This window comes from Mytilus californianus, unplaced genomic scaffold (assembly GCF_021869535.1).
Source record: "Mytilus californianus isolate M0D057914Y unplaced genomic scaffold, xbMytCali1.0.p SCAF_5, whole genome shotgun sequence".
In the NCBI taxonomy this organism is placed as follows: domain Eukaryota; kingdom Metazoa; phylum Mollusca; class Bivalvia; order Mytilida; family Mytilidae; genus Mytilus; species Mytilus californianus.
Genome location: NW_026262701.1, coordinates 57,511,683 through 57,633,578, shown reverse-complemented (window position 1 = coordinate 57,633,578; position 121,896 = coordinate 57,511,683). Strand labels below are relative to the sequence as shown.

The 121,896-nt window shown below is 31.5% G+C and overlaps 3 protein-coding genes across 5 annotated transcripts; 1 reads left to right on the top strand and 2 right to left on the bottom strand.

Moving 5' to 3' along the window:
- Positions 1-565: 565 nt before the first annotated feature.
- Positions 566-18,664, bottom strand: LOC127702957 (CAP-Gly domain-containing linker protein 1-like). 3 transcript variants are annotated; one of them, XM_052207284.1, is made up of 7 exons: positions 18,524-18,657; positions 16,075-16,261; positions 14,730-14,747; positions 8,454-8,534; positions 7,630-7,819; positions 4,422-4,542; positions 566-3,091 (listed from the first exon to the last, which is right to left on the bottom strand). In XM_052207284.1, the coding sequence occupies exons 1-7, from the start codon at positions 18,563-18,565 to the stop codon at positions 2,861-2,863; spliced, it is 870 nt and encodes a 289-aa protein (XP_052063244.1). In that variant the 5' UTR covers positions 18,566-18,657; the 3' UTR covers positions 566-2,860. The 3 variants fall into 3 exon arrangements, with proteins under 3 accessions (XP_052063244.1, XP_052063246.1, XP_052063245.1); XM_052207286.1 differs by lacking the exon at positions 18,524-18,657 and adding an exon at positions 18,005-18,149; XM_052207285.1 differs by lacking the exon at positions 14,730-14,747 and having other exon boundaries at positions 18,524-18,664.
- A 175-nt stretch (positions 18,665-18,839) lies between these two features.
- LOC127702955 (probable phospholipid-transporting ATPase IIB) lies at positions 18,840-61,871 on the top strand. The gene is made up of 26 exons (XM_052207282.1): positions 18,840-18,946; positions 27,985-28,158; positions 29,564-29,705; positions 30,589-30,702; positions 32,977-33,144; positions 33,961-34,107; positions 34,527-34,607; positions 35,770-35,919; positions 36,506-36,595; positions 37,914-37,984; positions 38,408-38,573; positions 39,336-39,392; positions 40,300-40,566; positions 41,249-41,410; positions 41,752-41,844; positions 43,450-43,533; positions 44,134-44,304; positions 44,848-45,036; positions 45,207-45,351; positions 46,214-46,278; positions 48,107-48,195; positions 50,037-50,168; positions 50,780-50,888; positions 51,573-51,630; positions 54,650-54,850; positions 58,149-61,871. Exons 1-26 carry the CDS (start codon positions 18,885-18,887, stop codon positions 58,280-58,282), a joined length of 3,321 nt encoding a protein of 1,106 aa, XP_052063242.1. The 5' UTR covers positions 18,840-18,884; the 3' UTR covers positions 58,283-61,871.
- A 15,245-nt stretch (positions 61,872-77,116) lies between these two features.
- On the bottom strand, positions 77,117-98,870 carry LOC127702049 (nephrin-like). Its single transcript, XM_052206050.1, has 6 exons — positions 98,831-98,870; positions 94,435-94,695; positions 93,492-93,584; positions 90,149-90,283; positions 84,527-84,663; positions 77,117-77,317 (listed from the first exon to the last, which is right to left on the bottom strand). Exons 1-6 carry the CDS (start codon positions 98,868-98,870, stop codon positions 77,117-77,119), a joined length of 867 nt encoding a protein of 288 aa, XP_052062010.1.
- Between the last annotated feature and the right edge of the window lie 23,026 nt (positions 98,871-121,896).

Below are 121,896 nucleotides of genomic sequence, written 5' to 3'. Positions count from 1 at the left end.
CACTGGCGGAATCAAACCACTGTTACATTATTACCCTATTCCATTCTTCTACCTTAATGTTATTACCCTATTCCATTCTTCTACCTTAATGTTATTACCCTATTCCATTCGGCTACCTTAATGTTATTACCCTATTCTATTCTTCTACCTTAATGTTATTACCCTTATTCCATTCTTCTACCTATTATTTTAGCGTTCTTTTTTTTTAAATGCAATAGTTCAACAAGAAAATTAGTCATCCAATATTTCAATGGAAATAATTTTCTTAAATCATTTTAAATATCTTTGCACCATGAAATAAAATTATGTTTAGAATTGTTTTACTGAAACATATAAAGTCAGACAATAAATTGTAATATTACAACTGCTTACCAAATATCATTACCTTACCATTAGTGGTTCTACTTAAACTGTCCTAATCACAAACTTCAACATTTTTGACACCACTGTCATAAATAGCACATCTAAGTCTCACCTTTGCGATTTGGTCAAGGCGAGAGAAAAACCAAAACCTTATGGATTTTGATATACTCTTACAAATGGCTCGGCAGCAAAAACACAAGACATCAATAGAGTAATTTATTGTCCAAAAATATTAACAAGTGTAAACTAGCATAATATATACTGTAATGCTAGAGTAATAGCTCTAATCTTTTACAAAAAAAATGTTCAAAATATCACAAATATGTAAAACAAATATGTAAAAGTAAGCTAATTGGCAAAATACAATTGTCAATACAGAACTCTGGTATGAAAGACGAAATAAATGATTGGTTATATATATTTTTTATGTTTTTCAAAGAAAAAAATTAATTTTGTTTATTTGGTTATTTTCTGTTTTTTTATTCTACGAATTTGTTGAAGGAAAAAAAAAGTTGTAAATCATAACAAAAATAAGCTATGGTGTTAAAATACCTACTAAAAATATCACAGAGAGTTGACTTGTTATTGAAGATTTCATAATCAAAATCCTTCATTACAAAAGTTTCAATTTACAATTTACAATTTGTTTATACTCAATACACTTATATACAAACAAAAATAATACTTCTTACTCAAACTTAACTATACATTTATGCTTTTAAAGATAGTTTCTCATAAAAACTATAAGATGATTACTAAGAAATTAATCACTATAACTTTGTTGATACCAATTTTTATGATAAATGAAAATTTTTTGCTTAATTTATTTCTTATTGTAAAGTTTTCCATATTTAGGAATATTATTTGACATTCAGGTTAGATAACTCTAATAATTCACATCTTGCTTTTTCTATGTCAGTTTTAAATGTTGTCATTTGTTGCACTGCACACTTATGACTGCTTTGAAAATCAAGCAGCTTTTATCCTGTTCACCTTATACTCTGGTCCCCTGTCCTTGATATGTTTTTCATGATTTCAAAATGAGGTTATCACCGATTGTCTGGTTAATTCGTCCATTATTTTCAAGTACAATAGATACCATCCCTGTTTTTATTGAAAATTACGATAAAATAATGTGTTTGCTTTTTGGTACTGGATAAAATAAAAGGAGGAAATTATTTGTATAATGCCCAATTTGTTACAAATGTCAAATTTATATTCCCCTGAAAAAAACTTCTTTTATACAAAATTTGTTAGTATTTCTGGTATCTTGTATATAAAAACATTACATTCTAGTATTGTCACATATAAAGAGTAACTCTTTCTGCATTTCTTGTTAGACAAATGAAAAAAAAACTATTAGTTAAAACATGTAAACAGCACCTATACATAATAATAAACAAGACTCACAGACAAACCTTTCATATAAATGAACTGTTGACACAGACATATGTCTCGCCTGTCGGCATAAAATTCAGAAAGAGACAATCTGATGGACAGCAACATTGTTAATTAATTCAAAGTCGCTGGACCAACTAGTGGGTAGGGCCTCGAAATGGTTGATAAACTGAGATGTACAAGCAGCAATTTAACTTTATAGAAAATATTGTCTATTGTAAGTAGTTCCTATCGAACTAACTTAATCATAAAACTTAACATTGAAGATTGATTAAAAGTCACTGGACCATGACCTAGGGGGCAGGGCCTTAGGATAGTCATCAAACTGATATGTACTGATAGTAATTCAACTTTATAGAAAATAATATTGGTCCATCGCAAGTAGTTCATATCAAACTAACTTAAGCAGAAAACTTATCATTGACTTTCGTCGCAGGCGAGACAAAAATTTTCTTTCATAAAAAAAATACAGATATACATATAGTTCGCAAAGTAAGTGCCATAGTTTCACAGTACTATCAAATATGCACCTATTTAAATGAACAAAAGGGGAAAAGAAAAGAAATTTACTGATTCATGATCTTTTACTAAAAAGAATTTTTGATAAAATTTTTATTCTTGAGATCATCATATTTCTTTACAAAAGTATTTTTATCTAAATGTCTTATATAACTTTTAAAAAAGAATTCTCACTATGTTTACAAATTTATGTATCATATTAAAATGATTGTTAAACATATGTGAAGGATATTGAAGTCTGATTTTATGATACATTTCACATACTTCTATACTCTTAACAAACAAAAACATATAATAATATTTCATACAATACAGTGATTAGGTCTACTACTACATGATTCTGACACCTACATTTCTTAAACTATAACACTTTTTTCAAAATTTCTGGCTACCATCATTCAACAAAAAAAAACCAACTACACAATCTCATATCACATTTAAAGTGACTTGTTTTGTTTTTGGTTAAAAAATGAGGAACTAGCATACATTCTTCTTTCTATGCATAAACAACACGCATATCAACTAAGATGTCTTTTCCTACGCAATAAAATATCATGGTTCGTAATAAAAATAGCATCCATTAATCTTCATCACTATCATAATCAAGGTCAGCCCTTGTTCCCCTACGTTTTGATATAACTAATCCTTCTTCATAAGCTCTTTGTAATTTTCTCAGGGTTATAGCCATTCTGTCTGCATTTTCGTTGTTTCCAAACTGCATTCGTAATTTTCTAAGTTCAAGTTTCTCCTGATCTGCTTCATTCATTATTTCTCTTCTTCTTCTTTCTCTTTCTTTTTGCCTTTCTAAATCCTGCAGTGCAAAAAGGGGACAATTATTTTCTTTTATTAATACTAAATTCTCATAGTAAAAAGTATTTCATATCAATATCAAACAAAATATAAATATATATATATTTGAAATAAAATAAACATCAAAATAAACACAAATTTTAAAAGTCTAGCGCTTTCATCCTTCACCAGACTTACTGAAGAAAAGCTTTTTATATATAAGTCTGAAAATTAAACCCAACAATGTTAGAATTAGATTTTTATACTGACAAATTTTTGTCCCTATATATATATACATGCATGTCTAAATTGAAAACAACGTTCAAACCTATGATTGCGTTGGATAAACACCGCAATTTTTATACGTGTGCATGCAAAACAAATTTCTTGTTAGAGGGGTCTAAATACAGCACAAACAACAATTTCTAAAAGACCAAAAAAGTGAAAAAGTATACTTAAACAAAACGCATTTGACTAACAGGTCGAACAACAAATGTTCTTAAACCCTGCTGACTGCCATTGGCGATTGCCAAATAAACGGATCAACGATGTAATAAATGGATCTTAATTATAAATTTAATACTAAACAGAAAACATACATAAACATAAATATACATGTATATATAAGATAGGAACTTACTAGTGCATGACAAATATAATAGTTTCATAAATTTAATCATTTAAACAAACACAAAAAAGCTTGTATTTCTTCAATTCAATTATGTGATGAATTTATTTAATCATTTAGACTTTTGATAAAACTGTAACATACTAAATCTATAGCATACTATTTGTTTTTATTGGATTTGTACAAAGAAATGGATATAAAAGGAAAACTACTAATATTTTCAACAGAACATGGTAAAATAGATTAGATTTTTTTTTGGTTGCATATTCTGCATATGATAGTCTAGATTGGTGGGCCTTCAATTCTGAATCCTTTTTAATTTTTGGACCATTTTTCTTTATCTTTAAAAATAACGTTTATTCTGTAAAATTCTCAAGAAAATTATTTTACTATTGAATTAATTTGTTATTACATGATTTCCTTATTCTGTACATGGTTCATTTCTGCAATAAGTATTTTATTAATTCTTTTATTTTTTAGTTATTCTTTATTCTTTTGAATCCCATCATACTCTATTCTTTACATTTTTGCTCATTTTTTTTTTATTCATCAATTTTTTTGGCCATTATTCTCTATTCTGGAAACCTCATCAAGACCTCACATAAACCTTTCCTTCAAGGTTATTGTAATTTTTCATGTTAGTTACTGCAGAAACAATAATTTTGTTGATTAATTCTTGAATATTTTTTCGTTTGTTTGCCATAAATTAATTATTATTTCATACCTTTATAACAATATCATTTGGATCTCCTACATGTATCATAGGTTCTGTTTTTGGTCTGGCTATCGTTGGCATCAAATCGCTAGGTGGAGCCACTCCTGCTTTGGCATACAGTTCTACTAACCTTTTCAAAATATTAATTTTATTAGAATAGTATAGACTTTTGTCAAACATAATCATATGTTTATGTTCAAATGCAACAAAATATTTGTTCAAAAGAAAAAATTCTGTGCTGTTTGTCACCATTAAAGATATGGACAGTTTTCTTATGCATTTGTAATAGCATTAATAAAATTATAGGTTCCAAGTTCTCTTTTCTATTTTTTTCTTTCAAGAATAAATTGATATGTCAACCACATATGATGCCATAAGAACTTATCACTATTCTAAAAAATCAAAATCATGTTCTAATATTTTAGGAAATACATTGATTACCAAATAAAGCCAATATTAATTAAGAGGGCCTGAATATTAATCCAAATATCTGTAGTAATTCTTAAAGTAAGGCATTAAAAGGCTATAAAATATGTTTACAATAAAATAGTGAAGTAATTCACAAACAGCACAGGGATAAGGGACACACAGCAAAACTAAAGACATGCTATCAAGGGGGATAACTCTACATATTTTTTTTTTCTAAATTTCAAAATGAAATTGTTCACAGAGTTACACATATAAACCTCCTAAATGCTTTGACAATTCAAACACTGGCTTTTTCTTATTGTACCTCTAAAAGGTGAATTAAGATTAGGAGATATCAATGAAGATTTTAACAACAGTCTACTCTGAAATTATAAACAAGGAGTTGACAAAGATTGGTTGATTGTTTGCTATAAACATCCAGATGGAGACTAAGACAAGGATTTTAAACTCATACTAGTATCAGCTAATCATGAAAACTACATTCTTTAATCACTTTGATATCTACATTTCCTTTCTAGCATTCAAAAAGACGTTTTTTTTTACAAAATATCAAGACATCTTTATTGCCTTTCAAATTACATACCATGAGTATTGCAAACAAATCATTTGAGTCTTTTATCCATTTTATTTCTATATCCGTTTTTGCTGGAGTCGGTTTCACAAAAAACTTATGACTAAAATTGATCGTAAGTCATGAACAATTCAGTATACTTTCGATCAATCTTAGTCTTTTTGTGAAACCGACTCCTGATTCGTACTGAATTGTTTTCTTATATTTGTTTTCATCATCTGTCTCTTGCCTTTTATTAATGTGATGTGTTTGATTGAGCTGTTTTGTCTGTGACATACAATCAAAAGATTTGGTGACATCAAATTGATTCAATTTGGTGTTTTTTTGTGTTATAGTCCATATCAATAATGATGGCCGAATACACAATTCATTAGTAAGAGCAAATAAATGAAAATTTATGAATAATGTTAAATAATTTTCTTCTGTTAACAAGATAATTTCTAAATAATAAACAATAACATCCCACAAGTCACACATCAATGTGCCTATCCTCCCCCGATATTCAGTGAGGGTTGTGTGCATAATCACTTATTTTGAGGATTTTGTCTAATTTTTTGTAGACTATTGTCTATGACAAAATGGAGATGTTGAAAATATGTCAATGGGACAGTAACCCAACAACAGAATAATATATTGTCTTTTTTGTTTGTTTGTCTGTCCTTATTCAATTAACAATTTTTATCACCCTTTTGGTATATTCTTTTTTCATATACATGCAAATAAATGTAATTTATTAGTGAATAGTTCTGTTTTTTCTAGGGTTCAGCCTATGGTGTGTTAATCAATGGCATCTAAAGATATACTCTAGGTCTCTGGCAAAACCATGCTCAAAGCTTAACCAGATCATAATTACCTTATAACTCTGCAATTTCAAAATATGGTTTAAAACAAATTTTAGCAGTAACATGTGATTCAGAAATTTGAAAAAAAATCCTGAATTTAAATGATAAAAAAAAACAAAAAAAAAAAACAATGATATCCAAATAAGACAATGTTTTCTCCCTCTAAGAACTTGTATGAATAAAATATGAAGTTGTGGATGTTAAATTCATATATCATGCTTGTATTTGTATCCACATAGTGTTAAATAAAATGAATTGATTGATTGATTGTTGGTTGCTTAATGCCAGTGGCAAATATTTCATGCATCTTCAGGATGATAAATAAAATGAGTTTTAGTTACTTTTAATGGAACTGCAGCAAATATTTTGAATAAATATACTGAAATGTAAGTCTGATCAGTCCAATCGTTCAAGAAATAAATTTGAAGCATTGATTTCATATAAACATGAATAATCTTAACTGTTAAATCTTAGCTATGATAAAAACAAAAAATTATAAAGAATATACATCAATTATCAGCCATCCAATGACACTAAAAAAATCAGGAAATCTAGATCAATAAGAATAAGATTTTTCTTTTTTCATTTACAAAGTTCAGAATTTTAGGAAGTTAAGGCTAAATTACAACCCTGTTAAAAACTGTTTAATACTGGGGTGGCTTATAAATGACAAAATGTTTCTTACCATAAGAGAATATCAAATCTTTTTAGACGTTTTGCTGGAAATTTCATATTTCATCACAACCTATAACTTTAACCACATGCCAGCTTTGTAATATTTTATTAGTCTTGTCAGTATTTTATTTACAGTTCAAAATATTCTATACAACTTAAGTGCAAGTCTTTGTAAGAATCAGGCAATTTAGAAAATTTCAAAACATGGCCGAAAAAAACCCACCGACCTAACCATCCTATTTTGAAGTTACCTTCATCCTGGGTTAGAAATAGTGGGTCTTTTGTTTCTACGTGTCTGGTAATTTGAGAAATCTCTAGCCTTTTTGTTAAAATGATAGCAAAAAACGGAGTCATATGGTAACATACCTTAATTGTTAATTTCTAGTGCATTTTTCAACCAAATTATCTCTTGAATTACCAGAACAGGAAAAGGAAACCAATATGTTATATTCGTGCACCATTATACAATTTGAACATAACTTAATGGCAACTTGAGTGGGTTTTTGTTTGTCATGTTTTCACCACTGCCTTACTCTTAGGCAGATTGGCACTTAATTACAAATGAGTCTAGAAGGTGGGTCTAAAACATTATCATGAAGACTATCGTTACCCTGTATTAACCTAAGAAATAAATTTTATTTTAATTTTTGTACTTCACTGTTGTTACAAATTAATCAAAAAGTTTTCAACTCTAGCTTACTTTTGATTTCTCTCTTTCCTCCTTTTCTTAACTTCTTCAAAACTTGGATACATGAAATTTCCTTGCATTGGAGGACGCTTGTCTACTTGTTTTAATTTTTGTACTTCAGTGTATGTTACCATTGCACCATGCCCTCGTTCACAATAAAAATAACGCTTTCCTTTAAATACACCATTGTGTGTTGAATTAACTGAAAAAGAGAAACAAGTTGAAGACAATGATATAAAAAAAACAGGGAATGTAAATATATACATAAGTTCCTGAACTAGATTTTAGTGAGTATTGAGTCATTAGATCGGTACTTTCTGTCAAGTCTTTTTGTAGGTTTTTTGAATGTGTCCTTTTTGCCAATCTGATGAGTCCTTTCAAACTTATTTTTACAGTATTTTCTTATTTTGTGATATTTTACCATTGCTCCAAAGGAGGGTTGAGTGCAAACATATTCAACCCTTCCATATTTTGTATGTGTCTGTCCCAAGTCAGGAGCCTTAGCCATTTTTCAGTGATTGTTGTTGGTTGCTGTCATATTTATTTTTTGTTTGTTGCTTTGTCATAAATCAAGCCATTGGTTTTCTTATTTGATCTTTTTTCACATTTTGTCATGTCTAGGCCCTTTATACTGTCTATACTGTATGGGTTTTGCTCATTGTTTAAGCCTGTATGGTGACCTATAGTCGCATGCTTACATCCATATTATTTGGTCTCTATTGGTCTGTTGTCTTATTGGCAATCATACCGCATCCACTTATGCCAAAATAAAGAATATTAATTATCCTAGAACATTCTTACAGCAAGTATAATAACTGAAATTAAAAAAAACTTACTATTATCATCTAATTTAACTCCGACATACAATCTAGGTGCAATGGCATTGTCATCAATCACTCCCACAAATTTCACTGTACCTGAAATTAGTAAACATAATGGGTTTTACTAAGGTCTAAGGTTTATACACTAAGTACATCTATTTTAAGAATACATCCAATTTCAATTTTCATCTTTCTGCCTTTTTGCTTGGCAATAAATAAAAAAAAAACTTTTCTCCAGAAACCCTACTGATAGTATAATGACTGGTAACAAAAATCTCACTATTGTCATCTAATTTTTCTCAAACATACAATCAATTTTTGTCAATATATTTTTAAAACATACATTTCAAATATAATTCTAATAAAAGAGTTTCAAGTTCTTGTAGTTAGTTTCTACTACCAATTTCTAGTTTCTATAAATTTCATTCCACATAGAAGAAACATATATTTCAAACAAAATTCCAGTTGATAATTTATTTACATGAGCAACATAACGGGTGCCACAGGATCTGCTTACCCTTCCGGAGCACCTGAGATCACCCCCTTTTTTGGTGAGGTTCATCATCATCATTGCTCAGTCTTTGGTTTTCTATGTTGTGTTTTTTTTTAATGTTGTAAATTGAGTTTTAATATCTTTTTGGTATCTTTTGCCTATCTTTTAATAATTTCCTTTATAAAGGCAGGGTTGTTACTCACAATAGACATTAGGAGTTAAGGTCTAGCTGCTTTAAATCCGTTTTTCTTTGGATTTTTTATATAAATTTTGGTATATCCTATAACCTTTGTCCCCAATTATACTTCTAACTTGCTTTAAATTTTGCAATCAATTTTAAAATATGGATGAATGGAGATGTGCAGTAATTACATCAATGATACAGCAACCAAAAAAAGTGAGTGAACTAGAAAACGATAACCTGTGCCCTGCAATACTATTTGTATATTGAAAATATAAAAGACTAGGTCTAAATAAAATTACAAAAAAAGAAACAGAGCAGATACAATTTTACAGTCTTCTAGGAGACAAAATCCCCTTGAAAATGTAGGACAGGGAAACTAATCAATTACGTACATCCTCAGGTAGTTTTCTACAACTGGGTAAATTTTCATCAATATCTGTCTAACTGAATAGGAAGTGTTGCTCTTATAAAAAAAAAGTCCTCAGTGGCTGACTGGTCTAAGTAGTCTAACTACTATATCACTAGCCTGTCAACATTGAGGTTGTGAGTTCGAATCCTGCCCAAGGCAGGTGTGCTGGACTTCACTAATCTTAATTGACTAGGATTGTTAGTTTTATCAATAACCCTTAATAAACAATATCACTGAAGCATAACTGAGAAGGCGCTTATGCTTAAAACTAAAATGCATGATTTCTTATTCAACAGCATACTATACATGTCAATAGCCTTTCATAAATTTATACAGCTAAGTTGAATACTAGATGGAACCAAATATAAAATATTTGTTTTTACTGAGGATTCATTTATTTTCCTGGGTACATTTGTACCAATATTTTGTGGATTGAGGAAAACTTGCATTTTCTAAGATATTTTATTTCATGGTTTTTCCAGTGTCAGTATGCACGCCTACAGAAAATTTGAAATTCGTTGAACATTTAAATTCGTGGTTCACCTGTACCCAATTAGTATTCAACATATAATCAGGGGCGGATCCAGGATTTTAGGTTTGGGGGAGGGGGGGGGCCAAACTTAAATTTTCGAGGTAAAATTATCGAAATATTCTTTATTAAGCTGAGGACAACCCATGCTTTGCAATTTTAGGGGGGCGCACACCCGCCACGCCCCCGCCTGAATCCACCCCTGATAATAATGAATCCACAGTGACAATCTAATAATAGGTTGTTACACTAAATTAACTTTATAAGAAAACTTTACATTAGGTGTTGACAAATACCGTATAGCGGGTTATTTTCACGGGTGTAAAATTTCGCGATTTAGGGGCAACAAAGTATACGAAAAATTTTGGCGGTTTTTATTTTGGTGGATTCTCAAATCCCAATTAAATATTTTGGCGGATACTGAAATTGTTGCACTTAAAAAGTTGTAAAACTTGACAAACAAGTGTCTATTGTTATGGTAAAATGATTTGTTTTTACCTGAATGACGTCTAATTTATTGATTATATTCTGATACAGTTAATAAATAGAATACCGATGACTTAGATAACAGGTATTCAAACGTCTTGTAAATTTTACGATTGATTAGTTACGAAATTGACTGGACCTTTGATGTTCTTACTAATTAGGTTACAAAATTATCATGAGTGTTTACAACTCTTGTATAGTTTGACACTAATTAATAAGGGTAATTATCTGATCAGAGTACCTTACACTCTTATTCTAATTGACACTTATTAATAAGGGTATACACACCTGACAGTCATTTTATAAAATACATGTATGTACTATGCCCTTTGGCATTTATGTTGTTAAAACTAACATATACCTCTATTGACTTGCCGACTGGGAAAAATAGATCGTTCACAAAACGTTTTAGCTATTAGAAAATATGCCAACGTATGCATAAATTTTCGCGGAATTTATTTTCGCGATTTTCGTTTATCCGCCAAAATAAGCGAAAATAAACACCCTGCGAAAATAACCCGCTATACGGTATAGTGCTCAGGCTCTGTCACCAGCAAGTGACACCTACGTCTCACATTGTGATATGTGTTACAGGTGAAATAAAAACCAGATAGATATCTAGATAGATTAAATCAGAAAAATATTGGCAGAGAAAATAAATCGCCTAATTCACATAACTGATCGACAATCTACATTATAAATATAATCACACTATGTAAAAACAAACTAGAGGCTCTCAAGAGCCTGTGTCGCTCACCTGTATTTACTGATGCTTTGGAAATCATGTAATATAAGGTTATAATCATAATTAATAGTATTAGATATTATAATGATATCTAAGATAATAACAAAAAACTGCAAAATTTCTGTAAAATTACTAACTCAGGGTCAGCAACCCATCAACAGGTTGTCGGATTCGTCTGAAAATTTCAGGGCAGATAAATCAAAATCTGATGAACATTTTTGCTACCTGTCAGATTTGCTCTAAATGCTTTAGTTTCAGAGATATAAACCAAAAACTGCATTTTACCCCTATGTTCTATTTTTAACCAAGTCGGCCATGATGGTTGGAAGGCGGGGTCATTTGACACATTTTTTAAACTTAATACCCTAATAATGATTATGGCCAAGTATGGTTAAATTTGTCTCAGTAGTTTCAGAGAAGAAGATTTTTGTAAAAGATTACAAAAATTTACGAAAAATTGTTAAAAATTGACTATAAAGGGCAATAACTCCTAAAGGGGTCGATTGACAATTTTGGTCATAACAACTTATTTGTAGATCTTACTATGTTGAACATTATTGCTCTTTACAGTTTACCCCTATCTATAATAATATTCAAGATAATAACCAATAAAATGCTCCGCAGGGCGCAGCTTGATACGACCGCAGAGGTCGAACCCTGAACAGTTGGGGCAAGTATGGACACAACATTCAAGCTTGATAGAGCTCTGAATTTGGATTGTGATTAAATATTTGACACAGCATAGGTTTCTGACACAGAATGAATGTGGTCTAAGAACTTAAAAATTTTAAATTGGACATTCACCTATTATGGTCCAATATCCAAAATCTAAATACATGGTTAGATTCAGCATATCAAAGAACCCCAAGAATTCAATTTTTGATGAAATCAAACAAAGTTTAATTTTGGACCCTTTTGACCTCAATGTGGACAAAGTTGATAATGGGGCCCAAAAATCAAAAATCTAAATACATGGTTAGATTCAGCATATCAAAGAACCCCATATATTCAATTTTTGTTGAAATCAAACAAAGTTTAATTTTGGCCCCCGATTTGGACCAACTTGAAAACTGGGCCCATAATAAAAAATCTAAATACATGTTTAGATTCAGCATATCAAAGAACCCTAAGAATTCAATTTTTGTTAAAATCAAACTAAGTTTAATTTTGGACCCTTTGGACCTTAATGTAGGCCAATTTGAAAACGGAACCAAAAATTAAGAATCTAAATACACGGTTAGATTCGGCATATCAAAGAACCCCAATAATTCAATTTTTGATGAAATCAAACAAAGTTTACTTTTGGACCCTTTGGACCTCAATGTGGACCAATTTAAAAACGGGGCCCAAAATCCAAAAACTTAATACACGGTAAGAATCAGCATATTAAAGAACCCCAAGAATTCAAGAATAAAACCCCATTGAAATTGGTCAAGAAATAAGCAATTTATACGAAGTATCTTCTTTTGCACAATCCTGTGCAATTGAATATTTCTTGCTATTGCGCAATACTGTACAATTGACAATTTCTTGCTATTGCGCAATATTGTGCTATTGGATATTTCTTGCTATTGCACAATACTGTGCAATTGAAGATTTCTTGCTATTGCGCAAATACTGTGCAATTGAAGATTTCTTGCTATTGTGCAATACTGTGCAATTGAAAAATTTCTTGCTATTGCACAATACTTATTATATAATAATTTACACATCCTGTTTGGTGTGTATCTCCTATCATATCATTATTATTTGCTTTTAAATATAAAACAGAAATAACCAACTTAAAATGGAAAATTTTAAAAGAAAAAAAAAAGGGAAAAAAAAAAATCCCCCCCCCAAATTTTTTGAACCCCCTTATGATTCATCACCCCAAAACTCAATCCCAGCCTTCCCTTTGTGGTGTGGTACCTTGCAGTACAATTTCAGAGAGATCCATACACTTGAACACAAGTTATTGTCTGGAAACTAGAAAAATGCTTATTTTTGGCCCCTTTTTGGCCCCTTATTCCTAAACGTTTCGGGCAATTACCCCCAAAATCAATTCCAGCTTTCCCTTTGTGATATGGAACCTTGTAGTACAATTTCAGAAAGATCCATACACTTACACACAAGTTATTGTCATGAAACTAGAAAAATGCTTGTTTTTGCCCCTTTTTTGGCCCCTAATTCCTAATATTTTGAGGCAATTACCCCCAATATCAATCCCAGCATTCCCTGTGTGATATGGAACCTTGTGGTAAAATGTCAGAGAGATCCATACACTAACACACAAGTTATGTCTGGAAGTTACAAAAATGCTTATTTTTGGCCCCTTTTTGGCCCCTAATTCCTTAACTGTTGGTACCCTAACCCCCAAAATTAATCCCAACCTTCTTTTTGTGGTATTGAACCTTATGGTAAAATTTCATAGAGATCCATTGACTTAAACTAAAGTTAGAGTGCGAAAACCAATGTGTCTTCGGAAGACAACGACAACGACGACGCCAACGTCATACCAATATACGACCGCAAAAATTTTTTGCGGTCGTATAAAAACTGCAAAATTTCCTTAAAATTACCAATTCAGGGGCAACAACCCAACAACAGGTTGTGAGATTTGTCTGAAAATTTCAGGGCAGATAGATCTTGACCTGATAATTAGTTTCATCATGTCAGATTTACTCTAAATGCTTTGGTTTCAGAGATATAAGCCAAAATCTACATTTTACCCCTATGTTCTATTTTAGGCCATGGCGGCCATCTTGGTTGGTTGGCGGGGTCATCGGACACATTTTTTAAACTAGATACTCTAATGATGATTGTGGCCAAGTTTGGTTAAATTTGGCCCAGTGGTTTCAGAGGAGAAGATTTTTGTAAAAAGCTAACGACGACGACGACGGACGCCAAGTGACGAGAAAAGCTCACTTGGCCCTTCGGGCCAGGTGAGCTAATAAAAAAAGAGAAAAAAAAAATAGATCTAGTTTTACTTTTGTTTATCTAAAAATACCTTCTATTTGTCCAATGGTTAATAACAAAAAAGTTTAAAGATTTAAAAGTGATTAATATCTTAGTTAATTGAGATAACACAGGAATCAAAATACACTTTTGCAGATTTATTATAGCAGATAACACTCTTGTTTTAACTAATTTTCTTGCAAATGGTCAGTTCAATGAAAATTTTATCAGGTCCCATTTAAAAAAATATTGTTTAGTATAGATATCAATTTTGTTCAAGTAAGACAGGATAAAAAGTAGGTGGTTTTAAGAAATAACCCTCTTAAGCAATTTAGTTTCAACACCTGAAGGAAATCTAAACATCTGTTAATTTAGTTTTATCTTATGAAATATATCAATTGCAAGAAAATTGATAAATAATATTAAATATATGTGGGAAGGCGTAGGACTGTCACCTCTGTAATTTAAAAAAATGTTAAATGCTACATCAACTATATGGAAAAAATATTACCTCTTCTAAATTTAGAACCTATTTATAAATGACCATCATGAAAAAATGTAAATTGCAGTCAAGTTACGTATAAAAGATTGTATTACTATAAACTTCATTTGGAACCAGGGATTTTGGTCAGAAAAAATCTAACCCTGTACTTAATTTTGGAAACTTGCAGTGACACTGTCAAATGTTCTGCAACAGGGTTCCATGATAGAATGATTTCTTGTTTCCAAAATCATACTGTTTCATTTGTTTAGTTAAAAAAGTTCCTAATAATAAAAATTCTTTCCTAAACTTTTTTGGCAACTTTTTGATACATTTGTATTACTATAAGAACTGTAAAATGAAAAAAAATTGCTGACCTATTCACCCTATTCTCATTCTATTGCAACAAGAAACAACTATATTTGGCATGAGAAAATCTAATTTGATTGTACTTCTACATGTATGCCAGGCATACAAAAATGTAAAGGATCTCCTAAATGAAAACACTCTCTAATTTTGAAGACATTGCACAAGATCATGCATTTCTCAGACTGTTTATTACCTTTTTATACTAAAACCTTTGAATGTGTACTGATTGATACTTTTGTCTGGGAGAACATAATTTATTTATTAGTTGTGATTGACTTTGAATTAGCTTTCCTTGGTTCATGTCTGTCATATTTGTTTTTTTGTAATATGTTTTGTTACAAATAAGACATTAAGCATGTTAAGTATCTGGTTTGAATTGTTTCAAATTTTTCATGCCTATAATAGCAGACTATACGTTATGGGTTTTCTCATTGTTGAAGGCTGTCTCATGACCTACAATTGCTTGTATCCACTTCATTTGAATTCTGGTTGATAGTTGTTTCATTGGCAATCATACATGTACCGCGTCTCCTTATTTTTTTTTTTTATAGTACCAAATGGATTTTTCAAAGAATGCACACCATTTTCATTTGAATATTCATGAGATGTTGTAATTTTTGTTTTCTTTGGAACATTCTTTAATAAGGTCTGCACTATTCATTCTGTTTGCTTGATTATATTGTAAAGCAAATTCAAATGTCCTATAAACAATTTTGATGGTAAATATGAATATGAGAAAAATTAAAAATAAATTTTAAATGTAGATTAAGTACAATGTATGAAGTGAAAACAGATATATACATGTATGGACAAATGGAGATAATTCTGATTTCTTTTCTCTTGCAATCGTGGATTCCGATTTAATAATTTGAATGTCTACTTTGCTTCTGAAATTTTTCTCTGTTATCATGGTTATATGTAGATTATAAACATTAATTTTTCTTTGTTAAAACTGTAGAACAAAACTTCTACAAAGAGTATTTATGGAATTTAGATATTTAATTACCAGCATGTTGCCCTCGCACAAGAACTCGATCTCCAATTTTAACACCTCGCTGATCATGTGGTATGGTTGTAGAGTCATCTGCTCTGCTTAATGAAGATTCTCTTAATAATTCTGCTGCTTCTCCAAAATTGTCCTTCCAAAATGTTCTACAAGGCCCACAGGTGCACATGAATGGGTCAACATCACTCTATAATACACAAATAATTCATTAAGTATGTCCACAAAGGCTCAGTTTTAAAGGAAAATAGCTATTGATCAACTCTATCAAGTAAGCATGGCCAACAGCCTAATGGGTACTATGTATTATGCATGTTATTTACATCAGTATATTCTTCTTCCCCATCAGATCTTTTTTAATGCTATTGACAGTCCTTATCCAGTATCTCACTAAGAATTTTTGCAGGCAAGTCCAGGGACTCGTCATTTTTGGCCATGGCAAGTCCAACAGTGAGAAGAAGAAATCTTATTGCGATAAAAATTATTATTTCAGTCTCCATGACAAAATAAAGCAAGGAAATGGCATTTAATTTAGATCACTTTTAAACTTTTGCTATAAAATGATGATCTGTGTGCTTTAGTTGATACAATATTTTTCAATTTTGATGCATCTTTGGATTCACCAGTTTTCAAAATGAGTCCAGTCAAATTTTCACGAGTCCAGGACTCCTGGACTTGCCTTAGAGAGAACCCTGCCTTATCACTGTTCAGGCATAATCGACTTTCAACAATGATATACAGCTGTTAATTCAGTTTGCTAATGCAAGCGTAATTTCAAAATAAGTGTTAATGTATTTTATTTTCAAATGTCTTTAATTCTTAAACAAGTTACCTGCAGTGCTATTTGTTAACACAATGTATTCATCAATGAAAATTAAAAAAAAAAGGTATCTGTCCAGGATAAGAAATTTAATAAGTGATTTCAAATTGCTAGTTTTGTGCAGAAAACATGCAACATGGGTTATCTACCTTTGTTTCAGGTCTAAAATCATTCATTTGAGGAATACAACTTGACATATATTATATTGGCATTTGTCATGTTTGTGTATTGCTGTGTGTTGACCAAGAGATTATCATTCAAATCTTTCTTACTGGCAAACATGTAGAACGATGAAGTTCAGGATATACTGTGGTGGTGACTTTATAAGGAGGAAGAGCAGGAAAATGTGGATTTGACTGAATATTTGACTAAACCCGATCGTAATAAAATAATATTCAAATTCTAAATATTCTATAAGTGATTAAGTCTGATATAAATTTCGATTTTTTTTTCTTTTGCATGTAAAGTTCTGAATTCAATGGGCTAGGAGTAGGACCTTTAAATGACAAAAGGCAGAAAAAGTCATGATTTTGTTTCAGACTATATGTTGAAGGCCTCACTGTGACTTTGAGATGAAGAACAGCAATAAAAGCACTGTTCCTTTGCTTTTTGTGTGTTTTTTTGCTGTGCATGTACTGATTTTGTGTCATGGATGGATACCCCATATCCTTTGTTTTTCTTTTATATGTTAATCTGTAAATGTCTTTTGGTTACATTTGTGTTGTTGGGTTACTGTCTTATTCACAAATATCCAATATATGCTTTTATTCATATCACTTTTTTATAAACAAGTGTATAACACTTAGTTACCATATACGTGTATGTACCCCTTTTAATTATTACAGTTTAAATTCATGCTCATGTAATTCTACTCCTAGGGTTCACCCCTTCCCCAATAAAAATTAGTCAGCAGATATGACTAATAGATGGTAGTATATATACATTACATGTATAAGACAATATCACAAAAACTAGACATCTTAGTTATTAAAGACAGATGATATATTTATGATACATATGTATTATATTTACCCAATTAAAAAAAATGTTAGTGATAAGACTGAATACAACAAAAAAATAAGAATGATGAACAGATCAGAAAACTTAACTTACCAGCCTATAGCGTGGTGCAAACATTTTTATTGTATTATCTGTATTTTGTTGCTAAAAGAAATCTTATTTGTTTTGCATTCACTACAACCATCAATTATCAAACAAATCAACACAAAGAAGTGTATTGTTTGTAACTTTCCTTCATTTCATGTTTGTGCATGGTTAAGAAAGTACCTAAGTGTATTATTACCTAGTTCAATTCATATGACAAATTTAACAAGGAGTTGATATATAAAATGGATTGTCTGTTTTTGTTCATTGATGTGTAACAAATAAAAGTGGCAATGATCCATATAGCAATAAAACAAAAAACCTACCAATGCTGGTCTTAACATTCACCTAAACACACTGAATATTTATTTCGTTATTCCAGATAAAAACAAAATTTTACTGGAGAGAGATATCTGTAAATGAACTTTAAATATCATACTCATACATGTTAATAATAATGAAATGTACTTTTGTAAATTGTATCCCTATTTGTTTATAAATTAGTAATGTTTTATTTCTTTTCTTTACCTCGATGTGTTTGTGTTTACTTTTATTACTACAAGCACTCATTTTGAACACTTCTGTGATTGAAATGATTTAAAATTGTGGGTTCACATGTCTAAAAATTTATCAGGCATCCTGTTGTTATGGAGCACTGTTCGTACTTCCGGTTGTTTTGAAATTACTTACATCATTGAAAATATTTTGATTTACTGATCGCTCTGAATGAATTTACGTACATATTTAATCTTGAATAACATTTATTCTAAAAAAAAATTAATTTAAAAAGCGTGATGGTATGTTTTAATGGAAACTTCCATTTTCTTCCTGTTGAGGTTTTCATGACACAAGCGGCTAGGAAGAAATCAATATTTGGTGATGAGGATAAATGAGTAAAAGCAGTGTATACGGTACTACTAGACGAGCACGTCGATCAAATCAGTATATAAGGTATTAAGCAGATTCAAAGACATGAAAAATAGCTGGTCCCTATAACAATTGACAAATTTGTCCTCAAAATACCACTTCAGGCACTTGACAGTGAGTCATAACTTGACATAAGTTATTTTTTTCTTTTGGCATCTGTCAGTTGGAGTTTAGATCCTTTGCAGAACTCAACAGTGAAGATATAAACAGTTTGTTATAAAGAATATACAACCAGTGGAAAATTACTGCAGGTATCATTTATCTGTTTATTATAAAAATGTAGTTTTAATAGCCACTGGGAAATTTCAACAAGTGATCAACAGTATACTGTATACACAATTTTAAACATTTTGTGAACTTTTATGTTTATTAATCATATGTATTTATGTTGCTTGCCATGGCACCAGGGCTCCACATTACTGTATGTCCGATTGTCAGTGACAAATGAGAATATAGACATTGGAGAAGACGAATCAATTTCAATCAACATTTCAAAGCAAAAGGCAGACATCCTCAACACACAGTTCCAATCAATGTTTACAACCGAATCAAGTAACAGCATTCCAGACAAAGGTCCAAGCTCACACCCCACAATAACACCACTAGAAATATCACTACCAGGTGTCAAGAAACTTCTACACAACATAAACCCACACAAGGCAACTGGCCAAGATAACATCAGTGGCAGAATATTAAAAGTGGGTCTCATTGGGGTCTAAGCGTGACGCGGGATTGCCGATTTTTTGTAAGCGTGACACGTGAAAGTCAAATTATTGTGCCGTGAAAACGGGAAATGAAGTCTAGCGGGACACGGGAAATTACAAAAAAATGAGAATTGCTTACGTACATAGTGTAAGCGGGATACGGGAATATGACAAAACAGTAAGCGGGATCTGGGATCAGAACCCCCCAATGAGACCCCCTTAAAAGAACTCAAAGATCAAACAGCTCCAATTCTTACACTAACCTTTCAAACATCACTTGAAACAGGCATAACACCAACAGACTGGAAACACGCCAATGTAGCACCAGTATTTAAAAAAGGGGAAAAATACAAGCCAAAAAATTACCGCCCAATATCATTGACATGTATTTCCTGTAAACTTAGGGAGCATATCATCACCAAACACATCATCAACCACCTTGAAAAGAACAACATACTGTATGACCTCCAGCATGGCTTCCGTCAGTCACGATCATGTGAAACCCAACTCATTTCTTTCATCCAAGAGCTTGCAGCAAATAACAACAACAACACACAAACAGATTTAATTATGATGGACTTTGCCAAAGCATTTGACAAAGTCCCTCATAAAAGACTTCTGTATAAACTGAACTATTATGGTATTCAAAATGAAACACTAAACTGGGTCTCTGCCTTCTTAAATGACAGAACACAAATAGTTGTCTTGGATGGAGAGTCATCTGACCTGGCTCCAGTCACCTCAGGTGTCCCTCAAGGCACAGTTCTGGGCCCAGTATTATTTTTGGTATACATCAACGACCTACCAGAATACTTACAATCCAGTAAGCTCAGACTGTTTGCCGATGACAGTATCATCTACAAAACCATCAAATCTCAAAGTGACTGTGATGCACTCCAGTTAGATTTAGATGCAGCTGCTAGGTGGGAGCAAGACTGGTTGATGGCTTTCCATCCAGACAAATGCACAGTCCTTACAGTATCACAAAAGAAAAAACAGTTAAACATGACTATATCCTTCACAATCACAAACTTGAACTAGTCTCTTAAGCTAAATATCTGGGCATTACACTACAATAAAACTTAAAATGGTCAAAACATACTGACAACATCATAGCTAATGGAAACAAATCTTTGGGTTTCTTAAAAAGAAATTTAAAAACATCATGTCAGAACATCAAAACCCAGGCATATCTGGCATTAGTTCGTCCTAAGCTTGAATATTCATGTTCAGTATGGGACCCTCACACAGTTGAACAAACCTCTGAAATCGAGATGGTCCAAAGACGTGCCAGATATGTCTGTAACAGGTACCATAACATCAGTAGTCCTACAGACATGATAAACTCACTAAACTGGCCCACGCTACAAGAAAGAAGACTATGCACAAGATTGATAATGTTCTACAAAATAGTACATCAAATCGTAGCAATCCCATCTGCTATTCTCATACCATCAGACAGTAGAAATCCGCAAATATCATAGCTTCACTTTCAGACACATTTCCACCAAAAAAGATACATATAAATTTTCATTTTTTCTGTACACTATTACTCAGTGGAATTTACTACCAGTCCACACAGTCGCTGTAACCACAGTCAACACTTTCAGAGAACAGCTTACACCAACTGTTCTCCACAAATTCATTTAATTCATTATAAGCCTATGTACATAGTTTTATTTACAATTTAAAATTTTTTTACGCACTCCAAATTCATTTTCAATTATTTTTGTGTTTTTGTAAATATATATATAGGCCACACAGTGCAAAACAGTATATAATCTTCAGATAATGAAGGACTACTGAAAATCTAAAGAAGAGAAAAAAAAACAAAAAAACATAAAAATGTATACATGATCATTGATGATATATACATGTACAACAAACAATGATGTATAAGTTGTCCGAAGGTACAAATGTAAAATAATTAAGTTAGAACTAATCCCCCTATTCTTGCTTACATGTAGTAAACTACAATTGTTGATATTATTTCCAGAGTGTTACATAACGTTAATTATCAATTTAAATACAAATTGGTAGTTATAAAGGTTTGTAATCATTTGATTAACTAATTTGCTTCCTTTGACAACTTTATTGACTTATGAGTTTGAAAGTCTCATTGGTATCTTTCACACCCTTTTACCTGAACAAGTTAATTATAAAAACACTTCAATAAGTATAACCCCTGACTGATATATGACGGGATGACCTGTCAGACACATCCCTCTAGTCTAAGATATGCACGGTATAGATATTGCAACCTCCCTTACAACATGTACATCTTGAACATGCAATACTGTATAATTTAATTTAAAGTACTGGTTATGTACAATTCACCTCTTATGACTTTTCAATTGCCATGTATGATCTTAAAAATAGATCTTATAATTGTATTGAAATACGGGGTACATGTTTTTTCAATATTTATTTTAGAATTTTTCCACAAGCAGGACTCTTGGTGGCATTCACCAATAACTGATTAAAGAAATGATAGAAAAAGCTCTTGTAAAAATATTAAAAACCCATGAAACTATAGTCTTGAAAATGGGAAGGTATGGAAGAACCCACATTTTAATCTATCCAATTCCTTTAAACTGCTTACTGCACAACAGCACATGAATGATGATAAAAAAATGTTTTATTGGTGTAATTTATTCGCATTGTTTTATTAAAGTAGTACAAATTCTGAATGGCAGACTGAGTTGCAAAATTATATGTCTGATATATATCTGATAAGTATGAAAAAGATATAATTTGTCAAATTGTGATTGGTTGATTGTCTCTTGCTTAAGATAATTAATGTCCAGGGGCAAATACTTCATACATATATTAAGGATGAGAACAATTTAACTAGTAATACAATAGGTGGATTCTGGAAGTAGGCTGACCAGGATGGAGGACAGGATACTTGGACTGCCTCTGGAAATAGAAGGTTATGTTGGATAAGGGTAGAAATTTTACCTGGTAAAGTAATAGGATGCCTATATACTTCTCAAGGCTATAGTTGTTACAAAGGTTCTATATTACACAGATATTGCACTAATGTTAACCCAAACAATTCATCAGATTTAATGTATCAGTTCCAACTTGGTGTGGCTGTGTATTTAAACATCCTTCACAGCCAAACAGATGCCATGCCCTAGCCAGGTTTTAAATACCAAACTGGAGAAGTCCAGGGATGACTATATTTCTAAACCCATGTCAACTGTCAGGGTTTGCCATGTTTTAAAAAAAGCATTGTCTTTGAATGTTGTACAACAGTACCTTTATCATGTTTATGTCAAGTTGATTAAACTCCTGCTGTAATTTTAAAGTGACATAGGTAGAAATAACTTAGGGATGTTCGCTTCTCTGTTTCAAAATAATAAGCTTTTTATACGACCGCAAAAAAATTTTGTGGTCGTATATTGGTATGACGTTGGCGTCGTCGTCGTCGTCCGGCGTCGTCGTCCGAAGACACATTGGTTTTCGCACTCTAACTTTAGTTTAAGTGAATGGATCTTTTTGAAATTTGACCATAAGGTTAAATACCACAAAAGGAAGGTTGGGATTGATTTTGGGGGTTATGGTACCAACAGTTAAGGAATTAGGGGCCAAAAAGGGCCCAAAAATAAGCATTTTCTAGTTTCCAGACAATAACTGTGGAACGGTGTATGGATCTCTCTGAAATTATACTACAAGTTTCCATACCACAAAGGGATGGTTAGGATTTGCTTTGGGGGGTTATGGCTCAAACCGTTTAGGAATTAGGGGCAAAAAAGGGGGAAAAACAAGGTTGTCCTGGTTAATGGACAAATACTTTAGTACAAAACATAATTTAAAGCAGTGTAAGGGAGATAAATCAAATACATCATTGAAATTATCTCCCTTACACTGCTTTTAAATTATGTATAAAGTAATGGTTAATGAACAATAAAGATAATTTAAAACAGTGTAAGGGAGGTAATCCAAATACAACGTTTTGGTTACTTCCCTTACACTGCTTTTAAATTATGTGTAAAGAAATGCATATTTATAAAGGAAGACCAGTAAAAATATCTGCAAATGTTGCATCTTTTTTTTTTACAAAAATATCCATATGAAGGTCCAAAGGGTCCAAAATTAAACTTTGTTTGATTTTAGCAAAAATTGAATATATGAGGTTCTTTGATATGCTGAATCTAAACATGTATTTAGATTTTTGATTTTTGGCCCAGTTTTCAAGTTGGTCCAAATTGGGGTCCAAAATTAAACTTTGTTTGATTTCAACAAAAATTGAATATATGGGGTTCTTTGATATGCTAAATCTAACCATGTATTTAGATTTTTTATTTGTGGACCCCGTTATCAAATTGGTTCATATTGAGGTCAAAAGGGTCCAAAATTAAACTTTGTTTGATTTCATCTAAAATTGAATTATTGGGGTTCTTTGATATTCCAAATCTAACCGTGTATTTAGATTTTAAATTTTGGGTCCTGTTATTTAAATTGGTCTACATTAAGGTCCAAAGGGTCCAAAATTAAACTTAGTTTGATTTTAACAAAAATTGAATTCTTGGGGTTCTTTGATATGCTGAATCTAAACATGTGTTTAGATTTTTGATTATGGGCCCAGTTTTCAAGTTGGTCCAAATTGGGGTCCAAAATTAAACTTTGTTTGATTTTAACAAAAATTGAATATATGAGGTTCATTGATATGCTGAATCTAACCATGTATTTAGATTTTTGTCGAGCCTTCGACTTTAGTCGAAAAAGCGAGACATAGCGATCCTACATTCCGTCTGCGGCGTCGTCGTTGTCATCGGCGGCGTCCACAAATATTCACTCTGTGGTTAAAGTTTTTGAAATTTTAATAACTTTCTTAAACTATATTTGATTTCTACCAAACTTGGACAGAAGCTTGTTTATGATCATAAGATAGTATCCAGAAGTAAATTTTGTAAAAATAAAATTCCATTTTTTCCGTATTTTACTTATAAATGGACTTAGTTTTTCTGCCGGGAAATATTACATTCACTCTGTGGTTAAAGTTTTTAAAATTTTAATAACTTTCTTATACTATTTTGGATTTGTACCAAACTTGGACAGAAGCTTGTTTATGATCAAAAGCTAGTATCTAGAAGGAAATTTTGTAAAAAAAATAAATCCATTTTTTCCATTTTTTACTTTTAAATGGACTTAGGTTTTCTGCCAGGAAACAACACATTCACTCTGTGGTTAAAGTTTTTTAAATTTTAATAACTTTCTTATACTATTTTGGATTTGTACCAAACTTTGACAGAAGCTTGTTTATGATCAAATGCTAGTATCTAGAAGGAAATTTTGTTTTCTTCCAGTTAACATTACATTCATCAGTCTGCAGTTAAAGTTTTTAAACATTTATTAGATTCATAAACTATCCTGGCTTTTTACCAAACTTGGACAGAAGCTTCTTACAATCAAAAGATAGTATCAAGAGGAATATTTTTATTGATTTACTTCCTCATTTTTGTTGAGCCTGCGATTAACAGAAAAAGTAGGCGAGACACTGGGTTCCGCGGAACCCTTACGAATTTTTTATTTGTAGGCCCCGCTTTCAAATTGGTTCATATTGAGGTCAAAAGGGTCCAAAATTAAACTTTGTTTGATTTCATCAGAAATTGAATTATTGGGGTTCTTTGATATGCCAAATCTAACCGTGTTTTTAGATTTTTAACTTGGGTCCCTTTTTTTAAATTGGTCTTCATTGAGGTCCAAAGGGTCCAAAATTAAACTTAGTTTGATTTTAACAAAAATTGAATTCTTGGGGTTCTTTGATATGCTGAATCTAAACATGTGTTTAGATTTTTGATTATGGGCCCAGTTTTCAAGTTGGTCCAAGTTGGGGTCCAAAATTAAACTTTGTTTGATTTCAACAAAAATTGAATATATGGGGTTCTTTGATATGCTGAATCTATCCATGAATTTAGATGTTTTATTTGTGGGCCCCGCTATCAAATTGGTTCATATTGAGGTCAAAAGGGTCCAAAATTAAACTTTGTTTGATTTCATCAAAAATTGAATTATTGGGGTTCTTTGATATTCCAAATCTAACCGTGTATTTAGATTTTTAATTTTAAGTCCCGTTTTTTAAATTGGTCTACATTAAGGTCCAAAGGGTCCAAAATTAAACTTAGTTTGATTTTAGCAAAAATTGAATTCTTGGGGTTCTTTGATATGCTGAATCTAAACATGTGTTTAGATTTTTGATTATGGGCCCAGTTTTCAAGTTTGTCCAAGTTGGGGTCCAAAATTAAAATTTGTTTGATTTTAACAAAAATTGAATATATGGGGTTCTTTGATATGCTGAATCTAACCATGTGTTTTGATTTTGGACATTGGACCATAATAGGTAAATTAAAAAAAATTCAAATTCTTAGACCACATTCTTTTTGTGTCAGAAACCTATGCTGTGTCAAATATTTAATAACAATCCAAATTCAGAGCTGTATCAAGCTTGAATGTTGTGTCCATACTTGCCCCAACTGCTCAGGGTTCGACCTCTGCGGTCGTATCAAGCTGCGCCCCAGCGAAGCATTTTATTAAAAGACTGTTATAAATTGATAGTAAATAAATAAAGGAATTAAAAAAGAAGAAAAAAAATGAGGGGTTTGTGTGCTTGTTTTTGAGATATAAGCCATTGAAAATTTGGCGGGAAATGATTCTCTCTAGATTTTTCATACATTTAACATTGGCACCTTTTTTCTGTCTAAAAGTATGAAAAAATAACAAGGATTTATAAGGTTTTCAAAGATGGCATTTTAAACTATATTTAATCAAATTATGAAAAGAAAAGTAGGAGTTAGTGGGCAAAAATTTTTAATGGCACTACATGGATAAAACCAGAAGATTCCGAATATATGGCAAAAATTCAAAAACAAGAGGAGCGAACACCCTTAAATCAATTTTATTTATGTATCAAACTTTTCCTACAATACAGACGAAATGTACATAAGTGATTGTACATTTTTACATTAGAATTGTCTTCCCTTTGTGACCACCCCAAAAAAACCAACTAATTATGGCATTTGATATGTTTTACTTGTTTGAAAACATGTTAAGTAATTTAAGATTAAGTATTTTGAGCATTACAACATTGTACACATGTGCTTTCCAAGACCTAAATATATCCATTCTTATAATTTTCCCAAAGCCTTTCCTCAAAATTTCCTGTTTTAATGCAGTAACTGGTGCAGTATCCCATTAATATAACTGGTAGTAGTTAATACTGCAGCATCCCAATAATGTTTTTTCCTGGACTTAAATTTGTCCATTCTTTTCCAAAGCTTTTCTTAAAGTTTCCTGTATAAATATAATATATATATATATATATAACTAGTCTAGTAGTAGTTACTACTGGAGCGTCCCAATAATACTTATTCCAGACCTTAATTTTTCCTCTATGTTTGTTACTTTTCTAAAGCCTTCCTGAAAGTTTCCTGTATAAATGCAAAACCTTCACCACCATTCCAATAAATTTTATGATGTAAATTTTTTATTGCAGAGTGGTTTCTAATTTGAAGGTATCTTATATTGTTCAAATATGTTTATAGAATGAGATATATATATATAATGGGCAATTATTTTACCATAGATATATATTTGAAACTTAGATTGAAAAAAATATTCCTATGCAATGATTACAGTGTAGTTGAACATTCAAAGTATCTGTCAATATATTTCAGTTTTCTAAAATATTTGAAATGATTACAATTTGAAGAAAATCACTGTTTTAGCATGTTTAGCAATAATCAAATGCATGTCTACCAGGAAAATAACTCATAAATAAAAGATATGCATGTCAAAAAAGAGCATTAATATCATTATGCAAAAAATTCATGTACATATATCATAGTATCAGTCCTTGAACTGAATAATTATGGTAATTTAAATAATGTAATAATTGAAATATCGTTACTCATAATTCAGTGTTTTAGAAATGTTATGTAATTATTTTATCTGATACAATTGACATGGTTTTAATGTTTATTCAGAAACTTATGTGTACCATTGGAAATTTTAACCTTCAATCAATTAACTTGAGACATTATATTGTCACAAACCAAGAAAATTGGTACCATGTCACAAAAAAGTTAACATTAATGAGGGTGTGGATGGGGTTTACAGAATAGAGAATAATGGGCAAAAAGTGCAGAATAAAGGGCAATATATGTAAAGAATATAGAAAAATGAGCCTAAATGACAAAGAATAGAGAATAATGGAGTTCTAAAATATAAGGAATAGATAATAACAGTCAAAATTAATAAAGAATAGTGAAAAATGGTCTAAATAGTTACAAAATAAAGAAACGAAGTAACCCCATCCAGACACTCATTAATTAGATCTCCTTTCTTTTATAGAGTGACATCAGATGATGATGAGAGAGAATTAGATGATATTCCGTTAATGATAGGAGAGACAACATTTGACATGGATGATGAAAGCGATTCTCTTGTCAGACCAAAGCGACATCGACGTCCCAATCAGTCAAGGCTGAGTTTTTTCTTTGAAGGTTGCTGCGGTGTTTGTGCAAGGTAAAAAGGAACAGGGGCATTAAAGCCCAGCTTTGGCCTAAGAAAATAAAGATTTTAAGAACTATTTCAAATTTCCACATAATGTTTGGAAATGCATAATTTCAAAAAATATGAATAAATTACATAAGAATTTTGATTTTATGACGTCACAATAAAAATTGTACCAATTTCATGGAAAAAAAGAAACTGCTAAGTTGAAGCAGTTTTCTGTCATTATTTCCTTTATGGAAACATTGTGGGCAGGCAAGATAATTTAAGAGAAGCTATATTATAACTATTGACATATTCTAACCAAATATAAACTTAAGTTGTTTCCTCTGTGCGCTTATACTTTTTCAATATTATATATACCTAAAAATTGACATAAAACAAGGAAAATCAAGACATTTTACAAAATATGCACATTTTGTCATAGCTTGTTGCCATGGTAACTCATATGTGAATTTTGTTTTCATTTTCTGACCACCTTGTACCTTAGCGTAGTTTAGACAAATGTAAGAATATGTATGGTTACTTTTCAAATTGCACTAATATTTGGGCTAAATAAGGGCCTTATTTCCCCTACTCCTTTACAGTGTATTTTTGTCAACATATATTTGTTCTGCCTGACAGAAGTTCCCCTGGAAACTTTGTTATGGGCAATGTCATCCTATATGTTCTTGTTGGAACAAATATTCTATATCCTTTATTCCTTTAGGAACAAATACTGTAATTTTTGTTAAAGAGGAAATAATATTACAGAATATTTAATCCATAAAGAACTTATATTACGAAGGGACTTCTATTTCATGACACTTTTACAACAGTATCACACACAAACACACACATTTATATACAATAGTTTGATTCACAAACAAGTCACATGATTACACCAGAAATCTATGCATTGTTGGGATCAATAAAACTTTATCTGCCTGGAATATCAACTAAATGGTAATATTACCTTATGGGTTTTCACCAGGGTGAGAGAACAAAAGACAAAAGTTTAGTCGACTTTTTCAAGTGGAAATCTTCTAAAATGATTGCATTTGCTTAATTCTCGTAAGTGAAAAACAACGAAGATGAATAAAAAATGTCACATGATATGGATTTTTCATTCTGAATAAAAAGAAGTTTTTTTGCCAATATTATTGTCAAGTCTCAGAGTGGATTACATTACACTTTTTACTGTGATCATGCTATCAGTTTTTGGGGAAATCCTGAACAGATTCAATGCCTACAAAAATTTATAAATCTTGGTAGTATTCGGCTGTCAATATATGCATGCAAAAAAAAATGATTAATATGTTAATGTTTTTTATGTTTTTTGAGTAGCTACACATTACATACAAGTACATGATTGTGTAAACCAATATTTTTTGTGGAAAATGTAAAATTTTTAATTACTAGTTACTATTATCTTTAGATGTTGCCTGAAAGTTTGCAATAGAGAAAAGACCTATAAATCCAGAATTGTACCAATTGGTTTAGAACCAAGTAAAGATGAGAAATTTCCAAAGAATGTCATCAGAAATCAGAAATACAGCATAATCACCTTTATTCCAAAGGTACCAACCAAATAATTACATAAGTACAAAAGAGAGGGACAAAAAAATAGAATTTTCCAAAAATAATTTAAATCTTCAATCCTTTCGAAATAGAAATAGTTAATGTTCTTCTTTGTAAAAATTATGCAAATTTATAAAGAAAGAGTATGATGATGCAGTATGTTTAATGTTTTCAAGATTCTCATTGGTGTTGCCACTTTGACATCACAAAGTAGTCAAAATTTACATAGGATTGACTAGAAATTGATATTATACTTTTTTTTTTTTTTGGTTTAACTTAAGTTGAATTAAGTAACAGTCTTACCAAAAAAAATATTGAAATCACATCAACATATCTGCATGTACTGTAAATTCAGAAATTATTGCGATGTTTTTATTATTGCGAAAAATGCAACATGGTTATAATCGCAATAATTTAAACTCGCATTTTGAAATTTTTTATATAAATTAAACAGGATTTTTCTCAATATCGCAAAAATTAAAATCGCATTTTAGTCTAAAATGACAAAATCGCAATAATAAATGCACGCAATAATTTCTGAATTTACAGTATTACATATTTTGCAAAAAATATTTTTTGCTTTTTTCAGTGTCAAGTTTTTTTCATAATAAATTTCAAAAAATATTGAAGCAGGCCATTTGTTGTTCAGAAATATTTGTTTTTTAAAGTTTCACTACTAAATTACTATTCTTTATATTCATATATATCTTTTATCAGTATTGGTGCACAAATCTTAAAACTTGCATGAATTTCTAGGTTATCGGATACTTATTAAGTTTACTGGTTTATAGTTTTCTTAATACTTAATTATATATATATAAATATATTCACTGGAAACATATAATATATGATTTTATAAATTCTTTTTTATATCTTTTTCAGGTTTTATTTGAGCAGTTCAAGTTTTTCCTGAATTTGTACTTTCTGGTTATGGCTACATCACAGTTTATACCTGCCATTAGGATTGGTTATCTGTACACCTACTGGGGACCACTGGTAAGATCAGTCATAACTGTCCTAGGCCACACCAGCTCATTTTTTTGGTAACATTCTTAATGAGAAATTTTCATCATGAGCATATTAATGCACTCTTCTGGATATGCTTTTAATTTCATTTCAGACAAAAAAAAAAATTCAAAATTGTATTGATGTGACCTTCTGTGTATGTTTAAAGCTTATTTAGAAACAAGTATTTTTTTCAAAAAAGTATATGTGTGCCTTCTGTGTATGCATTTAGCTTATTTTGTAACAACTATTAATTTCAAAATCATATCTGTGTGGCCTTTTGTGTATGCTTTTAGTTTACTTTGAGACGAGTATTGTTTTCAAAATCATATTGGTGTGACCTGCATATGCTATAAGCTTATGTTTGGGACAAGTATTGTATTCAAAATAGTATTAGTGTGGCCTTCTGTGTATGTTTAAGATTACGTTAAGACAAGTATTGTTTCCAAAATCGTATTGATGTGGTCTTCTGTATATGCTATTAGCCTATAACTTTCAGTCAAATTTGCAACAGCATACTATTTATGTAAATTCAAACACCTATAGACAATTTAGATTTTCAAGTATCAGTACATATACCAGGCAAAAGGAAAGAATTTGTGTTGTGCAAACATTAAGGTCCAAATTATCAAAAAGTGTCCATCAAAATCAAAATAAGGAAAACTAATCTATATTTAGTCTCTTCAATTGGTTAGTATTTATTAGCTCACCTGGCCCAAAGGGCCAAGTGAGCTTTTCTCATCACTTGGTGTCTGTTGTCCGTCGTCGTTAACTTTTACAAAAATCTTCTCCTCTGAAACTACTGGGCCAAAATTAACCAAACTTGGCCACAATCATCATTGGGGTATCTAGTTTAAAAAATGTGTCCGGTGACCCGGCCAAGCAACCAAGATGGCCGCCATGACTAAAAATAGAACATAGGGATAAAATGTAGATTTTGGCTTATATCTCTGAAACCAAAGCATTTAGAGCAAATCTGACAGAGGGTAAAATTGTTTATCAGGTCAAGATCTATCTGCCCTGAAATTTTCAGATGAATCGGACAACCCGTTGTTGGGTTGCTGTCCCTGAATTGGTAATTTTAAGGAAATTTTTCCGTTTTTGGTTATTATCTTGAATATTATTATAGATAGAGATAAACTGTAAACAGCAATAATGTTCAGCAAAGTAAGATCTACAAATAAGTCAACTTGACCAAAATGGTCAGTTGACCCCTTAAGGAGTTATTGCCCTTTATAGTCAATTTTTAACCATTTTTCGTAAATTTTTGTAATCTTTTACAAAAATCTTCTCCTCTGAAACTACTAAGACAAATTTAACCAAACTTGTCCACAATCATCATTAGGGTATCTAGTTTAAAAAATGTGTCCGATGACCCCGCCCGTGAACCAAGATGGCCGACATGGCTAAAAAATAGTACATAGGGTAACATGCAGTTTTTGGCTCATATCTTTGAAACCAAAGCATTTAGTGCAGGATAAAATTGTTTATTAGGTTAAGATCTATCTGCCCTGAAATTTTCAGACCAATCAGGCAACACGTTGTTGGGTTGCTGCCCCTGAATTGGTAATTTTAAGAAATATTATGCAGCTTTTGGTTATTATCTTGAATATTATTATAGATAGAGATAAACTGTAAACAGCAATAATGTACAGCAAAGTTAGATCTACAAATAAGTCAACATGACCAAAATTGTCAATTGACCCCTAAAGGAGTTATTGCCCTTTATAGTCAATTTTTTACAATTTTCATAAATTTTGTAAATTTTTGTAAATTTTTACAAAATATTTTCCACTGTAACTACCGGGCCAAGTTCATTATAGATAGAGATAATAGTAAGGAGCAAGAATGTTCAGTAAAGTAAGATCTACAAACACATCACCATCACCAAAACACAATTTTGTCATGAATCCATCTGTGTCCTTTGTTTAATATGCACATAGACCAAGGTGAGCGACACAGGCTCTTTAGAGCCTCTAGTTATTATTATACCCCCGCTTTAAAAAAGTGGGGTATACTGTTTTACCTCTGTCTGTTATTAGGTATGAACATATGTGTTTTTGATTTTCAGGAATTGATAGTACATGCTTGAGGAACAAAATATAGAGAGGCCTTGCACGATAAAATATACAATATTTATGGAATTTGTGATATTTACAATGTATAATCACAAGTAGAGAAACCTTTCATATATTTGACTGATTTGTGATATTTGTGATCATCACATATTCTTACACCTTACACTTGTAATATTTATTTTTTAAGGGCTTTGTGATATTTGTGACAATGTGTAGGGAGGCTCTAGATGATTACAGAAGATACAGAAGAGATAAAGAAGCAAATTCACAGAAATATAAAAAGTTGACGAGAGATGGACTCATAACCATTCCAAGTTCAGATATCAAAGTTGGGGATCTTATTCAGGTCGAAAAGGTAATACAGTTTTGTAGCATAAATTCAGTTATTTGTGGAATTATTTATTTTATGAATAGAGGCAAGCAATGAATATTATTAGTGATTGATTAATTGATTGTAAGTTAACATTCAGTGGCAAATATTTCATGTTTGATAATGACTTTTTTTATTATTTGTGTGATATTTATTTTAACTATACACACAAATTTTTTATATGGCTAGCTCGCAATGTCTACAAGACATACAAACCTTCTAAGACATTATTCTGACTCTAGAATGACCAGTCCTTTGCTCTTTCTTCTAAATGTCACTTGTTTTGGTGGAGGTACAGCAAATATCAAGTTTAAAGTCTTTAATTTGAACCAGGTTGGGGTTAAACCCAAAACAACTGCACTGTAGACTGATGGTTTCCATAAGACTGTCAATTTGTTATATTTCGTATGTGTAAATTGTAAAGTCATAATTTGATGGACAAGGCAAATTGTCTACTCAAAAATTGGTATATTCAAAAAGAAAATAAACTATATAATAAAAGATATGCATAAAAGGATATAGTTCAACCAGTATATTCTAATGAGTTTGTCCTTTAAAATCTTTAGTACAATATTGTAAAATGTCCTTTAATAGAATGGGAAAGAATTATAATTAGATGTCAAAATATATATTCTTTACTGAACTCATCTTTTAATGTAACAAACTTTGCCCAAATTTCTTAATTAACAGATTTAACTTTGTAGTCTGATGCAGATGACAGATGCAGATGACAGATATTATCTTTTACAGAAGGTATATGTCATAATTATAATTTTTATCTGCGAAATTTATATTCTAAAGGACCAGCGTGTGCCAGCTGATATGATATTTGTTAGAACTACAGAGAAACAAGGTGCATGTTTTATAAGGACAGACCAGTTAGATGGAGAGACAGACTGGAAACTCAAATTAGCCATACAGAATACTCAGAGACTTATCTCTAATGTGGTATGTCAATGAAAAAAAAAAATTATTGAATATATAATGATGCTAATAGCATTTTATTCATCTTTGTCTTTTTTTCTTAAAAGATTCCATTTTACAAAATGTATGAACAAATTTACAAAATTTTTCAGAAAGAGCTTATGTTGATATGGAAACCGACAGCAAACCAACAACACAGATTCATCAGTTATAAAGATCAGAATTAGTTTTGATAGATTTTGTGATTGAATAATGGGGACATCATATATTTGTGCTCCCAAGATACCCATTCTTTCAACAATACGATCTTAGTAATACTCTTATTGACAATGAAGTGCTTCAAATAATCAAACTTGTACAAAAGCTTTTCTATCTTTAATTTGTTCAATCATGTATACTTTATCTTTCTGTTAGTTTGGTTAAATACTCTTTTGAAATTTCAGGAAATATTAGATATAAGAGCACAGTTGTACGCTGAAGCACCACAGAAGGACATCCATAATTTTGTTGGTACATTCCGTAGGGTAGGTAACCTGCTGTAATTAACAATTAGTCTACTTAAAAAATCTGACAGTTATAGATTTTTAATAAGAAATCCCAAATTTAGAAGCAAAGTTTTCAACAGCATAAGTATAGTTTTTCTTTTTTTTTTAACCAAATGATACAAAAATAGCATACCAAAAACAATTAATTAGATAAATCCCACCTCAAAATAAAAGCTGAAAAATCTTGTAATGTTTATCCGGATAAGGTATTCTATCTGTACATATTGAATGCTACATTGTATAAACATTTCAAAGATCTTGAGTATTGCCTTTTAATAAATTGAAATGAATTAGAATTAATCTGTAAAGGCAATTTGATAGCTTCTGATATAAAGTTAGAAGATGTGGTATGAATTCCAATGAGACAACTCTCCACCAGAGACCATTATGCTCTTTATGATATATATAAAATAACAATCAGATACGGATGTATTACATGAGTAACTTTACAGATTACACCAACCCTTGTTTTTTTCTGTCTAGTATTAATAATAAAACTGTGTGTTACAGTTGCATGTATAAAATACCATAGCAACATTAAAAACTTTAAAAAGGGAGACAACTGTGGATTAGAAAAAAAAAAATTACATGGATACTATATCTTGCAATGCAACATATGGAATTTACAACACAAAGGCTGATTTAGTCCAACGTTATTCTGTCATCTTCCAGTTACTGTAATGTTAGAAATTATCACAAGAATTCTGATTTGCTGATTTTGCACTAAGGATAAATTTATAAAAATATTCCATTGAGGAAATTTGTGAATTTTTAAGGAAGATCAGAATCAGTGATAAGAAAAATGACAAATAAAACCTCACATTCAGGTTTGGTTCTAGAAATCATCAAATTTAAACTTAGCATAAATAAACCATTGAACTGTTTGTATGGATAATATCAGATATATGGTATGATTCTAAGAAAGAAAATTTCACACACTGTAATCAAGTATCGTTCATTGTAAGGCACTTATGTGATACCAAAAACTGTATGACTAGTTTGGCTGTTTTCTGAAAGTATTCTATGAAGAACTATAGTTATATTCTCATTCTGATTTTAGCTTTAAAAGAAAATTGTGAAGTGTTTTTTTCAACCTTTTTAGCATTATATTCAATAGTTATTACAAACTTATGTTTTGCAGACTGATGGAGAAGTTTATGAAGATTCATTGACTGTAGATAATACACTGTGGTCAAATACAGTTGTAGCCTCAGGGACAGCATTGGGTGTGGTCATCTATACTGGTGCCGAGACAAGGAGTGTCATGAATACATCACAACCTCAAAGTAAAGTAAGAAAATTGATTTAAATTTTCTTTGGGAAATCATTCATTCACTTAGAAAAGCAGGGATGTATAGCACTCATTGTTTCTATGTTTCCCTATATATGTATTTTTGCTTGTTTTTCTGTTCATTTGTAAGTCTGTCCACATGTTGTGTCAGCAACTCTTTTGAAACATGTGATATTATTAAAAGTTGCTTAATCCATTTTTGATGACCATTTCAGTAAAACGCATTGAAAAAAGTGGCAAAGTCTAATTTAATGTCCATCTCAGCAGAATTTCAGGAAGAAAATTTGAAATTTGCCAGATTTGACAAGGATTTGGGAAACAGTAGAACAGCCCCTATTATTGCTTTAGATATTGCACTGACAATAAATTTAAAAAAAATGAAGTGGCTAGAAACTTGATGACATTGTCAAAATCTGATGAGTACATTTTTAGAACATTTTTAAGTGACAATGTGATTATTGCCCTACTATGACTAAAAAGTAGTAACATTGAAATAATTTGGATTTTAATATTTGCTCATAGAAATAAACAACAGAAAGACATGCATGATTTCAATCTTATACATACTTTTTGTTTGTATTTGCAGGTTGGTTTGTTAGACAAAGAAGTCAACACTTTAACCAAATTTCTGTTTTTTGCTGTCTTAGTTTTATCCTTTGTGATGATGATACTAAAGGTTTGTAAACAATAAAAAGAATTATCATTTTATTGAATGTTTTACCTTAAATCATGTTGACCATTTTGACTGATCTTCTTTGTATCACGTTTCTTCTGTAATTGATAAAAAAAATCAGACAATAGCAGTATAAAAAGTAAGAATATATCTATAGGGCAACAAAAAAAACAAAATATGGAAAATACAACCAGCAAAGAAAAATGAAAACAAGCACTAACCTGGCCCACCAAAAACGGGGGATGAATTCTGGTGCTGTGCAAGGGTCATTGCTTCCTATTTCAGCTGTTGCACATGTTACTGAATATTTTACCTCTGATATTCTCTGTATCACTACCAGGACTACTCCATTTAAATGGATGGGGGAGGGAAGGAAGGTAAATTCTATTTTTGGGCTTCTGGTTGGTCATTTATGATTATATGTCCATTTGATGTATGCAAAATTAATAAATAAAAAATGTATGTTACGATTGGTTGTGGGTTGAGTTTGAAAGTCCTACGCTCCCACGTCCATTTGAATGGAATAGCCCTAATGCTATGATTTATTAGATATCAGACATTGACAATAATAACATAAAGTCAGATTGATTGTGATGTTCCTGATCAACCATATAATTTGGATGATCTTGACAGAAGAGTATATTTGTTTTGTTTGTCAGAGTCACTCCGATTATTTCTGTTTCAAGTTTCAAAACACATGCCATTCTATATATGTTGAATAAGATGAGAGAACTTGGTATACATCAATTTGATAAAAAAAAATGACAAACTTTGATATGACGATAACCATAAAAGTAAATGAATAAATGTGAGTATATTTAAAATTCACCTAATTGCCACCAGCAAAGAATTATTTACCAATAGAAAAAAATGACGATATTTTAAATATAAAATTAGGAACATCAATATCTTTGAGCTCTTCAGTTCCATCTTTAGAATTTAAAATTAATATTTTAAGTGAGTAAAAGGCTCAAATTTGAAAATTGATTTAGGAGTATTAAGAAATACTTGTCAGCTCAGAGTTGGAATGATGTATACTGGTAGGGTGACATGCATTCCTGTGGACTGCTACTTTATAAGCTACGTGTAGCATGTTAAAAGTATTTCTCTACTTGTCAGCCCACTACAAGGCAGGGTTTATTCCTATAACAATTGCATGTTATCACAATTAATATGCGTGTAATATTTGCAACTGGATATTAAGAAGCCATTGATCAATCAGTCAAAATCAAAAGAACATTTTCTTTTATATTGTGCATTTTTTAAATTCAATAAATTGTTTTGCATATCATTTTAAAAAGTATGATGTATTTAATTTCAGGGTTTTGCTGGCCCATGGTACAGATATTTATTTAGATTTGTGCTGTTGTTTTCATATATTATACCTATCAGGTAAGGTTGTTGTTAATGATAAGTTTTTAATATGAAAAGCAAAATTAGGGTATATTTCAACCATATTTATAAGTAATTTATTCCAGAACTCTCAATTTTTTTATAAGCATTTTGTCAACATTTCTATATTTTTTACGAAAAAAAGCAGCAAATTTCAATGAATATTCCAAATTTGTTTTTCATTCATTAAAAAAAATATGTTATTGGTTTTGTAATGGAAGCTGTTAGAAGTGGAAATTCATTTGATTTTTTTCTCAAATCATCAATATTATCCTAAATGAAATAAGTAATCTGTAATCACCCCAGGTTTGTTGTGATTTAAAAAAAATAATTATTGAAGTTCGGGGTAGAAAAAAAACCCTGATTAGGTATATAGTTTCTCATTTTGCAGTATTTTAACATTTGATGATTTTCATTTTGCAGTTTAAGAGTCAATTTAGATATGGGAAAGGCTGCTTATTCCTGGTTCATCATGAGAGATAAAATTATAAACGAAACTATAGTTAGAAGTACTACTATCTGTGAGGAGCTCGGTAGAATTAGTTATTTATTATCGGACAAAACAGGGACACTGACTCAGAATGAAATGGTAAATACATATTAAATCTAATTTTCAACATTTACTGGCATCAACAATTGAAGTGTTATCTTAATTCATGAAAAAAGGACATGGTTCTAGTTTCTGGCTAGATATTCATTTATTCAGTATGATTAGTGCTAACTATCAAGGAAAAATTTATCTGATTTGCTTTATTTTCTATTACAAGAGTGTACCATTTATTCATAATTTCTATACTATACAAACTTAAAACATACTGTAAACCAACTTAATTTTGTGAAGACTTTTTTCAATTGTAGCCTTTTCTTGCTATATGACAATTTATTTTCACTATTTCCTAGCTTTGTTGATGTGTTCATATAAGAGAAGCCCCATTGTTTGACAAAATTGAAGCTATTCATATTTGAGTAATTTTCTACTCAGGAATGTGAAAAATTAGTAGGTTTACAGTAGTCTGGAAAATTGTTGAAAATTTGTTAGTTTCAATCATATGTTCGCAGGTGGCTGTAATAACTGGAATCAGTGTCAACTTTATTTGCTATTTTGAATCATCTATCTAAATAAAATGTGTGTGGAATTAATAAGCTTAGTAAACCCCACTGTTTTTAAACTTCAGAACTCTAATCATTCACAAATATTGAAAAAAAACAACTAAATATCATCCTATTGAACAATTAAACCATCACTTTCCCTTTTCCCATCCTTGTATAGGATTTTTCAAAGGAAAGTGGTGGGTTGCAGCAGTTTTTTGGCACCATACCTTTGTCTCAATCTTTTTAATTTTGATTTCAGATATTTAAGAAGTTACACTTGGGAACTGTATCTTTTACACCAGAAACTGCTGATGAGGTGAGTTGCTGTAATAGTATTAAACCAAGATACAATAGATGCGGAATTTGATAGAAAAAAACAAACTAATAATTCAGTGTTCTGGAGAAAACATTTTACTTGCTACTCCAATGTATACAGTAAACTGTCTTTACTTTAAAGAGAAACCAAACATTTACAAATTCAAATAATATAATATAGATCGTTTCCATAAAAGCAAAAAAAATAAGAGATTTTTTTCTGCAGCTTTACTATTTTATATGTACAACTCTTAATACAAGAAAAGAAATAATACCAATAGTTGTTGAATAAAACTTCAAAGACATGTTTTTATGCATATTCATTGCAAATTTAAGGCATGTGTGATATAATTACACTGAGGAACAAAGAAAGATTGTTTTGGGAATAGTCAGTGTTTTCCCTTGAAGGTTTAGGAATAATGAGGCCTCCTTGCATTAATTTAGGTCCAAACCTTCAAGATTTTAAATTCCTTACTTCTAGTACTCTTATATAAGCTCCAATTCTTTAAAATTCATGACCATCATCCTTTCAGTTAATACTATGACAAAATATCTTTATATGGACATAATTGATTGATTGATTGGTGTTTAATGCCACTTTCAACACTATTGTGCTATTTTGTGGCAGTCAGTTTTTATTGGAGGAGGAAGCCGGAGTGCCAGGAGAGAACCAGAGACCTTCGGTAGGAAAACTGACAAACCTAGTCAATTAAGATTGAAGTCGAGCGCACCTGGCAGGTGCGGGATTCTAACTCACAACCTCAGTGTTGACTGGCTAGTGATATAGTAGTTCGACTACTTATACCAGTTGGCCACCGAGGCCCCTATATATGGACATAATGGAGTAGAGGGGTTATCATAGAGTATATATTTTTTTCAGAATTTAATAGCTTATGATTTAATTTCAGATTACCCAACACCTGAACTCTATGTTTGGACAGAAGGAGGATCCAGGTCAGACACAACAACCTTTTCTTGGGCCATCAATGACACCAACTCGAGGTCCAGTGAGAAGAACGGTAGTAACTCGTGTGTATGAAGCTGTCAGAGCTATTGCACTGTGCCACAATGTCACACCAGTCTATGAGGATGATGAAGATGTTAACTCTGATGATACAGAGGCTGACAGACAAAGTAGACAGACTGTGGTGTACCAGGCCTCTAGTCCTGATGAGGTATGTAGTGCTATAACAGCATTAACCATATTTTTGTCAGCCACTTTTTTTTTAAATTAAATTGTTACCTTTTTTAGATAGTGATAACTTATTTAAATCAGTATTGTTCAGCCAGTTTTACTTCAATTATTTAATTATTTAGAAGATAATGTTTGTGTTAAACAGTGATGGCAATATTAATTTTTCACATTTATGAATAACAAAAGATAATGGGATTGCATAACAACAATCCAAAAAAAAACCCCAAAAAAACAAAAGACGTCTGGAGGTCAAAATAGTATCTTCAACAATAGACAGCCATGTGTCTTTAGCAGGTGTCAAGCTCTAAATCTGTATAAGTGATTAAGTTAAAGAGAGAGTACCAGTCTCTGCCATCAACACCAAATTCTTCATACAAGCATTTCATGTTTCCTTTATTTACATGAACCAGTTCTTATTTATGGTATGTAACTTGTTGTGCAAAGTATATATATTTGTTTAGGGGCCAGCTGAAGGACGCCTCTGGGTGTGGGAATTTCTCCCTGCATTGAAGACCTGTTGGTGACCTTCTGCTGTTGTCTGTTCTATGGTCGGGTTGTTGTCTCTTTGACACATTCCCCATTTCCATTCTCAATTTTATCCATTATATAATACATGTTTTTAACTTATTACATTAATCAACTTTTCAACCATAATATTAAAGGTTGCTTTGGTGAAATGGACAGAGAGTGTGGACCTGACGCTGGTCAAACGGGACTTGAACAGCATGCAGCTACGAACTCCATCAGGCAGTATTGTCAAATTCCAGATTTTACAGGTGTTTCCCTTTACATCTGAAACAAAAAGGATGGGAATCATTGTCAAGGTGAATATTTTTGTTAAATTTTCAAGGCTGTTCAATTTTCAAGGTTGTCTATGTGAATATTTTTGTTAAATTTTCAAGGTTGTCTATGTGAATATTTTTGTTAAATTGATCATTTTCAAGGTTGTCTACGTGAAAATTTTTGTTAAATTTATTAATTGTTAAGGTATTGTGAGTGTGAAATCAAGTTACTGATAAATTAAGATGGTCAAACTTCAAATTCAGTTTTATTTTTTATTTAAACTTTTGTGGTTTTCTTAGAATCTGTGAATCACAGTAATTTGGTGGAATTCCGTTTTAAAACTTTTGGCATTTTAATGAAATCAACTATCTTTATAAAATAGGAAGAAGATACAGGGGAAATAACTTTCCTGATGAAAGGAGCAGATGTTGTCATGACAACCATTGTGCAGTATAATGATTGGTTAGAGGAAGAGGTAAGTTAGAAGGGAGATAATTTTAGTGATAAAGCTAACTGGCAGCAGTATTACAGGAACAGCTATAATTTACAGTATGAATAATGTTTAAAGAAGAGGTTTGAAACTAGGGTTAATAATTGGTTGTTTCTGTAATGTCCCTGGCATAAACATGTGGTTAGTTGTATCAGGTCAATACAGATGACACAGAATCAAAATAGTCAGTTCATATCACTTCTGTTAAATAATTCTTAGTCTTTAGGTATTAAAACAGAAATTTATCTTTCTGCAAATACAGGAAATCAAATATTAACATCATTTTAATAAAGCATTTTTTTTGTCATACTGTAAAGTGGATAATTTTTACTAGTGGTTTATTTTTAGCCCATTCTCCAATTTAGATCTTTTATAAGGGAGATGTAAAACAGGGAAAACAAATTTTGTACATCAATCCTAACAGATAGGATTGGCCTTTAAAATGAAAAAATTTAAACCCCACAATAAATAAAACTTAACAGTCAATTGAAAAGAGAAAGAAAGAAAAAGAAATAATTGTGGATTGTATATATAAAATTCATGTTGTAAGGTGTCCATCATTTTTTATACGCCCGTTTACGGGACGTATTATGGTATACCGTTGTCCGTCTGTCCGTCCGTCCGTCTGTCCGTCCGTCTGTCCGTCGTCAACATGTCGGACATTAACTCAAAATTGCTTAAACCAATTTGCATAAAACTTTGGTGAATTGTTTATATCTATTGACGTGAGCTCCCTTTCGTTTTTTATAAAATTTAGATTTTACGTTTCCGAGTTATGGGGTTTTATTCATTAAAAAAAGGGGGATTTTCCAGTTTTTGGACAATAAGTCAAGAATGCTTTCACCAACTTGCAAGAAATTGTGGTGAATTGTTTATATCTATTGACATGAGCTCCCTTTTGATTTTTATAAATTTTAGATTTTACGTTTCCGAGTTACGGGGTTTTATTCATAAAAAAAGGGGGGACTTTCCAGTTATCAGACAAAAACTCACAAATGCTTTCAGCAATTCTTATGAAACTTTGGTGAATTGTTTGTATGTATTGATGTAAGCTCCATTTAGAATTTTATAAATTTTACATTTTACATTTCTGAGTTATGGGGTTTTATTCATTAAAAAGGGGTGATTTTCCAGTTTTCTGACAATAACTCAAAAATGCTGTCACCAATTCTCATGAAACTTTGGTGAATTGTTTATATCTATTGATGTAAGCTCCCTTTTTATTTTCATAAATTTCTAATATGACATTGAGAATTAATTATACTTTATTTGTTTATAGTCTGACAACAGATTTACTAAGTATTGCACAACAGCAAGAAATCTTTAATTGAACATAAATTCAATTCATATAACCAATTACAAGTTCTTTGAATACATTTATTCAGACACCTATAATATGTCAAATATTTAATTACAATCCAAATTCAGACCTGAATCAAGCTTGAATATTGTGTCCATTTTTGCCCCAACTGTTCAGGGTTGGACCTCTGCGGGCGTATCTAGCTGCGCTCAGCGAAGCAGTTTATTGTCAGTCATTCTCTTGGAAACACATGTATTCTTGATTTGTGTATTTTTATACTTTTCTTTTAGTGTGGAAATCTTGCTAGAGAAGGACTGAGAACATTGGTAGTTGCCAAAAAAGTTTTGACAGAAGAACAGTATCAGGAGTTTGAGGTATTTGGTTAATAGTAATTTTAAATTTATTATTGGCTTCCCTGTTCCATCCTTTAATAACAAATGATGGTTATACTCTGACAAGGTTAAAAGTAAAGCATTGAGTGGGAAAGTCAGCAAAAAAGAACAAAGCTAACACTTACCATCTTACCAACAAGTGTGGGATTTAATGAAAGAGAAGATGAAACAGTTAAAAAATGTTTATTTTTAAATGATTTAATACGTTATTGTTTGAATAATCTATCACCTCTACACCCATACCCCGACCACCCATCAAAAAGAAAAAGGTTGACAGAATATGAAATTTTAATCCAATTGTTGGTTTCTTATGTAGTATGAAAAAGAGCAGTCTTACTTTACTTAATTCTCAAATTCCATTAGTTTGAATTTATCCTCAAATTAACAAAACTGTCATGGAAGGATATAGTTGTTCAAAGGAACTAATCAATTTAATGGAAGGGGGTATTGATTAAATAGATATTTATAAATTACAATTTAAATTTATTGTCAAGTTTTGGGTGATTTGATGTCATGCTTTCTAGCTAAATAGTTACATTAAATGTTGTCAGAAATACATTTATGCCTTGTGTCTATTTTTAGATTCGATATCACCAAGCTAAGATGAGCACACAGGACAGAAACACAAAAGTCCAGGCTGTTATTGAGAGTCTTGAGCGTGACATGGAGCTTCTATGTCTAACAGGAGTAGAAGACAAGTTACAGGAAGGTGTTAGACCTACATTAGAGTTACTGAGGAATGCAGGCATAAAGGTGAGGCATGTAGAAGGCATCACTATTAGTGTGAAATGAAAAACAGCTGTACGAAGTACTGCTCCTTAGCTTTTTATTTCATCAAGTGCCCATCATTTTGTGTCATGAATTTGTAATACACTATCATTCTAGGCATGGCTTTGTCTTGCTAGAGTATTGAAAAAAAAATAAGCAGCAAGATAGACCCCAGTCAGAAATGCAGGCTCCCATATTATACTATAAATCTTTTTCTGAAATAATTTTTAGTATACATTCTTTCTAAAGACACTTGTCTATATTGAAAGATCATAAAAGTGATTTAATTTTTGTGTTTCTGGGTTGCTGTCTCATTGACCTATACACTCACATCTCCTTTTTTTTATTTATATCAAACAGTGCAGTAAGCTAATTAAGAATAGAGTTATTGAGAAATAAAGGCAATAAATTTTCTAAATATTGGCACTAACAAAAAAAGATCAAACTTTGCATTTACCTACTTTCAGTGAAGTAATTTTCCGAATCAGCATATTTCATTGAATATTTTCTTTTTGGTTTGTATATCAGGTCTGGATGTTGACTGGTGATAAGTTAGAAACAGCCATCTGCATTGCTAAAAGTTCTAAACTGGTATCTAGGACACAAGACATTCATACATTTGGTACTGTTATTGGCAGAACTGATGCTCATTTGGAACTTAATGCTCTCCGACGTAAACAGGATGCAGCTCTAGTCATCACAGGCAACTCACTTCAGGTAAGTGACTGCATGTAGGATTTCCTTTTTTCAATTTTGATATTTCCTTTTCCTTCCATCAGCTGAGGGAGGGGAATGTTTGTAACTGTCTCCTCATTAACATTTTTCAGGGGAGGCTATAAATGTTACTGCAAATATATATTTTAATTATTGACCTAATATAATTCCAGGTTTGCTTAAAGTATTATGAACACGAGTTTGTGGAGTTAGCTTGTCAATGTCCCAGTGTCGTTGTTTGTAGATGTTCTCCAACACAGAAGGCTGATATAGTCAAATTATTACGAAATCACACAGGGAAAAGGACTTGTGCAATAGGTGAGAATTAAATGAGGATGTGTTATTTTCTTTTATCTTATTATGAAGAGGAACCAGAAATTGCCAAAAATGTTTGCAATCTCAGCAACTGCTATCTCCTTCAGTATGAAATTTTTTTTAACACCTAAGCAACAATACTGTGAATTTCTTATTCATGGGAAACCAATTTCCATGGATTTTATTGGTATAGGTGAACCATGAATTTAAATATTCAATGAAGTAAAAATTTTCTATAGGCTAATATGCAAACTTTGACAACACCATAAAATCAAATATCCATGTAAATACAATTTTTCCTCTATCAATGAAAATAAATGAATCCATAGTATCCATTGAAAATTAGAGCGATTCAACACAGGATTTCAAACCAAACTAAACCTTCATGATGTTCCTTTAAAATTAGAAAATCATCAGCAATTTGATGTTGATTCCATGAGGTTAACTGCTGAAAAAACCTTTCTTAAGTGATTCCAATTTCAGAAACCTTTGGAAGCCTATGTCTTTCTGAATTCAATTACTCTTCACTCATTTTGAAATGTTTTCAAAATCTTACATTTCCCAAAGTAAAATAGCTTTTTGGCAACTTGATATGTGTCCATTAGCTGTGGTTTCGATTAAAGTGGTTCAAAATGTTTACAGTAAAATGGTTATGTCATTTGGATGTTTCCATATGATAAACTCATCGGACCATTAATAGTACAAACACATAAATGTATATAGTTTTTTTTCATGAATAGGAATTAACATATGCCATTACTCCAAAGTATTAGTTGGGAGAGTAGCATCAAATTTATAGAATAAAAATGTCAGTCAATGTTTAACTGAGTCAAGTGTAATATATCAGATTATATTTTTTATTTAGGTGATGGAGGGAATGATGTTAGTATGATCCAAGCTGCAAATGCTGGTATTGGAATTGTTGGAAAGGTAAGTCATACATATATATTTTGTATGAAACTTTTCATACATGTATATTTGCAAATAACTTAATATGAAATACTGACATACTCACTTGGTAGTAAGGCTACTTACTGTGAGGGATCAATTTAGATTTTCTGTCCAGTGGATTTCAATTTTTTTAATTCATGGACCAGACATTGAAAACTTCCCTTTTTATACTCTAAAGGATCATAGGTAATATAATTGTTTGTACCCCATAATGAAAATACTGTCACATCTTAGGTTGAATTTCCATTTAAGGAGGTTGTTAGCAAATGACAACATTTTTGTTTACGCTTTAAAAAATATTAACCAGAATGCATTAGAATCTGGAACTCTGAATTTTTCTGTTTCTTTTGCATTTGAGTTAAAAATAGATCTTGAGACCAGTAGTCAGTGTTTTGTCACTTACATGATTTTTAATATACAGTTTAAAGAATTTTTGATTATGATTCTTGAAATTATTAAGAATTTAAGGTTCTGACTCCTTCAAGCAAAGGAGAAGGTTCATAAAAGGTTAAAATTGACCCTAAAATATTGATGTCTTTTTTAATTTGACCAAACACTTCAAATTTTTCATAGAAATAGTTGTAATAATTTCTTTTAGGCGTATCACGTTATAAGTTGATAAGTTGACACTTAGATTTTAAGTTATTTATGTTGTAACGTCAGTTTTTGTCTGTTTTTTCATAATTTATAACAGTTTTATTGCATTGATAGCTTTGGCTGCCTCTTCTGATCTTCAGACTCTTATAAAGAGATTTTTTTTTAGTTTTACTGTTTTTCGAAAGAGACCCATTTGAGAAACTAAGTGTGGCCTTAATTGACATTCTATGATAAAGTTCAAATTCAAGACTATCTTTTGGTAAAAGGTGTACCTTGTCCTTTGGCCTTGGTGTTTGGCTATTCTATTTAGGTCCTTTTTGGTCATGTAGCTCTGCAAGTATTTATAAATCTACAGCTTTAAAACTTTTGTTTTGAGCATCCCTAATGAAGGTAAGTCAAGAAAAGTGATTCAGACCCACCAAATTTGTAAATTGTTCCAATGCTTTCAGAAATAAACTGAGTTGTAATAAGTGGATTTTTACCCTGTCACATTTTTTATACAGCCGCAAAAAAATTTTGCAGTCGTATATTGGTGTGACATTGGCGTTGGCATCGTCGTCGTCCGAAGACACATTGGTTTTCGCACTCTAACTTTAGTTTAAGTGAATGGATCTCTATGAAATTTTACCATAAGGTTCAATACCACAAAAGGAAGGTTGGGATTGATTTTGGGGGTTATGGTACCAACAGTTAAGGAATTAGGGGCCAAAAATAAGCATTTTTGTAACTTCCAGACATAACTTGTGTGTTAGTGTATGGATCTCTCTGACATTGTACCACAAAGTTCCATATCACAAAGGGAATGCTGGGATTGATTTGGGGGTAATTGCCTCAACATTTTAGGAATTAGTGGCCAAAAAAGGGGCAAAAAACAAGCATTTTTCTAGTTTCATAACTTTTGTGTAAGTGTATGGATCTTAAGTTCTTAGACCACATTCATTCTGTGTCAGAAACCTATGCTGTGTCAAATATTTAATCACAATCCAAATTCAATGCTGTATCAAGCTTGAATGTTGTGTCCATACTTGCCCAACTGTTCAGGGTTCGACCTCTGCAGTTGTATCAAGCTGTGCCCAGCGGAGCATTTTATTGCATCAATAAAAACATCACAAAAAAAATTTGAATTGATAGTATATAGATATTATTCATTTTAGATACTGACTGGAATATTTCATAAGAAATACTTAATAATTCTCATTATCTTTTATAGGAAGGTAAACAAGCCTCCTTAGCAGCTGATTTTTCCATTACCCAGTTTAGTTTTATTGGAAGATTGTTATTGGTTCATGGTAGAAATAGGTTAGTTTACTTTAAGATCATTACAACTGAAGCATAGCAAGCTATCATAAAAGCATTATTAAGGAATATTTGTAATGATAGGTCTTGTATTTTTAAGGTAATAAATATCTTGAATATGTGGGCTCCAATTAGTAATTAAAGCATTATAACCACTATCAATGTAAATACAACAGACTTATAAAACAAAATGGGCCCTTTTTTTGGTGACTAAATGTCTTGTTGACTTTTCTTGTCAGTTATATAAAGTTTTGCAGAAATTAAAATTTGATTTTTGTCTCGCCTTAACAGAGTCAAAAAGCGAGACATAGGTATGCTGTTTCCAGCGGCGGCGGCGGCATCAACAACGTATTAGTTTGTGATAAGGTCTAGTTTATGGTGAACCACTAGTAATCTCTTTACCATGGAGATTGTTTGGCCCCGCCCCCTCAGTCAAGGTCTATTGACTTTGAAACTTTGCTTAGTTTACATGTATTAGTTTGTGATTAGGTCAGTTTATGGGGAACCACTAGTGGTAGGTCAATGATATTTGGTATGCAGTTGTATAAGCATTGGCATATCTCATTTCCATAGAGATTATTTGGCCCCGCCCCCTCAGTCATGGTCTATTGACTTTGAAACTTTTGCTTTGTTTTCATGTACAAGTTTGGGATTAGGTCAGTTTAATGGGAACTGTTAGTGGTAGGTCAATGATAATTCGTATGCAGTTGTATAAGCATTAGCACATCTCATTTCCATGGAGAATATTTGGCCCTGCCCCCCTCAGTCATGGTCTATTGACTTTGAAACTTTTGCTTAGTTTTCCTTGTATAAGTTTGTGATTAGGTAGTTTACGATGAACCACTAATGTTAAGTCAATGATATTTGGTATGCAAATTTATTGGCATTTGCAAGTTTCATTTCCATGGAGATTATATAGCCCCACACCCTCATCATGGTTCATTGACTGAAATTTTTACATAGTTTACAAGTTAATGTTTGTGTTTAGGTTTGTTTAAAGGGAACGACTTATGAAAAATCAATGGTATTTGGTATGCAGTTGAATTAGCATTGGCACATCTCATTTCCATGGAGATTGTTTAGCCCTGTACCTTCAGTCATGATTCATTGACTTTGAATATTTGCATAACTTACATGTTAAAGTATTGCTATTTTAATTTCAACATTTGCATATCAAAATAACAAATAGGCGAGACATATCTCTGTGTTAACAGTTTATTGTTTGTTAATAAATTGAGCTCTAAAGATCAACACTGACCAAAACTAATACAATGAATTTATTTGTAATACTGCAAAATTGAGCTATCTAACTTACATGAATGAGTTACAGGCCAGCACTTACCACAAACCACATAATAAAGTTGATGGTTTTATCCACTACTTCAATAAGTGTCTTTAGATACAGTCAAACCTTATTGCGTCAAACTCTGTTTTGTTCTACTAACGATTACATCATTTAAAGTGACTGATCTTTTGTAAACGTTTTGTGTCTTTATTTTATTTGTGAATGTTTAGTATCTGTAAATACACATTGTAATGTTGGACCAAACAAATATGGAGCTTGAATACACAATCATAAATTGTCATATTGGAAAAAGATACACTGTTCAAAATATCTAGTTTGCACAAATCTCATACCATATTTCATGCACTCTTGACCTCAGATGAGTCGAACTTTGGATAAATAGAATACTTTCGTACGGTCCATTGGACTGCGACTAAATAAAGTTCTACTGTAATTATCTATTTTTACCTCAACTTATAACCTCTCTTTTTCTTATGATTGGCCATATCTCTCTTATCTGATTGTATTTTAAATTTGTGATCTACCGTATATATTTTAGTTACAAAAGATCTGCAGCATTAAGTCAGTTTGTGATACACAGAGGACTGATCATATCTACCATGCAGGCTGTATTTTGTGCTGTATTTTATTTTGCTTCTGTAGCCCTGTTTCCTGGTTTCCTAATGGTTGGGTGAGTATTATATTAAAGAGCATAATTACTTCCAGTTTCAGAAGATTTAATTTGATTCAAGAATGACTGAACCAATGGTTTTTTTTTAAACTTTCTTGTCATGATATTTGTCATTCAGACTGACAACACTATAGCTTAGTAACAAGATACAAATTGTTTGGAATTCAGAATACTGTGGATTCGTTAATTTTTGTGGATACCAATGTTTGTGGATTGATGAAAAATATGTTTTCATGGATATTTGATTTTGTGGTTTTGTCAAATTCTCCATACAAGCCTATAAAAAATTTGAACTTCATTGAACATTAAAATTCGTGGTTTACCGATACTCATGAAGTCCACGAGTATTAATGAATTCACAGTAAATGAGATATATGCATCAAATCAAAGAAATAATGCAAAATTTGATATTTTGATATTTAACAAATATGATTTTGTTACAGTTGATTTGTATTCTATAGCATGAATGACTGTTTTACTGTTTTAATATTTTTTTTATTTGCTCAAATCCAAAATTACAAAGAAATATAGATATGCCTTTGACTTTGATTTTCATTTGTTTTATAAATGACTGCTTATACAATGTATCCTCTATTTTCATTGGTTTTTAGATTTTCTACTGTCTATACCATGTATCCTGTATTTTCATTGGTGCTTGATAAAGATGTAAAAGCAGAAATTGCTATGACTTATCCAGAATTGTATAAGGAATTGACAAAGGTAATCAGATTATATGTCTTGTTAAGAAAATATAGTTGAAGATTTAAAAATGTTTCATCACACTAAAAGTAGTTTCCATTTCAAAATATTTTGTATTAAATAAATCCTCATGAATCTGTGGTATGGTTGCCAATAAGACAAGTATTCACAAAAGACCAAAATTTGTGAAAGTTAATATCAACAGGTCACAGTTTAACTTATTCAAGGTTAGCAAAGCATTCAACCTTATTTTAATAACACGTAAGAAAACTTCCAAATTATTGATGAAGAATTAGGTAAAAATATATTATAATGGTTTTTGTAAGAGAGAAAAAAAAACAAAGGATATGGGGTATCCATCCATGACACAAAATCAGTAAATGCACAGCAAAAAACACACAAAAAAACAAAGGAACAGTGCTTTTATTGCTGTTCTTCATCTCAAAGTCACAGTGAGGCCTTCAACACGGAGCAAAAAAACTCTCCTCACTGCACGTCATTGCATTTTTTCTAGCTCTGTCATGTAGTCCTTCACAGAGTATAAACTTTGATATGAATTCCCGCTTTACCAATTGAATTGTTGAGATTCAATACTATGGGACAAATGTACTTATTTTCAGACATTTATAGTGTCAAAGGATGCTGACTCATCGACATATATCTAACATATTTTTTTCTATTGAAATAATTCTTAATCTGTTGTAGGGAAGATCCCTGTCATTCAAAACATTTTTCATGTGGGTGCTAATTAGTGTCTATCAAGGTAAGTAAAAAAATTTCAAATTCCAATTGAATGTTTTGGAACCTAATGCATTCTGGGTAATAATTTCAAAAGCACACTCTTAAGCTTTGTGATTGGTTTAATAACACCATCATTCATACTGGATATTAAAGCGATGATTCTTTCGAATCAGAAATGGGTACTGGCAGAGAAAATGTTACTGTAAATTCAGAAAGTTGATGCGATTAATGCGACTGAGTGAAAATCGCAAAAATAATAACTCAAATACTGATATCTAATACATAAATCTGTATGCAGATTTTCCTGAAATTGCAATAATTAATCTCAACTTTTTGTCCATTCTTCAAAAATCGCAATAATAAATGCACGCAATAATTTCTGAATTTACAGCAAGTAGGACAGAAAAAAAACGTCAAATACACAAGGGAACAAACACCATTATTTCTGTTCCAATACTTTTTATTTTTTAAAGAAAACAATAGGTGTCACAATTTCTTTCTGCAAGTTTTGAGGTATTTTGACATTTAAAACAAAGAAAAAAAGCTCATCAAAGATACCAGGCTTTTTTAATTGTGTATGCCAGACACACATTTTGTCTACAAAAGACTCATCAGTGAGGCTCAAATCAAAAAAGTTAAAAAGGCCAAATAAAGAACGTAGTTGAGGAGCACACTACAAACCAGTAAAAGTCTGAAATGGCCTATATTTGTACTCGACTGTACTGATTTTTACTCGACCAGTCTGAATTGGTCTGAAATTTACTTGATAATACTCGACTGTAGTCTGAACCACACTTAACAGTCTGAACTTGTACTCGACCAGTACTTAACCATTTTATTTTCGTCTGAACCATGCTCGACCTAGTCTGAACCATGCTCGACCTAGTCTGAACCATACTCGACTAAGTCTTAACCAACCTAGACCTAATTTTTGTATCTATCTATTGTATTTCAACAATTTATAAGGAACTGTTTTTAACAGCTATTTCCCCTGGCTAGAAATTTGAACAACAATTTGAAATTTAAAATGTATTCAATATGGCATTGAAACCAAAATTTCTCAATAAACATAGTATAAATTCAACACCATATTTATCCTCACTTACATATATATATCACCTTTAAAATAAAAATAAAACAAGCTGATCAAATAATCTCAAAACTGAATTGTGACTAATGTTTTCAATGTTATTCAATTTTTTTTTAATGTTTCAGATATATTTTATGGTTACAGGACAATTTTCATCATTAACTTAAGCCTCGTATAGATTTATGGTGTCAGTTGAGTTTAGTTAATAATGCAGTTAACATTTTTTTTCTTAAAATATATTTAAAATAGTATATAAAGCAACTTATTAAATTTTAAAAATCACACTTTTGTTTTGTAAAACCAAGAATTTAATATAATCATGATAATAGAACTTCCATAGCAATCCTTGATAACCATTTAAAAAAGGAAATGTGTTCCAAAGTTGCAGAAAAAAATTATTTCAATTAAATTTGAATAACTTTTGTCAAAATTAAAGACATGGCATACAAGAAGCACTTTAATAAGGTTTATTTACCTCAGTACATGTGTGTTTTACAGGTAAAAAGAAAGCCCTTTTTTTCTTAAACTCGTGTATTACTTATCTAGTGAATTCAAAAGGCCTTGCGATTTAAGATTCACAGGATGTTTCATTTTTTAATGAATGTTAATTAGAAATTAATACTCTCTGACCAGGTGTGATCTTTTTAATGAGTTTGCCCCAAGCATGAGGTATTACTTTATACTTTACCACTAATCAGAAGAAAAATTTTATCTATTTCTTTAATTTTTTTATCCCTTTTTGGTATATATTATATATAATATATCCCAAATTATAATAAGAATAGATATATTTCTAATATAAGGTTAAACAATTTCAGTGATTTTTTGTCTGTTGTTACCTCATTAAAAAGATAATTATATAACTATTGTATGTAACCATGAAACCTAAATAGTTTTTCTTAAGGAATTTAGGAAAATTAAGTTTAAAAAAAAAAAAAAACACATGCCAAACAAGAAGCACCTTAATAAGGTTTTATTACCCTCAGTAAAGGGGTGGTTTTTAGTTAAAAGAAAATCTTTTTTTTAACAAAACTCTAAAACTTTAAAATTAATATAATTAAATTATTATATAAGATAATTTAATTTAACTATCTCTATTTGATAAATCTGAGAATCATGTAAGGATGTAAAAATATGTTTTTATATATATGTTTATTTTATTGTGGCTGTTGTCATGTCAGAAAAAAAAGAAATTAATTTTAACAGCTAAATAAAAAAAAGTATAGGTTTTTTGGTCAAGTATGGTTTAGACTGGTCGAGTATTGTTCAGACCTTTGTTCGAGTATGGTTTAGACTGAAAAAATTGGTCGAGTACAGGTCGAGAATGGGTTAAGACTGTTTCAGACTGGTCGAGTAATAGTTCAGACTATTTTCAATGGCAAAGATAAGGGTAAAGTACAAATCAGTACGGTCGAGTATGGTTAAGACTGGGGTCGAGTAATGTCGAGTAAAATTCAGACCAATTCAGACTGGTCGAGTAAAAATCAGTACAGTCGAGTACAGATATAGGCCATTTCAGACTTTTACTGGTTTGTAGTGGCATTGAGTACCGAAAATTCCAAAAGTTTTTGTGGTATGGATTACTGTAGACAGTATTACATTGAATTCTGGGAAACATGAGGAAATGATTAATTGCCTTAAACAGTTCGTAATCCAAAAAATTACTGAATGAATGTAACCATACCTCAGAGATAGCTAGAGTTGGATTTAGAAAAGTGATTCAAGCAATTACATAGATTTATTTTATTCAAACAGACTTACATGCATGCTTGGAAGTTAACACTACACATGCTGACTGATACATACATTTATGTGACCAATCGAAAATATTGTAAATATCATTTTATAACATTAATTCGGCATAGTGTCAAAACTATATATTTAAATTATATTTATAATTAAAAGTAAAGAATATTATACATAATTAAAATGACGATTTTTTTCATTGAAGGTGGAATAATCATTTATGGAGCGTTGTGGTTGTTTGAAGACGATTTTGTGCATGTTGTGTCCATAACATTTACCTCCCTTATCCTGACGGAGTTGTTAATGGTCAGTCTTACAATAAGAACTTGGCACTATCTGATGTTACTAGCAGAAATATTTAGTTTATGTATATATGTAGCATCATTGGCAGTGCTTACATACTTTGGTAAGTTTATTCTTTTGTAAATATAGTAATTTTATTGTTATCAGTGGCAGATTCAGGGTGGGGTGTAAAGGGTGTACTCTCCTCCTTTGATTTGGAAATATATCATATTTATGCCATAGCGGAGGGGGCATTAAGTATTACCCATGTCCGTTCGTCCTGTCTGTCCTGTCTGTCCCCGAATGTTCCCAAAATTGGTTTTCGTTCTCTAACTTTAGTTTGTCTCAACCAAATATTATAAAACTTATACACAATGCATATTACCACAAAACACAGATCAAGTTCGAAATTGGGTGTTGCCACTTTTACCGTTCATGAGTTATGCTCCTTTATAAATGCAAAATTGCTAAATCTGTCGTTTCAGTTTTCTTACTTTAGTTTGCCTCAAACAAATGTTATGAAACTTATACACAATGCTTATTTTCACAAAACACAGATCAAGTTCGAAATTGGGTGGTGTCACTTTTACCGTTCATGAGTTATGCCCCTTTATAAATGGAAAAACTGCTATATCTGTTGTTTCCGTTCTCTTACTTTAGTTTGCCTCAACCAAATGTTATGAAACTTAAACACAATGCTTATTACCACAAAACACTGATCAAGTTCAAAATTGGGTGGCGTCACTTTTACCGTTCATGAGTTAATGTTATGCCCCTCTATAAATGGAAAAATTGCTAAATCTGTCGTTTCCATTCTCTAACTTTAGTTTGCCTCAACCAAATGTTATGAAACTTATGCTTATAATCACAAAGTCTTAACTACGTGAATCCTGCATCTGTATGTGGAAGTTGACTCATCCGTTTTTACAAGCGGGGGCATCTGTGGCCCATAGACACATTCTCCATTTATTTACCATGAAATTGTCCAAAAAAAATTTCGCCTACAGTTTTTCTTCAGTTTTATGGAATTACACCCCTCTTTCAATAATCATGGATCCGCCACGGGTTATGTATACTATAAAATTACCTTTCAAAAAAGATTTCTGTGTGATTGAGTTACATCATTTTTATACATCTAAGTAAAATGGAAAAGCTATCTTGAAGATGAAAATGACAAAATGAAAGCAAATAAATGACGATAAAAACAGAAACTTAACACATTTTAAAATTATGGCAATATTGTAAGGCATATAACTGTAACAATATGATAAACAGAGATGGATTATAAACATTTCCCATAAAGGTATAAAGGTTGTTTATTAAGTTTGCAGAGGGACGTTCCATTTAAACGTACATGGTATCTAGGGATGGCATTTTGAAAATAGGGTAACCACCTAAAGAGACAATTTTATAAAATCGTGTACATTTACATACAACCATGTAGTATTTGAAACCCATCCATAGTTGAGATTTCGAAGTGCATTCCCTGGGTCTTGTTTATGTTTTAATTGAGCAGACCCAAGGTATTCTGATGTGTACTGAAGCTTTTTCTTAAGATGGCCAACACAACCAGTAGAAGCAATTTCAGAATTTCACTTACATTTTTATAAACCAATAAAGTATTTGACACCAACCCATAGGCTGGGATAGTTGAGATTTCGTAGTTCATTCTCTGGTAACAACCACAATGAATTCTGATATATACAGAAGCATTTTTACAAAATGGTCAAAATAACCAGAAGACCCTTAAAGAAGGCTCAATAAAGTCTAGTGTGAAATAGTATAAAAACAAGTCGAAGATCGTTCACAATAAACTCTATATTAATGATTTAGTTTTTGTCGAGCCTGCGACTTTTGTCAACAGCTTAAAAGCTTAATATTTCAGAAGGCAGAAGACCTGGATGCTTCATACTTTGTATATAGATGCCTTATGCTATGAAGTTTCCGTCTGTCATATGTCCATTGTCCTTGACCTCATTTTCATGGTTTTAGTGACTACTTGAAAAAAAAGTTAAGATTTTTTGTAATGTTAATTTCTCTCTTTTTATGAGTAATGGGATAACTATATTTGGTATGTGCGTACCTTGCAAGGTCCTCATGCCTGTCAGACAGTTTTCACTTGACCTCGACCTCATTTCATGGATCAGTGAACAAGGTTAAGTTTTCGTGGTCAAGTCCATATCTGAGATACTATAAGCAATAGGTCTACTATATTTGGTGTATGTAATGATTGTAAGATGTACATGTCCAACTGGCAGGTGTCATCTGACCTTGACTTCATTTTCATGGTTCAGTGGTCATAGTTTAGTTTTTGTGTTTTGGTCTGTTTTTCTAATACTGTATGCAGGTCAACTGTATTTTGTGTATGGAAATATTTTAGGATGTTCATGTCAGTCTGGCAGGTTTTATGTGACCTTGACCTCATTTTCACAGTTCATTGCTCAATATTAAGTTTTGTGTTTTGGTCTGTTTTTCTTATACTGTATGCAGTAGGTCAACTATATTTGGTGTATTGAAATATTTTACGATGTACATGTCAGTCTGGCATGTTTTATTTGACTTTGACCTCATTTTCAGGGTTCATTGCTAAATGTTTAGTTGTTGTGTTTTGGTCTGTTTTTCTAATACTGTATGCAGTAGGTCAACTATATTTGGTGTATGGAAATATTTAATGATGTACATGTCAGTCTGGCAGGTTTTATTTGACCTTGGCCTCATTTTTATGGTTCATTGCTTATGTTAAGTTTTTGTGTTTTGGTCTGTTTTTTCTTAACCTTTAAGCAATAGGTGAACTATATTTGGTGTATGGAATGACTATAAGGTGTATATGTCTGTCTGGCAGGTATCATCTGACCTTCACCTCATTTACATGGTTGATTGGTCAATGTTCAGTTTTCCTGGTTAACTTTTTTTCTTAGATACCTTAAGCAATAGGTCAACTATAGTTGATGCATGGAATGATTTTAAGGTGTACATGTCTGTCTGGCAGGGTTCAAATGACCTTGACTTCATTTTCATGGTTCATTGGTCAGTATAGAATTTCCATGCTTTGGTCTGTTTCTTTTATACTATAAGCAATAGGTCATCTATATTCTGTGTATGGAGGGATTGTATTAAAGGTGTACATGTATTTCCAGCTTGGTTTATTTGACCTTGACCTCATTTTTATGGATCATAAATGTTAATGTGATACTTGCAGTAAAACTTTATATGTAGGACTATCAACATAAAATCAATGGTCAGTATAGTAGGCGAGACATTTCAGCGTGTGCACTCTTGTTTTATTATCAAAATTGTTTTTCTTGTGTAGGAAAACAAATTATTTACTTGTTTTTACTATGAAAAGCAACAGGTTAATCCTGTGACAAACTAAAGATTTCAGATTAGTAGTCTGACTATAAATTATTTTATTTCTTTTTCAGATTCACATTTCTTGAAGTCGTGGGATTTTATTTGGAAAGTGCTAGTGATAACTTCTGTGAGCTGTATACCATTATACATTCTTAAATTTATTCGAAAGAAATTCTCACCACCTGTGTATGCCAAACTGACTTAGAAAACATTGATACCATATTTTTTATTTTATTTTCACAATATTTTTTTCTTCATTTTAATCACTGACTGACAATTAAAAAATCTTCATTCACTCAGAAGAGAAATCCAGACCGAAAATCAGCAGGAGTTTGTTTCGCATATTTTGTTTTTTTTTAACCTTTTTTAGTCAAACAAAGTTAACTATGATAATATTTACTCATTTGTTTATCAATGAAGGAGATTTGGTGTATATTTCAATTTGGCAGCAATTCAATGACAAAAAAGCCAAAAAGACATATTTGTTTTTGTTTGTTTTTTCAAAGGCTAGCTTGTAACTTAATAATCAAATCTGTTTGAAAAAATCCTCTTATTCTTGAATTTAAGATATGAAAAAATCTACATTCAATTGTGTGATTTTTTTGCACTTTTGCTAGAATGTCTATTAATAATATTCAAATAATAAATTCTACCTTATTTGACCTTTGAACTGTTTTGATTCCAGTGTCACTGATGAGTCTTTTGTAGACGAAGCATGTGACTGGAGTACAAAATTTTAAGCCTGGTCTCTTTGATGAGTTTTTTTTTTTTTTGCATTGTAACTTATTGTGGATGACTACTTCTTTTAACACTCCTGCCAAAATGGCATAATATGTGTATAGAATCATTATTTATTTAAGTTAAATTGAATAAACAATACATGTGTAATTATTATTAGACATTATTTATTTGGTAGTGGCAACTATATGATGTACTAGATTTAAATTTGAAAACACATATAATATTTATCGCACAGCAAGGCAAGACTATCTTTAGAACACTATCAAAAGTTTGTATGCAATATTTCCAGTAACCGGTGAACTCATTGGACAACACAATAATGTCATTAGATAAGCATTAAGTTCTTATTATGTGAAAGTTTTCGCATGCAGTAAAAAAAATTGTCATTGTTGAAAATTGCACCTCTTAGAATATTTACTGCACTCTCAGGGTCGTACAATATAATAGTACTATACAAAATGCATGTTATTTCCCTGAGATCATTGTATGAACATTATCAAAAGATATCATGCAATATTCTATGACATTGCACTTGTGCAATAATGCTTGAAAATGGTGACATAGTGTTAGTGATATTGCAAAAGTTTATGACCTGCAAGGAAAGAGTATTACATAAATGTTTGTGAATATTTCCCTCTTAGAACATTTCAAATTACTTCTTGTGCAATGTAAAATTGAACAAGGGACAAAATTCACCAATATTTGTGGAATAATTTCCATATATTATTAAATGTTATGAGATGTGACTAAAATTAGTATACAAGGGTTCTGTAGGTGTATTAATAAATCATACTGGCACATGGATCTATATTTGCTTATTTTCGTAGAACATAATTGATATTCAATTATATATAGTCCCATATTATAAGTGAAAATGTAAATTTGTGTAAAACAATTGTAGATTTGTAAATATATTTTGCCATACATATGTGATTTGTATTTAAAGTTGATTTTAAAGTATGAGAGGAATATATTTGTTGATGATTCTTTTTTTTTTATTCAGATATTGTGGATCCATTATTATTTATGGGGTACAAATTTTTTGTTGATTTCATAGTTATATACGTGAATCTTGAATTTAAGATTTCAACAAAAAATTCAAATCTCCTATACCCTTATATGCATGAAATCCTGAAATCTAGTATCCACCTAAGTACAAGATTTCTCTATCCTTGAAAATAATAACTGTGGATTCATTTAGTTTAGTTGGTATCAATTTTCATGGACTCGGGGGAAAAATTGTATTTTCGTGGATGATTTTTCAAAAGTCTGCATACAAAACTATAGAAAATTTGTATTTTGTTGAACATTTAAATTTAAGGTTCTCCTTTACCTGCAAAAATCAGTATCCCAGGAATAATGATTAATTCACAGTTCCAAGGGAAATGGAAATCTTCAGTATTTTGCATTTGCAGCAGGATATGCTTACCTTTCTGAAGCAAGTTATGCTTACCTTTCTGAAGCAGGATATGCTTACCTTTCTGAGGCAGGATATGCTTACCTTTCTGAATCACCTTATATCTTTCTTTGATTAAAGTGGTAAGAGTGTGTTACCAAAAGTATAACTTACCATAGCGTTTTCAGGACCTATATCTCTTGGTTTGCTTAGGGCTATTCCAGAAAAAAGAGGGTTGGAAGGCACTTTTTATTAATAATATATGGGTGATGGAGCAACTTTTCACATTATAATGCACTACGGTTCTTAGTTACAATTGTCTGGGTGCAGGTGCTGAAACAAACTGCCTTTCAACCCCCCTCTCCCCACCTACATTATTTTTCTGGAATAGCCCTTATCTGTACACATGCACAGTGCTTAATGGATGTATTTTATTAACTCAAGTGGATTTAGGCTTAGCCCATATAAAAAGTATGTGTGTTTACTGTCACACAACCTACCCTTTTTTCATCATCATTTTCCATTAAGCACTAAGTCACAATGGCTTGGTTAGTTTTCTCGTTTGAATTGTTTCACATTTGTCATATAGGGGCTTTTTATAGCTTACTGTGCAGTATGGTTTTTGCTCATTATTGAAGGCTGTAAAGTGACCTATAGTTGTTAGCTTCTAGATCATTTGGTCTCTGGTGGAGAGTTGTTTTATTGGCAATTATACCACATCTTCTTATTTTTATATTCCCAATACTCAAGGTAACATAAAAAGTACAATAAAAAAAAAATCCCTATCTACCGACCCTAATATTTTTCATCATGTGACAGTGAACACAGATATCATTTTTTTGCGTTTACAGATTGCATTGGTAAAGACTACCTGTCAGTAAGAAATAACTTTGCACTGGAATCTCACATCTAGTGGATACATCATATAGGATTTATTGTGTGGTCAGCATTTATAGACATTTTGTACTAAGAGATATTTCTTATATTTTAGTGTTGGTCTTTACAGATACTTTGTTATTAAAATTGAAACCAAAAATGTTTTCAACAGTTCCAGCTTCAGTTTTCTACTCCTTATTGCTGTTTGCTGGGCTAAAAACGTTTTTCTAAAGCATAGCAGGCTTGTTATTACATTTCCAATATACTTTTTATAAGTTTTAGCTTCAAAAGCTAAGTGTGGCATATACTGAACAACAAAAGAAACATTTAAAAATCAGATGACTATTAATAAAATTATTGAATTGATTTGTCAGAAATTTTGTCAATAACATTAAATTCTGTGAAATTAAAAAAAAATAATTTGTTTTCCATTTTCAATTATCATAACCACACTAACACAACAACACCTCTCCCTTTAAAAGAAAACCAAACAAATCCAAAATACAAGAAACAAAACAAAAATATAAGATTTATACGATAGAAAACCCATTTTGAAAAAAATAAGATTAATCTCTTGATCTTAATCCTAAATTTTTTGGGTGGGGATGTTACTTGTGATGCTTGGTATGTATACTTTGTTATGTGTTTATTTTTAACAAACTAGTTGTTGTTATGTGTTAGTTTATTTTATTGTTTGTTATTTATGGTTGGTTGCATCAAGTGCTACATGTAATGATCATTCAAATGGTATTTCTGTTTCATTAAATATTATTTATGGTTATTTTTTAAATTTTCATGAGAGTATATTATTGCTGATTTTGCAGTTAAGATAAAATCGTGAAAATATACTCTAGTTTAAAATTTCATCTTTATGGTATATCAAAATCAGGGACATGAAAAAGATGAAAATGAGACTGTTGGTTTTGCCTTAGAAATGATGAAATTTAAACTCCCACTAGATGATCAATTTGACAGTAATCTTTTATTTGTTTTTGTTTGATTGTTAGTTCATCTAGTGATTATTAGCCTATAGATATAAGAAGATGTGGTATGTGTGCCAATGAGACAACTCTCCATCCAAGTCACAATTTATAAAAGTAAACAATTATAGGTCAAAGTACGGTCTTCAACACGGAGCCTTGGCTCACACCGAACAGCAAGCTATAAAACCATTCAAACGGGAAAACCAACGGTCTAATCTATATAAAAAACAAGAAACGCTTATGAACCACATCAACAAACGACAACTACTGAACATCAGATTCCTGACTTAGGACAGGTGCAAACTATTGCAGCGGGTTTAAAAGTTTTAATGGTACCAAACCTTCACCCTTATCTGAAACAATAGTGTAAAATCACAACATAGAAAGACACACTGTAAAATATCAATTGAAATGGCTTAACTCAATCAAAAGACATATTAGACACCAGTGAACATACTGAACAAATAAATTTGATCTATGATACAAATACAAAATAAATAAACTAAGGGAAGAATAATTAAAGTAACATGTTATACCGCTGTGAAATGTTAAACAATTTAAGAAAAACAATATGCTTGAACAAAAATATCAGCCATTTGCAATTACTTTAAACACAGGTAAATGAAAATAATTTTGTTGTTAGGTATACGTGTACAGTTCAAATAGAGAAAGGAAATATTTTTACAAAATAAATAATTTTGATGTTCATAGTACAAAGAAGTGAAAATTTATAGTAATACCAAACACTTATCAAAACTGGTGTATAGACCAGATATATAAACCCTGAATAACATTAAATAACAAAAAAGCATTACAATTAGTATCAACAGGTCAAATAAACAAGAAAGTACGATTTGAGAGTACTCGCAGTTACTGACAGCTAGTTAAAAGCCAAAAACAATTAATAAATTGTAATAAAAAATCATGCATCAGAGACTACATGTCTACAATGAGGTTGTTAGTTGAACCCTGCTTGTGACTGGTGGTTTTTAATCCCATTCTTAATTGACAATGATTGCCAGTTTCTTTTGATTGGTGATGGTTCTCTCTGGATGTTTCTGCTTCCTCCACCAATAAAAACTAGGCACAACGATTAAGCAAAGAGTTCTGAAAATTTCGTTGAATGCCAACAATCAGTCCATCAATCATATTTCAGTAATTGCTTTTATCATCATTTTTTTTTTATATATATTTCTTTCCAAAAATGCTTAAAAATGCTTTCTACTTGTTCGATTCGCTCGTGTATGTAACAACGTATTTTATTTCAACGAAAGAAATCTCTGTAGTACTGAAAAATTATTACACCAGGGTTTTCGATATCACAAACTAGTCAAAACATTTACTAAATTTTATCATCGGTACAAGGACATCATTCCTAAATATAAATCAACATGCATACATCTTATACGTTCAGGTATTTCACATCCAATATTTTATGGTAATATTCTTTACAAAGCACAAAAGTGTCGGCATTCACCTCAAAAGCTAACCAAACCTTTAAACAGACTTATTCGGAAAGGATATAGTTACGATACTGTTGTCAAGTCATTAAGGATTGCATATTTTGGTATTAATATTGATTCACTCATAGGGTCTTTGCATCGGAAATAAACACATTTATTCTAAAACCAGTTGTTGGCATGATACGGGTTATGTTCTTTTCATATATTTTATGATTGTATGATCATGATGATACTAAACCCCTAACGGGAGGGATTGTACTTGATTTTCATATGATGAAGACATAATCTTTCAATCAGTTTAATTGAGGTTTGGAGCTGGTATGTCAGTAACTGCTAGTAGTCCTTTGTTCATTTATGTATCATTGTCATTTTGCTTAGTTTCTTTTGTTACCTATACTGACATCGGACTCAGACTTCTTTTAAACTGAGTTTTACTGTGCGTATTGCTATGTGTTTCTTTTTATACGGCCGCAAAAAAATTTTTGTGGTCGTATATTGGTAAGACGTTGGCGTCGTCGTCGTCGTCGTCGTCGTCTGGCGTCGTCCGGCGTCGTCCGAAGACACATTGGTTTTCGCACTCTAACTTTAGTTTAAGAGAATGGATCTCTATGAAATTTCACCACAAGGTTCAATACCACAAAAGGAAGGTTGGGATTGATTTTGGGGGTTATGGTACCAACAGTAAAGGAATTAGGGGCCAAAAAGGGGCCAAAAATAAGCATTTTTGTAACTTCCAGACATAACTTGTGTGTTAGTCTATGGATCTCTCTGACATTGTACCACAAGGTTCCATATCACAAAAGGAATGCTGGGATTGATTTTGGGGGTAATTGCCTCAATTTTTAGGAATTAGGGGCCAAAAAAGGGGCAAAAAACAAGCATTTTTCTAGTTTCATGATAATAACTTGTGTGTAAGTGTATGGATCTTTCTGAAATTGTACTACAAGGTTCCATATCACAAAGGGAAAGCTGGAATTGAGTTTGGGTGTATTTGCCGAAAAGTTTAGGAATTGGGGGCCAAAAAGGGGTCAAAAATAAGCATTTTTCTAGTTTCCGGACAATAACTTGTGTTCAAGTGTATGGATCTCTCTGAAATTGTACTGCAAGGTACCATACCACAAAGGGAAGGCTGGGATTGATGATGGGTGTAATTGCCTCAATATTTTAGGAATTAGGGGCCAAAAAGGGGCAAAAAACAAGCATTTTTCTAGTTTCAGGACAATAACTTGTGTGTAAGTGTATGGATCTTTCTGAAATTGTACTACAAGGTTCCATATCACAAAGGGATAGCTGGGTTTGAGTTTGGGGGTAATTGCCCTAAACCTTTAGGAATTTGGGGCCAAAAAGAGGCCAAAAATAAGCATTTTTCTAGTTTCCAGACAATAACTTGTGTTAAAGTGTATGGATCTCTCTGAAATTGTACTGCAAGGTACCATACCACAAAGGGAAGGCTGGGATTTAGTTTGGGGGTGATGAATCATAAGGGGGTTCAAAAAATTTGGGGGGGGGGGGGGGTTTCCTTTTTTTTTCTTTTAAAATTTTCCATTTTAAGTTGGTTATTTCTGATTTATATTTAAAAGCAAATAATAATGATATGGTAGGAGATACACACCAAACAGGATGTGTAAATTATTATATAATAAGTATTGTGCAATAGCAAGAAATTTTCAATTGCACAGTATTGCACAATAGCAAGAAATCTTCAATTTCACAGTATTGCGCAATAGCAAGAAATCTTCAATTGCACAGTATTGCGCAATAGCAAGAAATATCCAATAGCACAATATTGCGCAATAGCAAGAAATTGTCAATTGTACAGTATTGCGCAATAGCAAGAAATATTTAATTGCACAGTATTGTGCAAAAGAAGATACTTCGTATAAATTGCTTATTTCTTGACCAATTTCAATGGGGTTTCATTCTTGAATTCTTGGGGTTCTTTAATATGCTGAATCTAACCGCGTATTTAGTTTTTGGATTTTGGGCCCCTTTTTTAAAATTGGTCCACATTGAGGTCCAAAGGGTCCAAAATTAAACTTTGTTTGATTTCATCAAAAATTGAATTATTGGGGTTCTTTGATATGCCGAATCTAACCGTGTATTTAGATTCTTAATTTTTGGTTCCGTTTTCAAATTGGTCTACATTAAGGTCCAAAGGGTCCAAAATTAAACTTAGTTTGATTTTAACAAAAATTGAATTCTTAGGGTTCTTTGATATGCTAAATCTAAACATGTATTTAGATTTTTTTTTTGATTATGGGCCCAGTTTTCAAGTTGGTCCAAATCGGGGTCCAAAATTAAACTTTGTTTGATTTCAACAAAAATTGAATATATGGTGTTCTTTGATATGCTGAATCTAACCATGTATTTAGATTTTTGATTTTTGGGCCCCGTTATCAACTTTGTCCACATTGAGGTCAAAAGGGTCCAAAATTAAACTTTGTTTGATTTCATCAAAAATTGAATTCTTGGGGTTCTTTGATATGCTGAATCTAACCATGTATTTAGATTTTGGATATTGGACCATAATAGGTGAATGTCCAATTTAAAATTTTTAAGTTCTTAGACCACATTCATTCTGTGTCAGAAACCTATGCTGTGTCAAATATTTAATCACAATCCAAATGCAAAGCTGTATCAAGCTTGAATGTTGTGTCCATACTTGCCCCAACTGTTCAGGGTTCGACCTCTGCGGTCGTATCAAGCTGCGCCCTGCGGAGCATTTTATTTCTACATTGACTAGAGGTATAGGGGGAGGGTTGAGATCTCACAAAACATGTTCAACCCCGCCGCATTTTTGCGCCTGTCCCAAGTCAGGAGCCTCTGGCCTTTGTCAGTCTTGTATGTTTTTTAATTTTAGTTCATTTATATTTTGAGTTTAGTGTGATGTCCATTTTCACTGAACTAGCACACAATTTTATTTAGTGACCAGCTGAGGACCACCTCCAGGTGCGGGATTTTCTCGCTGCATTGAAGACCCATTGGTGGCCTTCGGCTGTTGTCTGCTCTTTGGTCGGGTTGTTGTCTCTTTGACATATTCCCCATTTCCATTCTCAATTTTATTTCAGCTGTAGCAAATTTACTTGTACTGTTTTCTATTGTTAGAGCTATTTTCCTAATGCTTGTAGTTTAAAGGTTTGGCTTGCTTGCTTGCTTTGTTTGTATGAATGTTTGCTCAAGCATTGTAACTAAGACTGACATCTGCAATCAATAGATAGGTGGGGCTTCAGCTTGTATACATTATATTTAAATGTTATTGAGTATCACTCTATTGATTGCAGATGTCAATCTTAATTACAATACTTGGGCAAACATTCATACAAACAAAGCAAGCAAGCGAACCAAACCTTTAAACTATAAGCATTAGGAAAACACCTCTAAGTGAAATTATTAAATAAGTTTCTATTCTGTGCACTTTATGTTTGTTTGATGTCAGTAAAATGAAGCCATGATTTCTTTCTAATACAGAATTTTCTGATATCATTGTATTTTATATTAAAATGTTCATGTACAGTATTAAAAGGCTTGATAGTTTTGCTTTTCTGACTTCAAAATTCATTGTCAGCCATTCTTATGCCTATTAAGCAAAGACAGTTGGACTTTTATTTCTGGAAAATCCATAAGACCATCAATATCTGTTCTAGTTTCCAAACAAATCAATGTTTGTCTAACTTCAACTGTATCAATATTCCTATTTTAATTTATTTTTGTTAAAGTTAATATGTTAACTTTAATTATGTCTGTTAGCATTATATGCTAAATTTAGAAAAACAACTTATCTTTGCATGCAGTACCATGGTAGAGATTCCCATAATAGTTTTATAATGTAATGTCACACTATGTACTCAACACAGATAAGTGGAAAAAACAAAAATAATCTAATTCACAGTGAGTATAAAACTGAGAGAATTGAGTTGTTAAAACTATTTTTCAAAAGCAAACATGTATAATAAATACTTTTTATGAAATATTCATTAAAATTATTTGTCACTGAATTCACTTGTATCTTATAAACTTTTCATTGATTAAAATATTGAAAAGTATATTTATTTGTGTTTCTGATCAGTGTTTATTAACTATTGATCCTAAAGACATTTTGAAAACATATTGAAGAGGCATTAATGAACTCCACACATATTGTTTGGAAGTCTGGCTGTACAAATTGAAATCTTATCACAAACAGAATAATGCATCCCTTATTTTAAAGGTGATATTTATAGACCTCATAGATTAAGAAAACATCCATGTAAACTTATTTGACCTTTGAACATACTTCTTCATAAAGGTTATCAATTTAAAATTGTAGTAAAATCTTTGAATTTGGTCTTTAATGGTACCAATATTGATTTGATTTGTACTAAACTAAACAAAGATATTATTATGCTTGGTGGATAGTTGTCTCATTGGCAATCATACCGCATCTTCTTATTTTTATATAGGTCCTGCATACTGTCAATTTTTATATTTTAGGCCCTGTACAAGGTCTTGTTTTCTCAGACTGCTTATGATTGAATGAGTTATAAGTTCTTAATGTCTAGTGGCAAATATTTCACACATATTCTGAATTCAGGAAGAGAACAAATTAACAATTCATATCGATGTAAGGTAGGTTGACCTTGATGAAGGTGGGACATTTTGACTTCCAATGTGAAAAAATATATGCTGGATAGGGGCAGAACTTTAGCCTTGTAACAGACCAACAATCAACCCATACAGAAAGTGTGACTCTCACCTTACATGAGGCTTTTGATATAACATCTATGCAAACTGGGCGTGGCTGCGTATTTATACATCCCACTTTAGCAATGGTTCTATCAACCCTTTAGGTTGATTGCTTAATATTATGTCTTTATACTAACCCATTGGAGGTGTACTGATTGATATTTAAATATACGGGAACAAGGTTTAATATTATTTTCAGTTGAAATATGGTTTAATGTAGCTTTCGGTGACTGGGTTAAACCAGAGACATATAATACATATTAATGTATTATATGTCTCTGGTTAAACTCATAGATCGGTAATTTATGTCTTGTCATTTTGTATGTTGTCCTTGTACGAGTCGAACCTTTAAGCCGCTGGACCAGATAACATCAGACCAATGATACTCAAAGAACTTGCCAGCGAAATCGCTCCCATACTTACCATCATATTTAATGTTTCAATGGAGACAGGCAAAGTTCCAGATGACTGGCGGACAGCTACAGTCACACCAGCATACAAAAAGGGTCAAAAGTACATCCCAGCAAATTACAGACCAATATCTCTTACATGTATTTGCTGCAAGATCATCGAACATATTGTTACCAGCCACATTATGAAACATGCAGAGGCAAACAACATCCTTTATCCACTACAACATGGATTTCCAAGTAAACGATCCTGCGAGACGCAACTCTTAGAATGCATTGATGACTTAACGAAGTACCTTGAATTGGGAAAACAGTCTCAGTCAGGATTCTACTTCGTCAAAATTATCTCCCCATTACGCCAGTTCATTTTTACAATCGTAAAAATGGAAGCCATTGTAGGGATGACGCGAACCCAATTTAGCTCTTGAAAACCGATAAATTTATCATCATAGCACCATTACGATCCTTATATGCCAGATGTATTTTAAAAGACAAATGTATCTACTAGCTGATGAGCATCAGTTAATGTACTTGTCTGCGTTCAGTCAACTTAAAACTATTGTCTGATCGGTTGTCAGGTGAAATTTTCGAAAATTCATAAACATTAAAAAAAATTCTAATTCAATATTTCGTGGAAGGGCAGACTAAAAATTTTCAGTGGTTGAAGACTATAAACCCTAAATATCACACACAAAAAAATGAAGTTTTTTCGAAGATATGCATTTTTAAGATCCAACTTAAAAGACTGTCGTCAAGTACTTTTAGTAAAAATTTGCTATTCGAACACACCTACTCTGTTTTTGTGATTCATTAGAAAGGTATTTCACTTGATCCATATATTTCATTTTTTAGTACTGTCAATTTCCGATGTTACAAAGTTAACCTGTAGCCTTGACATATAAAAATGATAGAATCTGAAGCGAGATGATGTATCAAATACTTTTGCTTTATACGTTTTCAAGACAAAATATTCAACTCAAACACGCCCTACCATAAAAAGGTGCACTCCATTTCCTCTTTTCGGTGCAATTGTTACCCTTTTTTGGGAATTTTTTCTTGAGTCACATAATGGAAGGGCAGAAACGAAAATTAGGGAACAAATAGATTGATATGTTCTCCGTCCGTGATAATTTTTTTTTAGAAATCGGAGGTTATGCATTTTTTAGATCCAACTGAATAGACACCCATGTCATCGACTTGATATCTAATTGTTCTGCTTAATTATGTAATAGATAAATTGAAAACTTATGCAAATGGTGTTTTTATGATAAAATACTTCGTAATTTAGCCGAAAACAGTCATTTTATTTGTTTCTATTAACTTTTAAAATTTTTGTTACTATAGTAAACATTACAGTAAGCATTTATCGCCTTCTCTAACAAAGAGCTTCGATTCTTTTGTTCTATTTCAACTGGGTTTCCGCCTGATTACGCCAGCTAATTTTTACAATCGTAAAAAATGGAAGCCATTGTAGAGATGACGCGCTGCTAATTTAGCTCTTGAAAACCGATAGATATATCCACACAGCAACAATACGATCCGTATATACCAGTTGTATTTTAAAAGACAAATGTATCTACTAGCTACTGAGCATCATTTAATGTACTTTTCTGCATTTAGTCAATTAAAAACTATTGTTTGATCGGTTGTCAGGTGGGATTTTCGAAAGTTAAAAAACAGTTAAAATAAATCTAATTAAATATTCCGTGGAAGGGCAGGCTAAACATTTTCAGAGGTTGAAGACTAATAACCTTAGATAACACACACAAAAAATGAAGTTATGCATTTTTAAGATCCACTTGTAAAGTCTGTCGTCAAGTACCTTTAGTAAAAATTTGTTATTCGAACACACCTACTCTGTTGTTATGTATTTCACTTGACCCTTATATTTCATTTTGTAGTACTGTGAATTTTTAATGTTATTAAATCAACCTGTAGTCTAAAAATTAAAGATAATAGAATCTGAAGCGAGATGATGTATCATATATTTTTGCTTTATACGCTTTCAAGACAGAATAGTCAAATCAAACACGCCCAAAAATAAAAAAAAAGTGCACTCGACTTCTCTTTTCGATGAAAGGTTTGCCCATTTTTAGGATTTTTTTCCCAAAAAACTGTCATCGGTGACAGAGATGCAAATTAATGCTCTAAAAAGACCAATCTATTATCTTTCTGTGGAATTTTTTCAGCGGAATTTATGCTTATGCACAAAAAAGATCGACTTGCATTTGCACCAACCACAATCGACTGTTTTATTAAAATTTGTGTAAAAGTTTACAAATATCTCGAAGCTCCATACTATACTTTATGTAAAAACACGTATATAAGATGTATAAACTCTTAAATTATACACCTTTATTAAACTTTTTAAAGCCCATAGAAAAAATGTAAATAATTCAAATATACCAACTTGGCCTTTTTTACCTTCTCTAACAAAGAGTTTCATTTCTTATTTTAAATTCAACAGGGTATCCGCCTGGCAATATTTACATATTACACATTTAAACGATGGCTCTTATTCTAAACTAGGAAAGACTATACATTTTTAATATTTTATTGCTGCATGCTGCACTTACATAACTTAACGGTCAGTGTGTCTGTACCAAGAAAAAAGTTTATCTTATACTTTAGTCAAGCATGAAGTTAGACACAAATTTCAGATGAAAATGCCTGTACTTTGTTATTGGAAATTTACTTTCATGTACATTTGTACCTAGAATAATTTTGCATATAGTAGTATTTATTCCTAGAACTTTGATCATATAATAAATATTCCTAGAACTTTAATTATCTAATAACCATGATAACTATTCCTGGAACTTTTGTAATATAACGAATTTTCCTGGAACTTTTATAATATAACAAATATTCCGGGATATTTGTTCTAAACAATGTTTTGTATATACAATGTATATGTTTAAAAATGCTTTTGCCTCATTTGTTGTTACTTATTTGCCAACATGATAGAAATCAGTATATCTATTATAGGGAACTTTTGTGTTACATAATTATCCCAAAGAACTTTTAGCATATAAAAAAAGTTCCATTGGGAACTTTCATAATGTAATATTTTATCCTTTGGGAAGGAAATTTTCTTATAGCATTGGATAAAACATTATATAAGGAAAGTTCCCAATGGAACTTTTGTGATATGCTACAAGTTCTATGGAACAAATATTATTGGGTAACTTATATTCTGTCACACGCGGCACTTCCCATAACGGTCGATCATACATAGGGATGACACTCCATATATATGTAGGGGTACAGATTTTATATCCCGAGCTTATTTTAAAATCTAAGGAAAACATGCCACTTTTATTATGCAGTTGGGATGAGCGGCAGGGCGGGGTAAAAAAGTTTAAAATTTACTCTGTTCTCAATAATTCTAGTTCCATTTAAAACACAAGTATAAATGATTAAAACGAAACTTGAGAACCTGTCGAAGGACAACAAGATCCACGCTAACAATTGCATGTACAACAGGGATAGCAAATGGTCCCTAGTGGGCGAGGGTCCTGATGAAGTGAGTGTAAATAAACTCATCATAGATACCAGGATTGAAATTTTGTATTTGCGCCAGACGTGCGTTTCGTCTACAAAAGACTCATCAGTGACTCTCGAATAAAAAAAAGTTAAAAAGGCCAAATAAAGTACGAAGTTGAAGAGCATTGAGGACCAAAAATTCCTAAGTTTTGCCGAATACAGCTAGGGTAATCTATTCCTGAGGTAGAAAAGCCTTAGTTTTTCAAAAATTCAAAGTTTTGTAAACAGTTAATTTATAATTATGACCATATCAATGATAATTCATGTCAACACAGAAGTGCTGACTACTGGGCTGGTGATACCCTCGGGGAATAAAAACTCCACCAGCAGTGGCATCGACCCAGTGGTTGTAAATAAACTCATCATAGATACCAGGATTGAAATGTTGTATTTGCGCCAGACGCGCGTTTCGTCTACAAAAGACTCATCAGTGACGCTCGAATCAAAAAAAGTTAAAAAAGCCAAATAAAGTACGAAGTTGAAGAGCATTGAGGACCAAAAATTCCTAAAAGTTTTGCCGAATACAGCTAAGGTAAAATAACTTTGACTGTGAGCATTTGGTATCAATTAGGGCCTTTTTGACTTGTAGATTTCAATTAACCCGAAAAATGTACATATTTTAAGGAACCGACCGACCATTCAGTATCTTTTGTGAGGGAGGGCATGTTTTTTCTTAATTGTTTGAAAAATTTTTGATTCATAAATAAAGCCCAAAACAAGTGTTTAATTTGAACGCTATGTACCTGATGAATAAATACTTTTTTCTAAGAAAAATATTATTTTCTTGAAAAAATTTTAAAAAATTGGCTTCTGCTAACTACCTAAAACCTATTTTTTTCTTTTGTTTTTATTGGAAAAAAATAAACTAGAAAAAAACTATGCCCAGCATAGGCTCACACCGAACAGCAAGATATAGAAGGGCCCCAAAATGACTAGTGTAAAATAATTCAAACAGGAAAACCAACGGTCTAATCTATATAAAAAAACGAGAAACAAGAAACACTTATAAACCACACCAACAAACGACAACCAGTGAACAACAGATTCCTGACTTAGGACAAGTGCAAACAAATGCAGCGGGTTTAAAAGTTTTAACAGGCGCCTACCTTTACCCTAACCTGAAAAAGTAGTGTAACATTACCACAGAAAGACACACTATAAAGTATCAATTGAAATGGCTTAACTTAATCAAAAAGACATATTAACAAAAACAAGTAAACATACACTAAACGAATAAATTTGATCTATGACACAATATAAATACAATAGTAAATAAAAAAAGGGGGAGAGATATAAAACAATGTTAAAAAGACAACTATAACGTTGGACAAAATGGCGGTAAATAAAATAACGTACACAGGTATTGAAATAAAATAATTTTGTGGTTAGGAGTACGGAAATATTTTTTGACAAAATAAATAAATTTGTTGTTCATAGTACGAGAACAGAAGTGAAAATTTATCGTCATACTAAATACTTATTAAAGGGGTGGTACATAATAAAATTAGTGAGACGAGATATAACACAAAATAGGTAATCATTGAATAACAAAATTCATTACAAATTGTGTCAACAGGTCAAATTAACACGAAATTACGATTTGAGAGTATTCGCAGTTACTTAAAGCTAGTTAAAAGCCAAAAACAATAATAAAAAATCATGCATCAGAGACTAAAATCAACTAAAACACATCCCAGGGGTTTTAACGCCATGGACATTCAAAGAAGACATAACTTGTGCAATGCAAAAATAAATGTATCCACAGGCAGTAGTAAATATGTATTATGTTATTTAAGGAATGACTGTAATATTTTTTTCTGTCTATGAAGTAATAACATCAAAAATGTGGTGCACACTGAATAACCCGCGTAGTTATTTAAAAGTGTGCACATTTTTAAGGTTATTTCGAATAGACAGAAAAAATATTACAGTCATTCCTTACAATTCAATTCTAAAAAGGCGTAAATCATGATAAAAACGTTGATAACGTCACGGTCACATCATCGTGACATGACAGAATTATGTCTATGAGCTGATAGACAAAACACTTTCAGCCAATCAGAAGACGTGTTACATCTAAAATTAAATTATATATAGATAAAGCAATCTCTATCTAAATAAGTTAGTATATATTACAGCTTTTCTATAAAAGCATGCAAAGCAAACCTTTGTTCAACTTGCTTGCTATGTTTGTTTGTTTGTAAACAACAGGTAGGTAGTCTATTTCAGTCTGTTTACTATATACTGGAATTGGATTTGACAATTGAATAAACATTAACTTCATTTAAATGTTAAGTTTTACATTGTATGTCAAGTGTTATTCTCCAATCAAATACCAGTATATATTAAACAGACTGAAACGCCGCCTACCCTTTTGTTTACAAACATCCAAGCAAACATAGCAAGCAAGTCTATCAAAGGTTTGCTTTGCATGCTTTTATAGAAAAGCTGTAAAGATGTGATTAAAATCACAGTCGTAAATGCGTCAGATATTTGTCAAATCTATTTAAACTCTATGAAATAGCGTATCATAGCTATAGGTCTTTTTTTCCGAAAAATATATGATGGGGTATTTATTTCACAATATTCAAAAATACATGTATTTATGAAAAGTGTGGCGTACTGGATATCTCAGCTGTTTAATCCTACCACTGAAGCATTGATGCCCCCTCAGCCATAGTCATCTTGTAATCCCAGAAGATGTGATCAGAGGTGGTGTCAAACGTATTTCTAGACTCGTATACGAGAAAAGAAGCAGTGTCTAAAAGTCTTTGAGAATGCAATCCTTGCAGTAACGTATTCTCATCATATATAAAAGCGCACAAACTACTCTATATAGGTGGCGTATTTATTAATATTAGAAAGTGATTTTTTAATATTAAAAAAAAATCAACCTGAATATTTAATATTAAATATTCATTTTTTTAATACTGAAAAATAAAACCATTTATTAATATTAGAAAATGATTTATTAATGTTCAAAAATGATTTTTTAATATTAATGAATATGATTTATTTTTTAATATTAAAAATGATTCTTAATATCAATCAATAGAATATTTAATATTAAAAAATAAAACCTATTTATTAATATTAAAAAATATGTATTAATATTAAAAAATCGATTTATTTATATTAAAAAATAATTTTTAATATTAATAAATGATTTTTTACTATTCCACTACTGCTTGCCAAAATCCTTATCATATTAAGGTATAAATGCATTTTCCAGTATGCACTTTTTTGTAGTATTTTTTTAACATTTGCATATCCATATAGCATTTGATGAAAAAAAATACATGTAGATAAATCAAATCGCTTTATTTTATATGAAAAATAAATCTTTTTAGAAAATAAACATAGTTTCAGTTGTTACAATCATTCCACTTTTTCCTATATATACACACTCAGAATGAGAGCTATATTTTGTGTCATTTTTATGATGCATATTATATTGAAAAAATAATAAGAAATACAAGAAAAGCAGTTCTTCTTTCACGTATGCTAAATGCTGATCATCAGAATTAATATTTATGAATTATTGTCTCATGCAAAATGGCGTTACAGAAAGCGGATTTATCTTTTTCATCACAGTTGTAATGTATCATTCAACAATGAAAGCAAGATATTACGAAACATGCAATGAACACAAGCGAATGAAGGGTAACTCGCATCCTTCATTGTAACTAAATCCAATTAAACTGCTTGATGAAACAAGAAAAAAAAGACGAGATTTGTCTCTAATTGCTTAACTCTACTTCATTTGAACTGGTTGGATAGTTGTCTCATTGGCAATCATACGACATTTCCTTATTTTTATAAGAAAAAGAAGCCGAAGACCCAGCATATACATGAATGCAGCCGGACTTGAGTGGGCACCTTAAAGGCTATAACTGTCAATTTCTTCAAATTTCTTGAAAGAGTCATAAACATGTAACATGTATAAAATTGGTAAGTTAAGTGAAATTCCTTCTATCGTAAATGCAGGCCGTCGAATTAGAAATATGTCTCGGTATTTTGAATTTTCGATTAATAGGGTTTTTCTGTATTTCTGTCCGGCTGTTTCTTACAATTTTCTATAAGTTAGAAAATTCTTACCAAGGTGTTTGTGTTTGTTTGCGTATTCGGTTAATCAAAAATTTTGAATCCTCTGTAATTGAATTAGGTGGTCAATTCACTGTCTGTATGAACCTGTCCCAAGTCAGGAGCCTGTAATTCAGTGGTTGTTGTTTGTTGCTGTATATTGTATTTGTTTTTCGTTTGTTACTTTATACATAAATCAGACCGTTAATTTTCTCGTTTGAATTGTTTTACATTTTTCATTACGGGGCCCTTAATAACTGACTGTTTAGTATAAGGTTTAGCTCATTGTTGATGGCCGTACGGGGACCTATAGTTGTTAACTTCGATATCATTTGGTCTCTTGTGGATATTTGTTTCATTGGCAATCATACCACATCTTTTTATTTTTATATAAAAAAATATATCGTGCGCACTTTGATCTAGATCATACATTTGCACTGAAATAGTTTTCAATCATTTCCCATAGAGCATGTAGAGGTCATTTCCGACTAAGACTTGTGTCATTTCGTTGCTACGCTTGGTGCCCATTTATTGACGAAGCTGCACCAGGAACGATCAGAGCAGACACTTTGGCAAACAGATAAGCAGCGCACGCCATCAATATTTCTATAAGCAAAATTAAAATCTGACAACATAATCGACATTTTCAACGTATTGAAAATAACAAGCCTCGCTATCATTTAAAATCATAAATTCATTAAGGTGATCTTTTTGTGAATCAGTATCATGTTCATGTGAGAGTAAAATATATCTTCAGTTATGAAAATACACAAATTTCTCAACACTCGAGTAACTACTTAAATTTGTAAATGATGTCAATTATATGCCAGATTCCTCATTGTTAGTGTTCTTGTCACTTGGTTCGTCTTCATCACTGTCAGTTAACGGTTCAATTTTCTGTGAAGTGTCAACTTCTGCATAAATAGTCCGGTTTTCAAGTCCACGAATAACAAATTTCGGGCCTATTGTAGATTTACTGAAGACAAGATCTGCATACTGAAGTCCATCTTTGTTCAAATTCTGAAAGTTGAAAATCATATTGTGTTTTAAATGCTGTGGTAAGAAATATACAGATGGGTCAGGTGTGCATGGCATTCCCATCTTATCGATATTGAAATTATTGAAATGGAATATTTAGAAAGCATCTGATCAAAAGTCAGGAAAAACCCATAGAAAAACTACATTAGGATAATATGCCTTCAATATGACCGTTAACGACAAAGAAGAAATATTTCAAAACGGAAGACGCCTACATTCACTCATCACAACATCAGTGTCTTGTTAGTATCTTGATCCAAGCATACACGAGCTAGTGCCTGGCACACGGTTAAAAGTACCTTATCTCGGGAATAAAAAATCGAAAATTTTATCATTTCCAACGAGTGTGTACATTTGCAATGTGAACATTGACTTAAGTATAACAAACTAAGGAAAGGTTTATACTATTAATAAAAACCTGTGCCACTCACATTGCCTATATATATATAAGGTCTATGAGTCAAACTCAACGATGGACTCTCTCCAACATTTTGGACTAGAACAGAATTCATGACAAAAACCTTTATTTTTGTTGATCATTTGTTTTTGTTTACAGTTTCTCTCTAATATCTTCATAGACATAAGAAGATGTGGTATGAGTGCCAATGAGACAACTCTCCATCCAAGTCACAATATGAAAAAGTAAACCATTATAGGTTAAAGTACGGCCGTCAACACGGATCCCTAGCTCACACCGAACAGCAAGCTTTGAAGGGCCCCAAAAATGACTAGTGTAAAACCATTCAAACAGGGAAACCAACGGTCTAATCTATATAAAACACGAGAAACGAGTGACACTTATGAACCACATCAACAACCGACAACCACTGAACAACAGGTTCCTGACTTCGGAAAAACAAAAGCAGAGGGTTTAAACGTTTTAACAGGCGCTAATCTCCACCTTAACCCGAAATTATAGTGTAACATCACAACATGAATTCAGTTTTAGCCCAAAACGCAAGAAAAAAGTTAAAAGACAAATTGAAGAGCATCGAGGGCAAAAAATTCCGAAAGTTTTGCCAAATACAGCTGAGATAAGCCTATTTTTTTTTGAACGATTCAAAAGATCCAGTCATTTGTAAAAGTGGGGTCCAAACCAGGATAAAAAAGGGTTCCAACCATATGTTCCCATTCAAAAGCATTGGTCGTCAAAAAAGGGGGTTCCCAACCCCCGGAACCCCCTGGATCTGCCACTGAGTAAATTTACAAATACATTGTACATATTGTATGACAATATCAATGTTAATTCATGTCAATAATGTCAACTTCCGGTCTTATACCTTCTTACTATCTTTGTTTTCAATTGGTTATAATATGAAATTAAAAGTACTTGAATTATTTTGTTAAAATGTATAAAAACAAAACCTGTTTTGATGATTCTTTACGACTTGCTTCTTGGACATCCTCATTTTTGTTAATATTTTTGTTATTTTTCTTTGCTTTTCCATTGTCTATTTTTGTTTTATTTTCCATGATACTGACTCCATCTTGGCCTTGTAAAGAAGATAAAAAGTACATGATTAATGATCTAATAGGTTTAAGATTTCAATACGCAGTTATTCATCAAATTGATGAAATCTGACACAATACGCGTGGCCTTATCTTCCACAGAATGAAGATACACTTGTAGATCCTATCACTTCAACGAGCAATTCGATTGTGATATACTTTTTTCACTTAGCACAAGTAATATTTTAAATTTAGAACGCTCGCAGTTACTGAAGGCAAGCTCAAAGTACCTGAGCTAATCATACGAAATCGTATTGTCCCACATTCCAATCAATAGACGACAACATTCGTTCACCTATAAGCGGAATAACCAAGGGCATTCGGTTAAGCAAAAGTAGTTACGCAGTGGAATTTTTCGGAATTAAAGAAGACTGAGACTTGATGAAGCATGATATATTTTCGACGACCTTAATGAATTTTGGCATATAATTCAAAGTATTTTCCAAAGCTGAACAATCACTCAATTAAATCAAAATATGCTTTTTACGAGTCTTAAGACATTTCACGGCAAATTTCTTTAACACTTGTGTTATGACTTAAGACGGGGGTTGTCATCGCGAATTCCCGAAAAAATACAATAAAGCGTTCTTTCCAGGATCCCGAAAAATAAATCTTCAATTCTTGAGTCCCAATAGGTTGGAATTCAATCTTCCCGAAAAAAACATTCCGACGTCCTTCCGCTCCTCCCGGAGAAATAAGCTTACTTACATGGAGATATCCGTATTTCAATGATACTTTTATGCACAACATGAGCTAATTTGAAGCATGAAATATGGAATAAACGATCTTCTCTTGTTTCATGTTATGTGTTATCCGCTGATGGTTTCTGAGTAGTCTAGTAATATCGAATAGACGTATACGCCGTATATATTTTTATTGGCCTTTTATTAGAAACTGCATGATTTCTTCGATTTGTCCTTGTTTGTTTCGAAGCCAGTTAATGGTTTAAGTGCATGCTCATCGTCAACTTTCTACATTGACATGTACTCCATGCATCCCATTATTTTCAACAAAAGGTACTAGTAATGCAAATATAAAATGAAGAACACATGACAAATTATCTCGTTAATTCCAGATACTTGTATAAACAGTTTATTAAGGCGTTAAATACTGGTTAAATCATCTATAGAAAGCAATGTAATTGTCCTTTACCTGTTTTCTTCTGAACGACATTGTAAAGTGCTGTTTCTTGAAATGCAGAGTTGTCGGTTCCATGTTTGTTTTGTCTTTTCTTATCATTAACTTCGTATCCAACTTTACTGGTTTCTTGAACTAAATCGCTCCCCGCAGATTCGTAAAGTATATTGTCTTTAAGACCTTCTACGTTTGTAAAAAAGAAATGTTAAAATATATATGATACGTAAACTCAATGATATCCCTTTTATAATTAAGTGCAAAGAAAGGTCTGAATCTATCATTTGAATCCGATATACGCGATAGCAGTTTCTGCGCTTCATACACCATGAGCTTCGGTCAACGCTTTTACACCCAAATATAATACAAAAAGAAGTATTCAATTTCTAAATAATAGAACACCGTGAATTTTTGTGTGCACACCAAATTGTTATTTCTATTTTCTGTGGACTGTTGCCTAAACACTTCTCAAATTTTGTCACAAAGGTCACGAACATTTCAAATTTGGCTCTTTTATGCTCATAGAGATCTAATTTCTATTGTTGCATAGAACTTTGCCTATGAACATACAAACATAGCCAAATATTATAAGAAAACGTCCTTGTTGTTAAGAATTCTTTAAACTCGGCAACACCGTATAGCGGTTCATTTTAATAATGTGTTCTAGTAACGAGCTACCAGTCACAAGTTCAACCAAAAAGGATATCACTTAAACTTATTATTTAATTCAATAAAGCAAATTAACATTAGTGGGGAAAAGTGTAAAATGCTTCTGAACTGGAATTGTGTTGTACTATGACGCTCCAAAGTCACCTACAGCACGCTCACTTGTGTTCATAGAAAATGATCAAATTTAAAACAAGGGATTGCATTTCTCACATCATTGAAAATATAAACTTTATTCAATTTTCTAAAATGCAAGAATATATATTTTTTTATTGAAATTTTAGCAGTATATTGAAAAAGCACTGTTTGTTTCCGCAAGACATATAATTTACTATGATCATGTTTAGCAGAAATGATGTTTCAGTTTGATGTCTTCGTCCTTATATAAGCTAGTGGATTATGTGTTGTTGTTTAAATGTACACAGTTATAAATTCATTACATAGTAAATCTTAAGTATTGTACTACCATTCATTTATTATGTCTTTATCAACTGCTTTGCGTATATTCAACTAACCACTAAATAATTTAATTGTATTCGAATACTCCAATTGCTCGATTATTACACTTAAGAGATACGTATCAATAAATTTAGTTCTCTCGTCCTTGATTCAAACCCTTGGCCTATTTGTCAATAGACAATATGAAAATATTTCATTGAATATAACGTTTAATCACACTTTTGATTTATGCATTGAATGAAAATAGTTATATGATAACATTTTTAGAAACAAAGATACATACCATCTGCATATTCGGGTTCATCAGCTAGGGCCATTCTTGAAAAAAAAAACAACACCAGAATATATCATTCGTTAAATCTACCAAACACAAAGAGAAAAAACAAACACGTAAACTCTCCTTTTTTTGTCAGAATATCGTCCTAATAAAATTGATACATGAGCATTTATTTTATGCAGTAATCCTTGATAAAATGGCGAAAGACATTGCAAGTAAGATACACATAGATGGGAGGTGTAAGAATGGATGAAACATGTCGAAACCTACATTGTATCTCACAAAATCACAAAGTGTTTATAACATTGTATAACAGTAACGCAAAATATATGTTCATCATATTTTTAACAAGACTTTATACATCATCTTTGAATTGCAATTTTTTCAAAAAAAGACTTGTTAAGGAATCCCCTGACTAACACAAGTACCCCATATATAAATTTGAAAGAATGAATAAGGACAAAAATAACATAAAGTACTATTTGTTTTCAGTTTTCTTTTGAAAATATAAAATACAACTCGAAACTGAATGATAATTGATTTGCCTCTTCTGAAGCTAAAAAAGCTCATTATCAAATTGCAATACAAATAGGTTTAATTAGACAGACAAATTCATTATTTTCTGCTAAGCTACTTTTCTGCAACCTTTAACGATAATTAATTCAAATAATCCAAAAAGTTAAATGATACCAGACTCATGTGTTGGATCATTGAGACACCGATTCATTAAATTTAGGTTGAAGCGATCCTATGATTTTTTCAAAAGAGTTTTTGCATATATTGTTTTAAATTTCAAACAACTATTTTATTAAAACATCCAATAAATGCTTCATAAGGGATATCGTTTTATTTTAAATTTGCAGATTAATTGGTTGTTGCTTGCTTAGAAGGGTCTGTTGAAGTAGGGTTGCAGGAATGAGACACTGATAAATGGAACCCTGAAAAGCAGCAAACCGAAAGCTGTTTTTTTAATCATGTTTTAAAGAACCATATATTATCAGAAATAGCTTTAATTGGACCTTCTTATGACACCAGAAGTGATTTTATGAATAAAGAATAAAATAATTTGTACGTTGCTATTTACTTAATACGTTTTATCATACTTTAAGACCATTTCTCTTTTTCTTTTTTGGTTATGGAATTGTCTGTTGATTATTTTTATGGTTTTTATAGCACCTCTGGTATATTCTACCTCTTATCACTGACACTTGTCTTGTCCTTTGATTTTCAAACGTCTCAGAAATATATAAAACATGTTTACAACTGCCATTAACTTACCAACCTAAATGTTAAATTTAATTGTCTGATTTAATTTCTAACTTATTCTGATTTGAAAACATATTGAATTAGAAAAGAACTTAACTTACCTTTCATTACGTTCAGATCTTTTTCCTAAAAAATCAAATGAGAGAGTAAATATAACATGAAATTACGTCATTATTGCTAAGGTATATGTGATAAATAAACTTATATCTAATGTAGTCGCCTTAACAATGGTGAACTCAATACCGTAACACTGCTTTATTTCCCCTTTTATTGAGAAGTAAGTGAAAGCATAGCATATCATACTCTTGTATGTATTCTTCTAGGAACCACTGACATTTGAATCCTTACCAAGAATTTGGAAGACAAGTTATCATATTGTATCTGCGTTTATAATACTTGAAAGATTTACATGTGACAAGTATTTTATTTTCTTCTGACTACTTGCTAATAAATGGATATCTGGAACGCCAGACATAAGATTCATCAGTGGCGTTCGAAGCAAAAGAGTTGTAAAGCCAAATCAAATATTACGAAGTTGAAGAGCATTTATCTAATTAACCGAAAATCCTGAAAGGTTGTACCAAATACGGCTACGACAATTGTACCTTAAAGATAGAATTCAAGTCATCTGTTTAATTACAATGTGAAGTATAAAATTGCCAGTGACACTACAAGAATTGTTAGTACCTTGAAATTTCTTGCGGCGCAAATATAGTACCACAACAACAAAACCAATGGAAAGAACTGCTGTAAATGTTCCGATGGATGCGCCCATATAAAGTCCAATATTTGATTCGTCCTCAATTGCTGAAAGTGAAAAAATGCGATTGTTTCAACATCCCTTAATATGAACATAGTACTGTAAATAATAACAATAACATTTTTGCAATGTGGTGAACATTGAATGCACTATCTGTAACAAGTCATCGCTCCTAAAGACTTCGAAATAAAGAGCTAAATAGTAATGCCTCTGAAACATGTATACATTCCAATTATTTTGCAATAAGTGACGACAGTTATAACCCAACAGTCATTTACTGGATGTCCCATCGGACCATATTTCCCCAATGAAATCAATGTATAATAGCTGAATTTGCAACGAATTACAAAAACCCAAACGTTTAATAAATTAGTAGTACTTAAAAAAAATGTTTTGCAGAAAACGGACCAATATGATTTATGAATATTTGCTTGGTAGAGGGTTGCTGCCTGCAACAAAATGCAACTTAACATCGGATTTTCACAATTAACCAATAAAATGGGTTTAATTTGTAGAGTAGAAATAGCTAACTCTTCCGAAGCATATGAGTTGACCGCTGGTTGTTTGATGGATTTTTGTACATCAATAATACCAAAACATCATTAATGTGTAAAACATTTAAGAAAAGTGACGGTTTTATAATCATAATATCGAATCCATCTAATATACGAAACAGTTTTACATATGTTTTATTTGAAATCATTAAATTGTCTTTTTGAAATTCACTCAGTGATAACTTTAACATGTCGAAATATTTAGTTATTTGAAAGAAAAAAAAAACTGCCTGGTGAGAATTATTAGTGAAATCTGTCAAACCTAATCTTTTTATACGGATAGTCAATATATATTTAAACAAACTTGTATAGAATAGAAAACCGTAAACTTTCATATATTACTCAAAACACTTCTTTCTGAATTTCTATATGTAAGAACGATGTTGCTTTTCTGCTTAGTAGCATAAAACGATACCTGTTTTAGTTGTATTACAATATGCTTTAATAAAATGTGAATCTCCAAAGGTGTTATATGCGATGAGTTTGAAGGAATACGATGTTGCAGGTAGTAAGCCAATAATTCTTTCCAAGTTGTTTTTTATATCCATCCGATGCTTTATAAACACAATTTGTCTATCTTGAACTGCATAAAATAGTTTGAATTGTTGTGTATCTCCACCATCAAATGAAGGTATCCATTTCAAATTTGCAGAATCGGGTGCGTCGCATGACGCACTGAAATTTGTAGGTATATCAGGCTGTCCTGTAATATAGAAAAATAATTTGATATGCATTGCTGTCAATTGAATTGAATGTAGTCTTAATTCATAGGCTCTGTTTTAACTGGATAGTCTACAATTTACATATATTGAATTAAAGAATGCGACATATCAAAACGAGGCAACACTTGAATATCCTGGTGATAAATTTCAACCTGAATTATTTTTTTGTCTTAGCAGACTTATCAGTTTATTGAAATGTAGACCTTTTTTTTATAGGTTTAAAGGTTTTTTTTCCAGATATCCACAGTTCTGTTCCAATATTGCTTGCAATTAAGTTAAAATTATTCAGTAATATAGACCTTTTAGTATGTAATGTTTTAACAGGCATATACAAGATTCTTAACACTGAAAAATACATTACGATCTTAGTTGTACATGAACAGTACCAATTTGATTGAATATTAAAAAATTTAATGAACGATGGAATTTGTTGTTTTTCTATATATCTGATTATTCCTTTGCATGCTGAAACTTTGCCTACTACTGGTCTTATCCACAATAACCTTTCGAAGTTCTTTTTCTGACACTTCCAAGAACACCACCCACTTCATATTGTTTCATTTATTACATCCTTACTTGAGTGTTGTCGACAGTCTCTCATGAACGAGTATTCTTTCACCCTATCGTCACTATGACAACTGCTTTTGACACCATTTGTACATAATACATTTAATATGTCAAAAATAGTCACCTAGTATAAAAGTTTATACTAAGATGTTAGCAAAATCTATAAGGCCAACATCCAAAAAAATCTCGAATCAGTGCGAATTAATATATGTATCCTTTCTTACTTCTACCAACTTTATTTTTGTTTTTGGTTAAGCGTGTCCTTTTTATACACCAATAAAATAACAAAAATACCGAATTTCAAGGAAAATTCAAAACGGAAAGTCCTTCATCAAATGATAAAATCAAAAGTTCAAACACATCAGACGAATAGAAAACAACTGTCATATTCCTGACTTGGAAATGGCATTTCCTTGTGTATAAATGGTGGATCAAACCTGTTTTTTAGCTAGCTAAACTTCTTTATTTGTATGCCTGTCGCATAGAATTTGAGGCTACCATCTGGTGTTTATAATTTTTTGATCTGTTCAGAAATAAGTCACAATATTGTTCAAGTTACACTACTAGAGCTGTTAAACTGCGAAGCTTTAAAACGTGCGAAAAATAGTCAAGGTGAAATGAATCAGCCCTGTTTGCCTATTGCTGTATTACTTACGTTGTGGCACCACCTCAAAGGGGTGCTTGAAATCATCTGGAATTCCATTTGTTACTTTCAGAACGTAACTACCGTACTGAGATGTCTTTATATCAGTAATATGAATTGATGATATATGTTGATTAATGCCAATTGTATCATTTGACCTCACTATTTCATTGGAACCATTTTTACTAAAAGTCCAAGATATATTTGGCTGTGGGTAAGAAAAAAATGTCACATTTATTTCCAAAATACTGTCATTGCCGACTGCAATTTTTGATGGTAGGTCAACGACTGGTCTAGGTGAACCTAAAACAATATTAAGATATCAAATTTTGTTTTAGAAAGAACTAAAATGTCGAAGTACAAACAGATACATTAAGCATTCATATTGCAATGGAATAGTAAGTGACGGAAAGAATTTTGTAAAATTTAAACTAGTCCGTAGTCGTATACTAAATTTCAAACAAAATTTCGTAAATAAACAGTTACTACTAATTCAATGTTGCATAGTACTTTTATCATTATAAGGCAATCAAAAGAGTTTAAATGGATCACTGAGAAAGAGAATAAAATTGTCAAAACTGTTGAGGTATATCTGACGGCGTTTAAATAAATTAATTATTTCGTCTGTTAGTTACTCTCTTTCTGTCTTCTGTCTTAATATGAATAAATTAAAAGCCTTATCACTACACAGTCATAAAAAACACATTACTTACACAATACAAACAGTTCTTTAGTTTGATTTGCCTTTCCTCCGGAATTCTCTGCTGCACATGTATAATTTCCAGTATCATTACACGAAGTAACCATCACGTAAACAATTGGATTTTCTGTACTTAGTTTCTTTTCTTCATTATAAATCAAGCTTCCATTAGGCTTAGGAACACCATCAATTTCACAGGTAAGTCGTGTTTCTACATTTTCAGGAATTTTAAAATTTCCACCGTTGATAGTAATGTCTTTGATTTCTGCACCATCTACGATTTAGAAAAATAAATAGATAAAGTAGTGTATTATTACATACATATATGATTATATAAATATGTAAACATTAACCTAGAATTGCGCGATGTATATAAAAACAAAACATATATATATATATAAATCAATTTAGACTGTTGTTGAAACACGCCGATTAAATAAAGATTCCACTTGAAATCCCCATATGCAAACATGTTGGCTTGTATTTTCACGACGAAACTAACATTTGAAATTTCCGTTTTAAAAGAGAGAATACATTCTGTTCAATGTCTTTAAATCACCAACCATTCTGTTTAGAATACCATACACACACACTATCAATATAAACATTCAAGGTTCGACAGGCGTACATAAAAAAAGGGACGAAAGATACCAGAGGGACAGTCAAACTCATAGATCGAAAACAAACTGAAAACGTCATGGCAAAAAATAAAAAGACAAACAGACAAATAATAGTACAGATGACACAACATAGAAAACCAAAAACTAAGCAACACGAACCCCACCAAAAACTGGGGGTGGTCTCATGTGCTCCGGAAGGGTAAGCAGATCCTGCTCCACATGTGGCACCCGTCGTGTTGCTCATGTTATTACAAATCCGGTAGATAGTCTAATTCGGTAAGTCACATTCGTGAAAAGGGAAGGGTATTGTAGTTACGACATAAGGAACATATCCGATATCATCTGTGAAACGGTTATTCCATAACGGTCAACCAACTCGTGATGGCGTCCGTAAAATTTACGAAGGGATGATTTCAACTTCACCATTTGGAACTCTTGATTTAATAGCTTCCTTGTGAGCAGCAATCCTCTATCAAGGAAATCATGATAGGAAACACAAGCCCGGGAATATCGTATCAATTAGGAGATATATACTCCGTATGCAGGTGCTGCTGGAATGTTGCTACATAGAAATGGAAAGTTCACAATTGGGAAGCTAAAATCAACTCTTTTGTCGTAAAGTTTTGTTTTCAACCCACCCCCATTGTCAATTTCTAGATGTAAGTCAAGATATGAGGCAAACTTAACTGTATCTGTAGTATCCTTTATCTCTAGTTCGATGGGATAGATTCGTACAACTTAGTCACCAAATTTTGTATTATTTAGTGAGAGAACATCTTCTATATAGCGGAACATAGAGTTAAAGGATATTGCTTACTTCTTATCTTTCTTCCTAAGAAGTTCCTGTATGAAGTCAGCCTTATTATAATAAAGAAACAAGTCGGCAAGAAGAGGGGCACAATTGGTTCCTTCTTGGAGTTCCGACAGTCTGTGTAAAAACACGTCCTCCAAACGTAACAAATATGTTGTCAATCAAGAAATCAAGCATCTTGATAATGTCAGTTTCAGAGAATTTTTTGTTTGAATCAGAGTGATTCTTTACAAAGTAGGATTTATCCCTCCCCAAGACAAGATACTTGTATCTACGTTCGCCATTCTTTTTAATTAAACAAAGTAATACCAACTCTTTCAATTTGTCTTTTAGTTTGGAATGGGGAATACTTGTGTGAAGTGTAGAAAAGTCAAATGTTTTAATACTATTGCAAGATGATAGAGTCTTAGATTGTATGTACTCTAGAAGATCTTTGGAATTTTTTAGTATCCACATCTGATTCACGCCACTTCTAGAATAGGCAGTTTCACAATAACTTTGGAGCCCGGCTTTGATTGCTGATAAAATAGATTTTAATAATTTAGAAAGAGATTTCGTGGAGCACTTGGAAGACCCAGCAATATATACCGTTGTTTGTAAGGACACTTATGTAGTTATGTGTTTATGTACCAAGTCAGGAATATGACAGTTGTTATCCATTCGTTTGATGTGTTTGAGCGTTTGATTTTGCAATTTGATTAGGATTTATATCTAGAAATTGACTATGAGGGTCGGTTGAAAACAAAACTTTACGACAAAAGAGATGATTTCAGCTTCGCAACTGTTACCTTTGCATTTTTAAACCAAGAGTTCCAAATGGTGAAGTTGAAATCATCACTTCGTAAATTTTATGGACGCCATCACGATTTGGTTGACCGTTATGGAATATCCGTTTTACAGATGATATCGGATATGTTCCTTATGTCGTAACTACAATCCCGTTCTTTTTTCACGAATGTGACTTACCGAATTAGACTATTTACCGGCTTTGTATTAACATGAGCAACACGACGGGTGCCACATTTGGAGCAGGATGTTTACCCTTCCAGAGGACCTGAGATCACCCCAGTTTTTGGTGGGGTTCGTGTTGCTGTTGTTCCCCTATCTGTGACATTTTTACCTATTGTGTCTGTTTGTTTTGTTCACACATCGTTGTCAATATAATGGAATTTGATGCGACTGTCATACAAGTGAGAGGTTTAGCTAGCTTTATAACCAGGTTTAATCCACCATTTTCTACATAAGAAAATGCCTGTACCAAGTCAGGAATATGACAGTTGTTATCCATTCTTTCGATGTGTTTGAGCTTTTGATTTTGCCATTTGATTGGGGACTTTCCTTTTTGAATTTTCCTCGGAGTTCATTATTTTTGTGATTTTACTTTTTTCTCTAAACTTCTTCCATCCGTCACTTCAATCGAAAAGTGGCACTTTCGACCTAGTCTGAAATGAAACCTTTGAAAAGATACGTCGATGTGTTGTGTAGGTTAAACACCATGTTCTTGGCTTGTTAAAGAACATTACAACAGTTTATGATCCGTAGCTTGCTGTTACGTGCAAACGTTATGCTGCTTTCCAACATGTTCTTTTTTTCAAATGCCTGTCCAAGTTACTATTCCGCTAGACTTATTTTGGACGACCTTCTATGTGTATGCATTTCTGATTTATTTTCATATATGTATTAAATACATACAGTTGGATGGTAAGATAGTACCAATCAACCTATAATCCTAGGTTGAATAATAGTTTTACTGAGAACTAAAGATTGAGTAACACGAACCTCGCCAGAAAAATGTAAATCATAATTGCAATTCAGTTGTGAATTTAAACAATACTTCTATCATGTTGACGGGTTGCAAATACATGTAATTAAATCTCAATCAGCAACATATCTCAAATTCAATAAAATGACGAAATAAGATCATATAATGTGAAACAGTATTGATATTTTACTTACACCGACGTTAATCTACTTGAAGGAATGCATATGTACTTACATGTAACAATAAAAGAAACATCAGTAGATATCATGCTGCTAACACGATTACTAATATTGCATCTATATGACCCAGTTTGGTTCCTATTGATGGCAGGAAAACTTAAGTTATCGTAGGAAACAAATTCGCCGGTATGTATGGTCCATGTTCCCACACAATGTGGTTGACAGGTTGCAGTGCATGAAATACTAGGTTGTAAAGATTCGTTTTCCTTTATTGTATATTTCGTTTTGTTTGGAGAGAGTACAACTGAAGATGGTCCGACTGAATAAAATTTAAAAAATATGATTAAATCTGTCCAATTAAAGGAGCGTTGATAAGGCCAATGATGTTGCTGTAAGAAATATTCTATAAAGTACAGCAATCGAGATTAAGTGTAGGATGCTTTAAATGTTATCAGAAGGTTAATATCTTTGAGCTTGCTTTCAGTAACATTCTTAAATACGGTATGGTATGTGATTGGTTTTCAGCACTGTGTTACCAAGTGTATCGGGGACTCAGTAGCTGAACGGTCTAAGTTAATTGTATACTGCATCACTTGTTCTTCAACACCGAGGTTGTGAGTTCGAACACCGAACTTGGCAGGTGCGTTCGACCTCAATCTTAATTTACAAGGATTGTCAGTTTTCTTGCCGATGGTCGTTGGGTTTCTCAAGGCACTCCAGCTTCCTCCATCGAAATACAATGACCGCCACGACATAGCCAATACAAGGGGTGTCAAACACCAACAATCAATCATCAATTAACCATTTTCCGGTAATGGGTGTTATTGTATTTCCTTTATGTGCTATTTATTAATTTTCTGATCGAGATTGAGAGTGAAGCGGGGAGTGAAGAGGGTTGAAATCTAAACAAAAATGGTTTAACACGCAACATTTAGACGTGCCTGTCCTAAGTAAGGAACATCGTCTATAGAAAATTTATTCGACGGAAAACCTTCTAGCTTTATCGATTTCATTTTCTATTTTTTTAATGACATTCCAACTCTTTCGTTATGCCCATGTGTGTAGTGATGTCATAGATTTTAACGAACGTAATCAATGCATCACTGGTAAATTATTAAGTCAGGGATTTCGTTACCATAAATTACTCAAAACTAAATTCTTTCATAGATACAAAGATTTGGTCAGTAAAATTGGCTGTACCTGTAGAACACTTGTTAAAAACGGTATTGTACTAGAAGTGCAGAAATCACTTTGTGATCCGAGTAAATACATTGAACCTTTAAACAAAATTATTGGTAAAGGTTATCTTATCAATGTTGTAATTAGATCTTTGAATATTGTTTTCAATGGCACAAATATCGATTTTGTCATCAACAAATTAAAACATAACTAAATTTATATTCTTTTCAAATGTTGTTTTTTGGGATGTTTAAATACACATCCATGTTCATTTTCTATATAGAAATTACTTTATTTATAAATATAACATGCATACATATTTATTAAAAGGTTAAATCCTTACTATCCTACTGCCTGTCGATACTTGTATTTTGGCATTGCACAAGTCATGTCTTCTTTGACTGTCCATGACGTTAAACACTAAATCCCTGGGATGTGTTTTAATTGATTTTAGTCTCTGATGCATAATTTTTATTATTAATTGTTTTTGGCTTTTAACTAGCTTTCAGTAACTGCGAGTACTCTGAAATCGTACTTTCGTGCTAATTTGACCTGTTGATACAATTTCTAATGCATTTTTGATATTTATGTTTTCTTATTTTGTGTTATATCTCATCTCACCATTTTTTAACATATACCACCTTTGATAAGTATTAAGTATGACGAGAAATTTTCACTTCTGTTCTCGTACTATAAACAACAAATTTATTTATTTTGTAAAAAAATATTTCCGTTCCCCATGTACTCCTTACAACTGAATTATTTTTATTTACCTGTGTACCTTATTTTATTTAACGGAATTTTGTCCAAGGTTGTAGTTGTCTTTCTGATTTTGTTTTGCATCTCACTCCCACTTTTTTTTTTATTAATTTTGTATTTACATTGTGTCATAGATCAAATTTATTCGTTCAGTGTATGTTTACATGTTTTTGTTAATATGTCTTTTGATTGAATTAAGCCATTTCAATTGATATTTTATAGTGTGTCTTTCTATGTTGTGATGTTACAATATTATTTCAGGCTAGGGTTAAGGTTGGCGCCTGTTAAAACGTTTAAACCCACTGCGTTTGTTTGCACCTGTCCTAAGTCAGGAAACTGTTGTTCAGTGGTTGTCGTTTGTTAATGTGGTTCCTAATTGTTTCTCGTTTCTCCTTTTTTATATAGATTAGACCGTTGGTTTTCCTGTTTGATTGGTTTTACACTTGTCATTTTAGGGGCCTTTATAGCTTGCTGTTCGGTGTAAGCCAAGGCTTCGTGTTAAAGGCCGTACTTTGCCCTATAATGGTTTACTTTTTACAAATTGTGACTTGGATGGAGAGTTGTCTCATTAGCACTCATACCCCATCTTCTTATATCTAATTACCTGTTTATGACACTTTAAATAGTGCAATTTGTAGATATAACTTACTGACAAACCTCGTCTTTTTTTGGGAAGATACTTAATACTCATAGTTCATAGATATTTTGTTTTGTTTTCCTACTGGTTCCTTTAAAGATGTTTCATAGCATGGAGGCACAACTAAGCAATTTTATCAGTATCAGTAGGATAGCAGTCAAAATAAATTCTCAGGAAGATTAATTATAAATGGATGGATAATTGAGTATTTTAGTGTTACTGTTTCTTAGAAATTGGAGTCACATCAAAGTTGAAATATGACGCACAATCCTATGTGTTGACTTTTACAAATACAAATTGCATGTGTACTGTCCATTACATTGTATGTTTTTTTTTTATATTAAACTTCATAGAAAAAGTGGCACAGTTTTAGATGTAAAGGAAGTTCTTGGAAAATGCCTTGCATATTTTACATAACTGTAACATTACCTTGATCACATAGAATATTGCTTTATGAGTAGTTCGCCAGATAATTTATCGGTCTTTTTTCATTTTTGTTAAACATTGATAGGTACTGAGGAAATATTAAAAAAGTCACTCCACAATGGTAGGTTAAAAAAAATAGCTACTTCTTTTACAGACATACATCATCACTTACTTTTTTGGTATAAGGTATTAAAATGAAGGTAGTACTGGTTTCTGGTGGAAACATTCCTTTTATTAATTTCAGGAGGTATAGCGTTGGTGTTGGCATTCTGGTTGGGCTGGAGGGCAGCCCAGAAACCCTACTGCTGGGTTAAAACTTTTAATTAACAAAACCATTAAATATATTACTTATACTCACAATTTACTATTATTTTTACGTCAGTTGACAATATACTGCTGACAGCATTAGTTGCATTGCATTTATATATCCCGTCTTGACTTCTTTTGATGTTCTGTAAGCTTAACTCGTTAGACGAGAAAATTTGTCCCTTTGGTCCTATCCAATTCCTTATACATATTGGCTTACATTCCGCAGAGCAGTTTATATTAGGAACATGTTCTCCTTCATTTAAGGTGTATTCTGTGGTATTTGGAGAAAGTGTTACTTTTTCTGGTCCATCTGAAATTATTGTTTATTGTATCATCATAGACAAAAAAAAACCGTTTAAATACATGTATTTTGTTATACTGACTTCAGCAAAGGAGGCTTTATCTTTAGATGATTAATTTTTGTTCATTTCTTCGTTGAAAACTGTTACTTTTTATTGAATAAGCTATCTTCAAAATATTTGTATCTATGCTTTGTCAGAATATACTTAAAAGACATATTAGGTGGCAAATGTATAACCATGGTTATAATCAGGTTTCTAAAACGAGAAACATAAAAATATAAAACAGGCTTTCTGATTGACAAAAACTTACGAATCAAGTTTGAACCCTAACGCTTCGCACCACGCTCATCACGATGCATAACTATAAGTTTCATACGATATACACGCCATCTTCAAATAATCACACAACACAAATAAGTTCTGATTGGTATCCTGGTGATATTGCTTAAATTCTATTGATTCGGATGGATTATAAAATTGAGAATGCCTGGTTGAAAGGAGAAGAAGAAATTATACACGAAAATGTTAACATTATGGGTATTCGAAACCCGATCTATAAATTATATTGGTATGCTATATATGATCGTGGGGTTATAAACAATGTTAGATAGGCACACCATGAGAAAGGGATCTCTTCCTATATAAAGGTAAGCACAGACGTGCCGCTAGTATGGGTAACTTTTTTCTTCAAATGTTAAATATTTCAATTGGGTGCAATATCACGGAGATAATATAACAATGGGTTTATATTTATTAGTCATAAATATCATTATCGTCGATTGAGTTGTCTATATCAATTTGTACTTCAGTTTTGAATTCTTGTGACTTATTATCAATGATAACTTAATGAATACATACAAAGAACACTGATGGTTACATCAGCGGATACCATATTGCTCACGACATTACTAGCATTACATTGATATGTCCCCGCTTGGTTCTTCTGGATCTCCTTCAAACTTAAAATGTTATTTGAATCCACTTGCCCATTTGGTCTTATCCACATTAAATTACAATCTGGTTGACAGTCTGCTGTACACGTGATATCCGGGACGTGACTATCTTCATTTAACGTGTAAGATGTTTCATTTGGAGACAGAACCACTTGGTTAGGTCCATCTATAAAAATTGAAATGTTTCAGAAAAAAACAAAACACATACTCATAGTTTTTTTCTTATTGATGTGGAGAAGTTATTATTATTTTATCTTAGGTATTGCAGATAACTTAAACTAATTTAATGTGTTTTACTGGCATCTTTTAGTCTACAGTACAAGGTTTAATTCAGTAAAATAGTATAAACCTGGCTATTATCTATGGTAAAAAATGTAGAGAAGGTACAACACACACTTTTTATATTTCCAGGGGCTTACGAGGGATCGATTTTTGATGAGTGCTCTAAACATGTTTTTAGTTTCATGAATATGTGCTCAAGATAAGAACCGTGCTTTTTTAAAAAAATGTAAAGAGTTTGTATTTATTACAAATGTTATGTGGACTGAATAAGAGAAATGCTATACTCTTCATTTGTACAATCCACTATTATTATTGTTTTGCTTTACTTGATTGTCCATTATTTTTTCAACGGAAATTGATAATACAATGCATCTCTTCTAGTAAGCAATGTAATAGGCACAGTTATTTTTATTTCTTTTACCTTAAGAAAAAAAAAAACGTGCTTAACTTTGTGTTTTTAAGTTTTAAGTTTATGTACAGCAATCAGCAAATACTTTGTGACAAGCTCAAATGGTTTTTCTTTGATTTGTGTGAATTCTAAACTCCACACCTGGTGCATTTAGACAATTATGGGATGCAAAATAGTAAATTCAAGACTGTACGAGTTTCTATAATTAATAACACAAACTGCAACGAGTACTTTTTTCATGTAGATCAGCATATACAGTTGTAATAGAACGAATGTAGATGCATGTAGCGAACACTATTAAACCTCACTTTTAGGGAATACAAAAAGTATAGAAAAAAGAAAAACATACATATACCAGATCTGGGTAATTCTAATACGGTAAAAACACAAAAGAATTGAAAATATTACACATACCACAACAAATTTCAACTGAAACCTATGATTTTCAAACACCAAACACCTTTAATCATTCAACAAAACAATAATCTGGCATACACTGCTCGCTTTCTGCAATTTTTGTAGATTCAGTTTGAAAAAGATGAAAATTTCGCATTTTCATATTTTCCAGCCATTCTCAAATGTGGCAATTTGTATCCTTAAGAAATAAAAAAAAGTATATCTTGACTTAAAACGATTCAGTTTTCGTGCACGCAATAATGTATTTGGAATCTTATGAACTCCAGAGATTTATTATTTTCTTTTACAAAATATTATGGCAATGGGAAATATTATTCCTACTCCTTGAAGATTTTACAAAAAACATACAAATTTGACAAATGAAGAGTTAAAATCAGATATCAAGACACTGCTTTGGTTTAAATTAACTGCATCCGTATTAAACACGTATATCATTTCTACTCGTGATTGATGAACGCTATTTTCGTAGACACAAATTTAGAACAAAAACACGTTTTTTTTATTTATCAGATGATTTCAATTTTTGTCATTTTCCCCTCCCTGAAATAAAAATGTTCATGTAAACTCAAAAGCTGTTGACTTGTTTTCAGTTAGTGGAAAAAAGTATTTGACATGCTCTGAACCCTAGAGATCCAACAATGTATAAGTTTTCCTAATACCTGATTAAAAACCCACAACTGATCAACAATTTTACACTAATTTCGTTTACTGCTTTCAAATTATTGTTCTTTGCAATTTATATAGTTCGAAGCAATTTCTGAAGCTAATGACTTTAAAAAATGGACAAGTTTATGAAACCGAAAAGGTCCAGTTTTAGTTAGCATTTGAATAAAATGACGTTTGGCAATATGTAAGGCTTTGGATATAAGTATTTTATATAAATGCATGCAAGATAATTGACCAAATGATTGTTTAATTGTGTAAATTGAAGCTTTGTATTATATTTTTGCTCAAAATTTCGCGGGTAGGGGTGCTTTGTTTGCTTTTCAATTTCAGTTTGTAAGAGAAAACAATTAATATGCAAGACGTAAAACATTGTAAGATTTATAAAAGCCCAAAGCTGATGAGTAATAACACATTTTGTTTTATTCAGGATGGATATTGATGACATTTCTGAATCAATCAGAAAAGTCTGCATATCCAAAATTATCCATTTTTTAAAAATGTCTGAATACAAAAATATCTTTGAACGATCTAGGTTGCATGAAACATATGTACTTAGTATATATATATTTCTTTTTGAACCAATTCATTGTTTCCTTGGGTGTATTAAGCCGTTATTCGATAGATTTTATTCTTGGTTGTTCAAATTTAGCATGAGGAAGGGGTAATATTTTCCATTTCTTATAAGATTTCATATAATCAGATAAGAGCTGTTCGAGTTCATAAAATTGTTTTTTCCTTTATCTGGCAAGGCATATAGTTCTAGATATAACATACATATTATAAAATAAAAAAGGATAAAGTTGACAGAATTTAGTGAAATCTGAAAATCCCCAAATTTTCCCTTTTCTTCTAATCTTATCTAAACAAATTATATTTTTGTAATCAAATTGTAATATATCTGATATTGATATATCTGTTTTACAAATTTACTACCAATGTTTGCCAAATTATACTTCGGCTCAAGTATTTAATTTGTTTATTTATAAATATTCACAGTTTCAAGTTGAAATTTTTGGGAAGTAATAATGGTAGCATTCATCCAATTCAAACTACCAATGTCTTGTGTTTATCTTAAAGCTTAAACATTCTTTTTTATTAATTGAGATCAACCTAACTTTAACAAAAGCAGAAAGGTCATAAAATGTGAAAAGAAGGTACAATTATGACAAATCTGAAAATCATGCCTGAAAAATACCACCAAATATTTCCACTTTCATAATGTTTATTATAAAATATCAAATAATCAATTGTTTATTATATATTTGTTGAAAGTAATTAAAAGGAACTTCTTTGGGGCACTTTTGCCAATTTTTATTGGGTAGTGTTATACATTTCAATAATGAGAAGACTTAAGAAAATCCTGATAACATCTAAAACGCGTATATCCTAGGCTTTCATTTGACACCATACTAGAATATGGACTGAACTCTTGCAGAATGGTAGACTTCATGAAGTGTATGGTGTTGTATTCCCTTAGTCAGTCATCTTTAATTTGGTGGCCAATTGGATTTTTTTTAAAAACTCACGTCATAATTAATAACAAAACAATTTACGAAATACTACAGGCTCCTGATTTGGGACAGGCACGTGTAGAATGTGGCGGGGTTAAACATGTTTGAAGGCGCCAAACCATCCCCTAACCTAGAACAGTGTCATATGAACTATCGAATGAATAGATATATGCTCTCTTTCTCGATTTTATATACAACATGGCCTCTTTCTGTTGATTTATTTTTGTTTGTTCGGGAAAATACTTTTATATTTTATTTCAAAATTCTATCTCATAGATTTCTTTATATTCACAAAAATGTGTTTTTTTTTCATGAACAATCTAAGCAAATCTGGGCATTTTTGCACCACTTGTAGCTTGAAAAATTGCAAGGTGACCCATACTTTATAATATATATTTGAAAAACAAACCTAGTAAAATCTTCATTTTGGCAAATTATAAGAAAATTCTATTTGAGGAAATATGTAACGATGATCCACCTTAAACAGCTAAAAAGACTAATTATTTAGAAATTGTATTGTTTTATTACTAGTATTTCATGTGTTAAAAAACAATTAATGTGAGAAAGAATGATGCTATGGACCTCTAGTATCCAGTCATACATACAATTTAAAACTGTATTTTGTGACATAATATGTATGAACAATAAAACCTTTCGATATGTCATCCGCCGGGCAACTTAACGATAAAGATCTCAGTGATGAATTCGCTACATACAAATGCAGATGATTATATTTGGACTAGTGCGGGTGTACTCACATAGCCGATTTGACATATAACCATACAAAGAAGAATTACACAAACTATATAGATAGACTTGTTATATTGATTAATTATTACACAATAATCGAAGGATATTACAAATTCTTGTCGTTAATATGCAATTTCGTTGTAGGTCAACAAAACAACGTCATCCCACAGTCTCATTGAAATGTATCTACCCCGCTATCAGTTTCATTCATATTAATACACAATTTCAAAATACCATAACATTCTCTAATAGTTAAATGAACTTACAGTTGATAATGAGAACAATATGTCCTTTTGATGAACCCATTGTATTCGTAGCTTCACATTGATATGTACCATTCTCTATCCGTGCTGCATTATTGATGAGCAACTCACTGGAGTTTATGATATAAGCAGGTCCAACCCATCGGAAAGTGCACGGAGGACCACAAGAAGCATTACATATTAACGGACCGAAACTGCCGCCTTCATTTATACTGTAGATCATATCATTAAGATGAACATTTGATGGAATAGCTATAAAAATATAGTGTGAACCATATGAATTTAATTTTATTACGAACGTATTAACAAATGAGATGGCAAACTCTTTCTTATAAATGTGAGTTGTAAATTCTATGGCATTCGGTCTCTGGTGGAGAGTTGTTTTTATTGGCAATTATACCACATCTTATTTTTATATGATAATGAAACAGTAATGTATGATGTACTGATTCATGAAAAATCTATTGACTTACACAACAAAATCCCAATCGATTGAATTCCTCTGATCATCAGTTATTTTTCAGAATAGACAGACGGACATTCAAACTCATAAGTCCAAAATAAACTAACAACGCCTTGGCTAAAAAAGAAAAAAAGACCAACAGACAAACAATAGTACACAAAACACAACATAGAAAACTAAAGACTGAGCAACAAGAACCCCACCAAAAAGTGTGGGTGGTCGCTGGTGTTCCGGAAGGGTAAGCAGATCCCGCTTCACATGTGGCACCCGTCGTGTGGCTCATGTTAGTACACACATTCTTTTGAAAGTATCAATAACTTCATCATAGATACTGGGCTTAAACTATTGTACGCCAGAAGCACGTTTCGTCTACAAAAGAACTTTTAAAGACACTTGAATAAAACACGTTTAAAAGACCACATGAAGCACGAAGTTGAAGAACATTGAGGACCACAATTTTAAATCAATCGATACAAAATGATAAGGCTCATCTACACTCCGTATGACATCGTAATTTTACACTCACATGTGCTTTTAGAAGAACAGTTGTGGTTTCAGTATTGGATTTACCTATTTCAAAGTTTATAAATAATATGTTAGCTATTTCGCTTTAAAATAAAAATAATGAGATGTAGTATGATTGCAAATTAATAATTTTAATATTGAGAACATTGAAGACATGATTAAGCATAAAACAGAGAGCATAAAACCGAATTTGGCATACTTGGCTAAATGTTCGGTTTTGAACGTTTGAATTTAGGAAAGCAATTCGGATGCATCGCATTTATAAAGAATAGTTTACACTATCATGAATCAGTTGGATTTTTTTGCTCACTAGTATAACAGTAAACCCCATACCGCATAGCAAGCTATGAACATTTCAGACTTGACACATCTAAAACAAATCAAATGAGAAAACTAACGGCCTGATATATGTACACCAAACGACAACCACTGAATAACAGGGGTTTTGGCACACACAGAATGTGGCGGGGTTAAACATGTTTCCCTGTGCCAAACTTTCGCCGGACCAGGGATATTGGTGCAATAGCAAAACAATAGAACAAAGTATAAAAACCATTTGAAAAAGGCTTGACTCATCATATCGACACAAAACCCGCTAAAACCAAAAAATAGAAGGATTTCAGACACAAAGTACAGATCTTAGTGTATTTGCAGGTGTTGAGATAGAGACAAAACTAGTAATAAATTCTTAAATATTAATCAGTGTTCATCAAATACAGATAGTGTAAGGACGTCATTAAAAGTCAGAAAAAAAATGATCATATATGCAGTTATTTCTTGGAAAAAATTACGACGCCATAAAGAGTTGGTTGAATTTTATGAAATATCTGTTATATAGATATTTAATATTTGTAGCAGTGCGAAACGCTTTCTCCATTCAAATATACCTTCTCTGTTGTAATAACGCATAAGAAAGGTATACAACTTGACCCACATATGTCATGTTTGGGGTACTGTTAAATGTTAATGCTTTTATAATTACATGTAGCCTGAAAATATTAAATACACGAAATCAAATAGTTTTGTTTTATACGTTTTTTCAGACAAATTAAGGTAATGTTTGCATGATACCTGGATTTTTTTCTTAGTGATATTATACCGATATGATATATCAAATTTGTTCAGGGAGGAATACCCGATCATTTGATGAACAAAAAAATTGAATATCGCCCGTCCCGTTTTTTTGTGTGAAAAGCTCAAAATTGCGATTTTTGACTTTTTTAGGGAAAATTTTATTTGAACTCTTCTTAAAAAATAATGTATGCAAGTGACAATAAAAAAATAAAACTGAAAAAAACATGTATAAATAATTGTGGTCCATTTATAAATGATAAATTTTAATTCAAAAGTCCATAAAAAAGTACTAAAAAACAAGATTTTTTGAGTTAAAATAAAATAATTGGCATGGCAACAAAAAGCCAAAAATATCCCGTTTCTGGGTCCACCGTTTTTGTAAAAAACTGAGAACTTAAAGATTTAACTATTGTCATTATAATGAGCTTACAAAATTGATATGTCCCTGAACTCGTTTTCAAGGAAATGGGCGTTATATATTCATCATGTCATCTCTGTAAAACGCAAAAAATTTTAGGATCTGCAATGAAGATTTCACATTGAAAATCATCTTTGATAGCATCTTTTTTCAAAGAATCATTTTGTCTTGTAACACTTTGGGATTGATCATAACCAATGAGAGGAAATAGTGATTAACTTACCTTTTATGCCCACATCTATCAGTCGGAAGGGGAGGTGTTTAACTTTGGTCATACTTGTGTATTACATGTACAAGTCTCTGATTTTGAAAGAAACACTTATTTTCTTTCAGTGCTTCAAACTGTACTATTTTGAATCTTAGGATAACATTCTGATTGCCATTAAAAGTAATGAAAATTTCTTTTTTGCCCTCTGTTTGGTAAATTGTTTGTATGCAGCAATTGGATGAAAAGACATCATTTTGACTATTAAAGTCATGTACAGCAGCCGTGTTTATTCCATTCATTTCAATCTGGACACCAACAAATTGTATACAAATATTTATGACTAAGCAGGAAAAAGCTCTACAGGAGAAAGAGGGATTACTGGTATGATTTGTCCAATTGTTACACCATGTTCAAATTTTGAGTCTTTGACCAAACAAACAAACTCCATCCTCCTATACACGAGGAAAGACGAAACAGAAGGGAACATAAATGACCAGCTGTTACAGTATATGTATTGTTCATATATAAAATAAGTAATGTGGTTATGTAGACCTGTAATATGAAAATCTTTTCACATACTTTAATAAATTTAAATCAGTTCAATGAAGTCCCTTAAGGAATAACAGTACTGTAGTCGAAGAGTTGCCACCATCAGTTGGCAATTTGATGGTCGCAAATGCAGTTTTACTGTCGAAGCGTACAAAATTGACGGTGGCAACTCTTTAACTACAGTATTGTTATTCCGATTCGATTGCATTTCAAAATAAAATAATACGTTAGAGCTTGAAAAAAATGTATAAATTTGAAATAAATAAAATTCAGCGAAATTTCATAAATGATTTTAGCGTAAAGACGTCATGGCTAAACGTGACGTCATACAAATAAAAACTTACAAACTGAAGGTTATAACGTTACTTCTACGATTCAAATTTGGATAAAATCACATCAAAATGGCGATTTTGAGGTAGGTGTTGTTTTATTTTCGATAATATTGTAATAATCGACCATTTTTTGATCCAAGCAATTCAAAATGGCAGGTCCCTCCTTAGTTTAATTAGTTGAATTCGAGTTACCTTCCTGTGTACGCAAACATTACCTTAATCAAATATAACACACTTGACTGTAAAAAAGTAAACCCGACGTTCTGTTCGCGATATGATTATTGCCCAATTTTTCATTCTCTTTCCCGAAACACTGTTACTTAAACGAAGATGCAAGGTAATGATTTTAAAAGATTATTCTTTTATTGTTCCATTGATTTTTTTTCATTAGAATTAATGCTTATGGATCGTCAGTATTGAAAAGTATTTGCAACAACCATAGTCAGCTATTTTGTGAAAATTTGTCTCTGTTTGAAAGTTTCAAATATCTCTCAGCTCAATGCAATAATATGAGTACAAATAATTATTCGTTCCCTATTGTTAATGTTCCAGTTTTGAACGGTAATGTTCCTTTGACACCATCTTATATGTGTTTATATAACCCAACTTGTTCGCTATTCCCGTGTCTGTTGTGATGTTTTGGATTTCAATGAAGGTAATCTATTTATTACTGGTGAACTATTAAGTCAGGATTTCATTACCACAAATCACTTAAAACTTTTACTAAATTATTCCATAGATATAAAGATTAGGTTTGGAAGTTAAGTTGTAACTGCACCTCCTAATTTTTAAAGAGATGTTGTTTATCGAGTCAGGAAATTTAGATACGATCTGGGTAAACATATCGATCCTTAAAATAAACTAATTCTAATAGGTTACCAATACAACACTATAATTAGGTCTTGAGTATTGTTTTTATTGGTAATTTTATTGATTTTGTTATCAGTAAATTATATTCAACTAAATACTATGTATTATTTTTATATACATAGACACATCCATGGCTCTGCAATCTGTCGATACCTGTATCTAGTCAATGCACTAGGTCATGTTTTTCTCTTACTGTTAATGACGTCTTTATACTAAATCCATTGGATGTTGGATGTGTACTGATTGATATTTTAGTGTAAGATGCATTATATTTTTATTAGTTGTTATTGGCTTTAAACTAGCTGTCAGTAACTGCGAGTACTCTCAGATCTGTTTAGGGGATGTAAATGTATCAGTACCCTGCCACGACCACTCTATGTTTCTGTTAGATGTATTTCTGCTTTGTATTCATCTGATGAGTTCAGCCTTTTCAACTGATTTTTATAGTTTTTTCTTATGTTGTACTGTGACATAAGTGTCCCAGGTAAGGAGGAGGATTGTCGCCTTCAAACTAGTTTGACCCCGCCATATTCTGTATGTGCCTGTCTCAAGTCAGGAGCCTGTAATTCAGTTGTAGTTGTTTGTTGCTGTATGTCATATTTGTTTTTCGTTCATTATTTTGTACTTTGATCAAGCCGTTAGTTTTCTCGTTTGAGTTTATTTACATTTGTCATTTCTGGGCCTTTTATAGCTGACTAAGTGGTACTAGTTTAACTCATTATTGAAGGCTGTACGGTGACCAATAGTTGTAAATTTCTGTGTCATTTGATCAAGTTAAAAAGTACATAATAATAGCCAAATTCGGACAAAAATCAGAGCTCTGCACAAAGAAGGTTTTAAAATATGATTTCGAAATGTTATAACAGCAATTTTCAATCAAATAGTATCCGTTTTTTTTTCACGCAAATACCACAGTCCTGGCTACTGGGATGTTGATATCCTCAGGGACCGAATTTTTACCATAAAAAGTATTTTCCAGTGGTAGTTATAACATTAACAGTACCAATTTTACGGCACCAAATGCGTATATCGACACTAAGTATCTCTCTCGTGATGATTTACGCCAAACTATTTGAAAAACTAAAAACTTGTACACATACAAACGTTGAAGAGCAGAGCAAGCCAAAGATGTTTGTCGTATATTATGCACCTACATATAACTTTAAAAGGCCATAGAAACGATCTAAATATACCAACATTTTTATGTTTCAAATAAACTAGTACACATTTTTGTTTATGGCCCAGCTGAAGCCCGCCTCCGGTGCAGAATTTTCTTGCTGTGTTGAAGACCCATTGTGGCCTTGGCTGTTTTTTTGCTCTTTGGTCGGGTTGTTGTCTCTTTGACACATTCCCCACTGCTATTCTCAATTTTATGTTCTTTTGTTTAACTATAATTTGATATCATTCTGGTTTATATCAAAGTTTGTTAAAATTTTACATGTATAATAAAGATCAATGGCGTAAATATTGAAAAACTATTTCATAATGATAATTACTTTAAGGTGGCTGATATTTTAATTGTAAAAGTAATAAAAGTATTGAATTGTATGTAATTATTTTGTTTATTGATATCATAAATAAAATGAAATTACCTGCAATAGTTGCTAATGTCTCCATATGTTGGTTCCTTGATGCGCATTTCAGTATTAATTTACCTTCTCCACCACTGGTATGGTTATAACAGATGCGTGTTGACAAACCGTTAGGATCACACCAACAACTTCCAATATCATTACAATGTACATTTCCATCAGGAGTACACACATTGGAAGATATGATTTGGATGATGTTTTGTGCAAATATTGTGTTTTCATTTGCCGCCGTTACAAAATAAGCTGTTGTCCGATGATCAATTCCTGACTCATAATGACAGGTTATGTTGTTACATGTGTTAGGATATATATATTTTGCTGAACTAATTGTCAAACATTCTGTTGGTCCTGTTTAAAATACAATAATTAAATTTTGAAAATTCAATTAAAATATTGTTTAAAACAATACAGTTGCATACCATGAACATAATGAATGTAGTAGTATACATAACTAGTCGTGTTATATACAGGGCTACAGCCAAGGCTTTATACATTAATGTAATCCTTTGTACGAGTTTGTGAGAGAATTAGTAATATGTCGTTTAAAACTATTTTTCATATAAATTAAATTCGGCAATTATAAATAGATATATAAAGATATATAATTGCTATGAAAATTTATAGGATATGGTAAGGGAATTGATTTACTTTTACGATTAACACAAAACAATTGCTTGCATTTATATGTTTCTTTTTGACGGACGGACGGACAAATAAGGTGGTTGCACCCACTCTTAGATTGGATGTATAATACAGAGAAGTAAATCAATAATTATATTCAACATAATAAAAAAAATACTCTGAGGACAAGCTTATGTAACTTATCTATTGATATAGAATCATGCGATTTCATGCTCTAATACCAACTGCTGTAAATGAAATGTTATACATACATACTACTGTAAACCAACTTATTTTCGGGAGCGATTAATTTTCACGATTTTCTACTTTTCTTAAGAGTCATTATTTATGAAATTTCAGGGTTTTCCCTTCAAATATGCAAAAAATTGAAAACAACACGTTTAATAATTTCATACGTCCGAAGCGCTTTTCTGGATTTACCTTCATCAGGAACGCTCAATGCCAAACATTTGAAATCCGAGGGATGTGTAAGTACCGAAACAGTTGAAGAGCTATATGACAAAAATACCTAAAACAAATAGCCAAATTCATCTAAGGTCAACTTTGCCTGAGGGAATTGAAACCTTAGTTTCTTTATAATTTCAAAATTTATAAACGGACAATTTTAGAAAAGTTTGTTATAAATCATGTCAGTACCGAAGTACCGACTACTGAGCTGATGATAACCTCGGGGACTGATAGTCCACCAGCAGAGGTATCGACCCAGTGATGTGAAAAATTGAAAACAACACGTTTAATAATTTCATGCGTCCGAAGCGCTTTTCTGGAATTACCTTCATCAGGAACGCTCAATGCCAAACATTTGAAATCCGAGGGATGTATAAGTACCGAAACAGTAATTTCGAACCAAAATATCTCAAAAAGTAAGTCATGAAGGTATATTTTTCCTTGCATATTTCTAACGTACACATTGAAATAGACCCTTATCAAATGTTTAAGAACAACTCAACGAGGTATCTCTACTGTGTCGTATGCCCTTAACTGTAATATCTACCACAGGACATATAACGACGAGCTGCCAATGAAATGGATTATGTTACACGTTTCAGTTGAAATTAGAATACAAAATCCGATCATTATTTGGCAGAAATCTTGTTTTGATATACTTTACCAAAACAAAATCCCCCAGAACCGGGATATATTTATAATTCCGAAAAACAAAACAATTAGTTAGGCAATTTCGACCTTTACATATTGGAGAACTGTTTGTTCTGAACACAGTATTATTGTAGAAACTCTCAAGTTACTCTGACAGTATACACAATATTGCTCTTTAATGTACATCTACAAAGTATTCTGACGTTTGTGGTTTACGTTGACGAAATACAACATGATTTCTCTAAATGGTTCAATCGAATAATGAATTTAAAAGTCATGTCTTTTTTTCATAAAGTCTTATTATTGGAATATGTTTATATGCACACCATTACAAAATGATTAAATTGAGTAAGGCAATTAATATTTTTTAGATGATCACAAGAGGAATGGTACCATACGGACAGTTTCTCTTTTTTAATCGATTTGATATTTCTCGAACAGGAATTCAGTCCGAAATGATGCGGAAAATCAGAATTATGAAACTGTCTTAATTATAATATAAATAGGAACTTAGATGTAAAATTGAAAATGGAAATGGGGAATGTGTCAAAGAGACAACAACCCGACCATAGAGCAGACAACAGCCGAAGGCCACCAATGGGTCTTCAATGCAGCGAGAAACTCCCGCACCCGAAGGCGTCCTTCAGCTGGCCCCTAAACAAATATGTATACTAGTTCAGTGATAATGGACATCATACTAAACTCCAAATTATACACAGGAAACTACAATTAAAAATGATACAAGACTAACAAAGTCCAGAGGCTCCTGACTTGGGACAGGCGAAAAAATGCGGCGGGGTTAAACATGTTTTTTGAGATCTCAACCCTCCCCCTATACCTCTAGCCAATGTAGAAAAAACAAACGCACAACAGTACGTACAGTAAAACTCAGTATAAGAGAAGTCCAAGTCCGATGTTAGAATAGGAAACAAAAGAAAATAAACAAAATGACAATAATACATAAATAACAATAGACTACTAGCAGTTACTGACATGCCAACTCCAGACCTCAGTTAAAATGTACTGTGAATCGTTAACTATAATTATTCGTTTTGAATATTAGTTAATACGATACTTTGGGCATTCCATATGAAAGTTGTATTTTATAAATTGTTTAAACAAAAGATTTGTTTATCTCTTTTTCAAAGATAGTAAATGCACAATTCTGAATAGCTGTATGAGCTATAACCCTTGACTCTAGTTTTACAGGACTATGAGGACGTTTAATTGTGATATGAATATAGGATTCGGATACATATTTTACATCCACCTCAATTAAATAATTCTGTTTGGTATTGAACATTAAGAATATCATACAAAGTAAATAATCATCTAACACAAAAAAAAATATCATATAAATAAAAAATCCGATCTTACTGCAGAGCAAATCAAAAGAAGGACGGGATGGATTGGTTCATGACACATTAAAAACCCTTTCAAATTCAAAACTAATTTAAAGAAAGCAATTGAAGGTCTTCCAATTTCGGAAGTCATAGAAGACGGATAAGAATAAATTAATCCGTTATTTCGGTTTCCCAAAGAGTGATCTCGGATGACTAGTCCGTTATATCAGTTTCCAAATCCGTTATCGCGATTTAATAATCCGTTATATTGGATAACCAATCCGTTATATCGGATAACTACAGATAACTAATGACTCGTTATCTGGGTTTTAGCATCCGTTATCTCTAATAACTAATCCGTTATCTCTATATACAAATTCGTCATTTGTGTGATATGATCATCGTCGCAGAAACTAAGTTCGATGAAATCTTTAAAAACGGCGAATTTCGTATCGACAATTATCATCTTTAGAGAGCAAACAGAACTAAGCTTTAAAACAGAAAGTGATTGATATGTGACCCGCTTCCCCAAAGAAAATTTATGTGTTGCATATGTGACTTTAATAAAACATTTGATAAAATAACTGAAAAGTATGACAATGTTATTATTATTGGTGATGTAAATAAACTCATCATAGATGCCAGGATTAAAATGGTGTTCGCCAGACGAGCGTTTCGTCTACAAAAGACTCATAAGTGACGCTCGAATCTAAAAAGTTAAAAAGGCCAAATAAATTAAGTACAAAACTGAAGATGTTTTTGATTTTACAAACATAGTAAAAAATGCTGTATGTTTTCAAGAAATGCATTACCAATATTACTTGATGTTATTCTGACAAGCAATCAACATTTTTGTCAAAATATTTATCTAATTTTTATTGTGGTATTTGCGATTGTCAAACATAATTTCATTGCAACAGGTGTTGTGCCAAAAATTAAGAAGGAATTTATTCAATACAGAAGTTAAAAGTATTGATCATGAAAAATTCCTACATAATTTGAATTTATATACAGTAAAAAAGCAAAAATACCGTAGGAAAATTAAAAACGGAAAATGCTTTATCAAATGGCAAAATCAAAAGCTCAACCAAATCAAACGGAAAACAACTGTCACATTTCTGACTTGGTTCAGGCATCTCCTAATGTAGAAAATGATGGATTAAACCTGGTTTTATAGCTAGCTAAACCTCTCACTTGTATGACAGTCGCATAGAATGTTCTATCTGAGATCTAATATGACGTCCTTATTTCGCTTTGTAAACAAAGTCCTGCCCTTGTTAACACAAAATTATAATAAAGAATGTACAGTTAAATTTCGGTGTAAAATATCGACATATATAATGTCCACCCATGTTAAAACGAGCATAGAACATGACATGAAGGATTGTTTTCTTATTTTGTTAATATAATTGATAAGCACATACCAATGAAAAAAAAAAACGAAATTCAATAGTATCCCCTGCGCCATTTATGAACAAATATCTTAGAAGGGCAATTTACAAAAAAGGAATATACGATATATATGTTTCTTAGAAAATGTGATACCGACTAAAAGTTGATCAGAAAATAAAGAAACTTGTTTCAAACAATGTTCAATTAAAACACATCTTTATGAAATAACTGCTGATGGTCCAAAATCAACATTTTATTCACTATTTAGCCATTTTTATCAAGAGAACAATTAAATTAAACAATAACTTAATTTTATATGAACATGATAAAATTCTCTCTGATCCTAAGAAATATTCATCATTTTTTGTCAAAAAATGTAGCTATAGATATAAGCGACGAGCGACAAAACCAATTGAGAAGACAGAATTTACCCATGTATAATGAAAATAGAGGAAGATAAAACTGCCCAAATGAATTGAATTTTGAACCTGTTACAGCAGAGTTTATGAGTGAACAAATCAATAGATTAACTCTACGAAAAGCTACAGGATATGACACTATAACACTAAAAATGACAAAAAATGGCCCAATCAATAATATCATCTTATCTCTTATCAAAAATTGTATAAATCATTGAAAGTTCATTTGTCATAGATAATCTGCTGCTCAAGTATCCCCACTAATAAAAAGAATAACACTCTAAATAAAAGAGAATTATAAACCTGTAAGCGTGTAACCTTGTATTTTCAAAATTTACGAAAGAGCAATACATGATCAATTAATGGATTAAAAACATTTACGTCCTCTAACTTCGGTTTTTATATGTTGTTTTAGTTCATAAACAGCACTTTTTAAAAATAACAGAAGACTAGAAAAAAGCTCTAGACGACAACAGATTTATTTCCGTGATTCTGTTGCATCTATCTAAATCATTTTATTGTTTACCGCTTGATTAACTTTTATTAACATTTGATGCTAAAGATGTCAAAAATTCTCTACAATTATTACAAAAATACATTAGGAAACAGAAAACAACGTTATTATGGAACAGGAAACAACGTATTGAAACTGGAAGTTCTTACAGTGAATAGGATCAGATGTTTAAAGGTGTATCACAGGAGTCAACTCTTGGTCCCGTTCTGATTATGTTTTATAATATTTTATAAAACAAGTCAAAATTATCTACATGATTCAATTAGTATTAAAATTCAGAACCACTATTTAAGATCACAGAAAATAGTAGTACTCTTAAGAGTCAGATCAACCAGGATTGGTTTGAAATAGTTTCGGTATAATGTACACTAACCCTTGTCGCATGGAAACTCCTTTTGACCAATTTGAAAATTGGTACAAACATGGGATCCAAATAAAGGTCATGTCAGTGCAGTGCATCCATATAGTGCTGTAACATGTGAAATGCTTGTGCTTGTAATTCCAAAAAATAAATGTAAATGGAAAAGGAATGTAAATAGAAAAGCAAATGAACATATGAGACAAAAAGACCAAGCAATTCTTGATTAAAGAAACTTGAAGTTACATCCTAATGTCTTATATATTAATTATAGATGCAAGATTTGTTGTATCCCTTTTTTGATCATTCAAGACTCTGTTAAGAACGCCTAATCAAGTTTGTTTTTAAAAGTTGATTGAAGTAAATTGATGAAATCTTTAAATGTGAAGACATTCTTTGTTTAAAAAAAATAAGGCTAATTGTAGGTCTTAAATAAAGAATTGCTATGATCATATCGATATAAAAAGTACAATATCACAAATACCGAACTCCTACGAAAATTCAAAACAGAAAGCCCTTAACCAATGACAAAATCAAAAGCTCAAACACATCAAACGAATAGAAAACAACTGTATTCTTGACTTGGTACAGTCATTTTCTTATGTAGAAAGTGTTGGATTAAACCAGGTTTTAAAGCTAGAATAAATATCTCACTTGTATGACAGTCGCATCAAATTCCAAATCTCATGCTTACCCCCGTGTTAACGCGAAAAAGGCGCGTCTTCTAATTTTGTTCATAGTAAACGGGTGTTTACTACCGCGTTTACATCCGTTTTTTTGTAAAAAGTAAACGCACGTTTACTACTGCATTGTGGGTTACACTAATGACTGGACCAATGATAGGACAATGGCAGAACAATGACAAGACCAACATGAAAATGCTAATATCCTTTTTTTATCATAGGATTTATCTTAAATTTGAAATATAATAAGATTTCATTATTTAATATTTGAATATAAAAAACAAAAACAAAAAAATATTTTCAAAGCTTGCGAAAACGTGAACTGAACAACGTTGACAATGACCGGACCAATATCGGCAATGACAGGACCAAATGAAAGTGCTAAAAACTTTTTTATTTCTCAAATGATTCATCTCAAATTTGAAATAAAATAAGCCAGATAATTGAGTACTTTTTATACCTCAGAATGAATTGTAAGACATAACAGTTAAGAAATTTAAGCTAAAATTGCAAAATTTGTTATCGCATAAAAAAAACGTGCCAATATTTTCCATTTCGTAAGAATATTATACAACGGCATTACAATTCTGTTCTTTTTGTCCCTAAGGATGAATAGTTTTACACAAATTGAGAGCTCTATAAGTCTACGGTTACTATTGATAATGTCGGTAACAATAAAAAGTGACAATATTTCTTTTCCTTATGAATATCCTTGTACTTGCCTGATAACTGTGTACTTTTAATACCTCAGGAAGGATTATATTAAAGAAGGTGCCAATTTTTTTCAATTTTGTTGGAACATAATACAACGCGTTAAAATTCTGTTCTTTTTGTCCCTATAATAATGAATAGTTTTACACAAATTGAGAGCTCTATAAGCTATAGGTTACTAGTATTTATGTCGATAACAATAAAAAATGACAATTGTTTTTTTTTTTATATTAATATTCTTGTACTTGCCTGATAAATGAGTACTTTTAATACCTCAGGATGGATTATTAGACAGAAAAGTGAAGAAACTTAAGTTTTTTGTTGTCTCTTCAACAAAAAGTGCCAATATTTTCTATTTTGTTAGAATATTATACATCGGCATTTAAATTCTGTCCTTTTTGTCCCGAAGGATGAATAGTTTTTCACAAATTGAGAGCTCCATAAGTCTATGGTTACTAATATTTATGTCGATAACAATAAAATATGACAATATTTCTTTTTTTAAATAATATTCCTGTACTTGCCTGATAATTCAGTACTTTTTATACCTCAGAATGAATTGTAAGGCATAAAACATGTAAAAGTGAAGAAATCTTAGTTGAAAATTGCTATTTGTTGCCGCATAATATAAAAAGGTGCCAATATCTTCCATTTTGTTAGAATATTTTACAACGGCATTAAAATTCTGTCCTATTTATTCATGAGGATGAATAGCTTTACACAAATTGAGAGTTTTATAAGTCTACGGTTACTAATATTAATGTCGATAACAACAAAAAGTGACAATATTTCTTTTTTTAATTAATATTCTTTAAGTTCTTGTACTTGCCTTATAATTGAGTACTTTTTATACCTCAGGATAGATTGTTAGACATAAAAGTATAGAAATTTAGTTGTTGTCGCATAAAGAAAGTGCCAATATTTTTAATTTTGTAGGAACATGATACAACGGTATTAAAATTCTGTTCTTTTTGTCCCTATAAGGATGAATAGTTTTACACAAATTGAGAGCTCTGTAAGTCTACGGTTACTAATATTAATGTCGATAACAATAAAAAGTGACAACATTTCTTTTTATAAATAATATTATTGTACTTGCCTGATAATTCAGTACTTTTTATAACTCAGTATGGATTGTTAGACATAATAGTGTAGAAATTAAAGTTTAAAATTACAAAATTTGTTTTCGCATCAATATAAGGTGTCAGTACTTTAAATTTTGTAAAAATATTATGTTACAGCCTTAAAATCCTGTTCTTTTGGTACGTAATGAGAGACATTTTTATACAAATTGAGAGCTCTTTAAGTCTACCGTTAATTATATGTATAACGATAAAAATAAAAATTGCAAATATTTCTTTCATATAATTAAAGCTTGTACCATTGTACTGGCGGGATGAATTCTCCTTTTATACCTTAGGATAGATTGTTTGAGATAAATGGAGGGAACTATTTCGACAATTTTTTTTAATGAAAAACAATTCTTCATTTCTGCAGGGATGAACAGGTTTAATAAAATTGACATTTTACATCGTATATATAAATGTCGATCAATTAAATCTTTTTAAATTAAGTAAACCATGAACTACGGCAAATATTTTGAAATTAGTGTTTTGTTTGAAAACAAAATATTACAGATTATTTGATGTCATTTGTTTTATTTCAAGCAAAATCTACCGTAATGAATATTGTTGCATACATACAAAACATTTTTTTTTATGTTTTGTAGTATTTACTTATCCAAATAATTTAAGAAATTTTTTTTTTAGCGATACTTTATTCATCATTTGAAATTCATGAATAAGCCAGAAATAAAGTATATTTATAATTTCCGCAAATAGTTAACGGGAATAGTAAACGCGGGTTTTCTAAGTGCACGTACAAGTAAAGATGTAAAATCTGTAGTAAACGCCTGTTTACCACTGACTAAACGGACACATGTAAACGCGCGTTTACTCGAGTAGACTTTTGAAATTTCCATTTTGACCGCGTTAACGCAATTGTAGTAAACGCGAAATTTGACTTGAAAAATGGAATATGTGCACGTGGCGTTAACGTGCGTTTGCTTTATGTTATGCTTGGTCTGCACCTAACTGTAATTTCCGTATCATTTATGATGTCTTACAAACCGGCGTGCGAAATTTCGTTGATGTGTTAATAAGACATACAAAACTTTCGACCGGCATTTAATTTTGACGCCATGATATATTCAAAAGGGAATATAATGCACCTTGGATTGATTATTGTCAATGTATGCACAATCAATATGATCATAATTTAATAAACACAAATAATTTATTGAATTCTGAATTCAATTTTCTTTGTACTTCTTTGTATGAAATGTCTATATCTCATAGAGAATTACAAAAAATATATTGACTACACCTGAATGACATAAAAACTCGTTTTGTTGCTTGATATCTCACTTTCCTAGGGCAATGATATGTTGATACAAAATTAAAAAAAAAAACGAAAAAGTATTGTACTTTATCAAATTGGTACAATGAAACTAACACGAATCATTTAGATAGTTGGGAAATAGTTCTATCACGAAGCATTGCAGAAAAAAATATCAGATTTATATTTGGACAATGTCAGTCATAAATGGAAAAGGAATAGTTTTGGTACCTCTTAATTTTTTGTTCAGCTCAGATGATATAAATTTTTTCTTATATTTTTAAATTTTTTAAACAATGTGACATCGACTAGAAAGCGCATACTTTTGCCACCGTCAAATGATTTTATGTGCATTAAGGAAATTTATTTTATAATTACATATTCGAAAATCTACAGAACGTATTTTACAAGCCAAAATACCTAATTTTTTTTAGAGAAAATTAAACTTTGATGTAAAATAAAATTTTTGTTAAGTGAAATTTTATTTTTTGGTGATAATTTTTACTTAAAATTCAGGAACAAATATAGGACATTTAATGTAACTGAAATTCAAATATGACATCATTTAAAAAAAATGTCTTAAAAATTACCACACTTGATTCGTATGTAGATAATGTATACGTATAAACGGAAAGACAAACAATGATATAATCACAACTGGAATTATCATAACTTCATCAATATATTTAGTTTATTTGGATTGCTGTACTTACTTGTGTCGAAAATTCCGTAAATCAATATTAGCAAATATGTTAATTCAGTAAATTTAGTTATTTCAATTGGAACCCTAATTTGTCCAATGATACCAATTTGCCATCTTTAATCCTCACAATAAACTCTCAGTATTTGGATAAATACATGTACAAAAACGGTTTTAATTTTAGTTCATTTGGGTTAGGATTTTAAGCAAACGGTCTGAAAGCAAAGTTTGCAATTACTTAAAAGAAATGTCTTAACTTACCTAACTTAAGGATGAAAATGCAGTATGATGCGTAAAGTGGTACTCCGTAATGAAATGTCATTTTAAAGAATATGAATATTCCGTCAAACAAGTGGGACAGTAACAGGTAAAGTGCATACAGATAACATTTTATTTTAAATCCTTCAACAATTGTGTATAAATAATATAGGATATACCAAAAGGTTCAATAGTTAAGGCTTCTTTGCGTACATTGAATATGACATAAATGCACTGATGAAAATATCGCACAGGACGTTTTTACAGCATAAGCAAAACATCAACGGTAAGCAAAATATAACATGCCAACTCTGCCATTTTAGGGAACGAATCCCCTATAATTATACAAAAGTTAAATATTAAGAAAACAAAACTATATTTTAAGTATGAAAAGGATTGAAACAAACCATTTAGAAATCAAAACAAAATACATGATAAAAAAAATCAGTTATTGTTAAATGTAAAAAGGTTTGTTTACTTTTTCTTACTTTTTGTTTTCAATTGGTTAAAGCCAATATGACCATTACCACATCTTGCTACCGCTTAGTCGTTTTAGGTAGTCAACTGAATCAATTTAAAAAAAAACCTGAATTAAATGTTTTAAACAATTCATTTCTAAGAAATTTGTGTTATGATGGCTATATCTTGAAAACAAAGTCTTCAAAACCGAAAATTAAATCCAAATTCTATACCCATTATACATATCAGGTGAATTTAGCAAATAGTTAAAAAAACACGTGAATATTAAACTTTATTACTCTATAAGGGATTATTAACCGTACAAGGGAAACTTGTATATTTTGTTTGACGAGCACATGAGAGAAGGCAAACATTACCATCTGCTATGAATTTTATACAAAGTAAATTTGTAATTGTTTCATTCTTAAAGTCAAGTTTTCAGGTTGAAGATTATTTCAGTCAAATTGTACACATTCATCACTGCGGGATAAATAAATTTAATTTCACGCAGAATTTGCAAACTTGATTTTCCTTTAAAAAGAATGTAGACAACCACTCAGACTTCAAATTTCATTGTTAATGATCGCAGCACGGTCATAGTAGACAAAGAGCATCGTTATAAAGTATAAGCAACAGTTCGAAGCTGTTTTCTGGATTAACCTTCATCAGGAACGCTCAAAGCCGAATGTTTGAAAGCCAAGGATGTATAAGAACCAAAACAGTTTAGGTTAAACTGCATAACAAATTAATGAATGCCAATTGAGTCACCTTCTTTAAATAAAGTTATATTTTTATTATTATAATACTTATTATTATTATTAATAAAAAATACGGATACCCCTAAACGTGGGCGCAAATCTGTCATAAAGAATATAATAACATTATTAACAACCATGGTTATCTTTTTTATGTTAATGCAGCACCGTGAAAACCAAAATATTTAAGCCAAAACAAGTCTAAGAGTTTTCTACTTTTATATGTAATATATCCCATGACTATCAATGATGTTAATCAAATGCAATCAAATCTGTTTAAGGTTTTTCTCCTACGTGAGGTGAGACCTTATTGTTTTTCTAAAGTTTTTTTTTCTTCCTACATTTTTTTGGACATGGCCACCCCAGTTTCTATTGAAATTATGATGACCAAATATGGACCATCGATAGATCTCATCATGAAGTATAACCAGATGAGGAGGATTCTGAATCAACACCAGCTAGCCACCTGAAATTTTCAGAAATTGAAGAGTTTAACATGGTTATAAGTTCCACTAAATACCAAAAACATATGATAAAAACAAGAATACTAAGCAGATTGAAATTTTCATATTTTACGTTTACTCACTAAGTTTTATCAGTTCTATTTATAACATTGATATTGCATCATTTTTGGACTTTGCCAATGGGGTCATGTGACATATGAAATTGAATATCCAAATCAGGAGTCGGTTTCACAAAAAAAATTACGACTAAGATTGATCGTAAGTCATGAACAATTCAGTATACTTACGATCAATCTTAGTCGTAAGTTTTTTTGTGAAACCGACCTCTGCTCTATTCAAAAATGAAAATTTTAAACCCCCTTTCCCTCCAAAAAAAGAAGGTGGTTACGTTTAATGAAAAAAATAATGTTGCTAAGATGGTAAGGTTGTCGCATATCAAATGAAAGTCCATAAAGCGAACATCCTAAATATCAAATTTACATCTCCTAAAAATGGGTTGGGTGGGGTCATCGAGTGAAAAAATAAATTGTCTTCTAAGCTATGGTTTTTGATTTCAAATAAAAGGTCATAATGTGTAAATTTTAAATATCAATTTCCTGTCCCAAAAAAATAAAAGTTGGATAGGGTTATGAAGAGCAAAAATCAAAATTTTCTAGAAAATTGTGTTGTCACTTATCAAATGAAAGGTCATCAAGATTACATTACAAATATCATAATTCTGATCTCCAAACTTTAGGGGGAAATGGTAATTAAATGAGAAAAGCAAAACGGTCAAGCAGGTAGGTTTGTCGCCTATCAAATGAAGGTAGGAAAGAGTATATTATACATATCAGACTTTTACAAACAATTGATATGCTGGTGTCTTTTTATTTTTATTTGTGTCTGCATGATCAATGCAAACAGCTGTATGAAAAGCAGTTTAATTGGTTATTGTTGGAACACTGAAAAATAAAATCGCAGTTGAAGGCTTCCTTCTTTCTCTTTCGTTTATTCAATTTTATCTAAGTATATACTATTTCTCTTATCAATTGTTTTTTTCTGTCCATATTGTCGCAAAACATATCATAAAATTACACTGACATAATGTGTCAAGTAATAGGTAAACACGCTTCCGTTAGTAGAAGATATCTCTCGATTCGTTGCTTAAAATAAACAACATTTTTATCTTTTATTTAATATGGATAAATACAAATGACTCATTTTTCAATCATTTAGTATGTGACTCAAAGTAATGTGTGTATCATCACCAGGAACTGCTATACCGAACTCTAAAGTGAATAGTGTAGATTGGTTTAATCCTATGTAATCAATATACGTTTTGTTAAAATTCAGAAGGAAGTTATGACATATTAACGTCTGTTGGATATTTAACACTGCGGTATGTTAAATCTTTATATATATTATAAAAAGTCAAACCATGCTTTAACTGCTACTTTTTCATGATACATATTCCTAGCAATAAAATCAAGACATTAAAGTTTCAACCTTAAAAGCTGTCTTATTAATAAGGTGGTCCAAATATATATGTATTGTTACCTGTATCAAAGCAAACAATTTTACCGGCTATCAGTACGGCAGATGCAATCGAATGTTTTGGAATAATATGTGCATTTTCTTTTGTATAATTACGATCATATCTTCTAATTCACGTATTGTTGAAACATTAGGCCATGTGGTTATTTTCGTCTTCAAAAATTAGGTTATAACTTCACATGATAGAATATATGAATTAAAGAAGTTCAGCGTTCCCTCGTTTTCATGAAAATGACGGTGAAGTTCTTGAAAACTACAGTTTGATCGAAACGTTCGTAACCGATATTTGTGATATATAACCGAAATGGTCTAACGATCTATTCATAAGGCAAAGTTCATTATTATTAATTATTAAACACCATAGATATATTTTTCATGTTTATTTAGCCGTGTGAAAACCATCACTAATGATATTTTAAAATCAAATGTAATCAAATCTTTTGTCTTTTTCATTTTATTAATGCCTGGATGAATGATGCCAACAGCTATATGGACAGCAATGTAATAAGTTTTTGTATGAATACTAAACAATACAATCGCAGTTTAATGCTTCCTTCTTTCTCTTGCGTTTATTTGATTTTAAATAAGTCTAACATTAGGTTATATATATTAGGACTTCACATAATAACACATATTGATTAAGGAAGTTGAGCATTCCCTCATTTTCAATTAAACTTTCGTAAATGATGGCAAAGATTTTGGAAACTACAATTTGAACTTTACGTTCGTAACCGATATTTGTGATATAAAACGGAAATGGTGTAACAATCTATTTATTCGGAAAACAGTTCATTATCTTTTATTATTAACCACGTGCACCATGAATATATTTTTATGTTAATTAGAGCGACATGCGAAATGAGTAGTTTGAAAACATTTGTCCATTACTGATAAAATTTGCCGTGTTTTAAAAGAGAGATTTTTTAGAATCTCAGATAGATGCGTTTTAATTTCATAAAGATATATTATTAATCTACAGTTTGATTAGACTGTATAATACTTAATCTATTGCGTTAAAAAATGTCATTTGTGATATTTATTCTTTCACATGACACGAAGTTGTTTGTTTGATTTGTTCAAATTTTCATTAGAAATAGGAACGAATGTTTTTTTTTTCAAACGCATGTTCCGTTTAAGATGAAATAGATAATGTACAAACATATAACAATAATTATAATAACAAAATAATGCATAACACATCCAACCACACAGTTTACCAACGAATAATGTACAATCTGTTTAAGAACCCTCTGGAAAAAGTATTGTCTCCAGCAAATGTCCATAATGAAAGCTCTCGAAGGTCCCCTAGTTATACTATTAAGCTTAAAATAGCACACCAACAAACATACATCTAGTAATCAACACTAAATTTAGATAAATTAAAAGAGACAAAAATAAAATAAAAAAACAAAATATGTTATCTATTTTTTTTCTGTATCTATTTCAACACGATGTTAATACCTAAGTTTAGGAGTTTTTTTACAAACGCGAACTATGTTAACAGTCAAAATATATTGGAATTCTAATTTGTACTAGGAAGATAGTAGATCCATCTGACTTTTAATTTGAACAGTAATTGTAAACGGAAGTCAACGTAATAGAAAACCTTGAAATACAATTGTATGTAAAATGTGAAGAAAACTGCACATCTTATTTAATTGTAGGTCATGAACGATTCAGTATGGTTCTCTTTACGACTTTTTGCTTTGATGATAATATCATGTAACGAAATTGCAAGTGAGTAGTAACAATAACATAAAAAAAAATCAAGAAAGATAGATACAACACCAACACCCCTTTCCAACAAATTATACAAAGAGACCCCCGAAAAATACTCATAGTTAAACATCATTTATCCTCTGGATAATCGGAAAATATTTGCGTTAGTAACAATCTGTTGATCGCACACACCTTATTTCAGTACATGACATATCATTTCTCAAAGTACAGTTATATAAAGAAATGGAAAAAATAATAGCATTCAAATACTACTATCCCAAGACCAGATGTAATTCAGAGCCCAGTTTAAGAGTTGCATATTACATATAATTGTACTAATTGTGCACCCCTTCTGGCCGACTTGTTTTTGTACTCGTATGAAGCAGAATTCGTTCAAAACCTTCTAAAAGACAAAAAGAAAAGCCCCTTGCAAAATTCTTTAATTTTACTTTCAGATATATTGATGATGTCCTATCACTGAATAACCCATATTTCAGTCAGTACTTGCATCTCATATATCCCAATGAACTTAAAATTAAGGATACTACTGATACAAAGACTGCTTCATACCGTGATCTTTTCCTCAATATTGACACAGATGGACGACTTCACACTAAAATCTATGAGACACGGGATGATTTCAACTTCCCAATTATCAATTTCCCATTTCTCAGCAGTAACATACCCTCTGCTCCGTCGTATGGTGTTTACATATCCCAATTGATACGTTATGCTCATGCATGTTCACACTATACGGACTTCATATACAGGAGTGTGCTCCTTACGCAGAAACTGCTCAACCAGAGTTATTAAAAATGACACTCCGTACATTTTATGGACACCATCACAAATTGGTTGATCTATACGTTGTGTCTGTGTCTAAACTAACTAATGACAATTTTACCACGTCTTAGATTGTGGTTCAACATCTATGTCGTCTGTCTGTTAAGTACCGAACGTGACCTATTCCCGAATATGACTGTTTTGCCGAGTATGAATTTCCGTTGCTATGCTGTGCTGTCTGTCGTTAATGGAAGATGCTTGATGTTATTCTTCGTATCGACTATTATATTATTTATTTGTGCGTTTCTCTATGATGAGTATTCTTGCGTGTGTTTGTGCTGTATTTCTGTCACGTAGTGTTGTCAATTTAGCGATATTTTTTAACATTGCCATATCAGCGGGAGGTTTGGCTAGCATTAAAACCAGGTTCAACCCACCACTTTTTCTTAAAATGTCCTGTACCAAGTCAGGAATATGGCAGTTGTTATCAAATAGTTCGTTTCTATGTATGTTGGCGTTTGTTTTTGTTGCACTTCAGTGTTTCTGTTGTTCCTTTGTTTTCCTCTTATAGTTGTTGTGCTTCCCTCGGTTTTAGTTTGTAACCCGGATTTGTTTTCTCTCAATCGATATATGATTTTTGAACAGCGGTATACTACTGTTGCCTTTATTTACAGTTAAAATCGATTACCTATGAAACTTTTCATGTTTCTACGAGCAATTCATGCTATTGACAACTATCAGCATGTTTGAAAAGCTTTTTCTTAATTTCTGTTTCGAGAGTCTATTATTTAAGTTTAACGATAATGTACC

Excerpts from the sequence above, each read along its gene's own strand:
- LOC127702955 (XM_052207282.1), top strand. The coding sequence starts at position 18,885 with ATGAGTAAAAGCAGTGTATACGGTACTACTAGACGAGCACGTCGATCA. Across the intron at positions 28,159-29,563 it reads TGCTGCGGTGTTTGTGCAAG|ATGTTGCCTGAAAGTTTGCA; the intron begins GTAAAAAGGAAC and ends TATTATCTTTAG. Across the intron at positions 50,169-50,779 it reads CCTGGTTTCCTAATGGTTGG|ATTTTCTACTGTCTATACCA; the intron begins GTGAGTATTATA and ends ATTGGTTTTTAG.
- LOC127702049 (XM_052206050.1), bottom strand. The coding sequence starts at position 98,870 with ATGGGTTCATCAAAAGGACATATTGTTCTCATTATCAACT. Across the intron at positions 93,585-94,434 it reads TGTAACCATCAGTGTTCTTT|ATGGACCAGAAAAAGTAACA; the intron begins GTATGTATTCAT and ends CAATAATTTCAG. Across the intron at positions 90,284-93,491 it reads TATAAACTGCTCTGCGGAAT|TCGGACCATCTTCAGTTGTA; the intron begins GTAAGCCAATAT and ends AATTTTATTCAG.
- LOC127702957 (XM_052207284.1), bottom strand. The coding sequence starts at position 18,565 with ATGAGTGCTTGTAGTAATAAAAGTAAACACAAACACATCGAG. Across the intron at positions 7,820-8,453 it reads AGTTAAATTAGATGATAATA|TTAATTCAACACACAATGGT; the intron begins GTAAGTTTTTTT and ends TCTCTTTTTCAG. Across the intron at positions 4,543-7,629 it reads AGGAAAGAGAGAAATCAAAA|GTTAGTAGAACTGTATGCCA; the intron begins GTAAGCTAGAGT and ends TATTTTGAAAAG.